Source organism: Myxine glutinosa, unplaced genomic scaffold (assembly GCF_964187855.1).
Source record: "Myxine glutinosa unplaced genomic scaffold, kmMyxGlut1.1 SCAFFOLD_720, whole genome shotgun sequence".
NCBI lineage: Eukaryota > Metazoa > Chordata > Myxini > Myxiniformes > Myxinidae > Myxine > Myxine glutinosa.
The window spans coordinates 22,295-140,236 of record NW_027616815.1 but is presented as its reverse complement, the minus strand read 5'-3'; the positions used below and the strand labels follow the sequence as shown (position 1 = coordinate 140,236).

Here is a 117,942-nt window from a genome sequence, read left to right as displayed (position 1 = left end):
AACCAGATGGGATTATGGGGTCAAAGTTCAGAGGTCCAGTTAGGTAAAAATTCTTACTGCGCTAACTTGTGAACCAATGATGAGATTTTGACCGAACTTGGTAGAAGTATATATCATGATGAAAAGATGAACTGATTAGGCTTTGGTGTCAAAGGTCAGAGGTCATGTCAGGTAAAAATGTGATGCTTGTGAAAAGCTGAAGGGATTTAAATCAAACTTGGTACAAGTATATATAATGGTGTTGTAATAATGTGGGTGAAGGCATGCCGTGAGGTTGAGTGCCGCTCTAGTTTTCCATGGTCTGTTTGAGGTTCGGTGCTGTCGAAGCAGTAGCCTCGCAACGAGGACTACACTGGGTAGTTTGCCCGTGCTTTCCAATGAACGGCCTTTCCTCCAAGACAAAAAGCCACTGCATGACTTCCCACAAATTCTTCTGTGACACCTTTAGAATGCCCTTGGATTTCTTTCACCATGGTGCAGGATTTTATTGTTCGAGTGAAACTGACTTTGATTGCTTCAGGGTCAGCTTTAAGCTGACAGGCCCCAGAGGATGAAACTATCTTTGAACAGTTTTTGTTTATCTGTGTACTGCAATTATTTGTTGCAAAAGCAAGGAGTTTTAATCATGTTGTACTTGTGAAACCCTTGATGCACAATCAGCCCAAATACAGAAAAGTTTAACCTCGACATCTTCTGGAAACGATGATGAACTACAATGTCACTCAATAGAGAGCTCCGGTAACCTGGGCCTCCACCACATTGAATAATTTGTTTTGTGTTCACCGATAGGTCGGATCTGAATGGGGACCTGAACCAAAATCTATCTAATCGGCTTGTTTTTGTCACCTAACAGTCAGACAGACTGGGGTGAAAACATGACGACCTCCAACCACCTTAGGTGGTGGAGGTACTTCTATTTAAATTTGATGAAATGGAAAGAAAAAAAAATCCTTTTCAGCCTTACTTCTTTTTTTCTTTTTCTTTTTTTCTGTCAATTGTAATGTTTAATCATACAGTATTGAATGGAGATTAAACATTAAATAAGGAGAAAATAGAATTTGACACTAACTCGTCGGATTATGCCTCTGTCAATCTTCAATGTTTGAACGTTCACATGAGTTTCATGATTTGTTCGTGTCCCCCAATGTTTCATCTTGATGAACGGTCACATGAGAGAGCGCATCTGATGCTTCCAACTCGAGTTATGGTCTGCAAAATGATTTTCAAAGGGCTCATGACTTGATGTGTTGAACCAAAACTGGGGATGAATGAACAGGCAAAGTGGAGGGGAGGAAACACCGATGTCAGAATTGGGGATGACAATAGATGGTGTGTACTAGGTGTGTGGATGAATTGCCGGAGGGAAGAGAGAGGCAGAACGGTCTACGGAAGGTGGTTCCATAAATGGGAGAATCGAGCAAGGAATAAGACTTGCGGTGTGTGATTGGTCTAGATTTTGGAGGTTTAACAAGGAGGGAGTTGCTGGAAGAACGTGTGCATCCTGGAATTACTGTTGAGGGTTAGAATACTGAGAGAGCAGAGGGAGCAATGTACGAGAATAGACAGTCAAAAACAGAGAGACCACCGACCTGCCTGTGGTGTGAAAGTAACGGACTTTGTGCTTCAGCCTAATCATGGGAGATTCCAATAATTTTGGGAGCTTTAGATTCCACAGAATATAGGAGAGAGACGTGATGCTGCGGCACCAGTCCATAGGGGAGAGCAGCACTCTATTGACCTCCGGACAAAGGCCTTGCAGACCGAGTTGCTTGGATCGGGGGGGGGGGGGGGGGGGAGGATGCCCAGTGTACAACTGCCTTTGGAGACTAGCTTTGCTATGTAGTTAGCCCAGGAATAGTTATGGCTGATGGCAAAATGTAGAAGTTATATAGATTTAACCTTTTCCAGTGGATGACCGAGGAAATACGTGAGTTTGATTATCCTTCCGGAGCAACTCGGTGAGACTGAGATTTTTTTGAGCCTTAGATCATGTCTAAAAAAATAAATAGAAGAGAAGGGCAATGGCACATCATTTGAAATGGAAGCAAAGTTTGAGGAAATGATCGATATAGAATAAACACTTCTGTGACAGAGCAACGGGTCACATTTTAATTTGAGAATTTGAATAAAATAATCCAAGGATTGTTGCATCACATTTAACGACATTCATACAAGTTGTGCAGATAAAGCTTATTACATTCACCCGTCTTAAATCGAACTCCGAAACGTGCCGATCAAACAAAGATCACCAACAATGTAAAAAACATTTCTCTATGTATTACAGAATTACTTATTCTTGAGTTATGCACTGAAGAACCCTCCTTGTGTTAATTTTCATGAATGGACAGGTCCTTCCTGTCAATGGAGTTGATATATCACCACTTGGTCTGCAACCACCTTGTGCTCGAGAGGTTCCGCTAGTTAAAAACCCCATAGTTCAGGTGAACCAAACCCTTCAAAATTGATCTCGATCACGCCGGTTTATCATTCCTCCCTTTTCACCAAGACTATATAAAAAGTAAATAAAACTAAAAGCTGAACGTTTTTTTGTTTCAAATATAAATACCGGTAGTATTTATGTTTATTGTCGAGAGAAAATATCAGAGCCGGATCCTTACATAGCAAAGCTAAGCCTCCGTAGCAGCTCCGCATACAATCTCAAAATGAGTACATCCTGCACGTACAAACGGAGTACCTTACATTCACAGTCTGTGCGTGGAGGAGTACCTTACGTTCACAGTCTGTAAGCAGCAATTGGAGTTGGATCGTCATTAAAAGGTTATATTGTACATACGATTGGACAGTACAGATATTCAAAACCACATCAAACGAGTCTTTTTTTTTTTTTACAACAACTTGGGGTAGATAGTGACCATAGTTAATATTAAAATCCATGTCTATCACCAGCATCTCACCCACCACCACCAGGAGTTTTCAGTTCTTGCGAATGCCCACGATGGCGGGTACATCAAAACCATTCATTTCTGTGTGTCCATCGATCCACTGTTGGGAGAAGGGAGGGTTGTAGAAGGTTTTAGTCAGGTTCACGATGTTTTTTTCGTTCAAAATCATGGTAGATTAGCAAACCTATACATTTTTGGAAACGTTATTACATGGAAAATCTGAAAATCAATGTTTACATTTGCCAATTCCTACCAATTCAATTCGACCAATTCCATTCGAATCGATTCGATTTGATCGACCATTCGACCAATTCGATTTGCCAATCAATTTGACCGACCTTTGCTTGTGTGGAACGGACTGTGAAAACGATGCGGACTATATTGTCGGATACGACACACAGGACAGTGATGACGAACTCTAAATGGCATATTCTGTAATCGTGTATGTTTGATGCCATTGACTGCCTGTGTATATTTTGTCATTGGCTGCCTGTGTAGATGTGAAGTTATACCGACTGCATGTGTATATATGATTTTGCTGACTGCCTGTGTATGTTTGGTGATATGAATTATTGTGACACATTTTGATGTTATTAACTGCCTGTACAAAATGATAACATGTATTTGATTATGCAACTTATCGCGAATATAAAGAGTATTTTGCAATTCAAAACCTTTGATTCGTGTCTTACCATTCCCCATAGCACTAATTTGATACTTTCATTGGATTCCTTGTCCCTGAAAATATAGGTTTAGTATATTTTTAAAAGTTTTTAGGGTAATTAGAGGCAGAAATAGAACAAAATATGTATTTTACAGTGGCCATTTTGAAAATCCAAAATGGCCGCCATACAGGTATCTCTCCAAATGTAAACATTGATTTTTAGTTTCCTTATGCTATAACCTTTCCAAAAATGTATAGGTTTGCTAATCTACCATGATTTTGAACGAAATATAATTTATTGACATAGTGAACCTGACTATTTCATGAAACTCTTCCATGCTCCCCCTTGTATTCTCGCTGGGTTTACCAGAATGGACCTCAGAGCTGGATACATGGATTTGCTTGCCAGGCATGAGGGTGATGGCAAGCAAACTGACCCTCAAGTCTGGGTGCAGGCACGGCCACTACTTTTAACACAGAGGTCAAGGATCATGGAGGAGCTGCACTACTGTAGCTGGTATCTTAAGCACCTGGTGAGCGGTGTTTTTAAATACCAGCTATAGTGAGTGTAATGTGGGAATCGTGATATGGATGGACAGCAGGTATAAAACAAACAGGACGTCATTGGATCAGACAACAATCGGGAGAGATCAAAAATGAAGCCCAACCCAACAAGGAATTACCGCAGGCTTCGAGCTGCTCCAAGAATGGAAAGCGAATGCATAAGGAAAAAAACATTTCGTTTACAAAACGACAATAATGAAGATATGACCATATTGTGAGAAAATGCACTTTATAAACTATTTTGATACACTTTTGTTCATCCTATGAGAAGCCAAAATGAATCTTTTTCAAGTCCTGTAGCCAGTTCGGAGAAGTTTTTCGGTCAAGTTTTAAAAACAATATCACCAGTAATAGGTGTCCACAACTATCCTTGACCATGTTGTGAAATGTTGGACAAGGCCCTCACTTTTTCACTTTAATTCGCTTTTAAATTGTTTTCTCCACAACCGCTTCAGCAATTGACGAGAAGCTTCCAACATAGGAGCTCGTATCCATGGAGAACGTTTTTGCCAAAGTTCCATGATGATTGGAAGGAGAATGCGGCCGGCGTTCCAAGAAATCATTTTTCTGTAGGCGTTGGTTGCAGGTTGTTTCACGTATTGGGAATAAACTGACTCGATCTCGCTACGCTAGGCCTTGGCTGAATCCAATTTAGTTTGGGGGATTCGAGGCATCACTGCCTTTTCATTGATCACATTTTATTGATGACCAGCCGAATGCACCCGGCGTTGCCCGGGTTCTTTTTGAATGAATTTACTGCTATAATTCAGCTTTTACTCACGGCTGTAGAAGATTGACTACTATAATTCAGCTCAGCTTTTAATTGCAAAATGGGCCCAGCCCGGCTGAGGTGGCCTCGCCCAGCCTCACCTATAACCTTCCCGGGGCCCATCCCGACATTTTTTGTTTCAGAGGTTTCCTCCTATCTTTCACCATTCAGGAGATTAGCGTGTGCTGACAAACAAACAAACAAACAAACAAACAAGAAGACGTCATGCAGAGCACGATACTTGCAAAATACGCCCCCCCCCCCCTCCCCAAGGAAAAAAATTCCATTGATACAGCAAATTGTCCATTTCATCAAGATTAAAATTGACAATCTTGATCAAAGCTCGGGTCAACAGGAAGAAAAGTGACGAGTTTTCAGATTAAAAATGATGATTTTGGAAGGTTGACCTTGAGTTGACCTTTGACCTTTTGACCTAAAAAATAGTATCTCCCAATTTAGTGACGATATGCAAATGCTGTTCAATTTTCAAGTCAATCGGTTGAGAATTGATGGCTTTTTAGATGAAAATTGATTTTTAAAATTTGACCTTAGGTTGACCTTTTGACCTCAAATAGTATGTTTCCCAATTTAGTGACTAGATATACAAATGCTATTCAATGTACAAGTCAATCGGATTTAAAATGGCGATTTTAGAAATTTGACCTCTAGATGACCTTTGACCTCAAAATCAATAGGCTTCTCAATTGGGACGACTTATACAACGCGGTGAAGTTTCGTGACGATCGGTTTAGAATTGTGACCTGTAGGCCGGTGACAAACACAGACAAACAGACAGAACCACAAACGGAACCTACCAATATACTTGAAAAATCTTCGATTTTGCAAGTAACAAAAACTTTCTTTTATCTATCTATAATTCCAGTAATCTCTGTGTGTATGTATGTATGTATGTATGTATGTATGTATGTATGTCTGTGACTGCTGTTTCTCGACAACCACGGGTCCGATATACTTTAAACTTGCCAGGTATATTGCTGGGGACCCGAGGATGTGCCTTTTCAAGGTTTCATATTAATCGGACAAGTAGTTACCGAGCTATGTCCAAAAAACGATTCAACCAATCAGAGAGCAGCGAGCTATCACGTGTGCCGAACGTGGCGAACAGACTCTGCCTCGGACGGCACATTTGAGAGCGTATTCATTTATTTCACGTTGGAAAACTATGTTGCCGTTAAACTATGTTTTAAAACTAAATAAAACTAATTTGCGATTCATCGTAACTGCGATTTGCGACCTTCCGGACAGTGAAGACTTCACTTCCGGCAGCCAATCACAGAACGCGTTGTTGCGAGCCGAGCCGAGCGCGTGCGCCATTACGGTTCGTAATTCGATTTCTTCCGGAGAAAATAATAATTTCTCGATTTCTTATGCGCATTATTTCTCCCAGAGCGAAGGGCGGAAGCGAAGAGCGTTGTTTTTTTTGTTTACGGGCGTACGGGCGGGGTAGAGCGTACGGGTAGCGTTTTTTTGTTTTTTTGGCAAGGAACGGGCACCCACGTACGGGCATGCCCTAGTATATATAATATATAGATAGAAGATAGATTACAGGTTGTACCGATTGATGGTGGGATATTTAACGTTCACCATCTAATGCCAGCAGACGGGACACCCCACTTGGACGTCCATCCAAGGGATGGCACAAACATTGATGCCTCGCCCTGCCTGTGAAACACCACGGTGAAGTTTATAGCTGGGTCAGGATTCAAACCCAGGATAGAAAGTTCAGAGGGGAGTGAATATACCTCTCGACTATCCTGCCGGAGTTGGAAATTAAAGGACAATAATAACAGTGTACACAGAACAATCAAAACACTTACAGTTTTTGATTGGCTTTGCAGCTTCTTGAGGAACTCCAGAACGTCGGACCGACCAGCTTCCTTTGCCTGGACCACAAAAGGTGTCGTTAGGAAGAGAAGGTCACACCAAGGAGTAAAAATCATTGATTAGCTTAATATGTGTTACGAACACATTTTAACGTGAAACGATGGATGGAGATTAAGGTTACCTGGCGTGATAAAGCAGGAATGGATTACAGACCAAGTCCAGTCACACACCGGAGCGATTCAAATGCGTGAATCCCGGGTATTTATTAATTGGATTGAACACATCCAGGTGATGTCCGCCAGTGATACAAGCACACACAGGTGTCAAAGTCTTTAAAATGTTTTCTTAGCAAAGTTTCTGTATTATATTGCAAGGTTTAAAATTAGATTTAAAAAAGGGAATCTGCTTTTTTATTTTGAGCGGAAAACTACGAAACCATCCGACTCACCTTGACCCGAGAGACCGTTGAATATGCTGAAATTTTGTGGATTAAAAAAAAAAAAAAAAAACCTTTAGAGGCCATTTTCCCCCGCAAAGCGGGGGTTGGCCTTTTTTGGGAACCGTGGTTGTTGTTGTTTTTTGGTCCCCTTTTTGAAGCAATGTTTTACGGCCGGATGCCCTTCCTGACGCCAACCCTTTTTGCCGCCTTTAACGACAACCAGGGAATTACCAGTGAACTGGTACTCAATTAGCCGACCTCGGAAGGATGACAGGCTGAGTCAACCCCCCTGGCGTTAATTCAGCGATCTACTGGGATTTACGAACCCAGGATCCCTAGGATCCTAAGCCGGCACCCTAGCCGCTAGCCCAACACCAGGGCTACCAGGATTAGATTGTGGATGTCATGACAAAAATGTATGTGACATTACCGGCCTTGCTCGATTTGTTAACGATTAGCTTGAAGACAAGAGCAAGCTCTACTCTGCTCTAATTACAGTGCTCAGGTGCAAAGGTATTCATGGGCGAGTCCCATGCAAAGTATACTCAAGGTGACTGGCGATGCTCCATTAACATTGAGGTGAATTGCCCGGGATTTGCTTGGAGGGATTGATCCGGTGTGTGGCTGGCTTACGAGCAGTGGAGCTGATAAAACTAACACAGTAAACATGATACACAAGGCCTCACCACTTCCAGAGGATTTTGACCGTTGTAGCCAATCTGAGCTTCCAGATCCACACCTGCTAAGGCCCAGGCCTCAAGGCCCTCCATGTCTCCATTGGCAGCCATGCTAGGAAGAAAAAAACCGCAACTAATCGGTGGTGTCATGGTTGGGTTGTCCGCTCTGAGACCAGGTAGTCTAGGGTTGGAACCCATCCCCGGCCGAGTCATACCAAGGCCTAAAAATGGTACGTGCTGCTTCCTTGCTGTGATGATCGGCATTTAAACGGATGGAGCACGAACAAATAACCATAGGTTGGCAATACTAGTGCAGGCTTTGATCCTCCTGCACTGAAGTTCCTTGTAAGGGAACTCGTATTATAACTACCGTATATTGTAGTTGCAAATGAAGTACCAGATCAAATGGTAGAAAAACCAGACTCGTGCTGTAGAATATGCCCAGTTCTCCAATTCTATAGAATATACTCGGCCAATCCTGCCTTACTCATCACATCTTTCCTGGGAAAACCACATTTCAAATCTGGCCTCCAAAGCCAGTCGCCGACTGGGCATCCTCTGTCGTGCGAAGTCCTTCCTTGGCACACCTGAGCTCCTCACCACATACAAGGCTTTCATCCGCAGCTCTATGGAATACTGCTCTCCCCTCTGCTCTGGTGCTCCTGCCTCACACCTAGCCCGTCTTCACGCTGTTGAAACCAAAGCGTTCAGAATCATTGGAATCTCCCGCGATGAAGCTAACTCCAAGGGCCTTTCACTCACTCACCGCAGGCAGGTTGGTGGTCTTTCCGTCTTCTACCGACTCCTCTCTGGGCTCTGCCCCCCAAATATTCCTACAGGTCGCACAAGATCTGCCTGCAACCCTCTTATGGTTAAACTGCCAAAATCAAGACTTTCTGCTCACCTTCACTCCTTCATTCCTCTTTTCTCCCGCCTCTGGAACAAACTCCCTCACTCTCTTCAATCCCACTCCACCCTCCAGGTCTTTAAAACAGCTGTTCACCACCATCTCTTATACTCCCCCATCCAAAACCTTGATCTTTTCTACCCCTGCTAATTTCGGTCCCCTTGTGTTTTATACCTCTTCCCCCCCCCCCCCCTCCCCATCCCACGCCTCCTGCCCCCAAGCCCTCTCCCTCCCACACTTCTCCCTGCTCTCAAATGTTGTGGTTGTGTGCTTCCCCTTCTCTCCCCATCTTGTCTTCCGCTCCCTCTTTTGTATATTTTGTTTGTGAAATAAATGTTAGCTCTTTAACGAGCCTCGATTCAGTATACAAAAAAAAAACAAAAAAAAAAAAACTTCTCAAACGTGTTTCTCTTCGATCCATTAAAAATATCTCCCCTGGATGCCTTATAGTGATTGTCCATTGCCCTCGGCTACGATACACAGGAGAGGGGGTGAAGTGGTACCTGCAAAGTTCAGAACCAAGGTTGTCGCACTCCTCGCGAGAAAGATGTGCCCCCGTTTGTCTCAGCAGCTTGATCACTGGGAATTGCCTGTAAGTAATGCGCGACACACAAGGGTCACCATGAGCAATCGGCCACAAGGAACAACCGTGCGCAGCATGCAATCCGCAACAGTTGCTGTATAAGAACAGACAATGTGAGCAGGTGCGTTCATTTGATATCGCTCAATATGGAGTGATACAAGGCAGTCTTTTTGGAAGCAGCACTAATAGTATGGAAATGAAGGTTCTAGGACACCTCAACTTCTTGCCAATAGTCCTTGAGCCAACCGGCCATTTTTTGAAGTGAATGCTCCGGGGGGGGAGTAATTCTCATTATGATTTTCCATTAGACCAATGTCTCAAGTGTCAGAAAAGGTGTGATGGACATCTGAGAACGGTAGCTTAGTGCCCGGATGGACGCCATCTTTGAAACCACCCAGCTCGAAAATGCCCATTTGGTGGGGTACATTGTTGCACGTGTATCTGGACTTCTATACTAGCTATCGATGTGCGGTTGACGACTAAATATACGTCCGATGTGTACCGTCTAAATAAAAAATAATATGAAGCATTTTGTTTTAGATTAATTATTATAAAAATCAATTATCGAAAAAAAATCATATATTTTTCAATATTTTATTATTAGACTTGTACTTTTTTTAGTGAAACAACACTGGTATGATTTTCCAAATTATGCATTGTGCTACACCGTTTATCTGTCTATAAAAATAACTCAAAAACTAAAACATATCATCCACCACGAGTGTACACAAAAAATATATGAAAAGGCATGCACTTTCCACAAACCGAAACTATGTCAGTTGGAATTTCCCGCCGATAATCAACCCACAGAACCCAGTGCCGAAAGTGACGTCAGTCTATTCTATATCTATATTCTATATTCTATATCTCAGTCTGAGATTTGTTGCGGTGACCTGATTAATTTCTGAGGGGGGGGGGGGGGTGGGTGGCTTAAGAACTAAAAGAGAACATGTTAGATGGCGCCACATACAACTCTATTATAGAGTTGTATTGTGGCGCCATCTAACATGTTCACTGACTTGGATGAGTATGTCTATGTAAGCTGGCGAGCTTTTCGGATATCGGAGTAATCTAACGTCAGTCTTTTTGTTCTTTCAGCTGAGATGGCTGGTGTCGAGGCGAAACGGGCGAAGATTGAACCTGAGTCCGGAACGTGCATCCTGTGCAGCAAGAAGTCGCCACTCTCTGAACTAAGCAAGGCAGCGGGCAACAGTTCTTGGAAGACATTGTGTGACGCAGCCGCAGTTAGAAACTTTTATCCAATTCTAAAGCTAGTCCAAGAAGGCGCAGTTGAACTTCCTAATATTCCAATATTATACCATAGGGCTTGTAGATCAGACTTCACTCACAAAAACCACCTAGCTACTTTGACCAATGCAGCTAGAAGTTCTTCAGTTGATACTGGCGATGCGGTGCGACGGCGATCATCACGGGAAGAGACAGGATCAACTTCAACGGTCTACGATGATAAATGCATTTTTTGCCAGCGTGCTTCAAAATTCATAAAAGGCAGTCGTACCCGTGAAACAGTTGTCTTGGCTGTTGAACTTCGAGCAGATAAGACAATAAGAGATGCTGCGACAGCTCGCAATGATGAGAGAGTTTTGGCATTGACTACACGAGATATGGTTGCAGCTGAGGCTCACTACCACTTCTCCTGCTATAGAAACTACACACGGCCCCAAAAACCTCAAGTAGAAACTGACATTGAAGATAATATCGAGAAAAAAGAAATGATACGATGTATATTCAATTTCATTCGCACTGACTTGTTCTTGAACCCGAGGATTGTTCCAATAGTTGATGTTGCAACAGATATCCTGTCTTCAGATACATTTTCAGTTGATGTTCGTGACTCCATCAAGAAGAATCTGCAGCGCACATTACAAAGAGAGTTTGGAGAATCGCTCATCTTCTTCAATGTGAAACACCGTGTATACTTGATGCCCGATAATCTGACAAAGCGAGAGATTGCTGCAGAGTGCGTAAACCTGAAAGCAGAAGTGAAAGCATTTGAACGAACGGACGGTGAAAGTAACATTGTGCGTGCAGCTACTTCACTGCGACACCAGATCAAAGATGCTCATTACAATGAACGTTGGCCGCCTCAGCCAGCAGAACTCACTTCAGATTACGTGAAGATACCAGATTCTCTTCGTGTATTTCTGCATACTTTGATTTGCGGGAGTGGGGGTAGCTCTGCGCGTGCCGACACACTGGTATGGTCGATGGCTCAAGATATCATCAATGCTGTACACCGGGGTACCATCAGAACATCGAAGCATGTCCTACTTCCGTGGGTCATGAAAACGCTCACCGGTAATACAGAGGTCATCAGAATATTGAATCGACTCGGGCACGGATGTTCGTACACAGTTCTGGAAGAAATCGAGACAGCGCTATGCATAGACAAATTAGCAAGTGTGGAGAAAGATACAGTACCACTTCCGTCACATGTGCACCCTTCGGTCCCGACTGTATTAGCATTCGATAACATCGACAGGCTAGAGGAATCGCTGAGTGGTGGCGGAACATCGCATCGCGTCAACGGTATCATCGTCCAACCGAAGTCGCAGTCGTGTTTGCCGCCCCAACCTCCATCGGCAGTATCCAAAGCAGATAAGAAGCGATCTATCCCGTCATCCAGCGATTTAGTTCCAATATACAGCGGTGGGAAACGAGAGGGCCCACCTGCAATCAAGCCTGCAGATCTTTCTGACACTCTTGCAGGCGCAACATCCCTTGCGCAGCGCCGAAATCACGTATGGATTATGACTCGCATGCTGGAACCATGCGACCAGACAATCAGTTCGTGGACTGGTTTCAACATCATGACTAGAGATCGTGTTCAGGTGACGGAAGATGTAGTTGGCTACCTGCCGACTATAAACGCGCCTGCCACAGATATGGCAACAGTGCAAGAAATCCTCAGAGAAGCTCTGAACATCATGTCATCACTTCAGCTTGAGCGTATACCGGTGGTGCTAGACCAGGCACTATTTGCTAAGGCGACCGAAATAGCATGGAAAGATGTCGATCGATATGGAAGAATCGTGCTCATGATGGGGAACTTCCATACCATCTGTAACTTCATGTCGAGCATTGGGAAAATGTTTGGAGATGCAGGCCTTCGGGATGTAGCTGTTGAGTCAGGAGTAATCGCTGAAGGTTCCATCAACAGGGTTCTGGAAGGCAAGCAATACAACCGTGCTGTGCGACTCCACAAGTTGATGTACGAGGCACTAATGCGCATCATTTGGAAGGGCTTCCAGGTGTGGATAGAAAGCAATCATCCTGACAAGGAACCCCAGATTCGAAGCACTGACCTCAAAATTCGCAGCATCAAGGAGGATGTTTGCCACGAGACTCTCGCTGCTGCTCTCGATGATGATTCATGTGTACAGAGCTTTGACATGTTCGCGAAATACCTACATTTTCTGCGAACCAAACATGGAGACCTGGCTCGCTTCTGGATGATGTATATTGATATGGTAGAGACCCTGCTGGGGTTGATTCGTGCGGATAGAGAAGGCGACTGGATGCTTCACTTGGCTTGTGTCAGAAGAGTGATCCCTTGGTGTTTCGCAATGAACAAGGTGAACTATGCTAGATATCTACCAGTGTACTATGCACAGATGACGCAACTCCACGAAACATGCCCCGAGTTGTACAGGCATTTCAATCAAGGCTACTTCTCCGTACAGCTTAGACCAGGGAATCCATTTGCCAGAATCGCTGTTGATCAGACAACAGAAGAAACAGTAAACAAAGATACGCAAACAGCTGGAGGAACACGAGGTTTTAGTCTTCGACAAGGGGCTGTGTCACGATACTATCTAACTGCAGAAAATCGGGCTACTGCACTGAGGCAACTACGAGAAACTATCCTTGTGAATGGCAGCGACACATCTCACGCCAAGCACCCTGACTTGTCTACTTCTCGCATCAAACGTGATGAGTCTGGCGTCACAGCTATCTGTGATCTACTGGAAAATGACTGGACCAATCCATTCGCCGATGATCCGTCATGTCTTCTCAGTATATCTACCGGAGCGGCTGCGAGGGAGGACGTTTCTAATGACCTACTCAACACCCTGCAAAAGGGGGAAGCGGCGTATCAAAGCTTCCAGAAACGTCTTGAAGAGGGAACAGGCTTTCATGACACATTGAACAAGCTAAACTTGAAGACCTTTGGTAAGATCAAGCAGAAAGTTGTGAAGGGCACAAACAAGGAGATCGTCCTGAGAGCTGACAGACAACTGTTTGCCACCATGATACTCATCGCCAAGACAAGGAACCTCGACATGCAACTTGTCCTTTGTCACCCACTAGGGCCGTTACCATGGTCTTTGGCAAACGTTGATGGGTCAATGAAAAAAACGAACAAAGCTGCACTTGCGAAACACATGGAAGGTCTTGTGGAACCAGCCGAGAACGTTGACAAGCGAAGTGCAACAATAATTGATGCGATGGCTCTCATACAAAAGATGCATGGCGAGAACGACACGTTCGAAGAACTATCTGACCGCATCCTTGCTGCAGCGCTTCACGCTGGTCAAGGCAGTGAGCGCATCGATGTTGTCTTTGACACATACACAGAAGAATCCATCAAAGCAGCTGAGCGTGTGAACCGCGGTTCAAATGAAGGCATCAGTTTCAGCGAGATCAGACCCGCACACAAAATCATGAACTGGCGGCGTCTCCTTGCTTGCAGCCAGACAAAGGAGAAACTGGTTGTGTTTCTGGCGGAGTCGTGGAAACATGAAACAAATCGCGAAAAGCTAGGCAACAGAACACTGTATGTCACCTGTGGTGAAAAATGTCTGGTACTGACCCGCGATAGGTGGAAGTTGGTGCAAGCACTCGAATGTAGCCACGAGGAAGCAGACACGCGTATGTTTCTCCACGCAAAGCACGCCGCTACCCACTACAAGACGATCATCTTAGTGGCAGATGACACCGACGTTCTGATCATCAGTCTTCATCTCAGCAGAACCATCGATAGTCAGCTCTTCATCAGACGAGGAACAAAGGTTCGAGTCAGAATGATCGACGTTGGAAAGTTGGCTGCGGTATTGGGGTCTGGAGTTTGCAGTGCATTGCCAGGGCTTCATGCATGGAGCGGGTGTGACACTGTGAGTGCTCTGGCTAGCCAAGGAAAGATAAAGGCTTTGAAGCTTGTGCAAGCGAATGAGCTGTATCTTCAAGCATTCACAGATCTGGGATCTTCGTGGAATGTACCAACAGACGTCTTCAATAGCATTCAGGCCTTCACGTGTCAGCTGTACGCCAAGAACACGAAGATCGTCGGTGTTAATTCGCTCCGTTATCACATGTTCTGTGCAAAGAAGGGCCAGATCGAATCTGGACAATTGCCGCCTTGTGAAGACTCCTTGATGCAGCATACGCTTAGGGCCAACTATCAGGCGGCTATCTGGCGACGCAGCCTTGAAAACCTACCAGACGTCCCAACACCATCAGCAGGACATGGTTGGGAACTCGATGATGGCGGTTCGCTCACAATCCGATGGATGGCGGGTCTACCAGCTCCAGATGTCGTCTTGAATCTCATCTCATGCACATGCAGAAGGACGTGTCGACCGTCAGATTGCTCCTGCATACTGAATGGGTTGAAGTGCACTGTTGTGTGTAAGCTGCAGGGATGCTCCAACATGGTGCAGGATGATGCTATCGTGGCTCAGGATGCCAATGACTCTGATGGCGACTCTGATGATTAACTTTGTGTGCACTGTATATTGTATAGCATATGTTGTTCTCTATTATAATGCAGGCCAAATTGCCTGAAAATCTTTATAGACAGATAAACGGTTTAGCAAAATGTATAATTTGGAAGATCATACCGGTGTTATTTGACTAAAACATGACATGTTCAATGATACCTCCGCTTGCTTATTAGGAATATACATCGTATGGTGTTAAAATCAGCTCCATACGTCTTTCCAAACTCTAGTAATGAATAATTAATATAATTGGCGGCCATTTTGAAATCCAAGATGGCCACCAAAGTGCAGATTTCCTATGTAACAATTTCCGCCTGCTTATTAGATATCGTATGGTGTTAAAATCCTCTCCGTACGACATTCCTAACTTGCGTTATCGTCAGAATAGATAATGCCAGCGGCGGCCTAAGTCATTTTATGCCTCTTTACATTTATTTGTTGTAAACTCGTGGTGGATGATATGTTTTAGTTTTTGAGTTATTTTTATAGACAGATAAACGGTGTAGCACAATGCATAATTTGGAAAATCATACCAGTGTTGTTTCACTAAAAAAAGTACAAGTCTAATAATAAAATATTGAAAAATATATGATTTTTTTTCGATAATTGATTTTTATAATAATTAATTTAAAACAAAATGCTTCATATTATTTTTTATTTAGACGGTACACATCGGACGTATATTTAGTCGTCAACCGCACATCGATAGCTAGTATAGAAGTCCAGATACACGTGCAACAATGTACCCCACCAAATGGGCATTTTCGAGCTGGGTGGTTTCAAAGATGGCGTCCATCCGGGCACTAAGCTACCGTTCTCAGATGTCCATCACACCTTTTCTGACACTTGAGACATTGGTCTAATGGAAAATCATAATGAGAATTACTCCCCCCGCCGGAGCATTACTTTTGGTCTGGCTCAAGGACTACAAGGGACTTGATAGGGTCCGCACCCCATCTCCCATGATACACCCGGTACCAAGGCCACCCCTTTAAACCACTCGAGCTCATTTACCCAAAACAAGCACCACGTCTTTGAAACCCCCAAAATAGTCATCGGCATTGAGGTCGTTTTCAGAAATCCTACAAGAACCCGAGATACCACGATCCAAATCATGCAAATTACGAGTCCAGGGAACTGTTTGAAATATCAACAATTGAAAATGGCTCCCTCGTCCGTCATCTCAGGATATCTTTTCTTTTGTACCTTTAGTTTGTTACACTCTCTAAAAGATGGACACAGGCAAGGTAAAAATTATGTGTCCAGTGCATCCGTTTGCGCTCCAACGTTGTCATTACAGAGAATAATTTTGCGCCGTGTTCTGTGGGACATCTTCTGGGGGTGACATGATTAAAAGCAAGTCTCACTGCTTGTTTAAGGTCATCGCTGGATTCGTAGCGCTTCTGTGCAACAATCTCTTTTACGAAGCCCCAAAGGCAATGGCACACGATTTTTACAAGGGGTGACAATACATTGTGACTGTCGTGAAAATCAAGCTCAGACACGACTTGACCTCTGGGTAGGTTTAATATCATTTAGATCTGCAGTACATCCTGTAAGAATACATGCATGCAACAGGCATTAGAATCAGAGCATTTCATGAGCAGCAATGGGTGATTCAATATAACAATGGTTAGCGCAGCGCATTGTCAGCGCAGCATTTGGGGCGTACATACCATTCAAACTACTGGACTATGTCACAGTGAGTTCCGCTGGAGTGTCCGCGCGCCCCGGTTGTCCCGGGTCTTATAGACGCCCCTTCCGTAGCGAGCACCCCTGGGTTCACCTTGGTATAATTTCACTACATTCTCCCCGCCGTTAGAACTATACTGCCGCTCGGCAGGTTGCAAGCAAGCATCAGCAATAAACGAATGGGTCACGTCAATCCACGTCAGTCGGTCCACCCGTAGCGGTCGGGGCGGCGAACCTCCCTGCCAGTTCGTGTTCGGAATCTACCGGGCACGGCGTCCCCAAGCCCGGAGTCCCCCGCGTCGGAATAGCCACCAGAGGTTGGAGTCGGAGGGGGCGCCCCAGCGCCTTCGGGCACGGGAGTGGGGGACGACGGGAGTAACAGTGGCAGTTCCATAGGGGAAGCTTCGATAGAGTCCATAGACTCGTAGACGGGTTCGTCGATATCCCTGTCGTCGTCCCCACATGGGGCGAGATGGCGTACGGAGACAGTAGACTCGCGGCCATCCGCCGTTAACATGCGAGCATGCTCGGGATTAGCCTGGAGGACCTGCACCTTGTCAACAAGGGGGTCGTACTTGCTAGCGCGAACCACTCGTTTGAGATAGGCGGGCCCCGGTTCAGCGAGCCAGCTGGGTAAAGATTGGATACTGCCGGAGCTTCTAGGGTGGTGGAACAGTCGTTCGTGAGGAGTCTGGTTGGTGGCAGTACATAGGAGAGCCCGGATCGAGTTTAGAGCGGCAGGTAGTGACCACGCCCATTTATCGAGGCCTCGGCCGAGGGTCCGAAGGCTTAGCATGACGGCCCGCCATATAATCCCATTAAAGCGTTCGATCTGTCCATTCGCTTGGGGCCGGTACGGGGTGGTGTAGCTCGAAGCGACATTATGCTGGAGCAAGTAGCCCCTCACCTCCTGGGACAGGAACACCGCACCCCGATCGGTATGTACGTAGGCCGGATACCCGAACATAGAAAACAAATTCTGCAGGCACCGAATAACCGTGGCAGCCAACATATCCCCGCACGTGTAAGCAAAGAGGAATCGGGAATACTCATCGACGATAGTGAGCAGATAGCGAGAGTTGCTCGACATTGGCAGCGGCCCTTTGAAGTCCATCGCCAAGCGCTCCCACGGTCTAGTAGCCCTAACGAGTGTCCCCATAGGGGGGTTATAAAAACGCGGTTTGAGTTCCGCACAGATCGCGCAATCACGGCAGATGCGGCGGATGTCCTCAATCGAGTACGGCAGATTGCCCGCGCGCACAAAATGCGCGAAGCGCGTTACCCCGGGATGACACATAGTGCCGTGCAAAGTGCGCAGCCCCTCCAAAGTTACAAGCCCCGCGCAAGTGGCCGGCCTCGATAAGGCGTCAGCGACCAGGTTATCCTTCCCCGGGCGGTATTTGATGGTGTAGCAGAATTCGGCGAGTTCGATACGCCAACGGGTGATTTTCTCATTCTTAATGCGCTGAGCATGTAAGGTGTCATACATAAACGCAACACTCTGTTGGTCCGTGATGATTTGGAAACACCACCCAAGCAGGTACGGCCGCCATCGCCGAATTGATTCGACGATCGCGTACGCTTCCTTTTCGACAGACGAATGCCTCCGCTCGGCGGAGGTGAGAGAAGCCGCCGCGAGAAGAAAGCCACAGGGCGGCCTCCTTGGGAGAGAGTCGCCGCTATCGCATGATCCGAGGCATCACTCTCCAAAACGAAAGAGGCACTCTCGTCAATCGTCGCGACAGCGGCGCCAGCGATGTCGACTTTAAGGCCCTCGAAGGCCGCCAGGGTGGCCGGGCCCATGGGGAAAGTGTCGCAGGCCACGAGGGGGCGGAGCTTCGCGGAGAAATTTTGCACCCACTTTGAGTAGTGGGCGAACAGCCCTAGAGCGCGTTTCAGCGAAGCCCGATCGCTAGGCGGAGCCATATCGAGCAAAGGGCACAGACGCTCCTTTACCGGAGAGACAGAGCCATGGGTCACGGTGTACCCCAAAAGGTCTACCGTGCGTAGAGAGTATTGACACTTCGCCGCATTCATGGTTAGGCGATATTTCCGCGCGACCTCGAGGAAGCGTTTCAGATTAGCGTCGTGATGCTCCTGGTCATACCCACAAACCGTAAGATTGTCCAGATAGACAAAGACATCGGTCAAATTCTCCTTTGCAACGAGGTCATCCATAGCTCTCTGAAAACAAGCGACGCCGTTCGTTACCCCAAAGGGAAGTCTCGTGAACTGGTACAACCGCTGACCCGATTCAAAGGCTGTAAAGATGCGATCAGCCCTAGAGATGGGGACTTGATGATACGCACTACGCAGATCGAGAGTGCTATAAACGGAATACAGGGCCACCTGGCGTACCAGGGCGTCCATCCCCGGTAAGGGGTAGGCATCCAGCTGTGTAAAACGCTTAATTGTCTGCGAATAGTCGATTACCATACGCCGGCGGTGGGCCTCACTCCGCACCACTAAGACTTGGGCCCGCCACGGTGACCTACTGTGTTCTATGATACCGTCCTTTAAGAGCAGGGCCGTTTCTTCCGCAATGAATTGCGCGTCCGCGCGAGAGTAGCGCCGCGATTTGACGGCTACAGGGGTACAATCAGTGGTCAGGTTGGGGAACAGTGAGAGTGGCTCCATGTCCATTTGAGCGAGGGCGCACACAGCGAGCGTGTCCGGCCCTCCGAAGTCTATTTCCAAACGTCCATGCCGCTTAAGGAAATCAAGTCCTAACAGAACGTCAGCGCATAAGGCCGGTAATACCATGAGATACACGTCCGGGAACGTGCGTCCCTTTATCACAAGTTTCAATCGACACGCCCCTTTTGTGCTCAACCGAAGTCCCTGAGAGGCCATGAAGATCCGGCGGGTTGTCCCGAGAACCGGCCACCCATGTTGATGCACGAGTCGCTGATCGATAAAACTATCCGTGGACCCCGTGTCAATCAAAGCTTGCGCAAAAACGCCCGCGACCGTGAGCGGAATGATGGCCTGCGCTAGGCCGGCAGACCCGGCAGGTATAGTTCCGGCCGGGCGAGAAGATCGCGCCTCGCGGGTGGATCCCACGCCGGCTGCAATCCTTCGGGCAGCGTCGGCAGGTTGGGCCTCAGCAGGAGCATTGAAGTCAGTTGGCTCATCAGCAGTTTCATTCGCCAGAGTGGGTGTGTGTTGGTCGTAAGAGCAGCCGCCAGATGGCGCTCGAGCCATGTGAGAAAGATCTCTGCCTTCAGCAGATCCATATGCCAAAGTGGGTGCATGTAATTCGTAAGAGCCGCCGCCAGATGGCGCTCGCGTCACGTGAGAAAGATCTCTGCCGTCTGCAGATTCACATGCCAAAGTGGGTGCATGTAATTCGTAAAAGCTGCCGTCAGATGGGGCTCGTGTCACGTGCTGCGTTTGCCGCACTTCGAGAGGAGTTTCCAAAGCAGGAGCATGTCGCTTGTTTGAAGTAGGCGTTCAAACGCCAGTCAAGGTCGGTCGCGCTATGACCGGTCGCGTTCGCGCCATTTGTTTCGGCGGCCCGGTGTATCTCACCAAGGTCGGGCGGGTAGCCAGAGGCCCGCGAGAAGGAGAGCGGCTCTTCAAAGCCGAGTGAGACGCCCCGTCCGGCGCTCGATCCGTTGGCTCCGCGATGAGCCCATTCAAGGTCGCGCGGGGATGCGTGCCCCGAGCGGCCTTCCTGCAGACCTTTGCAAAATGGCCCTTGGTGGAGCACAGGTGACATGTCGCCTCCCGGGCCGGGCATTCAGAGCGAGGGTGCTGCCGATTTCCACAAAAATAACATTTTGCATACCGGTCAGGCCGTGGCCGGGCAGCGGCGGCAGCAGTGAGGCCGGAAGCAGAGTCCGCTTCAGGAGCTCCCAGAGACTCGGCCGTAGTGGTGGTCGGGTCCCCCTCCGTATCCTCGGCGGTAGCCCTCTCAGGTCGCGCGAGTTGCGAGGTCCCCGCCACGACTCGTGGGTGATCATATGCGGTCAATTGTTCTCGGGCATCTGTGTATACGCGTGCCAGCCGTAGTGTTTCTGTAAATGTCAGATCCGCGACCTCCAAGAGTCGGAGCCGCAAGACTCCAGAACTAATTCCGGAGATGAATGAATCTCGGAGCAAGTCGTCCTGCACTTGCTCGTGGGTCCGGACGTCCTGCACGCAGTCTGCCAACAGGTAGCGCAACTCCTGCGCGAAGCGATCGATCGATTCAGATGGTTGCTGTCGCCGCTGAGAGAGTTGATGCCAGCCGTGCACAGCGCTCCGTGTCTTTACGTAGAGGCGCTTCAGCTCGGCTAGAGCCGTAGCGTACGTCCCAAATCGAGAAATGTTCCGGAAAACAGTGTGATAGACCTTCGACTGTAACACGGACAGCTTTATCGCAGCGGTGGGCTCTGTCTCGTGAGCAGCAAAGTAATTCTCCAGCGTGTTGAGCCAGTGAGCCAATTCCGATGCTGATCCCTCAGCTTGAGGGTCGGCTCCGAGGATCGGTACCACGATCATCTTGTGGTCAGCCATTCCGGCGATCTAAATGATATTAAATGTCGTGAAAATCAAGCTCAGACACGACTTGACCTCTGGGTAGGTTTAATATCATTTAGATCTGCAGTACATCCTGTAAGAATACATGCATGCAACAGGCATTAGAATCAGAGCATTTCATGAGCAGCAATGGGTGATTCAATATAACAATGGTTAGCGCAGCGCATTGTCAGCGCAGCATTTGGGGCATACATACCATTCAAACTACTGGACTATGTCACAGTGAGTTCCGCTGGAGTGTCCGCGTGCCCCGGTTGTCCCGGGTCTTATAGACGCCCCTTCCGTAGCGAGCACCCCTGGGTTCACCTTGGTATAATTTCACTACAGTGACCACCCTGTACAACAGCAGGAACCCTTTCGAGCAGCATTTCCCAACCTGGGGGAAATTTCGCCCTGGGGGGAAATTTTAGGATTCCAGGGGGGAAACTTATTCCAAGGGAAATACAATATTAGCATTCGTGTAATATTGTGCTTTAGTGAATAAATCTCAAATCTTTAATTATTTTGTTCTTCGACTTTTTACTTCACATAAACATTTATAACATCGTCGGTAAATAAAAATAAATTTTATATACAATTTTTTTTTTTAAATAAAATTTATATGTGTGAGTGTGTATGTCTCTCTGTGTGTGTGTAGGTTTGTATGTATGTGTAGGAGTGTGTGGGTGTGTGTGTGTTGCTATATTTTTATGTTATTGGTCCCCTACCGGTGTACACCAGAGGGGACTATAGGTTTGCACTCCGTCCGTCCGTCCGTCCGTCCGTCCGTCAGTCCGTCAGGCAAAGAACAATTTTCCGGACTTTTTTTCTAAACGCTTAATGCTAATGATATCGAACTTGGCACATGGTTTCCTCATGATAAGTTACAGATCAAGTTCGAACGTCACGACGTTTCGATCATTTTGACAAAGTTATGGCACTTTGAACTTTGGGAATTCTGATAATTCTGATGATCCTTAACTCGGTGCCATTTTAAGTTTTAATTTCCTTTAAAAAAGATTTTCTCTGCAATAATTGGACCGATTGAGATCAAATTTTCACCGTAGGGGGGACTCGGTCTGTATAATATTTTAATGGTAATTATGACGTCACAGGTCACGTGGTTCGGCCGCCATATTGTTTTTCGTGAAAACACGAAAAACCCTTTTTCTCTGCAACGGCTGAACAGATCGAGGCCAAACTTTGCAGGCAGAATCGCATACCCATGATGAACAAAAAAGTCAGCGAGCATGACTTCATGCGTCACATGGTTTCAGAGTTATGACGTTTTTAAGCATGAACCTTTAAAACCGAGCCCCTCCCTCATTTTTGATCCAATCGAGGGGAAACTTCACAGATCTGTTAAGCATGTCAATCTACTAAAATGTCCTTTTGGAATTTGCGATAGGGCGCGTGGTTTGGCAGATATCGTTAATTAAAGGAAAATATTAAAAAATGGATATCTCTTGTTTATTCTAGAGTTCTCCTCAAGCCGCACCGCGCGCCCTCAGCCTCGTCTCGCGAACGTCAACAGGGCGACACAGCGCGCGCTTTCCGGAGGGGCGGAGCCAAGCCGAGCAACATATATATACACATCGATCATTGATCGTGAACCGGAAAATATAATACATTACTGATATTTAGCGACTCGAAAGGTTCTTCATCAACAACTTATTTTCTCGAGCTTCTGCTGACCTGTCTGCAAGGTGTATAAATCGAAGTCCCGAGTGTGAATCACAGGTGAGCCCGTCCTGAGGTAATTAGCGATTGGGAACGATTCAGAACCTGTGGGTAAATAACCTTTGGTAATTTCCCCAAACAGTTTTCCGGACGACAGACTGCCGGTAGGGGACATGTATTGCAGCGCAATACTCAGAATGCTTGTTTATTATGTTATTAAGCGAATAAATTTTGTTTTGGCTACTTTTTTCCTTGTTCATATATATATATATATATATATATATATATATATATATATATATATATATATATATATATATATATAGGGGGAAATCCGGACGGTTGAACTGGTTGAAGGGGGGAAACGACAGAAAAACGGTTGGGAACCACTGCTTTAGAGTTTAGAATAAAGCGTGACGGACGGGTGGACGCTGCTCCTTTCAGTAATAGACAACTCAATGCATATTTGGATCTTAATTCGATTAAAGTTGAGGCACAGTGTCCTGATCCTTTTTGAGGTCAATGCTCCTACCAACCCGATCGTGCTGCCGCGCAGATTGAATTCGCAAATCGGTCCCCATATTATGACCAGCACATCTTTTGTTGAAGACTGTGCAGAATCCAGACACATCAGTGAAAAGAACACAACAGCAACCGTTGACCCTCCAGTGGGGATGTTGTGTCGCCCATTGCACGCAATCCTGTAAATAGCGCTGTTTTAGAGGGATGTGGAACAGTGGTCTTCAGGACTTCCTGCCACTGAAATGAAGCCTGCTCCAAATTGTATGGGTCAAAATTTGTTAGTCGATTGTTCTTTGCAGTTCAATCTGGAGAGATTCGGACAAGTTTGATGATCTGGTCATAGTCCTATCTGGCTATCTCTCTATGTGCTACACCAAAGGTGGATGGATGGAGGTTATGTTTTTTCACCCCGTCTGTCTGTCTTTGAACAAGATATCTCAAAAAGTTGTGGACGGATTCGGACGAAATTTCACAGAGAGGTAATGTATGTGTCACGGAGGAAATGATTAGATTTTGATGAAGATCCGGATTCGGATCCGGCTAGTATAATTTTTTAAGTGATTGGTCACCATTGGGAGATAGGGCCAAAAACGTTACATAGCAGGATATCTCAAAAAGTTATGGATGGATTTGGACGAAACCTGTTGGAGAGCTTGTGTGTGTGACAAGGACTAATCGATTCGGTTTTGGTGAAGATCTGAATATAGATTCGGATATGAGAATTATTTAATTTCAAAGTGATTCTTCACCATTGATTGATAAGGTTAAAACCGATATATAGCAGGATATCTCAAAAGGTTATGGACGGATTTGGACGAAACTTGGTGGACCGATTGGGTATGTGATAAGGACGGATCGCTTCGATTTTATTGAAGATCTGAATATGGATTCGGATACGAGAATTATTTAACTTTAAGTGATTTTTCACCATTGTGGGATCGCGCGAAAAGCGATATATAACATTATATTTAAAAAAAGTTATGGACGAGTTATGACTAAACTTGGTGGATGAGTTTGTTAGGCGACAAGAACAAGCTGATTAAATTCTGGTTCAGGTGTGAATCCTATCATTGGGATACAAAACAAACTGTTCAGCCTGGCAGTAGTATGCGCTCTACCGAGTGCCGTTCTAGTTTTCTCTGAATCACTGTGGTTGCTGCCTGCGTTGTTGTGGTTGCTGCATGCACCATTGTGGTGCTTGCCTCAATGTTGTGGTTCTTGCCTGCACCGTTGTGGTTCCTGCTGCGTCGTTGTGGTTCCTGCCTGCGTCGTTGTGGTTCCTGCCTGTGTCGTTGTGGTTCTTGCTGCATCGTTGTGGTTCCTGCTGCATCGTTGTGGTTCCTGCTGCACCATTGTGGTTCGTGCTGCATCGTTGTGGTTCCTGCCTGCATCGTTGTGGTTGCTGCCTGCATCGTTGTGGTTGCTGCCTCAATGTTGTGGTTCTTGCCTGCACCGTTGTGGTTCCTGCCTGAACCGTTGTGGTTCCTGCCTGCGTCATTGTGGTTCCTGCCTGCGTCGTTGTGGTACTTGCCTGCGTCATTGTGGTTCCTGCCTGCATCGTTGTGGTTCTTGCCTGCGTCATTGTGGTTTCTGCCTGCCTCGTGATTCCTGCCTGCGTCGCTATGGTTCCTGCCTGCCTCGTTGTGGTTCCTGCCTGCACCGTTGTGGTTCTTGCCTGCGTCGTTGTGGTTCCTGCCTGCCTCCTGATTCCTGTCTGCGTCGTTGTGGTTCCTGCCTGCGTCGTTGTGGTTCCTGCCTGCGTCGTTGTGGTTTCTGCCTGCCTCGTGATTCCTGCCTGCATCGTTATGGTTCCTGCCTGCCTCATTTTGGTTCCTGCCTGCACCGTTGTGGCTCTTGCCTGCATCAATGTGGTTCCTGCCTGCCTCGTGATTCCTGCATGCGTCGTTGTGGTTCCTGCCTGCCTCGTGATTTCTGCCTGTCTCATTGTGGTTCCTGCCTGCACCGTTGTGGTTCTTGCCTGCATCATTGTGGTTCTTGCCTGCATTGTTGTGGTTCTTGCCTGCATCGTTGTGGTTCCTGCCTGCATTGTTGTGGTTCTTGCCTGCCTCATTGTGGTTCCTGCCTGCGTCGTTGTGGTTCCTGCCTGTGTCGTGATTTCTGCCTGCGTCGTTGTGGTTCCTGCCTGCCTCATTGTGGTTCCTGCCTGCATCGTTGTGGTTCCTGCCTGCCTCATGATTTCTGCCTGCCTCATTGTGGTTCCTGCCTGCACCATTGTGGTTCTTGCCTGCATCGCTGTGGTTCCTACCTGCCTCATGATTTCTGCCTGCGTCGTTGTGGTTCCTGCCTGCCTCATTGTGGTCCCTGCCTGCGTCGTTGTGGTTCGTGCCTGTCTCATTGTGGTTCCTGCCTGCCTCGTGGTTCCTGCCTGCGTCGTTATAGTTCCTGCCTGCCTCATTGTGGTTCCTGCCTGCGTCGTTGTCGTTCCTGCCTGCCTCATTGTGGTTCCTGCCTGCACCGTTGTGGTTTCTGCCTACGTCATTGTGGTTTTGCGTACGTCGTTGTCGTTTCTGCCTGAGTCGTTGTGGTGGTCTACATGGGCCCAGTGATATGTGAAGCCTGTATGCAGGACAAGGCCCAAACCACGCAATGATCATTATGTCGTGGCTCAGGTTCATTTCTCTAATCTCTGTCTCACCAATCTCTCCCTGTGTTGTTTCTCCCAAGTGAGTGAAGCCATTAAGACTAAATAATTAAACCGTCGAGTACCTGGGTGCTTTATAATTTTATTTATTATTAATTATTCATTAATTATAATTTATTATTTCTTTTTTAATTATTTATAATTATTATTTATTATAATTTATTAATACAATTAATTATAATTATAATTCATTAATTATAATTATTTATTCATTTGTTTCAGTTTGGTTTGCTGTGTACACGATCGTATTTCTCTCGCTTTTTCTCTCTCCCTCCCTTCGCTTGTTAATGGGAACCTGTGGTGGTTAGAGACCATGTGCCATTATAATTCACGGTTGCCGCAGAATCCACCCCAACCCCACCTCCCCCCTCTCACCTCCCCCCACCTCCCCCCCTCCTGGCTTTAAGAAGATCCAAAATTACCAGGCCTGATTAGGGCCCGGTAATTTTTTTATTATTTTTTATTTTTTAATGTTTAAAAAAAATAAAATCACTACAAATATACAGGTAATGGACGAAAAATGGAAACAACTGGGTAAATGAGGGGCACCAAGCAACAGCTTCCACATAGGTGTGGCCCATGTGTTAAGCAAATAACATCCCAGCGTGCTTAGGGTCAAGTATAAAAATGCTCTTGGTAGAGAGGGTGAGGTGTCCTAAGATGCTCCTGCTCAGGGTGAGCTTGGGGGCCCTAATAGGAAGTCTTTTGGCAGGGGTGAGCTGAGGAATCAGATAACGCTCATTTTCATACTACTTCGGCTGCTGGAAGCAGATTATAGTGGAGTAGAAAAACAATGACATAAATCGGCCGATTCGCCCAGACCTGTCTCCGATGCAATAAGCATATGTGATGACAGGTAAGCAGCATCGGATTTATCTTTAACAGGGCCCGGGACATTAGAGTAGTAGAGCCCCACCCTCACCCCTCCCTCCTCCACCCCCCCCCGCCCCCATCAACCTTGAAACGTAGTGGGAAGAAATAAAAAACAGAAAGAGCTTGACTGCGTTACTGTGTATAGTTTATACTAATTTATTTAGCCACCTAACTGCATTAAAACCCAGCGACCATCTATCTATAATTCCAGTAATCTCTGTGTGTGTGTGTGTGTGTGTGTGTGTGTGTGTGTGTGTGTGTGTGTGTGTGTGTGTGTGTGTGTGTGTATGTCTGTGTGTTTGTCTGTGACCGCTGTTTCTCGACGACCACGGGTCCGATATACTTGAAACTTGCCAGGTATATTGCTGGGGACCCGAGGATGTGCCTTTTCAAGGTTTCATATTAATCGGACAAGTAGTTACCGAGCTATGTCCAAAAAACGATTCAACCAATCAGAGAGCAGCGAGTTATCACGTGTGCCGAACGTGGCGAACAGACTCTGCCTCGGACGGCACATTTGAGAGCATATTCATTTATTTCACGTTGGCAAACTATGTTGGCGTTAAACTATGTTTTAAAACTAATTAAAACTAATTTGCGATTCTTTCGCTTTCCTGCGCGTTTGTGCACGCTATGGCGATTTCTTTACCAAACTCCGCAAGCCGTTCGCTTTGGACCAAACCATTTCATGTAAATAGAGGGGGGGGATTGTCACCGTACTCGCAAGCCGTTCGCTTTGGACCAAACCATTCCATGTAAATAGAGGGGGGGGATTGTCACCGAACTCGCAAGCCGTTCGCTTTGGACCAAACCATTTCATGTAAATAGAGGGGGGGGATATAATTTTAGATATATATATAGTACGGGCATGCCCTAGTAATATAAATTCCCAATACTAATTAAACGAGAAAAAGAGCAATCAGAGAATGCAAACCCTCGCCAGGATGTATTTTCAGTGGTTTCTAAAGCTTTTGTGTGAAAAACAAATATGGCGGCAGAACCACGTGACCGATGACGTCATCATTATTTTTTTTCTAAAGTCATTTATTCCGAGATTATGCTCAAGAAATTTCATCTTGATCGGATGAAGTTTTGTACTTGTCGAATTATGACATCATAATGGAGGCACCTATGACATCATCATTAACATTTAATTCCCCATGGAGAGTTCTTTACAGAGCCATGTCTCAATTTTTTCTATTCAGCGCTTTCGGAGATATAGAGGTGCAAAGTTTTTCGGTTTTTCCAAGATGGCGGCCGAACCACGTGACCGATGACGTCATCATTATTATTTTTTCTCCACACGTTTATGCCGACATGACGCTCAAGAAATTTCATCTCGATTGGATGAAGTTTTGTACTTGTCGAATTATGACATCATAATGGAGGCACCTATGACATCATCATTAACATTTAATTCCCCATGGAGAGTTCTTTACAATGAGCCTTGTCTCAATTTTTTCTATTCAGCGCTTTCGGAGATATAGAGGTGCAAAGTTTTTCGGTTTTCCAAGATGGCGGCCAAACCACGTGACCTATGACGTCATAATTAGCATTAAAAAATTATACAGGTGGAGTTGCACCTATGGTGAAAATTTGCTGTCAATCGGACCAACGGTTGCAGAGAAATCAGATTTATTCTGTGCGGACAAACAGACAAACAAACGGACTCAAATGCAATACCCTCTCCTCTGGCGAGGGTAAAAAACAAGAGCAATTGGACATTGCAGACCCTCGCTGGGACGTGTTTGTGTGGTGTACTTTGTGTGGTTTGTGTGGCTTATTGATGATGTAGATTTATGTTCAATCCAATATGGCTGCCGAACCATGTGACTGATGAAGTCATCAATTTAATTCACCCATACAATTTTTGTGTAGATCATGCTCAAGAAATTTGAAACCGATCGGATCATGATCATGAATTATGACGTCATAATGAAGGCATCAATGTGACATTATCATGAATATTTGTTGTTCCCCATGAGGAGTACTTTAGAATGAGCCATATTTCAATTTTTTTCCATGAAGTGGTTTCAGAGATATAGAGGTGAAAAGTTTTTCAGTTTTTCCAAGATGGCGCACGTACCACGTGACCTATGACATCATAATTAGCATTAAAAATTCTGCATGAGAAGGCGCTCCTTTGATTCGACCTACTATCTATCTATAATTCCAGTAATCTCTGTCTGTACGTTTGTACGTTTGTACGTTTGTCTGTGACCGCTGTTTCTCGACAACCACGGGTCCGATATACTTTTAACTTGCCAGGTATATTGCTGGGGACCCGAGGATGTGCCTTTTCAAGGTTTCATATTAATCGGACAATTACTTACCGAGCTATGTCCAAAAAACGATTCAACCAATCAGAGAGCAGCGAACGATCGCGTGTGCCGAACGTGGCGGGCACACTCTGCCTCGGATGGCACATTTGAGAGCGTATTCATTTATTTCACGTTTGCAAACTATGTTGGCGTTAAACTATGTTTTACAACTAATAAAAACGAATTTGCGATTCATTCGCTTTCCTGCGCGTTTGTGCACGCGATGGCGATTTCTTTACCAAACTCCGGAAGCCGTTCGCTTTGGACCAAACCATTGCATGTAAATAGAGGGGGGGGATTGTCACCACTCGCAAGCCGTTCGCTTTGGACCAAACCATTTCATGTAAATAGAGGGGGGGGGATATAATTTTAGATATAGATATAGTACGGGCATGCCCTAGTATAAAACAATTCTCCGTCGTTCGTAGTTGCGTGATTGCGTCATTTTGACGTGATGATGCCGATCCTCCCATAAAAGGTCATGTGATTTGTGTGGTATGTCACTCATTGCTTGTCCGGTATTACTGTTTGTGTTTTTAATTCACCGTCGGATTATTCATGTTAGACCTTGAACTCCTGTCTCCCATGTCTGCTGACCTTGAGACAACAAGGGAATAAATAATACGAGATTTACTAGTACCCGACTGCAAAGCCGCAACGAGCCGGCGAAGCCAAAGCTTCTTGCCACTATTTTACCCATCACTATGGCATCAGTAGGTTAGGTAGTTGGAAGTAGGTAGGTGTAGTAGGTACCGTACCTAGTTCAAAATGACACCATTTGCATTTTGGATGAGATTAAAATTTATAAAATTTCCTGATGATCTCCCTCCCACAGATCTCCCAATGTCCCTGCTCTCAAATGTTGTACTTGTGTGCTTCCCTCTCTCTCCCCCCATCTTGTCTCCCGCTCCCTTTATCATATGTTTTATGTGTCAGTTGGTCTTTTTGTGATCAATGTTAGCTCTTACACGAGCCTTTGTTTTTGTGAACAAAAAATAGAAATAAAGAAATAAAATTCCTCTTACATGGAACTTCAACGCAGCAGGAGGACATTATTAGGCCCATATAAGCCTGTGCCATGATTATCAAGCCATGGTTGTTTTTGCAGGCCCTCTCCTTTAATGGTGAGGGGCCAGCAAGGAAACAGCATGGACCATTGTTTGAGTCTATGGTACGACTTGGCTGGGGTTCAGGCCGACAACACCCCAAGCCGAAGCTCCAAACTCAGACTGGATGCTCCGATGATTACGCCACCAAGGGTGGTCCAACATACAATTTGACAAGGTGATGTGTGTGGGTTTTTTTTTACCGAAAGGCAGCTGCATTCCGCAATGGTGAGCTTCCGTAACGATCATGTGTGTGCACTGTCGCTCCCTGACCGAGCAGGTACGTAACAGTTTCCAAGTGACCCTCACAAGCAGCCACGTGCAGTGGTGTCCGATTGTCGTAATCATCACCACTCAGGTTCGCACCCTGCACGCAAAGTAAAATCAGCATATATATCTATATATACTCAACATAACCCTTGGCTAGAAACGGCTTTGGCAGCACGCACGTTCTAAAACGTATGGTACATGCCATATTATATATACTCTCGAAGTCTAAAGTACTCGTCTACAACGTGTCCCCGTAAATACCACAAATATTTTCTTTACCTCCGCCACCCAAGGTGGACGGAGGTTATGTTTTCACCCCTGTCTGTTTGTCTGTTGTGTTATGCGTGGATGCTGATGAAACTTGGTGGACAGGTTGGCTTGTGACAGGGACTAATTGATTAGATTTTGGTGAAGGGCCGGATCCGATCATTTAAGAAGTCATTTTTCACCATTGAGTGACAGGGCCAAATTCTATATATAGCATGATGTCTCAAAAAGTTATGGACGTCTTATGACAAAACTAGGTGGACGAGTTGGTTGGGTGACAAGGACGAATGGTCCGGATGCACATCCGACCTATCAGTGGGATGAAAAACGTAAACTGTTTGCCGTTCTAGTTCAGCTCATATAACTATGGTCCGTGATAGTTGCATTATTTAATTAGTTTCTAAATAAATTATTTTGTCCGCACATATATCTTTACAATTGAATTCTAACTTAAGTTTCTCAAAAAAGTCATGTACTTATTTTAATTTGATACAAAAATACAATCCCTGGAGTAACTCCATCATAGTATGATGTACAGGCAAATATATACTATACATATTTCTACACTATGTATATACAACAACAACAACAACATGCATTTTAAGGCCATTTTCCCTGCTAGAGCGGGGGTTAGCCTTGCGGTCCCCATGACAATCTTCTCCATTTTGCCATATTTTCTGCATCTCTCCTTGTTAACCCCCTTGCCCGCATTTCTTCTTCCACCATCTTTAGCCAAGTCTTTCTCGGTCTTCCCCGTCCTCTACTTCCTTCTACATTCATTTCCATCACTCTTCTCAACCAGTCACTTTCATCCTTCCTCAACACATGACCAAACCATCTCAACCTGTTCCTCTTCACAGCATCAATCACAGGCTCTATTCCCATCATCTTTCGCAATTCATCATTTGTCTTCCTCTCTCTCAACGATACTCCGCACATCCACCGAACCATTCGCATTTCCACCCTTTCCAGCCTTCGTTGCTGCTCGACATTCATTGCCCATGTCTCGCTCCCATAAATCATAACACTTCCCACACATGCAGCATACACCTTTCCCTTCAGCTTCAACGACACTCCCCTCCTCGTCAGCACGCCACTCAGTTCCCGAAACTTCTTCCATGCACATCTCACTCGAGCAACCGTTGCCGAGTCTGATCCACCTTCTCCATTCAGCATGTCTCTGAGGTAGCAAAATGTTTTCACACCTTCCAGCTTCACGCCGTCTCCAAGATCCAACTCAACATTTCCTCCATCTGCAACTCCCTCTGTGCACACCTTACATTTGAATGTAGCTGCCACACTGGTTAATGACCCTCTCAGACCACTGCATTTTTGATGAACCCATTCAGCGCACATTGTACATTGAATGGAGTTCGATCCAACACACTTCCTGCACACAGCACATGGCCACTTCCCAGTTCTTTCCACCTCACCACATGCTTTGCCACTTGCCATCACCTTCGTCTTTCCGATATTCACCTTCAGACCTTTTCTCTCCATACATTCCTTCCACTTGTTCATCTTTTCCTTCAGTCCATCCATACTTTCCGCAATCGACATCAGATCATCTGCATACAACAACTCCCACGGTAAACCCTCCTTTACGTTCTGAGCCAGCACCTCCATCACAGCTACAAATAGTAGTGGACTTGTTACCGACCCCTGATGCACTCCCACCTTCACCTCAAACTCACCACTGTTCCCGTCCTTCGTCCTTACAGCTGTGCGCACTCTTTTGTACATTGCCATCACTAATCTGATCAACCATTCCTCCACTCCTAACTTCCTCAATGCCCATGTCAATACTTCGCGTGGAACCATATCGAATGCTTTCTCCAGATCAACAAACCCAAGAAACAACTTCTTCCTCTTCTCCGTGTACTTCTCCTGCAACTGCCTCACAATAAAGAGCGCGTCTGTCGTTCCTCTTCCTGGCATAAATCCAAACTGCATTTCATCGATCTTCACCATCTTCCTTATCCTCCTCTCCAACACCCTTTCCAATACCTTCATTCCATGCTCCAATAACTTTATCGCTCGGTACGAGCCACACTCCAGAGGGTCACCTTTCCCCTTGTATAGAGGGACGAGGGTACTCAGTTCCCAATCCACTGGAATGCGGCCTTCTTTCACCACCAGATTACAGATCTCTGTCATTCTCTTCACACCCCAACTTCCTGCTGCCTTCAACATATCTCCCACAACTCCCGTCAGCCCTCCCGCTTTTCTACTCTTCATTGCTTTTATCGCTTCCTCAACTTCCTTCTCAGTTATCTTCTCTGCCGGTCCTAACACTGGGTTACTCTCTATGTTGCCATCCCATTCATTCTCTGTATTCAACAGCATTTCCATATATATTTTCCATCTTCCTTTAATTCCATCTGGGTCCACAACGATTTGTCCCACTTCATCCTTCAAGCAACTCACCCCAATCGCATCACCCCTCTCTTTCGCTATCTGCTTTGCAATCCTGAATACCGCTCTCTGACCCTCTTCCGAATCAAAGCGTTCTCCGAACATTTTCCTGCATGCCTCCTGCGCCTTTGCTACCTCTTTCTTTGCAGCCTTCTTGGCTGCTTTATAACTTTCATGCTCTGCTTTTTCTGCTCCCGTACCCTTCGCCTTCTGCCACTCCTTGAACTTCTTCCTCTTCTCGTCAATCCTCTTTCCAACTTCATCATCGCACCACCATGTTTCCGAGTGCCTCGGTGGTCCTTTTGTCCATCCACATACCTCACCAACGGCTCCCAACAGACTATCTTTCATTGACATCCAACCACTTTCAAGCTCAACCACATCATCCTCTACCAGATGCAGCCTCTCTTTTAATGCCTCCCTTACCTCTTTCAACCTCCACACCTTCATTCTCGGTTGGTACTTCACCCGCCGAGCTCTCCTCACACCTTTCACCCATATGTCGCAGACAACCAAGTGGTGCTGTGAAACAGCCTTCTCCCCCGGGATCACCTTTGTGTCCCGGAGGTGCCCCTATCTCACTGACGCACCATCAGGTAGTCAACGGTTGTGGTCGATCCACCTGACGTGTATGTAACAAGCTTATTATCCTCTTTCTGGAACTGAGTATTACAAATCAACAAATCAGCTCCATCAGCAAACTCCAAAATCCTTTCACCTTCTCCATTTCTCACACCATATCCGTAACCCCCATGAACTCCCTCAAAACCGTCCATACTCCTTCCCACATGTCCATTTAGGTCTCCTCCTACCACAACAACTTCCTCATCTTTCACGTTTTCCATCAGCTTCTCTATCGCACACCAGAACTTGTCTTTCTCTTCATCGCTCCGACCAACCTGCGGAGCATATCCCGAGATGACGTTCACCAAGAGCTTTCCAATCATCATTTTCACCATCATCAACCTATCACTCACTCGAGTCACACTCACCACACTGTCTACAAACTCCTCAGAAAACAGGACACCAACACCATTCACGCCTTCCGGACACTCTTGCCACAAAAACTTGCATTTCTGTATCTGCCTACCCTTCACCATTCTCACACCACTTCTCTTCCATCTCGTCTCTTGCACACAACATATGTCCACTCTTCTTCTGATCAATACTTCCACCACTTCTCCTGATCTCCCTGTCATTGTCCCTACATTCCATGTCCCAAACCTCAGAAACCGATCTCCACTTCGGGCTGTACCCTGCCCATATGTAGTTGTAATCGTCATGGTTCTCTTTTTGAGGCAATGTTTTTATGGCCGGATGTCCTTCCTGACACCAACCCTCTTCGTCGCCTCTTACGACACGCAGGGATATGGTGTACCTATTCTAAACCAAGCTACACACCGGAAATCTATACTATATACATACAAATAAGTCTTTTTGCAATTGTTGTTTTCATGTATTGTTATGCATTATGTTTTCCACTCTGTCAAAGCGCCTTTGGGCTTCTGGAAAAGCGCTATACAAAATAAATGAATTATTATTATTATTATTATTATTATTATTATTATATATGCATATATATATACATATATATATATATATATATATATATATATATATATATATATATATATTTCGAGGAAAAGAACAAGACAGTAGGCTTCAAATCATGGAATGGCCAGCACAGTCTCCAGACTTAAACCCCATCGAGCTGGTTTGGGATGAACTGGACAGAAGGGTGCAAGCAAAGCAACCTACAAGTGCAACACGTTTGTGGGAACTTCTGCAACTGTGTTGGGAAGAACTTTCCGAACAATATTTGATTTCCATTGTAGGAAGAATGCCACGAGTGTGTTCGGCGGTTATATCTGCAAAAGGTGGCTACTTTGCTGAGTCAAAAATTTAAATTAAATTTTGTTAAACAAAATGATTCTATAATTTATTTTTTTGTCTCTAATTGATTATTATTTGTTCTATGCTTAATTTCAGAGTACATTGAGACATTAAACTGCGTAAATTTCAATAAAAACTAGAAAAATTGAGGTGACCTTTTGACCTTTTGACCGGCAGTGTATGTATGTATGTATATATATATATATATATATATATATATATATATATATATATATATATATATATGTATATATATATATATATACTGTACATATTATATACAAGTAGATCCCGTATAATGTCGCCCGGTCAACGTTGTTTCGCTTTAACACCCGAGATCAAGTCGGGAACAGATTCGCTATAAGTCGCAAGGTTCTGCTGTTGTGGGTAGTCCCAGTGTCCTGGTACGAATCCCGGCATGCCACGTCAATAGCTGCAATAGCCGACTGGTTCAATGGCCCCAAGCTGGATCACTCGTTTACTACCACGATACTGTGTGGTTGGGACCATCGAGCCAGCTGATTCGGTGCCGCCCGCCTGACCTCTAACGGTGTAGCGGAGCCGGTGAGGCATGCAGCACGGTCTTGTTATAAGGTGCTGTGCGTTGTACCAATCAGTCCTTTAACAGACATGCCAAATTGCAGTAGCAAATCACGACTGCCTGATTTCACTCCGATACCAGGTATATTTAATAATAACGGTCATACGGTGGACGGGAATATGGAGGAAGCAATAACAATAATGATTCAACCAAAAACCCTCATCCACTACCGATACCATGCACACAAAACCAACGAATGATTAGAAGATTCGTTAATTATCTAAGTTATGGATCCAGTCATACCAAATGACATATACAACCGATAGAGGTGACATGACAGGAAATATCCGAGCTGTGTCGGCATGCCACAGCGTGAGCTGATGCTGGGTGGCAGCCCAGGCATGTCCTTGCAGATGTCCGCCTTGTGAGGAGGAGGAGGAGGAGGAGAGGTGTGGCAGGATGGTTGTGGGGCATGGCTTTCATGAGGCAGCTTTGGTGACGGGATGCGGCCTTTATCAAGGTGGTTCTCGGGCATCTCCTGCAGACTTGGAACAGCTTTTCACAGGGTGGTTCCCGGGCATCCCCTGCTTCCCTCCAGGTGCCCATGTATTTATAGTTTCTGCCTCCCACCTTGCGTCATGACGTACCGCACCTCTCACTCACCATTGGACCGGAGTTCAGTCTGTGGTTGGGGCGACCCTTCCCTAACCTTCCACCCAGATGGTGCTGGTTCTGTGGGGGCCGCCAGGATGGTGAAGGTGGCTTTTCCCACCTAAACTACAGGCCGATGGCCCACCCAAATGCTAAAAAGAACATAAAAGACCAATTACAGAGGGTAGAACATCAAGTAGGGATTAAAAGGAATCGCGATTTTTAGACACACATGAGGAAGGATGGATGGTGTCTATCTATACATAAAGTGGCGCACATCTAATACCATTAAATTACCTCACTTTTACTCTAATACATTTACTAAGGAGATAACTAAACGATGCTCAGCAATGTTAACCCATAGAAGGACGTGGCGACGTCCGATTTTGTGTCGTGTGCCAATTGAAGATTTGTCAAATAAAGGTTTAATACACCTCCGGTAGAACCACATCGAGCTGATGAAGAAGTCCTTTCTTTCGAAACAACCCCCCCACCCCCCACCAAATGTTAACGACAAAACTACACACAAGAGTCTACACATCCAGTTTTACCTACAGTTTCATCTGTGGATGAAGAAGCGAAGATCAATCTGCCCCGAAGTCCTCACAAGGAGCTAGCTTTACAATAATCTCTGGGGAGTATACCTATTATTTATACTTTATATTAAAATAACATTTAAATATGTGCATCTATATAAACTTCTATTTTATTCCATTACAGAACATATTCCCGAGCAGGGCCACAAGGAAGGTAATTCGTCTTTAAACATGATTTCCTATGGGAAAATGGATTCGCTTTAAGTCAAATTTTCCAGGAATGCAACCCCGACATTAACCAGGGAGTGTGTATTGGTATATAGTATAGTCAAAGGAAAAGTAAAGGTTAAAATATTCAATGTAATAGGTAAGTAAAATCGGTTTTGGATGTCGGTGGCCCTTTGTCGAAGTAATGAGAAGTCCAAACATAAGACATTATCAATAGTAATACAGGTATTATATATCACCGAGTTGGTGTGTAATAGACCGCATGATGTATTGGAATGAGGAAAGGCTTGAAATGTAACATGAATGCCTCGGGGGTGTATACTGCACTGCCAAGCTGAAAAATAACTTTCACCTCTAAGTGCCACTTTGTCTGCCAGGCATCAATCTCGCCAATGTCGAGCTGGTTGCAATGGTCATATGACAAGGCATATATATATACAGTATATATATATATATATATATATATATATATATATATATATATATATATATATATATATATATATATAGTTTCAAAACACAAGTGTGTGTATCTCAGTGTGTGTGTGTCTGTGTCTGTCTCAGTGTCTCACAAGTGTGTCTCACTGACCGTGGCCTCAGTCGAGGTCCTCAGCATCATCCCGTTTCGGCCCTTCAACCTCAATACGGTCAGCTAAGGTGGGCCAGCAGGGGCACATACGCCTCCACATGCAGCAGCTACACCTGGATGCGTATATTCCCCCACCCCAAGCCAGTGAGAACACAGACTACAACAACAAAACTGCCTCCACTTACAGAATCCATTGCTCCTCATCCACTCACTCACACCCCCAAAAAACAACAACAACCGACAACCACCCTTACAACATGCACCACTCAAACAAAAACACATTCATGCAAAACCACACCCACTCCTGCAACACACACACACACCACTTCCGTGTTCAGTCACCACCCCTTTAGACTGAAATGAAGCACCACCCACAACCTCAACCTACACAGTTCGACGTGCCGCCATAAACTTCCTCCATATCCAAAGTGAGCCTTTCAAGGCAACCTGGGCAACTTTGTCACACATCCTCCTGCTTTCTGTCCACACACTCCAAGCCGAGCAAGAAATGCCGAAAAGGAACTGCCAATATACCCTCTACACTCCACCTCAAATGGCTACATATATATATATATATATATATATATAATGTTGTGGGAAGTGTTATCAAAGTATCCTTTGACATGCCATTTCCCTCTCAGGCCTTTAATAGTGTCTTACGACGTGCGATGACGTTTTTACATCTGGGGCGATGACATCTCATTGTACCTGATCATACTGTTTCCCATTATTGGTGCAAAAGAAAGAGCGAACAAGGTTTGTTCCAATGTTCTTTACTTTCCTGAAAGCCACCAAAATGGAACTGTCACCAAATATCTCCAGAGTGGCTTCATCAGTCTGGAGAAAACTGAAATTCTCCCTGACAGATCTGGTAATATGGACAGTTGTCAAATCGTAGGCCATGACAAAAGGAATACGTCGACTGGAGTTTTTCTTTGTCGCAATCATGGCGTCTTCGTGAGAAACTTGTGCAAACTTGCAAAACGTCACCTCCACGTCACCTCCACGTCACCTCCACCCGCCAATCTTATTTAATGCTAATTTTCATCGTCATGTTGATCTTGGAGCCAGGACAATCTGCAGGAAATTCACTGCCTTCTTCTCCTTCTTCAAATCAGCACTGAATCTCCTTCAAATTTTAAACAATGTGTTTAATTAAACGTTTGAAAGTGTAAAATTTAATGCTTATTTTTATCGCTGTATTAACCTCCGGATTAGCAAATGTTTTTGCTTCTTCTTCTTCTTCTTCTTCCTCTGGAGTGTGAACTGAATGCTTTGGCCAATGTTTATTTACATTTTGCACCACCAGCAAAAAACCCGTCCGTAGTTCCCCTGCTTTCTGACGTCTGTGATGTATTTTACTTGGATTTGTAATTCCGGCTTCCACCAGGTGGCACTATACGATAAACATTTACATTGAGAAAATGAGGGTCTTCCCACACCCTGAAGCAGGGACTGTCTCCTAAAAACTTTGTTTCCCTACGCACACAGCCCTGTGCAGTCCGCGAGTAAACTTGGCTGTTTTCAACTCATTCCATCCAGTGGTTCAGGAATGTATAGAATATAACTCCAAAAACACATTTTATGATAATTCCCTCACTTCTACCTAAAATGGTGGGACTGAACATAAAAAGTGCTGTTATTCTGCAAAAAAAAACACAGTGCATTCAGAAAGTATTCAGACCCCTTCACTTTTTTCACATTTTGTTATGTTGCAGCCTTATGCTGAAATCGTTTAAATTCATTTTTTCCCTCATCAATCTACACTCAATACCCCATAATGAGAAAGAGAAAACAGGATTTTAGAAACATTTGCAAATTTATTAAAAAGAAAAAACTGAAATATCACATTTACATAAATATTCAGACCCTTTGCTATGACACTTGAAATTTATCTCAGGTGCCTCCCATTTCTCTTGATCATCTTTGAGATGTTTCTACACCTTGATTGGAGTCCACCTGTGGTAAATTCAATTGATTGAACATGATTTGGAAAGGCACACACCTGTTTATATAAGGTCTCACAGCTGACAATGCATATCAGAGCAAAAACCAAGCCATGAGGTTGAAGGAACTGCCTGCAGAGCTCAGAGACAGGATTGTGTCGAGGCACAGATCTGGGGAAGCCCACTAAAAAATCTCTGCTCCATTGAAGGTTCCCAAGAGCACAGTGGCCTCCATAATTCTTAAATGGAAGAAGTTTGGAACAACCAGGACTCTTCCTAGAGCTGGCCGCCCGGCCAAACTGAGCAATCGGGGGAGAAGGGCCTTGGTAAGAGAGGTGACCAAGAACCCGATGGTCACTCTGGCTGAGCTCCAGAGATCCTGTGTGGAGATGGGAGAAACTTCCAGAAGGACAACCATCACTGCAACACTCCACCGATCTGGGCTTTATGGCAGAGTGGCTAGACGGAGGCCACTCCTCGGTGAAAGACACATGAAAGTCCACTTGGAGTTTGCAAAAAAGCACCTAAAGGACTCTCAGACTGTGAGAAACAAGATTCTGTGTTCTGATGAAACCAAGATTGAACTGTTTGGCTTCCGTCTGGCCACTCTGCCATAAAGCCCAGATCGGTGGAGTGTTGCAGTGATGGTTGTCCTTCTGGAAGTTTCTCCCATCTCCACCCAGGATCTCTGGAGCTCAGCCAGAGTTACCATCGGGTTCTTGGTCACCTCTCTTACCAAGGCCCTTCTCCCCCGATTGCTCAGTTTGGCCGGGCGGCCAGCTCTAGGAAGAGTCCTGCTTGTTCCAAACTTCTTCCATTTAAGAATTATGGAGGCCATTGTGCTCTTGGGAACCTTCAATGCAGCAGAGATTTTTTTGTAGGCTTCCCCAGATCTGTGCCTCGACACCATCCTGTCTCTGAGCTCTGCAGTCAGTTCCTTCGACCTCATGGCTTGGTTTTTGCTCTGATATGCATCGTCAGCTGTGAGACCTTATATAGAAAGGTGTGTGCCTTTCCAAATCATGTCCAATCAATTGAATTTACCACAGGTGGACTCCAATCAAGGTGCAGAAACATCTCAAAGATGATCAAGAGAAATGGGAGGCACCTGAGATAAATTTCAAGTGTCATAGCAAAGGGTCTGAATACTTATGTCAATGTGATATTTCAGTTTTTTCTTTTTAATAAATTTGCAAAACTTTCTAAAATCCTGTTTTCTCTTTGTCATTATGGGGTATTGAGTGTAGATTGATGAGGGAAAAAATGAATTTAAACGATTTCAGCAAAAGGCTGCAACATAACAAAATGTGAAAAAGTGAAGGGGTCTGAATACTTCCTGAATGCACTGTACAGAACGTTACCATGTGCTGCAATCTCTGCAGGGTCTCCAGGTCTCCAGTCTTGGCTGCAGCACACGCCAAGACTGGCACAAGTGCATCTCTCACACTCTCGAGCTCCTGTTGACAGACAACAGTGGTACCAAAACAAGAGGAAAGAATTGCTGGAGAATGAATGCACAACTGCACTTGTGGATATTGCTGTTGTGCAAAATTATCCACTTGATTTAACTGATGAAAAAGCCCTCACCAGGGGGTAAAGAGGAAGATTTGCACACTTTATTTATCTAATGGTGATTGCAAAACTACGTAGGTTGTTTTCTTTTTTGGGGGGGGGGGGGTGAGGGGAAGCGGGGGGGGGGGGGGTAGGGGGGAGGAAGAAAATCTAACAAGCTGGCATTGAATTTAGTTGTTACTGATTTTCTTCGCAAAACTTCCTGATTTTCTGAATGCCAGTGGGCCCCCTGGTCCATTCGACCAAATTTTCATTAGACTCAACAACCATGGAGCATACCTGCCTGCCGTACTGCTTGCTCATTAGCTTGTGTTTCAACAAGCACAGATGTGTTTGGGCCAGGGCGGAGGGCGGAGTGTGTATGAGGGGAGGAGTATAGGGGGATCATACATTCATTATGATTATTGCCAAATTATGCAACTATTATTATTGTTTAGATTATTAATATATGCTTTGTTGCAATGTTATCATTGTTTTTGTTATTTATTTTGTAATTATAATGCAATGCCGTGGCAGGACCTATTAAGCTGCTCTATACACCTTAACATAGCACATGTTTTGAAACATGGGAATTCTTCTGGATTATTTGTAGTTAATTAGCCAAATCAACTCAGGAGATGATGACAATAATTTTGGTATTTCACATTCCACACCAGAAAGCTCCAGTAGAAATCCACAAAAAACATGCCACACACACACACACACACACACACACACACACACACACACACACACACACACACACACACACACACACACACACACACACACACACACACCTCATCCATTTAAAGTAGATTACCTCTGTTCGATTTGCTCCAATGGCGTTTGCAACGAGGCATAAGAAGCTGCTGTCCCTCAGAGAGAATTTGGATGCCGAGTCCACTGTGGTCATCTCTCCCCGAAGATTCTCGTGGAGTATCTGCACCCCAATCAGACGATTTATTAATTTACCGTTTTTACACCAAACAAGGAAAATCCAGCCAAATTACACACGATTCATGATTCACACTACCATGGTTTTATTTTAGGTTATATTGTACAAATATTGCAAATACTGTACAGGTAAAAAATACTTGACAGTGGAACTGGCTATTATGCAATAAAACATGATCATGTGACCATCTGCACAATCAACCGGCCACAACAGGTACATCCTGTACACAAACAACCCATCTCCCTGCCCCCCCCCCCCACCCCACCCCCCAGGGCCACTGTCTCACAGGCTACCTGGCCAAAGTGTGCGATGATTAATGTCTGAAGAATGTATTGGCACACATGACCAACATTGGAAGAAAACCAGCAATCTGCATTGTATCCAAATAATGTGAAAGAGCCAGGATTAAACGTCTATATGGGCAATTCCACGGTTACTCACATTACATCCATTACATTAATGCATCTATATATGTATATGTAATGTGAGTAACCGTGGAATTGCCCATAAGTATCTGAACTAAAGCTATGAGGTAGAATTTCAACTTGGACCTATACGAGGCTCAGCTAATGCTTTAATGTCACCATGTTAACCCTGCTTTCCCAGAAGCCTCGGCTGAATGAAATACAATGGCTACCTGCATTTGTGCAAATGAAATGGTCATTCATAGTAAGGTTTCCTGTATCAGTGTGAGAAAACACATGACAGGTAAACTCCACATTCGTGTATGATCGTGTGTGAACAGTTGGCTTCATAACTAGTGGAGCTAAATGACCCCTTCTCGTCAAATCTTAAATCGTCCACATTTTACACAATGCCCATTTCAAAACCTCTCCCACCTCCTTTTGTTGCTTTATGCTCAACTCGCTTTTCCCCAAGACATACGAGAGTTTGGCCAGGGCGGCTTCTGGTGTCATGTCTCCTCCAGGGATCACGCCGCAATGCAACAGGGCCTGCAATGGGGAGCGTCCACAGCAAGAGCAACATGCCTTCACGGCTAAAGTAACATTAACTGGAGAAAGGGCTTGTGGAGAATATTGTTGTGAGATTCATGAACAATAGTCATTGATATTAACATTAGAAATTACAAAAAGATGTTGCAGTGGCCTAGTAGCTGAGGGGTGACACCTTTCCAGTGGCGTAGCTCTCGCTGACACTCCCACAAAGGCACTGCGTGCAGTTTATGATTAATACACCACGGTCAGTGGCCGCCCGCAACTCCTCGAGTAGATCGGGTCGCTTGTCAGGCGCGTTGCCAGTGCCGTACGTTTCTAGCACGATGGCCTGCATTGGTGGCTGCAGAAAAGCCCGAATCTGAGGATGGGAATGAGTGGAAGCAGTTGTGTAATCGGAGGCTGCAGCTGTAACAGTTACGGTAGTGCGCTTTTAGGGCCCGCGCTAGGGCCTGCCTTTTTTACGATGAAAAAAGGTAAAAAGTCAAACATTTGAACAGCCTTGGACGTGCACCTTGACCCCATGGCCAAGGCACAACGTCAACAAGGCTGTCCCAATAACAATACACATGTGCCTCAACCCCGAGGCTGAAGCACATGGTCATTCAAACGCATGCATCATGCCCCCGGAGGGCCACAATGCATGGTCATACAATTTGGACCACTCCTCTCAATAGGAGTAAGACCCCTTGATCCACTGACAGGGAATTTACTCCTGCCAGGTACGATTTGCCCACACAACCATCATCCCCAAAGGTTAGGACAATTTGAGCAAAGAGTCCTCTGACTAAATATGGATGACTGGAGATTCCATTCACGGTCCACCTCTTTCAGAATTATTGTGTAATGAAAATCTAAAATATTTCTGAAGCAGTAATCGAGAAATAACATCAAGAAAATTTGAAGAAAAGGAAGAGGAATAAGAATGGGAAAAACAGGCAGATGGACAAGGTGGAGGAAGAAGAAGCTAAACAAACTTGTGAGGCGGGTGCACACCGTGTGCGAGGTAATTCCTGGGAAGAGACGCAGCAAACCAACATTACGGTTGAGGTTGGTGTGAACACGGAACTTGTGCATTGTGTTTGGCCTCCATACCATGTCCCAGCTCACTGTACACATCGCAAATACAGTAGGGTGTTTCTGTTAACCTTATAAATCTTCCATTTGAATTTCCTCGAAACAAACACTTAAATTGTGCAGGATGTTTGGAAATGTGAAGGATGCCCAATTACATCTCACCAAATCAATTGCCCTCAAGAGCGATTGGCCTTTTCAGGTTAATCATGTGGGAGGCTGTCTTGCCTCTGGCCTTGCATGTGGAAGTGTGCTTGGAACTTTGACAGTTTGTGGTTTATCCTCCACCGTCGCTGAACATCTGCCGACTAGCGGTGAAACTGGTATGGCGGTTTAAAGGTCCACAGACACGGAATCTCACTCAAAATGCATTTGATGTCATCCAAATGAGTCTTTTTATGGTGAATTCAAATATGGCATTGATTTTTTTGTTATATTCACTCTGAAACATTAAAAACGAAAGAAAACCGAACCACTTGGGAACGCCCCTAAAAATTCTGCCCCACACCTCAAAGCCGATGACGTAATCCATGTGACGTCACCTCCAGAACGCAGCTCGCTCGCAAGCATGCTCCACGTGCATTTGCTTGATACAAATCAAACACTTATTTTAACTCCAATTTACATTCTGTTTCCACTTTTAGTGAGAAGTAGGGGTCTGTGAAACCATTCATAAACTTTATTTGGTGAAAATCGGATAATTTTTAGTCGAGTTACCTCAGACCGTGAGTTGTTATCTATCTATAATTCCAGTAATCTCTGTCTGTACGTCTGTACGTCTGTACGTTTGTTTGTTTGTCTGTGACCGCTGTTTCTCGACAACCACGGGTCCGATATACTTTTAACTTGCCAGGTATATTGCTGGGGACCCGAGGATGTGCCTTTTCAAGGTTTCATATTAATCGGACAATTACTTACCGAGCTATGTCCAAAAAACGATTCAACCAATCAGAGAGCAGCGAACGATCGCGTGTGCCGAACGTGGAGGACACACTCTGCCTCGGATGGCACATTTGACAGCGTATTCATTTATTTCACGTTTGCAAACTATGTTGGCGTTAAACTATGTTTTACAACTGATAAAAACGAATTTGCGATTCATTCGCTTTCCTGCGCGTTTGTGTACGCGATGGCGATTTCTTTACCAAACTCCGGAAGCCGTTCGCTTTGGACCGAACCATTGCATGTAAATAGAGGGGGGGGATTGTCACCACTCGCAAGCCGTTCGCTTTGGACCAAACCATTTCATGTAAATAGAGGGGGGGGATATAATTTTAGATATATATATATAGTACGGGTATGCCCTAGTCTATCTATAATTCCAGTAATCTCTGTGTGTGTGTGTGTGTGTGTGTGTGTGTGTGTGTGTGTGTGTTTGTCTGTGACCGCTGTTTCTCGACAACCACGGGTCCGATATACTTGAAACTTGCCAGGTATATTGCTGGGGACCTGAGGATGTGCCTTTTCAAGGTTTCATATTAATCGGAGAAGTAGTTACCGAGCTATGGCGATTTAGCCGTTCGCCGTTCGCTTTGGCTTTGCGAATGGACCAAACCATTCATGTAAATAGAGGGGGGGGGGGGGGTTCTGTGGTCGTTCGCTTTGGCTTTGCGAATGGACCAAACCATTTCATGTAAATAGAGGGGGGGGGTTCTGTGGTCGTTACTGCATGTAAACGCATGTTTTTTTGCACGCACGTACGGGCAAGCACGTAATCGGAGAAGTAGTTACCGAGCTATGGCGATTTATTTACCAAACTAATCACAGTTACCTCCCACGGGTAACCCACGTACCCACGGGCACGGGCACCCACGTACGGGCACGTCCTAGTTTATATAATTCACACATAGTTGAATACGTGCAGGCCGCTCCACGGAGCGACCTTGCGCGCTTATCAACGAGGAGAGGCGTGACACACATGTGTCTCAGCATACCTCAGATCAAGATCAAGCAAATCAAAAGTAGAGTACGTACAAATTACACGGAACGGATCGCGGGCCGAAGCATAGCGAATCGAGATGGCATGGACTTCGTTCTGGAGATGACGTCACCGGTCACGTGACCTGCGGTTCGCTGAACTCCACTTTTTTGAGGGGCGGGGCATAGCAAGTTGTGAAAAGCACTACAAATGTTCAAAATATTGGTCTAATTATCCCATTGTTGATTTTAAAAAAGAAACATGGGTGATTTCTTCACTAGGAAGGTCAAGTTAATATATAACTAACCAGAAACTTTTGAATTACATGGGACCTTTAATGGTCACACGGCATTGGAGTTCCCTGCATTTGTGCTACTACTAAACCCACTTTGTATGGGAGCGGCAGGAAGTGTCATGTTATTATCCACTCTGGGGTATATAGATGACAGGAGATCTAGGTTCGGACCTCAAGCATGTCGGGGGTGTGTTCAGTTACCAAGTTTATTGTGGAGCGCTCGCCAGATGGATCAAGCATTCAAGCAAGCACTCCATTTGAAACCGTTCATGAGGAACGGCAGGCATGGCAAGTGATAGCTAGCTGCTTGGTAACTGAACACACCCTAAGTTTCCTCTCTTTCAGTTTCATGGTAAACAGCAATAGCGACTGTTTCAAAAAGTAATCATATGTGTTTGTGGTTTATATTTTCATATATAATTACATTCCGGCTCTCGTGTTTAAAATATGCCAAGCTGGTCCACCACAGCTACATTTCTGGAATGTATCGACTCATGCAGAACACTGCCCAAGTACAGCATGTACAAGTACAGCCTGTACAAGTACAGCCTGTACAACCCTCCCCCATATCCCCTCCTTTCCCCATCGCACAGGCTATCTAGGCCACAGTATGTATGATTCATATCTGAAGAATACAATGAAATAAAGTAGCCTCCATGCTCAAATGACTTCACCGAGCCTCACGCCTTATGTCATCAAAACGTTATCATTACCTTCAAAAGGAATGGCATCGTGCAGAGAACTCAATCACCTCAAAGTTACACAACATGTTGACTTGGGCATGAATGCTGCCTCCTCATCAGCACTGGATTGGAGCACTGGAATGCCCTACAAACCAGGTGTGCATGTCATCTAAGAGGCCACACACCTGTAATGGTCATCATACCTGTAATGTTGACTTCAGCATTGATGAGAGGGGGCAGGTTCGGAGACAGGAAAGCCTTGAAGCGTCCGGAGTCTACTTTGGTGACTCGGTTACCACGATAGAGCTTATGGTGGAAGTAGAGCCCCACCTGTTTAGGGGGTGCCGGACAGAAAATAAACAAAGAAGGAAAGTCTGGACCTATAATAGTTCAGGAGCCATTTTTGTGGGTCCAAAGAACTCCAAATAACCATGCAGAAAATCAAATTCCATCAACTATGACGGAACGTTTAAATAAATAAATAAATAGATAAGGTATGGCGAGTTTAGAAACCAGGAGGTTTGTTTCACTGTTTCGTACTTTTCAACCACAAGTAAAAGGTTACACTGAAATGTTGCAGAACACACACATTTTAGTTAAGATTTGACTTTTTATCCAGCATTAATGGAAATCAAGTTTTGAGCATATCTGTAAAAAAATTAAATTAAATTCGACAATGGAAATCTAGTCGCTGAAGAAGAAGAGGAATGCGAGTTACGTCAGAGTGTGGTAACAAACCTCAGGGATGACAAAGTGTCCTGCAATGAGAAGAGCACCCAGCAGATTATCTCGACCGTCACTGCGCATTTCCGAAATTGGAACCTGCATCCACGTGCATGCAATACGGGAACGTCATCCAATCGTGTGCCCTCATGATCACTTTCACATTAACCTTATCAAGATGGAATAACCTTTACGCAAATGCACAAAGTCAGTGTTTATCGAGTGGCGGTGACCAAGAGGAATCACTATGGGTAAAATTGTGGTTTAAGAATCATTATTAAATAATTAAATAATATTAGAGTGGTTGAATATATTTAAACTTGACCCAGCTATAAACTGTCATCCTGATGTTTCACAGGCAATGTGTGTGCCTTCCCTCGGATGGATGTTGAGCTGGGTGTCCTGTTTGCCGGCATCAGTTGGCGGACGAGAAAGACCCCACATTAGAAGTGAGTTAGGGGTGAATGATGGAGCCAGCAGGTTGGTGCATATGGAAAACTGTGTCAACTGGTTGGTGCATATGGAAAACTGTGTCAGTGGTAGGTTATATTGGTCAATTGCAGCTTGTAAATTCTGAGATAGAATGTCAAATGTATGGGTTCCTCAGAATGTGGATTTTCCTCACACATACGAGTAAATAGAGGAAATGTATGTTACACCAAGGATTGTTCAATAAATAAACCAAACTTGATGGTTGGTATGGGCGTGTGCGAAGGGAAGAGGCCGGAAAATGTTTCTTACAAATAAAGTAGTTTAATTAAAATGTATACGGAGGATGAGGAAGGACAAGACTATAAATAAACAGAACAGATCTGGCGGTCTACAGACCTAAATAGGGGGAAAAGGGAACATGGGAACTTCTACACAAATAAACTACACCCCATTAATGGTGCCAAAATACCGCATTCAAGCGATTAACAAAGGGGCAGGTGTGACTTGAGCAAGCACGAGATGGTCTCTGCTGCAGGCCGATGGTGCCGTGCAGGCTGGTGTGGCACTGGACTAAGGTACGGTACAGAGCAGGAGATAAGAGGATGGAGAGGAAGATTATGTCCATGGTCTCTCAGCCATCCGTCTCTGAATAGCCATGAAGCAGAGAGAGAGAGAGAGAGAGAGAGAGAGAGAGAGAGAGAGAGAGAGAGAGAGAGAGAGAGAGAGAGAGAGCTAGCTGCCCGATCTCCAACAAGAAGCCCAAGTCATCTGTCGTGCGTATGTATGGATATGGCCAATCATTGGCTGACCTGCCATGCGAGGGTGGTGCCTTAAACAAAGCATCCACTCCATCTCGAGGGCCCCACAGCTCACTATACAGCCCTCGCCAGCAGTCCTTTAGGAAAATGGCCCATGATAATGCCCATTTAAGCACATAGCGCTTTCCATGTGCCTTATCCTGTCGGGTGCAACAAGTCCTCCACCTGGGCTCACCTGTAGAAAAGGTTTTACACAATACAACCTCACCTCATTTGCAGTCACTGTTCCGTCAGTGCAAATATTACATACCACTTATCTTTGAAAGATGCCTAATACAGGAATAAATCTACCCTACTCAACCACACGGCCTATACTATTCTCATCAGACTATCTATCGGTTCCCACAATCCCTCTTTCCACTTAACAAATATAATAATCATAATACAAATTCCCTTGTAAGGAATTTCAAAACAGGAGGCCATTATGCCCACCAAAGCCAGTGCTATTATGACCGACTTATGGTTGTTTGTCCATACTCTATCTTTTTTGGATTCTGAGCATCAAGCAAGGAAGCAGCACATACCATTTTTAAGTCTTTGCCCTGACTGGGCCGAGGTTCGAACACCAACATTCCAGACTCCTAACAAAACCTTTAACCATTACACCACCAAGTTTGGTCTAGTAATGAAGTGGAATTGTACAAGTCTCTATGGGGAAACCTGAAGTAGCCAACAAAATTTCCTTTCAATTGCCTTATCAACTGTGCTTCCTTAAATGTGACCGTTTGGGGTTCTCAGAATGATGTGCTCTATGCGTTGAGAATGGGTCCGCACACATTGAGCACCAACCTGCGATCCCGTCAGGATGATTGGCTTTCCCTGGTGTTCACACATGAAGGACAGGGCAGAAGCTGTGTACGCCATCGTGTCTGTGCCGTGGAGAACAACAAAGCCATCGTAATCCTCATAATGTTTCTGCAAAAGATGAAAATACAAACCACGAACTGCAATCATTGGCCTTGTTTAACATTTCAAATTGAACGTGTGTTTAATGTTTCTTTCCTTAAGAATTATAACAATTCCTTAAGGATTTCCTCTGTTTCTCAAACTAGCAAAGGACTCCTCCTTACGGATGGATTAATATATTTCCCCAGAATTAATGTATTTTAGTTTGACTTGAGATATCTCACTCCGCACATTATGACATCATTGGTGTCCAAAATTAGAAATGCAGTTAAACATCAAACTGTGACTTCCATGGGACTTCCATTTAAAAAAGACTTGCAGCAAACATCTGAACATGAAAAACAGGTTTTAAAGCCAAAATGACACCCTTGTTTCGTGAGCAAAGGGGGCACCGCTGACATCATCGCTTGTCATATAATCGCACAGTGGTTCTTGTTCTTCCGTATGCAGCACAAGGCTGCGGGGTAGCATCATTGGCTGGGGAAACGGATGTGCAGCTGATGCAGCGCCCCCTGTAGGTTAGAGCAGGAACTTGGAATTTCTTCATGATGCCGGCAACGGCTCGCCTACTCTTCAAGAAGAACACCGTGGGATCTGAAATATCCACCAACTAACAGAAATCCCGTTTTAACGTCGTCCATCAGAGGGATGGCACACACATTGATGAATCGCCCTATCTGTGAAACACCAGGATGGCAGTTTATAGGTCGGTCGGGATCCAACCCCAGGCTAGACAGCTTAGTGGCGAGTGTGCATACTTCTAGAGTCTAGGCCGGCCATCTTGTCAGCCACAATGCTTATTTGCCTTACATTACAGTTTGGAGTCCAGTAATCAATACTAAATCAATTATTTCATTCATTAATACCAAATTAATAGCATTGGAAATGATGGAAGCTGCTGTTGAAACCAAAGCGTTCAGAATCATTGGAATCTCCCGCGATGACGCTATCTCCGAGGGCCTTTCACTTATTCACCGCAGGCAGGTTGGTGGTCTTTCCGTCTTCTACCGACTCCTCTCCGGCCTTGCTCCCCCAGCTCTCTCTGTGCTCTGTCCCCCAAATATTCCTACAGGTCGCACAAGATCTGCCTGCAACCCTCTTATGGTTAAACTGCCAAAATCAAGACTCTCTGCTCACCTTCACTCCTTCATTCCTCTTTTCTCCCACCTCTGGAACAAACTCCCCCACTCCCTTCAATCCCACTCCTCCCTCCAGGTCTTTAAAACAGCTGTTCACCACCATCTCTTATCTTCCCCCATCCAAAACCTTGATCTTTTCTACCCCCGCTAATTTCACCCCAAATCCACTTTTTTGAAATACCGACTTCTTTCCTGGAAGTCCTTGGTGTCCTTGCGTTTTATACCTATCCTGCCTCCCCCCAAGCCCTCTCCCTCCCACACATCTCCCGATGTCCCTGCTCTCAAATGTTGTGTTTGTGTGCTTCCTCCCCTTCTCTCCCCATCTTGTCTACCGCTCCCCTTTTTATATACTTTGTTTGCTTGTTTGATTTGTTTGTTTGATAAATGTTAGCTCTTTCACGAGCCTCGACTCTGTATACAAAAAATAAAAATAAAAATAAAAATATCGAATCCATTGTTTAATTTTGACTTTATCAAATTGAATATACACATGCATGAACCTGCAGTTTTCAAAACTGCAATGACTGTGGTAATTAATAGGCCACGTATAGTAGAGTATTACCTTTGGGATATAAAGGTTAGAGTATTTATAAATAACCTTCTCAACCATCTTTAAAATCCCTGAGTAATGAAAGTCTGAATGAAAGTCTGATCACTCCCACCACATCTTTGTCCTTTGCCAAGCAGATAAGGAAATGATGGAAACAAACAACAATTTGCTTAAAAGTAAATAAATAGATATATAAAGGCAGTCTTTTATCGCCATGTTTCCGGGCTCAGGGCCAGGTGCCGTCATTGTCACTTGTGTGCTTCCCCTTCTCTCCCCATCTTGTCTTCCGCTCCCTCTTTTTGTACATTTTGTTTGTCTGGTTGATTTGTTTGTGAAATAAATGTTAGCTCTTTCACGAGCCTCGATTCAGTATACAAAAAAAAAGAAAAAAAAAAAGGGAAAGTTGATGCCAAATTTCATTTCGCTGCTTTTGGCGTCACGGCTCGAGCATTGCAACGCGTCCTCTGCACCGTGCAAATAGTGAAAACTCACCCCCTCATCAAAATATCAACTCTAAACAAAAACGCATCATCCATTTACATCATCGGATGAAGGCCTCCCAGCATCAATCACATTGGCTATTTTTAACCCCAATACAGTGGACCCACCTTGATGTCTTCGGCGATCTTGGCCCAGTCATCGGTGGTCATGTTGCACGAGTCGAGGAGGGGGTCGTACTCGAGTACAGTGTAAACCACACGTTTATCCTGTCTCCACAAACTACCACAATCAACATGAAACACGACATGAAAGACTCGACGTCAGCGATACCTTAATAAAGCAGACACAAAAACAGCAAATCCAGTCGCAGCTGCAATGTTAGTTTTTAAGCAGCAATAATTTGTAAGACTTTTAATTCTGTTAAACAGCAAGTACCCACAATGCACGTTGCTATTGTTAGGGAAAAGCAAGGTTGAGAGCTCGCAGAATGATAAAAAATCCGTTTTAACATTTGTTATATAAACATTTGCAAGAAACACTGCACAACACAAAACATGCATTGCTTAAAAAACGCAAACTTGACATTCCAGTCAAAAATAAATAAATAACTATGCATTCCCTACTGGTCCGTTTTTATTTTATAAGACAATATTGTGATACAAGATGAGGATTTAATTTGCGATTTTAAATAAGCTCCATAAGGTCCATTTAGACTTTAGAGTAAGAGATGATGAAGGATGATGATTTCCATCGCCTCGTGTCCGAGACCGAGTGACTCTACTATGTCCTGCCAGCTTCGACGGTCTTGAGCAGCATCGAGAAGGTCCATTACAATGGGTTCCATAGTACCTTGATCTGATCTAACCTGGGATGCAAACCCCTTCCTCATTTCCTGTCGACTCTACCCAACATGCAATTTTTCTTTTTTTCCAAATTTGCACCACGTCTTCAGCAAATGTGGCCCAAGTGCCAGGTTCGGTGAATGGTTTTAGACGCTGCTAAGTAAATGTGTTATTCATGGCAAGTTCTTTCAAACCTGTTGTTGCTTCTCTTTTCCCACGACACGCTCAGCACTCTTCTCCATCACCGATTCTCAAAAGTCTCCAGACGTTGCACATTTATTTCGATCATATTCCAGCTGTCAGATGAATACGTTGCGATTGGAAATGCGAGAGCTTTGACAAGGTGGACTTCAGTGCCTTTGTCGATGTTACGATTGGACCAGATCTTGGTCGTTTTACTCATCGCTGTCCATAGACGCCGTTCTAATTTACTCTTCACAACATCCATCATTCGTGACTAAAGCTCCTAAAAAAGTTGAATCTCTCTACGAGTCAGGTTCACTATGTTTTTTCGTTCAAAATCATGGTAGATTAGCAAACCTATACATTTTTGGAAACGTTATTACATGGAAAATCTGAAAATCAATGTTTACATTTGCCAATTCCGACCAATTCGATTCGACCAATTCGACCAATTCGACCAATCGACCAATTCCATTCGACCAATTCGACCATTCGACCAATCGCTTCGATCGACCATTCGACCAATTCGATCGATTCGATTCGACCAATTCGACCAATTCGATTCGACCAATCGACCAATTCCATTCGACCAATTCGACCATTCGACCAATCGCTTCGATCGACCATTCGACCATTCGACCAATTCGATCGATTCAATTCGATTCGATTCATCGAATTCGATTCGATCGACCATTCGACCAATTCGATTTGCCAATCAATTTGACCGACCTTTGCTTGTGTGGAACGGACTGTGAAAACGATGCGGACTATATTGTCGGATACGACACACAGGACAGTGATGACGAACTCTAAATGACATATTCTGTAATCGTGTATGTTTGATGCCATTGACTGCCTGTGTATATTTTGTCATTGACTGCCTGTGTAGATGTGAAGTTATACTGACTGCATGTGTATATATGATTTTGCTGACTGCCTGTGTATGTTTGGTGATATGAATTATTGTGACACATTTTGATGTTATTAACTGCCTGTACAAAATGATAACATGTATTTGATTATGCAACTTATCGCGAATATAAAGACAGTATTTTGCAATTCAAAACCTTTGATTCGTGTCTTACCATTCCCCATAGCACTAATTTGATGCTTTCGTTGGATTCCTTGTCCCTGAAAATATAGGTTTAGTATATTTTAAAAAGTTTTTAGGGTAATTAGAGGCAGAAATAGAACAAAATATGTATTTTACAGTGGCCATTTTGAAAATCCAAAATGGCCGCCATACAGGTATCTCTCCAAATGTAAACATTGATTTTTAGTTTCCTTATGCTATAACCTTTCCAAAAATGTATAGGTTTGCTAATCTACCATGATTTTGAATGAAATATAATTTATTGACATAGTGAACCTGACTATACTATTTTTAAAGATTTTCTGTATATGTCAATACTTTCTTTTTCTTCACCGATTATCTTTAGTCTTGCTGGTGTTGATGTACAAGCTTGATGTTGCTGAGATCCGCCCCAGAATGCTTTGCACACATGAGCAGAAACCCCAGGAAGCGGCGACGTTCAGGGCATCATAAAGTAGATTATGTGTGGGAGATAAGGATTTTTACCTGGAATGGCTCACAAAGCTGTAAAAGAAGTCGAAAATACTTGCAAAAGTACCTGAGAGAAAGTGCTGTGCCTCTGCACAATGAAAGACTTGGATAACTTTCTCAGCTCACCAAACAGGATAACTCTCAACTCCCGACTATGTGAGTCAGTGCAAGGCCAAAGTGAATGGGTGTGTGCTACACAAACCCCTGACGCATCGCTACCAATAAATGAACTGTGTATCTGGATTAGGTGCAACTGAACACCGATGGGGACATATCTGGGGCTTGTGAATGTACAGGGTAAGTTTAAAATGATGATATTTACTATTAATCATGTTGGAAGGTAGGAGCTATGGAAGCCTTCAGGTGAGTGATGTTATAAATATATTTTTTGTTTGGTTCTGCAGCCACATGAGAAATTATACGAGACTTTTGCTTGTATTGCTAAAAATTGAAGCGTCCATGTGTTTGTATGTGCGTTAAATCCACGGCGGACACTAGAATGTATGAACAGGATATGGTACGAACCTGACTCCTCTTATCCACGGATATTTATCGCATTCCTATTATTCCGTGAGTCCGATTTGCATTCAGGAACAGAACAATTATGGTTCACCATATTTAAATTGCACTCTTTCGTCGAAATGCTGAAATGCTTGCAATAAATGATGTTTAAAAGACTATTTGAATCATAGATTTAGTGTTCGGTTTCATGCATTTTCATGCCTTCTTTAGTTTCATGCATGTGATCTATCTACGAGCCCCTCCGTGAGACTTGGAGGGTTGTAAAAATAAATTATTAATTTATTCATGCCATCCGAGGCAGATGCGATGGATTTGATTGGAGACCTGGGGCTGAAGCTTAAAATATTGTACATGGGTGAAAGAAAGACGTATATGGGAGATATTTTTTTCTTGCTACAACAACGACGCACCCTGGAAAGGAATCATGTGGGTGGAGAGCTGGTTATGATGCCATCGCTGTGATTAAAGCTCCTGGCAGACAAAATGAAAGAGCAACATTGCCACACACACCAGGGAACTTATTTTCCATATGGACATGGACATTGGACACACTTGGACAAGTGCACTCCACACAACCCCCCTTGTAAAATGCCCATTGTACAGACTCTGAGGTATAACGAATATCATTTAGTTAAATAATGCGTGGATGCCATTGCTTCCTTGGTACACTTGTATGCCCAGTTGCACACTTGCATGCCCAGTAGGGCGGGCCATACTTTTTTTTTTTTGTAAATCAATCGAGAGGGGTGTTCATATTACGTATTTTGGTGTGTAGAACACAAATCTGAGGTTTTTAAAAATTCTGATAACCTAACCTACATCAATTTGCAGTTGATTATTATTAAATTTTTGATTATTTTGCTATTCTTCTGGAAAAAAAGAGACGTTTTTTATTTTGAAGTTAGGGCTTTTATTTTGGTAACTTCCTGTTGGGACGGCAGTTGTAGCCATCTTGTTGCTGAAAGCTCGATGTTGAGGAGGTTGGCAATCCTTATCCATCAGTCTTCTCTTCTCTTCTTATGGCATTGCCAGTAAGTACGTTTTTGATTAGGAACCTGAGGAACAAATAGATAATAATTTTAGATGTAAATTACCTTGTTTTATATTATATTTGTTAATTGATTTGTGTACTTACCTATTGCTAGCCTGAGTTACATGTGAAGGAAAATAGTGACATGTGAAGTGAATATTTTGACGGTTTTCTGTAATACCTGTGTAATACCTTAATATCTGTCTGTAGTGGATATTTACCTGTATATTATTGTTTTTATTTCATTGTGAACTACTATGATGAGATAGTAGTCCAGAAAAACTATGATGAGATTCCAAACATTGCCCTTGCTAGTGTAAGGTATGGCATATGGCTGAGGCCAACTGCAGCGATAGCAACTGCAGCTCTGATTGATGCAGGAATCATCACAGAAGACAATACAAGTAAAGTGATTGATAAGAACAAGGTCAATAGAGCACAGGAGAAGTTGATGGCAGAGCTGGGGGAAGAGTTTGATGAGAAGTGCAGGGAGGAGGGGGGGATCTCCTGCATCCTCTTTGATGGGCGGATTGACCTGACCAATGTGATGATGGAAGCTGAGGGCAGTGTCCAATCTTTTCCTGCAAAGATCAAGGAAGAACACTATAGTGTTGTTAGTGAGCCTGGTAGCTACTATCTGTTCCACTTTACCCCAGAGAAAGCAACTAAAGAGGAGTCACATGCAGAGCAGATTGCTAAGGTCCTGTTTGCCTGGCTGAAAGAGAGGGGTTTTGATAAGACCTTGTGGGCCATTGGAGGAGACTCAACACATGTCAACACTGGTGTGAAAGCTGGAGTAATGCGGAAGCTGGAGCTGCACCTGGGGAGAAAGCTGGTCTGGTTGGTGTGCAACCTGCACACTGGTGAACTTCCCCTGCGCCATCTCATTGTTCACCTTGATGGCCCTACTCTGTCAGACAACACATTTTCCGGGCCAATAGGAAAGCTCCTTGCTTCTGCTACAGCATTGGATATCAATCCAAACTTCACCCGGATCTTTGTTGGCCCTCCACTGATCAAGCTGTCTGACAAGGCCATTGAAGATCTCTCAACTGATCAACGCTATGGCTATAAAATTGTCTGTGCAATCAGGGATGGAGAGCTTCCTGCAAGGCTAGCTCTAGTGGAGATTGGACCAGTAAACCACAGCCGCTGGCTCACCACGGCGAACAGACTTCTCAGGCTCTGGGTGTCAAAGCATGGACTGAAAGGAAAGAACCGGAAGAATCTGCAATTCATTGTGGAATTAATCATTGGAGTGTATTATCCATGTTGGTTCAACGTGAAAGTCAAGCACTCCTGGATCGAAGGGCCTTGTTTCAGCTGGACTGCCTCAAGTCCCAGAGGAAGGGGGTGCTGGACCTTGTAATGCCGACTGTGAGAATATCTGCTTGGTATGCCCACAGTGAAGCCATCCTCCAAACACTGCTGTGCTCTGAGGATCAGAAGGAGAGGACTGAGGGGGTGGAGAGAATCCTGGCCATCAGGGGAGAGGGGGACCCAGACACTCAGCTGGGGGACTCCTCTGTCAGGACCAGAAAGACACCTGACATCAACTGTGATGCTTCCAGCATTGGTAACTTGATCAGCTGGTCAGAAGGTGTGTCAGAGCCACCTCTCACCTGCTCCCTAAGCACCTCAGAGGTGAAGAACTTCATCAACACCCCCATGGAGGTGCTCAACTGGCCTTGCCACACACAAAGCATTGAGAGGGTTGTTAAAATGGTGACTGAGGCTTCTGCTAAGTACTTCTCACAGGAAAAGAGGGATGGAGGCATCAGGGCTCAGGAGACCAGCAGGAGGCTGATGTCCAAGAATGAGTCAAAGCAGGACTTGTGCAACCTGGTAAAGTTCAAGAAGTAAGGAGATTGATCTTTGTAATTGTAACCAGTGATATACATGCAGTTCACCTGTTAATAAATATGTACATTTGATTTGGCTGTGTCAATATGAATGATTTCCCTTATATCTTTTAATAACTTATAAAGGGGTTCGAAAGGGTAAAATTGGCAATTTAGAAATACAAATTGATGGAGGTTAGAGTTATCCTATCCAAAAAATAAACTCATATTTGAATTCCACATTAAAAAAACACATGATATAGACACCCCTCATGTTAGGATTTCCTTCAGATTCATTTTGGCACCTGAGTATGACCCGCCCTAATGCCCAATTGCACACTTGCATGCCCAGTTGCACACTTGCATGCTCAGTGCACACTCGCAAACCCCTGCTTATGGTATTCCAAGTCATGGCTCGCTTCCAGCGCTACTGACGGCAGCACGAGGGTGCTGCCGGCATCTTTGTGGAAGGTGAACAGCTGGGTGCGTTCAGCATAGGCCTGGTCGTGCAGCATTGGCAGCTTCTTCAGGTGACCCACAAACGTGTGAGGTTCAGTTGTCAGCACTGTGGAAAGGATGAGTGCATTATGGATTACAAATGCGCAACACGGCTCACATAGACCAACACAGATCAAGGCAGTGATAGGCAAGTGTGTGATGGGGGTGGGGGAACATCACCTCAAGGACAGAATATGAGGAGTTCACCAGTTGTGATCATTTCTAAGGATAGAGTTAACGCTGGACAAGTCACTATTGCGTTGTCGAAGGAATGCGTAATTTTTTCACTGAGCATCGACAGGAGCCGATCCCACATGGAGAGGGCAATGTAGCGAAGCTTTACCTACTCCACCCTAAAGGCACTCTCACACAGTAACACAAATAGTACAATACCAATAGAGTATTGGAATTGTTACTGGATATCTTTCGCTGTGTTCTGATATATATATATATATATAAATATATAAAAATATATAATATAAATATATAAAGATATATAATATAAATATATATAATATAAATATATAATATAAATATATAATATAAATATATAAATATATATAATATAAATATATAAATATATAAAAATGTATAATATAAATATATAAAAATATATGATATAAATATATAAAAATATATAATATAAATATATAAAAATATATAATATAAATATATAAAATATATAATATAAATATATAAAAATATATAATATAAATATATAAAAATATATTAATATAAATATATAAATATATATAATATAAATATATAAATATATATAATATAAATATATAAATATATATAATATAAATATATAATATAAATATATATAATATATATAATATAAATATATAAAAATATATAATATAAATATATAAAAATATATAATATAAATATATAAAAATATATAATATAAATATATAAAAATATATAATATAAATATATAACTATATATAATATAAATATATAATATAAATATATAAATATATAAAAATATATAATATAACTACATAAAAATATATAATATAAATATATTTTAAAAATAAATATAAATATATAAATATACTCGAACGGCACTCAGTAGAGCGCATACCTCCGCCAGGCTTTTTTTTTTTGTATACAAGATCGAGGCTCGTGTAAGAGCTAACATCAATCACAAAAAAAAACAATCGGGCAAACAAAACATACAATAAAGGGAGCGGGAGACAAGATGGGGAGAGAGAGGGAAGCACACAAGTACAACAGCAGAGAACAGGGACATCGGAAGATCTGTGGGAACGATAGGGCTTGGGGGGAGGAGGCATGGGAAGGTGGGAGGGGGGTGGGCGAGGTATAAAACACATGGACACGACGAGAACTTCCAGGAAAGAAGTCGGTATTTCAAAAAAAATGGATCTGGGGTGAATTAACGGGGGTAGAAGAGAGCAAGGTTTTGGATGGGTAGATAAGAGATGAACAGCTGTATTAAAGACCTGGAGGGAGGAGTAGGATTGAAGAGAGTGAGGTAGTTTGTTCCAAAGGCAGGGGTAAAGAGAAATGAATGAGTGAAGGTGAGCAGAGAGTCTTGATTTTGGCAGTTTAACCATAAGAGGGTTGCTGGCAGATCTTGTACGACCTGTAGGAATATTTGGGGGACAGAGCACAGATAGAGCTGGGGGAGCTAGGCCGGATAGGAGTCGGTAGAAGACAGAAAGACCACCTACCTGCCTGCGGTGAGTGAGTGAAAGGCCCTCGGAGTTAGCTTCATCGCAGGAGATTCCAATGATTCTGAAAGCTTTGGTTTCAACAGCGTGAAGACGAGCTAGGTGTGAGGCAGGAGCACCAGCCCAGAGGGGAGAACAGTATTCCATTGAGCTGCGGATGAAAGCCTTGTATGTCATGAGGAGCTCAGGTGTGCCAAGGAAGGACTTCGCACGATGGAGGATGTCCAGTCAGCTACTGGCTTTGGAGGCCAGCTTAGAAATGTGGTTTTCCCAGGAAATATCAAGGCAGATAGTGAGACCCAAAAGCTTGAGTGACAGAACTTCTTGGAGAGGATTGTTCAGAAAGTAGATGGGAGGGTTTTCCAGTCGGTCTTTTCTGAGAGACATAGTGAGAGTGTGAGATTTGTCAGGATTGATAGACATGTGCCACTTGTTTGACCAGTCTGTAATTTTGGCCAGGTCTGCAGAGAGTGAGGAGGCTGCAAACTGCCGATCTGAGGGATGAGGAATGGAGCAGCAGAGAGTGGAGTCACCAGCAAAGAGATAGAGAGGATTTTCCAGAGAGTCGGAGAGATCATTGATGAAGACCAGAAAAAGCACAGGGCCCAGAACACTGCCTTGGGGAAACTCCAGCCTGAACAGGAAGGGGAGATGAGAGAAACCATTCAAGGCCACATGTTGACTACGACCAGAGAGGACGTCCGCAAGCCATTCGTGGAGATTTCCATGGATACCATAGGATGAAATTTTGGTGAGCAGAGCGGAGTGCCAGACCGTATCGAAGGCACGTGATATGTCAAGGGAAACAGTTCTAATTTCCTGTTTGATATTGAGGACCTCCATCCATTGTTAAGACAGCAGAAGCAGCATGTCCAGAGTAGAGTGACCTGGTCTGAAACCAAATTGATAATCAGAGATCAAGCGATTGGAGAAGAGGAAGGATTTGATATCCGAAGCAATGATGGATTCCATGACTTTGCTGATAATTGGGAGAAGGCTGATTGGTCTGTAGTTGGAAGGATCTGTTTTTGAATCTTTTCTGTGCAAAGCGGTAATGTTGGCTGATTTCCAAGCTGATGGCAGATGACCTTGAGCAAAAGAGACGGTGAAGAGAACAGAGAGAGGGTGTGAAAAGCGGCAGAGCAGGATTTTAGGACCCGTGGGCTGATGCCATCTGGTCCAGTTGCAAAATCAGAGTCGAGGATTGACAGAAACATCTCCACCTTGTCAGGAGAAAAGGACACACTGTCCAGGAGCAGCTGGGATTGACGGGGAAAGGGGGTACAGAGAGCGATGGGTTTGGAACACACGATTTTGAGGCAAACACAGAGTTTAGGGATTCAGATTTTTCACGTGCGGAGTCAGCTGTGTAGCTGTTTGAGGTAAGGGAGGGGATGGAGGAGGAACAAACACCAGAAGCATATTTGACAAGACGCCACCAGGATTTGGTCAAGGGAGACAGGTTTGAGAGTTCCCTCTTGAGAGTAGAGAGATATTGTTTCTTGGCTCTCCTGAGGGTAGACACACACTTGTTCCGGGATTTGTGAAAGGAAATGAGATTTCCTTCCATTGGATTTGCCTTCAAGGAGGCGAAGGCAAGTTATTTCAGAGCAAGTGGCTCACCACAAGATTCCATATACCATGGGCGGGAGGAAGGGCATGACAACTGAAGACGAGATGGGATAAATCTGTGCATGAGAGAGAGCAATTTACTTTGGAAGAATTCCCAGAATGAGTTGATGTCAGAGGCAGCAGAGATGGGAGACCAGTCCAGATGATTGATGGCTGCTTGAAGACCGTGCCAGTTGGCCTGAGTGAAATGCCAGACTCGTCGACGCAGAGGAGGCTCTCTGAGAATGGCCAGAGAGATGTCCACTTTAACAAGCATATGGTCAGAAGAACCGATTGGAGAAGAGCAGTAGACATTTGCAGGGAAGTTTGTCATAACCAAGTCTAGAAGAGAAGATGCTCCGTTGACTGAGATCCGGGTCGGGAAATTGACATATTGTATCAGTCCCAATGAGTCGCAGAAGTCCTTTGCTGAGGAGCCATGGCTGGTGAGAGAGGTACCCACACCCAGCCAGCTGACATGATGACAATTGAAATCACCACATATGAGGAAGAGAGAGTTGGGATGAGTAGATAGAAGTTGGTCCATGTTATCAGACAGCGAGATGTAGATGGAGTCATCACTGTTTGGTGGACGGTACAACATACATATCAACAAAAGGTGAGAGCGGGGAGGAAGCCGTAGCCAGAGGTACTCCTGGGGGTGGGGTAGAGAGAGGGCAGTGCAGGGAGAGTGAGGAAGACAGTTTTTGATAAAGATAGCAACCCCACCTCCAGGACGAGGCTCAGGTCTATCATACCGGAGGAGGGAGTAACCAGGGAGAGATATTAAGGAATCAGAGACATCTTGAAGGAGGAAAGTTTCTGTTGAGCAGATCAAGTCTGGTTTGTCAGAAGCAAGCTGTCTGGAGAGATCAGTCAAGTTTGAGCGAAGGCCCCGGACGTTTGAGGTCCATACCGTGAAGGAAGAGGAAGGGGGAGCATCGGATACAGGACAGGACAGGGGAGAGATAGGGTAAGATGTGGAAGAGGAGGAGGAGGAGGTAGGTAGGGAGAGCTGTTGATAGTGTGTCAGAGATTTCAGATTAGCTTGGAGAAAGGGAAGGATGAGGAGGACAAAAGGTTTGATGGTTATTGGGTGAGGCACAGTGAGGTGTTGTTTGAGGGGGGGCAGAGCGAGGAAGAAGGTTGGAGGAGATGGAGGTGAGAGTTGGAAGGGAGAGGAAGCAGGGAGGACGCTTTGAAGAGGAGGGGTGAGAGGGGAGAATTGGAGAAAAAAGGAGGGTGGGGAGATTTGAAGGGGAGGGGAAGGGGGGAGTTTTGAAGGGGAAGGGTGAGGGGTCTATTTAGGAGGGGCAGAGTGAAGGGGAGTTTGGAAGAGGAGGGGTGAGGGGGAGTTTAGGAGGGAAGGGTCAAGGGGGGCGATTTGAAAGGGATGGGTGATGGGGGAGATTAGGTGGGGAGGGGTGAGTTTGGATTTTAGAAAGTGTTGGACGATTCATGGAAAACGAACATTTATTGCAAAATGAGTTTAAAGTTTATGGCTTATTTAAAGTTTATGTTTTATTTATTAAATAAAGTTTATGTTTAAAGTTTATTAATTATTTGTTAAAGTTTAAAGGCTGAACAGTTTATGGTTTCTATCCCACTGATAGGCCGGATCTGGATTCGGACCTGAACCAAAATCTAATCGGCTTGTTCTTGTCACCAAACCAACTCATCCACCAAATTTAGTCATAACTCATCCATAACTTTTTTTAAATATCATGTTATATATCTCTTTTCAGCCGATCTCTGAATGGTGAAGAATCACTTAAAAGTTAAATAATTATCGTATCCGAATCCATATTCAGATCTTCACCAAAATCGAATGGATTCGTCCTTGTCACACACACAACCTCTCCACCAAGTTTCGTCCAAATCCGTCCATAACTTTTTGAGATATCCTGCTATGTCTCGTTTTTGGCCCTATCACTCAATGGTGAAGAATCACTTAATAAATTCTACTAGCCGGATCCGAATCCGGATCTTCACCAAAATCGAATCATTTCGTCCTTGTCACATACAGCTACATCTCTGCCAAATTTCTTCTGAATCCGTCCACAACTTACAAGGCTTTCATCCGCAGCTCTATGGAATACTGCTCTCCCCTCTGGTCTGGTGCTCCTGCCTCACGCCTAGCTCGTCTTCACGCTGTTGAAACCAAAGCGTTCAGAATCATTGGAATCTCCCGCGATGAAGCTAACTCCAAAGGCCTCTCACTCACTCACCGCAGGCAGGTTGGTGGTCTTTCCGTCTTCTACCGACTCCTCTCTGGCCTTGCCCCCCCCCCCCCCCAGCTCTCTCTGGGCTCTGTCCCCCAAATATTCCTACAGATCGCACAAGATCTGCCTGCAACCCTCTTATGGTTAAACTGCCAAAATCAAGACTTTCTGCTCACCTTCACTCCTTCATTCCTCTTTTCTCCCGCCTCTGGAACAAACTCCCTCACTCTCTTCAATCCCACTCCACCCTCCAGGTCTTTAAAACAGCTGTTCACCCCCATCTCTTATCTTCCCCCATCCAAAACCTTGATCTTTTGTACCCCTGCTAATTTCGGTCCCCTTGTGTTTTATACCTCTCCCTCCCCCCCCCCCCCTTCCCACGCCTCCTCCCCCCAAGCCCTCTCCCTCCCACACTTCTCCCTGCTCTCAAATGTTGTGTTTGTGTGCTTCCCCTTCTCTCCCCATCTTGTCTTCCGCTCCCTCTTTTTATATATTTTGTTTGTCTGGTTGATTTGTTTGTGAAATCAATGTTAGCTCTTTCACGAGCCTCGATTCAGTATACAAAACAAAAAAAACAAAAAAACTTTGTGAGATATTTTGTTCACAAACAAACAGGGGTGAACACATAACCTCCATCCACACATAACCTCCATAAAGATCTGCCTGCAACAGATCTCTCTCATGCACAGATTTATCCCATCTCGCCTTCAATTGTCTTACCCTTCCTCCCGTCCATGGTACACTGAATCTTGTGGTGAGGCAGTTGCCCTGAAACAACTTGCCTTTGCCTCTTGGAAGGCTAATCCAACTGAAGGAAATCTCAGTTCCTTCCACCAAGCTCGGAACAAGTGTGTGTCTACCCTCAGGAGTGCCAGGAAGCACTATCTCTCCTCACTCAAGAATGAACTCTCAAACCTGTCTCCTTCCTCCAAATCCTGGTGGCGTCTGGTCAAATCCGTTTCTGGTGTTTGTTCCCCCTCCATCCCCTCCCTTACCTCAAATGGCCACACAGTTGACATCGCACGTGACAAAGCCGAATGCCTCAACTCTGTGTTCGCCTCGAAATCCTTAGTCCCAAACCCATCTCTCTCTGTTCCCACCTTTCCCAGTCGAACCCAAATGCTCCTGGACTCTGTGTCCTTCTCTCCTGACAAGGTGGAGGAGTTTTTGTCAAACCTCGACTCTGATTCTGCAACTGGACCAGACGGCATCAGCCCACGGGTCCTAAAATCCTGCTCTGCCGCTCTATCTCACCCTCTCTCTGTTCTTTTCACCCTATCTTTTGCTCAAGGTCATCTGCCAGCATCCTGGAAATCAGCTAACATTACCGCTTTACACAAAAAAGGTGCAAAAACAGATCCTTGCAACTACAGACCAATCAGCCTGCTCCCAATTATCAGCAAAGTCATGGAATCCATCATTGCTTCGGATATGAAATCTTTCCTCTTCTCCAATGGCTTGATCTCTGATCATCAATTTGGTTTCAGACCAGGTCACTCTACTCTGGACATGCTGCTTCTGCTGTCTCAACAATGGATGGAGGTCCTGAATGCCAAACAGGAAATCAGAGCTGTCTCCCTTGACATATCAAGGGCCTTTGATACGGTCTGGCACCCAGCTCTGCTCACCAAACTCTCCTCCTATGGTATCCATGGAAATCTCCATGCATGGCTTGCGGACTTCCTCTCTGGTCGTAGTCAACGTGTGGCCCTGAATGGATTTCTCTCATCTCCCCTTCCTGTTCAGGCTGGAGTTCCCCAAGGAAGTGTGCTGGGCCCTGTGCTTTTTCTGGTCTTTATCAATGATCTCTCTGACTCTCTGGAAAATCCTCTCTATCTCTTTGCTGATGACTCCACTCTCTGCCGCTCCATTCCTCTTCCCTCAGATAGGCAGTCTGCAGCCTCCTCACTCTCTGAAGACCTGGACAAAATCACAGACTGGTCAAACAAGTGGAACATGTCTTTCAATCCTGCCAAATCTCACTCTCTTACTATGTCTCTCCGAAAAGCTCGACTGGACAACCCTCCCATCTACTTTCTCAACAATCCTCTCCAAGAAGTTCTGTCACTCAAGCTTTTGGGTCTCACTATCTGCCATGATCTTTCTTGGGAAAACCACATTTCCAAGCTGGCCTCCAAAGCCAGTCGCCGACTGGGCATCCTCCGTCGTGCGAAGTCCTTCCTCGGCACACCTGAGCTCCTCACCACATACAAGGCTTTCATCCGCAGCTCAATGGAATACTGTTCTCCCCTATGGGCTGGTGCTCCTGCCTCACACCTGGCTCGGCTTCACGCTGTTGAATCCAAAGCTTTCAAAATCATTGGAATCTCCCGCGATGAAGCTATCTCTGAGGGCCTTTCACTCACTCACCGCAGGCAGGTAGGTGGTCTTTCTGTCTTCTACCGACTCCTCTCCGGCCTTGCTCCCCCAGCTCTCTCCGTGCTCTGTCCCCCAAATATTCCTACAGGTCGCACAAGATCTGCCAGCAACCCTCTGATGGTTAAACTGCCGAAATCTCGGCTCTCTGCTCACCTTCACTCTTTCATTCCTCTTTTCTCCCGCCTGTGGAACAAACTCCCACACTCCCTTCAATCCCTCTCCTCCCTCCAGGTCTTTAAAACAGCTGTTCACCACCATCTCTTATCTTCCCCCATCCATAACCTTGATCTTTTCTACCCCCACTAATTCACCCCAGATCCACCTTGTTTGAAATTCCAACTTATTTCCTGGAAATCCTGGCAGTGTCCATATGTTTATACCTCTCCCACCCCCCCCCCTTCACATGCCTCCCCCCCTTCACATGCCTCCCCCCTTCACATGCCTCCCCCCCAAAGCCCTCTCCCTCCCACAGATCTCTCCATGTCTCCATGTCTCTCGGTCCCTGCTCTCAAATGTTGTGTTTGTGTCCTTCCCCCTCTCTCCCCATCTTGTCTACCGCTCCCGATGTTATTTGTTTTATGTGTCTGTTTGTCTTTCTGTGTGATTAATTTTCGCTCTTTCACGAGCCTCGATCTTGTATACAAAAAAAAAAAAAAAAAAAAAAAAATTTAGGCTGGGCCAAATCGGAGGTGATTTTCCTAATTCAATGTAATTTACCTAAAAGTTGTGAGTGAGTATCAGGAACAAAATCATGAAAAAAAAATTCAAAAATATTGACGTTTTACGGTCAGACAGCCCGTTACCATAGCAACAGTTACAGACGACTCAAAAAATGCCTAAATTGACGATTTCTCAAGCTGTGTTTGACCCCCAGAGTTGATTCTGGTACCAAAAGATGCAGAATTGAAAGCCAAGGATGATTGGATAGCTTAACAATGTCTGTGACACAATTCAATACCACTTTTATCCAAAAAACTGATTTTTGTCTGAAATTTCAAGCATATTTATGGAAAAAAATTGAAAATTTTGCTTTTTAATCATAGGATAACCATTAATCAGATTAAATTTACTTTAAATTGTCTTTTACAACCTTGTATTGTCCAGTTTTTATAACTGTTATAACGTTGTTTAAATTTGGCCATCTTCATTTCAATAAAAAAAAGTTAACAAAAGCAGCTTACAATCATTAATTTTAATGCCTGCTTTCGGTTGTTACTGTAACCATTCATCAGGGCGTTCAAGGCGCTCTTGCACACATCAAGGATAGGCGCTCTTGTCTTCGATACAACGGCAGTGAACTCTGGGGTCAAGAGTGGAGTCGTAGTAAGACTGGAGACTGAGTTTGGCAGGAGTCTTCTGCAACTGGCGTGTCGGCACCACATCCACGAATTGGTTGGAGGGGCGTCTTGCTCAATAGTGTATGGCCCCACCACAGGACCTAATGAACAGCTGTTCAAGCGACTGCTCAACACTTGGAGTGAATTGGACCAGGGCAACTACACATTGGTCGAGGTGTCTGCTCAACAGAGAGAGCTGGCTGGCCATGTACATGCCACCATCACCTTCCTTCAGACGTGGATGGACAATAGCACAAAGGAGACTCTTCGACACGACTACCTGGAGCTGGCACACCTCACACTGCTGTTTCTTGGAGGGACTGTCCCTGATGGTATGAGGACCATCACTATCAAAGCTCCTGGGGCATTCCACCACGCCCGTTGGATGAGCAAGACTTTATACACTATAAAGGTGGCACTCTTCCGTTGGCAGCTGGGAGATATCTACACACCCGAAGAGCTGGAAGACATAACCAGTCTCGCTGCATTCATGTCAGTCTTCTACACTAAAGCGTGGTTGACATGTACCAGTGCTGCAGATGCACCATCTAACGACATGTACCTGATGAAGAACCTCCTCAAGGCTGAGGCCAGTATCGCAAAGAATCCAACAAAGTGGCCTGCCAAATTTCTGTCCTTTGTGACTGTGGCCCGAGAGAAGCTACAAAACCATTTGTGGTACCTCTCAGAGAGATTGGTCTCTTTGGCACTCTTCTCGGACAGAACGTCATCTGACAAGCAGACTATGAGAAGGGCTATGCTCAGGTACCATGGGACTGCACATAACATGATACAGGAGATGCCAGCCTCACAGCAATTGGGGAGTAAAGCCCTCAAAGACTTTGTTGGTTACGACTCTTGGAGCATGTTTGAACTCTTGGGTATTGACCCCAGTTTTGTCAAGCTCCCCGTTGCACAGTGGCCCACCTCAGACAGCTATCGTCATGGCAAGGAAGTTGTGGCCAAACTCCCAGTTGTCAATGACGCAGCAGAGCGGACACTTGGACTCGCCACAGATTTGAACACTAACAAGGCCCCCCAAATCTGAGGCGCAGCTCCAGGCTCTATACAGGGTTGTGAAGGGCGTCAGGGAGAAGCTGCATGGACTGGCAACATCCACTGAGGTTGTGACTAAGAAGTCATTGGCCTCCATTGATTACAATTGGGACTAGGTTTTTTATTTTGTTATCAATGTTCAATGTCAGACCTTAAATTTGAGACAAAAAAGCTTAATCAATGACAAAAGTTAATTTAAAGTACATTTAATTTGACTATAGCTCTCATTAATGATTATCCTATGATTAAAAAGCAAAATTTTCATTTTTTTTTCAAACAAATGCCTTCAATTTGAGATAAAAATGAGTTTTTGGGATAAAAGTTGTATTGAATTGTGTCACAGACATTGTTAAGCTATCCAATCATCCTTGGCTTTCAATTCTGAATCTTTTGGTACCAGAATCAACTCTGGGGGTCACACACAGCCTGAGAAATCATCGATTTTAAGAATTTTTTGAGTCGTCTGTAACGGTTGCTATGGTAACGGGCTGTTTTACCGTAAGACGTCAATATTTTTGAAAAAAAATTTCATGGTTTTGTTTCTGTTACCCAGCCACAACTTTTAGGTAAATTACAACCTTGTAGTATGAAAAATTGAAAATCACCCCTGATTTGGCCCAGCCTACGCCCCCATATATATATATCTATCTATAATTCCAGTAATCTCTGTGTGTGTGTGTGTGTGTGTGTATGTGTGTATGTCTGTGTGTTTGTCTGTGACCGCTGTTTCTCGACAACCACGGGTCCGATATACTTGAAACTTGCCAGGTATATTGTTGGGGACCCGAGGATGTGCCTTTTCAAGGTTTCATATTAATCGGACAAGTAGTTACCGAGCTATGTCCAAAAAACGATTCAACCAATCAGAGAGCAGCGAGTTATCACGTGTGCCGAACGTGGCGAACAGACTCTGCCTCGGACGGCACATTTGAGAGCGTATTCATTTATTTCACGTTGGCAAACTATGTTGGCGTTAAACTATGTTTTAAAACTAATTAAAACTAATTTGCGATTCTTTCGCTTTCCTGCGCGTTTGTGCACGCTATGGCGATTTCTTTACCAAACTCCGCAAGCCGTTCGCTTTGGACCAAACCATTTCATGTAAATAGAGGGGGGGGGATTGTCACCGTACTCGCAAGCCGTTCGCTTTGGACCAAACCATTCCATGTAAATAGAGGGGGGGATTGTCACCGTACTCGCAAGCCGTTCGCTTTGGACCAAACCATTTCATGTAAATAGAGGGGGGGGGATATAATTTTAGATATATATATAGTACGGGCATGCCCTAGTCTATCTATAATTCCAGTAATCTCTGTGTGTGTGTGTGTCTGTGTGTGTGTGTGTGTGTGTGTGTGTGTTTGTCTGTGACCGCTGTTTCTCGACAACCACGGGTCCGATATACTTGAAACTTGCCAGGTATATTGCTGGGGACCTGAGGATGTGCCTTTTCAAGGTTTCATATTAATCGGAGAAGTAGTTACCGAGCTATGGCGATTTAGCCGTTCGCCGTTCGCTTTGGCTTTGCGAATGGACCAAACCATTCATGTAAATAGAGGGGGGGGGGTTCTGTGGTCATTCGCTTTGGCTTTGCGAATGGACCAAACCATTTCATGTAAATAGAGGGGGGGGTTCTGTGGTCGTTACTGCCACGCGGTTTGGAATGTTTTTCCGAACGGGCACCCACGTACGGGCACGTCCTAGTCTATCTATAATTCCAGTAATCTCTGTGTGTGTGTTTGTCTGTGTGTATGTCTGTGTGTCTGTGACCGCTGTTTCTCGACAACCACGGGTCCGATATACTTTAACCTTGCCAGGTATATTGCTGGGGACCTGAGGATGTGCCTTTTCAAGGTTTCATATTAATCGGAGAAGTAGTTACCGAGCTATGTCCAAAAAACGATTCAACCAATCAGAGAGCAGCGAGCTATCACGTGTGCCGAACGTGCCGAACAGACTCTGCCTCGGACGGCACATTTGAGAGCGTATTCATTTATTTCACGTTGGCAAACTATGTTGGCGTTAAACTATGTTTTAAAACTAATTAAAACTAATTTGCGATTCATCGTAACTGCGATATGCGACCTTCCGGACAGTCAAATGAGGACGTCACTTCCGGACTTACGGATAGTCATAGTGACGACGTACTGATGCTGAACGTGGCGAGCAGACGCTGTAAGGTACGATCGATTGTAGTACACGTTTATAATAACTCTGCCGATACAGGCCCGATTAACTGCAGCGCCATCCGAGCTGCGGCGTCGGGACGATACATTCATTGTACGGTCACATCACGCACTTACGGGCACGCCCATGGGCCCATGGGCACGCCCATGCATGCATGGGCGAAGACATTTTTTTAATTTTTTTTGGCAAGGAACGGGCACCCACGTACGGGCACGTCCTAGTCTATCTATAATTCCAGTAATCTCTGTGTGTGTGTGTGTGTCTGTGTGTCTGTGTGTTTGTTTGTCTGTGACCGCTGTTTCTCGACAACCACGGGTCCGATATACTTGAAACTTGCCAGGTATATTGCTGGGGACCTGAGGATGTGCCTTTTCAAGGTTTCATATTAATCGGACAAGTAGTTACCGAGCTATGGCGATTTCTTTACCAAACTCCGCAAGCCGTTCGCTTTGGACCAAACCATTTCATGTAAATAGAGGGGGGGATTGTCACCGTACTCGCAAGCCGTTCGCTTTGGACCAAACCATTTCATGTAAATAGAGGGGGGGATTGTCACCGTACTCGCAAGCCGTTCGCTTTGGCTTTGCGAATGGACCAAACCATTTCATGTAAATAGAGGGGGGGGATATAATTTTAGATATATATATATAGTACAGGCATGCCCTAGTATATACAACAACAACAACAGGCATTTTAAAGGCCATTTTCTCTGCAAGAGTGGGGGTTAGCCTTGCGGTCCCCATGACAATGTTCTCCATTTTGCCATATTTTCTGCATCTCCCCTTGTTAACCCCCTTGCCAGCATTTCTTCTTCGACCATCTTTAGCCAAGTCTTTCTCGGTCTTCCCCGTCCTCTACTTCCTTCTACATTCATTTCCATCACTCTTCTCAACCAGTCACTTTCATCCTTCCTCAACACATGACCAAACCATCTCAAACTGTTTCTCTTCACAGCATCCATCACAGGCTCTATTCCCATCATCTTTCGCCATTCATCATTTGTCTTCATCTCTCTCAACGATACTCCACACATCCACCGAACCATTCGCATTTCCACCCTTTCCAGCCTTCGTTGCTGCTGTACGTTCATTACCCATGTCTCGCTCCCATAAATCATAACACTTCTCACACATGCAGCATACACCTTTCCCTTCAGCTTCAATGACACTCCCCTCCTCGTCAGCACGCCACTCAGTTCCCGAAACTTCTTCCATGCACATCTCACTCCAGCATCCGTTGCCGAGTCTGATCCACCTTCTCCATTCAGCATGTCCCCGAGGTAACAAAATGTTTTCACACCTTCAAGCTTCACGCCATCTCCAAGATCCAACTCAACATTTCCTCCATCTGCAGCTCCCTCTGTGCACACCTTACACTTGAATGTAGCTGCCACACTGGTTAATGACCCTCTCAAACCACTACATTTTTGACGAACCCACTCAGCGCACATTGTACATTGAATGGAATTCACTCCGACACCCTTCCTGCACACAGCACACGGCCACTTCCCCGTTCTTTCCACCTCACCACATGCTTTACCACTTGCCATCACCTTCGTCTTTCTGATATTCACCTTCAGACCTTTTGTCTCCATACATTCCTTCCACTTGTTCATCTTCTCCTTCAGTCCATCCATACTTTCTGCAATTAACACCAGATAATCTGCATTCAACAACTCCCACGGTAAACCCTCCTTTACGTTCTGAGCCAGCAACTCCATCACAGCTACAAATAGTAGTGGACTTAGTACCGACCCCTGATGCACTCCCACCTTCACCTCAAACTCACCACTGTTCCCGTGCTTCGTCCTTACAGCTGTGAGCGCTCATTTGTACATTGCCATCACTACTCTGACCAACCATTCCTCCACTCCTAACTTCCTCAATGCCCATGTCAATACTTCGCGTGGAACCATATCGAATGCTTTCTCCAGATCAACAAACCCAAGAAACAACTTCTTCCTCTTCTCCATGTACTTCTCCTGCAACTGCCTCACAATAAAAAGCACGTCTGTCGTTCCTCTTCCTGGCATAAATCCAAACTGCATTTCGTCAATCTTCACTTTCTTCCTTATCCTCCTCTCCAACACCCTTTCCAATACCTTCATTCCATGCTCCAATAACTTTATCGCTCGATACGAGCCACAGTCCAGAGGGTCACCTTTCCCCTTGTATAGAGGGACGAGGGTACTCAGTTCCAAATCCACTGGAATGCAGCTTTCTTTCACCACCAGATTGCAGATCTCTGTCATTCTCTTCACACCCCAATTTCCAGCTGCCTTCAACATATCTCCCACAACTCCCGTCGGCCCTCCGCTTTTCTACTCTTCATTGCTTTTATCGCTTCCTCAACTTCCTACTCGGTTATCTTCTCTGCCGGTCCTAAAACTGGGTTACTCTCTATGTTGCCATCCCATTCATTCTCTGCATTCAACAGCATTTCCATATATCTCTTCCATCTTCCTTTAATTCCATCTGGGTCAACAACGATTTGTCCCATTTCATCCTTCAAGCAATTCACCCCCATCACATCGCACCTCTCTTTCGCTGTCTGCTTTGCAATCCTGAATACCGCTCTCTGACCCTCTTCCAAATCCAAGCGTTCTCCAAACATTTTCCGACATGCCTCCTGCGCCTTTGCTACCTCTTTCTTTGCAGCCTTCTTGGCTGCCTTATAACTTTCATGCTCTGCTCTTTCTGCTCCCGTCCCCTTCACCTTCTGCCACTCCTTGAACATCTTCCTCTTCTCGTCAATCCTCTTTCCAACTTCATCATCCCACCACCATGTTTCCGAGTGCCTCGGTGGTCCTTTTGTCCATCCACATACCTCACCAACGGCTCCCAACAGACTATCTTTCATTGACATCCAACCACTTTCAAGCTCAACCACATCATTCTCTTCCCTACTCAGCCTCTCTTTTAATGCCTCCCTCACTGTCACCTCTTTCAACCTCCACACCTTCATTCTCGGTTGGTACTTCACCCGCCGAGCTCTCCTCGCACCTTTCACCCTTATGTCGCAGACAACCAAGTGGTGTTGTGAAACAGCCTCCTCCCCCGGGATCACCTTTGTGTCCCGAAGGTGCCCCCTTTCTTGCCTACGCACCATCAGGTAGTCAACGGTTGTCGTTCACCCACCTGACGTGTATGTAACAAGCTTATTATCCCCTTTCTGGAACTGAGTATTACAAATCAACAAATCAGCTCCATCAGCAAACTCCAAAAGCCTTTCACCTTCTCCATTTCTCACACCATATCCGTAACCCCCATGAACTCCCTCAAAACCGTCCATACTCCTTCCCACATGTCCATTTAGGTCTCCTACTACCACAACAACTTCCTCATCTTTCACGTTTTCCATCAGCTTCTCTATTGCACACCAGAACTTGTCCTTCTCTTCATCGCTCCGACCAACCTACGGAGCATATCCCGAGATGACGTTCACCAAGAGCTTTCCAATCATCATTTTCACCATCATCAACCTTTCACTCACTCTCCTCACACTCACCACACTGTCTACAAACTCCTCAGAAAACAGGACATTAACACCGTGCTCGCCTTCTGGGCACCCTTGCCACACAAACTTGGATTTCTGTCCCTGCCTACCCTTCACCATTCTCACACCACTTCCCTTCCATCTCGTCTCCTGCACACAACATATGTCCACTCTTCTTCTGACCAATACATCCACCACTTCTCCTGATCTCCCTGTCATTGTCCCTACATTCCATGTCCCAAACCTCAGAATCCGATCTCCGCGTCGGGCATCAGATGTTTCGTCGTCATAAATGGAGTGATTTCCACCCTTGCTACGATCGGGTTCCCCACCTTGAGTTTTGACGAGAGGGCGTGAGGTCCCCCACGGGGTACTTCGGGCTGTACCCTGCCCATATGTACCGTTAAGCGCAAAATTATTCATACCCTTACCAAATTCGGAGTATTTTGAATCGTGTTATTTGAGAAATGAGTTACTTGTGGCTTACGTTACATAAGAATGTGACAAACAGCTGAAAGAATCACTGCAAGAGACATTTCAAGAAATACATTGTTTCGGCGGTATTTTATTGACAGATTTACCAAAAATGTCATGTCCAGAATTATTCATACCCTTGCTTAGATCAGTTCAAAGTCACATTCAGTAATCAACGAAAAATTCTCTGTTTGTGATCACAGCCTCCAAACGGTTCTTATACTTCCTCACAAGGTTTTTGCATGTCTCTACAGGGATTTTGGCCCACTCCTCCTTCGCGAAGGTCTCCAGGTCTTTGAGGTTGGAAGGCTTCCTTGCCATCATTCGTGTCTTGAGCTCCCTCCACAGATTCTCGATTGGGTTGAGGTCCGGACTTTGGCTTGGCCACTCTAGAACGTCTACATCATTATCCCGGAACCATTTCTTGACTGACTTGGCGGTATGTTTTGGATCGTTGTCCTGCTGATGCGTCCAATGCTGCCCGAGGTGAAGTTGCTCTGCGGACTGTTTGATGTTTTCCTCAAGGATCTTGATGTACTGCTCCTTTTTGATGATGCCATCCACTTTGACGAGATTGCCGGGCCCACTGGCTGAGAAACATCCCCAAAGCATTATGCTCCCGCCTCCATACTTGACGGTCGGGGACTGTGTTATTCGGGTTGTATGCTTTACCTTTTTTTCGCCAAACGAAAGCAACATCTCTGTGCCCGAAAAGCTCCATTTTTGTCTCATCCGACCACAGAACCGATGACCAAAAGCTTGGATCTTTGTCCAGGTGTGCTCTTGCAAATGCCAGACGAGTTTCTCTATGCCTCTGTTTCAGGAGTGGAGTCTTTCTTGGTCGGCGTCCATGGAGTCCCCCCTTGTGCAACGTCCGCTGGAGTGTCTGCCTTGATATCTTGGTCCCAGACTCACCAAGGTTGTTCAGGAGAGCCTTGATGGTGATCCGTGGATTGTTGTTGGCCTCTCGCCATACTTTTCTTGCCAGACGAGGTGACACCTTTGGCTTCCGACCACGTGCTTCAATGTTTTTTACAGTGTGGAACTCCTTGTACTTCCTAATTATGCTTTGTATGGTGGCAACTGGCACTCGGAATTGCTTCGAAATAGCTTTGTAGCCTTTCCCCTCCTTGTGAGCATTCACAATGCACAACCGAAGGTCCTCACCGAGTTCTTTCTTTTTCGCCATGCTGACTATGAACTGAGAATGATTGCATCAGCTCCCCTTAATTTATCTATCTATAATTCCAGCAATCTCTGCGTGTGTGTGTGTGTGTCTGTGTGTGTGTTTGTTTGTCTGTGACCGCTGTTTCTCGACAACCACGGGTCCGATATACTTGAAACTTGCCAGGTATATTGCTGGGGACCCGAGGATGTGCCTTTTCAAGGTTTCATATTAATCGGACAAGTAGTTAGCGAGCTATGTCCAAAAAACGATTCAACCAATCAGAGAGCAGCGAGCTATCACGTGTGCCGAACGTGGCGAACAGACTCTGCCTCGGACGGCACATTTGAGAGCGTATTCATTTATTTCACGTTGGCAAACTATGTTGGCGTTAAACTATGTTTTAAAACTAAATAAAACTAATTTGCGATTCATCGTAACTGCGATTTGCGACCTTCCGGACAGTGAAGACTTCACTTCCGGCAGCCAATCACAGAACGCGTTGTTGCGAGCCGAGCCGAGCGCGTGCGCCATTACGGTTCGTAATTCGATTTCTTCCGGAGAAAATAATAATTTCTCGATTTCTTATGCGCATTATTTCTCCCAGAGCGAAGGGCGGAAGCGAAGAGCGTTGTTTTTTTTGTTTACGGGCGTACGGGCGTACGGGCGGGGTAGAGCGTACGGGTAGCGTTTTTTTTTTTTTTTGGCAAGGAACGGGCACCCACGTACGGGCATGCCCTAGTAGTCTAAAAGCAGAGTGCTGTTCTATAACATTCCTCGCTGTACATTCAATAGACCACATTTGTATTGTATTCAGATTTTATGCACACATCTTGGAATAATTGCATAACATTATAAAGAATCTGAGGAATGTCAAAAGAATGTGCATTATCACAAACATTGGCCTCAATTCTGAGACATGGTATGGGGTATGAATAATTTTAGACAGGCATAAAAACAAAAACTATTAACATTAATTGTTATGCCAATAATGTTGAGCCAAAATATAATGTGGATTTGTTCATGCCAACTAAATGTCCTTGCCTGAAGTGAAAGTTCCACCACTTTAGCTTGTAAGTATGAGATAAATGCAAAAACCTCAGATTTTTCATCGGGTATGAATCATTTTGGGCTTAACTGTAGTTGTAATTGTCATGGTTCTCTTTTTGAGGCAATGTTTTTATGGCCGGATGCCCTTCCTGACGCCAACCCTCTTAGTCGCCTCTTACGATATGCAGGGATACGGTGTACCTATTCTAAACCGGGGTACACACCGGGTTATATATATATATATCAGGAATATCATGGTCAGTCGTCAACACAACATGTCCTACATATCCAGCATGGCTCACACATGTCTGGCATATTTGGCATATTAAATAGACTTGGTCATAACTCATAAGGTCCAAATCATCAGCACAACTCACATCCGACCGAGGCGATCAGCGCGTATAATGCAATGCACACTGTCCATGGTACCCATACCACACGATCGGCACGTAAAGGGGTACGAACGTACCGTTGTCCTCATACACCATCCCGATGGTCCCCCCGGTATTTATGACCAGCACCCGGGCCTCTCGCTCGCTCTCGCTCCACGAACGGGACACCTGACTCCATCGGCGGCTCCTCCGAAATCCCGTTAAACAGGAACTCGAGGGGCACGGGGACATTCCGAAAGAAGATTCTCCATCGGCCATTACCTTGAGAGGTTTAAGGCTAAGCAGGAAGACTAGACGAAGGACGGAGACCGCGATCCGCAGCAGTTCACATTCACTCAATGGGAATTCGCCTCCGACTTGTCCTTATGAATGGGAAGCGCCAGAACCTCGAACGAAGCCACAACCTCTGTCTGTGCTCTAGAAACCAGAACCTCTGTCTGCGGTATCGGGGGTTGGCCTCTTCTTCCTTCCCACTTTAATTGTGTTCATAACTTATTCATTTCAGTTTCTACTTTAATTATCTATTTTGTTTATAGTTAGACAGGTTTTTTGGGGAAGTATTCCAAATAAATTTAAACAAAGGCTCGTTCTAAATAACTAACCAAAGATTATTTTATGGGAGAATAGCTAACAGTGGATAAGAAACTTCTGTCTGCTGTGTGTTATTCGCTAGTGTTTCACAGAGGTTTGTTAACTTCAATGAAAGGTTAACGTTTCTCCTTACGCCCCGCCCCAAGGGTGGGGAGTTGGGTGGGCGTGGTCTTGGGGGAGGGGCTAGCATGCAGTGAGTTATTATCTCAGCCACCTCAGGTGGACGTTATGCTTTCACCCTTGTCTGTCTGTCTGTCTGTGACCCGGATATCTCAATAAGTTATGGACACATTCGGACGAAGCTTGATGGACAGGTTGGGTTTGTGACAAGGTCGAAATTATTCAATTTTGGTGAAGATCCCAATACAGATGTGGATACGAGAATTATTTAATTTTTAAAATGACTTCATTCTTGATTGTTTGGGTGAAAATCGATATATAGCATGATATTCAAAAAAGTTGTGGATGACTTATTACAAGCTTTGGTGTATGAGTTGGTAAGTGACAATCACAAGGCAATTCGATTTTGGGTCAAGTCTGGATCGAGATTCGGTCTATCAGTCGGATACAAAGCGAAAACTGTTCACCTGGCGGAGGTACGCACTCTGCAGAGTGCCAGTCTGGTTAGAATGGTCTGTCTGTCTCTCTGTGTGTGTCTGTGTCTGTCTGGGCCATAACCTTTTTAATAGTTGAGCTATTATCATCAAATTTTCAACAAAGCTTTATTATGATATGGATACGGCAAATTGACAATTTGGTCGAAAGGTCAAAGGTCAGCGTCACATAAATCATCAATTTTCATCAGATTGACCTGAAATTTTAAGAACTTGCATATTGGGTCACTCAATTGGTTCACCAATCAAAAGCTAGAAGGTGATTTTTTTTTTTTTAGATCAAAAGGTCAACGGTCAGCTTCACATAAATCATCAATTTTCATCAGATTGACCTGAAATTTTAAGAACTTGCATATTGGGTCACTCAATTGGTTCACCAATCAAAAGCTAGAAGGTGATTGTTTTTTTTTTTTTAGATCAAAAGGTCAAAGGTCCAGGTTCACATAAATCATCCATTTTCATCTAGTTAACCTGAAATTTCACCTTACCATTTGAGTTTTGTCAAGAAATTTTCAACAAACTTTATTATTAGAATATGGAGTAGGCAAATTAATAATTTGGTCAAAAGATGAAAAGGTCAAAGGCCAGCATCACATAAATCATCCATTTTCATCAGATTGACCTGAAATTTTAAGAATTTGCATATTGTGTCACTGAATTGGTTCACCAATCAAAAGTTAGAAGCCAATTGTTTTATTTTTTGATCAAAAGGTCAAAGTTCAAGGTTACCTAAAATCGACAATTTTCACCTGATTGACCTGAAATTTAAAGAATTTGCATATTGGGTCACATAATTGGGTCACCAATCAAAAGCTAGAAGCCAATTGTTTTATTTTTTTGATCAAAAGGTCAAAGTTCAAGGTTACCTAAAATCGACAATTTTCACCTGATTGACCTGAAATTTAAAGAATTTGCATATTGGGTCACATAATTGGTTCACCAATCAAAAGCTAGAAGCCGATTGTTGTTTTTTTCGATCAAAAGGTCAAAGTTCAAGGTTACCTAAAATCGACAATTTTCACCTGATTGACCTGAAATTTAAACAATTTGCATATTGGGTCAAATAATTGGTTCACCAATCAAAAGCTAGAAGCCGATTGTTTTTTTTTTCGATCAAAAGGTCAAAGTTCAAGGTTACCTAAAATCGACAATTTTCACCTTATTGACCTGAAATTTAAAGAATTTGCATATTGGGTCACATAATTGGTTCACCAATAAAAAGATAAAAGCTGAGATCTAAAGCTCAAAGGTGAAGGCTGCATAAAATCGTCAAAAATATATATATTTTTTTGTTTTGTTATGTTGAGCATACAGAAGAAGAAGATGTCTGAATACAAACGTTCACGGACGGGCTTTGCATTTTCAGATGCTTTCTAGTTACATCTGTAGTATTTATAGGTTAGACATAGTGTGTAACTAGTTTCGATCATCTTTTTCCATTGGTTAGACACAGTGTGTAACGAGTGACGGGGATTTCAACCTGATCACCATTTTGTTATGGTTAAACATGAGGCAACGTTCCACTTGCAGCATCGCTCGGCCGTTTTGATTACCAAGTGGAGAATTGGGAAGCACAATCTTTATCAGAGAAGGTAAAGTGGGATTTGGACTCAAGGCCCTACCTAAAATAAGTGTAGCAACTCTTGGGTATATGTATATATATATATATATATATATATATATTGTTGCGGATATGGGATTTGGCCTCCATCCATATCCGCTTGTAAATATTCCCCTATTTCCCCAATACTCCCCAACTATCCCCAATCCCCCATTCCCTAGTCCCATTGTCTGTAAACAACACTCTGTAGCCCCGACCTTCCCCTTTTTCCCCCATTAAATGTCGTGCCCAGGTTCACCGCATCTCACGTAGACAACTATAGGACATCTTGCTAGTTATTCTTAGTCTATGTCAGTTAAGGACTCGTTTCCATTAATTCTGACTCTTCGTTGCACCAGAATGTGATTGTATGGCACCAGTAGTGAGTTTAGGACTTCCCAATACCTCCCCGCATCTCTTCCTCATGGAACTACAACAACAACAACAACTACAACAACAGCGGGGGCGGCGCGGCGGCGGCGCGGGGAGTGTGCGTCCTCACTCCGGCTTGGTTAGCCGCCATTGCCCATGTGCTCCGACGGGGTTACCACACAGGGGCTGACTGTCAGCTCCTCGTCAAGGGCGGAGCCCGGTAACCCCCCCGCACCCAATAAGAAGCGGCGGACCGATTCCATCTGTGGCGGAGCTAACGAGCCGAGGGCGTGTCACTCCCCGCTGGATATACGCAGCCACTTACCGGAGGTGACGTCAGATGCGCCTGAGCTTGGAGAGAAAAGGACGCCACCTCCAGCGCGACGATACCTCCCCGCATCTCTAGACCGGACCGGGTCGATTCTGCCCCTGAGCCAAGGTGCACCTTGAGCTACCGACTGCCTGTCCTTCCCAGCCATCAATCCCTGTGTGAGTCAGTCTTGTCCCGTTTGTCTGTGGTCTGTCGGGAATAAGATAAGACCGTGTATAAGTGCTTATCTTTCTGTGCTGTACCTCTGTGCCGTGTAATCTAAACATTCTGCAAACCCATATTATAACCTCCTCCGGAGGTCTTGAGAACTGTACCCCTGGTGTCGTGTCATTTAACCCAGCCGTTGTGTCCTTTCCTTCATTGATCTAGCGTAGCGCGATTCGGCCAACGTTCGAGTATAATCGGGTAACTTGTGCGAACACGGCGGCCATTCCGCTCGGCCCAGCATAACATCTTAATAAGTCGTGTCCGTAACAATTGGTGTCGGGAAGTGGGATCGGTCCCGGAGCGCGTTTCACGCGCTCGAAATTATAACGGCGAAATTTGATTGTGTTTAAAAAAAAAAAAAAACCCGAATTTTGAAAGTCGCGCTATGGCGGATCAAGACGGCTGGGTTCCGGTAGAGGAGAGTGAGGCAGGGTCGATCCAGGACCAAAATGAGGGACATGAGGAGAGCGAAGCAGTGAGGGTGGCAGGTTCGCAAAATAGCGTCGTCGCGCACGAGGTTACGGGCGCGCAAAATGGCGCCTCGCACATGGCCACGGCGACCGCGCCCGCGACCGTGGTAGCGCCACCGGTGGATTTGAACCTTTTTTTATGCAAATGACGGCCCTTATGGAAAAGAATAGTGAGCAATTGGGAGACCAAATTAGAGGTTTGAAAAGCAGTATGGGACAAATGGGGTACCGGATGGATGCTCAGAGTGAGCAATTGGGGGTAATGGGAAACCAAATGGGGGTAATGAGGGACGAAGCGAGGGGTACCGGTGAGGGATTAGACAAGAAATTAGAGGGGTTAGACAATGGGATAGAAGGGGTGAAACATGGGTTAATGGGGGTGGAAAATAGAATGGCTGCCCAGGAGAATCAGATAGAGGGAGTGAAAAAGGGGTTAGAGGGGTTAGAAAACAGTATGGAAGGCAAATTGAGGGACATGAGGGACCAAGCGGAAAGGGAAGTTAAACAAATGGGGCAGCAGATAGAGGGGGTCAGAATGGGGGTAGAAACTAAACTGGATGCTCACAGGGAGGAAATGGAGCAGATGAGGGTGGCATCTGGGCAGGAGATGCAAGTGATGGGAGAAGAGATCAGAAGAGGGGTGAGTGAGGAGGTCGGAGGAGTGCGCGAGGAGGTGAGGCACTGTAAGGAGCGCATGGAGAAGGAGGTGAGAAAGGGGACTGTAAAATTGCAAGGTGGTATAGAGGAGTTGACGCTGGGAGTAGAACAACTGACAGTGGGACAAAAGGAGTTGGGGGACCAGGTAAAGAAGAACACAGCGGTAATAGAGGGTTTAAAATCGACACAGAAGGAGATGAAAAAGGACGTAGGGGTAATTAAAAAAGAGTGTCAGACGGTACATGAGGACCTGACGAGGAAAATGGACAAGGTGGTCGAGGTGATGGAGGTTAAAGAGCGGGAGGTGCGGGAGCACATAGAAAAAAATAAAGTGGAGTTAGAGGAAGAACTTAAAGGGGCGCACGAGGAGATGAAGGAGGTGAAGCAGAAATTAGAAGAAGTGGAAGAAGGGGTGAGCGAAATTAAGAAGCGACGGAGAGAGGATAAGAAAGAGATAAAGGAGGAAGTAAAAGAATTGGTCCAAAGTCTGTGTTCGGATCGTGATGATGTGCTCATTAACCGGATGAGGGATTCGCAGGTGATGGAGGAGAAGCGAAGAGAAAGAGGACCCGGTGTAAGTGGTGACCAATATGGTCGTGCGTATGATGCGCCAGGTGATTTAATAAGCTTGGGGGTCGAGATAGACCCGGATGTTCGTGAGAGGCCAAGAGTGAGGTGTATGGCTGGTCCGGAGGGTATGGAACGAGAGGTGCGAGGTGTGGGTGAGCAAGGTTGTGGTGGTATGGAATGGGTAGCTGGTTGCGGAAGTGTGACCCATGCATCGACACCAACAGGGGTAGTTGTTAGAGGGACAGGGGAGGCACGAGAGCCCCTTGGGGGTAATGTACTGTGGGGGCCCGGCCGGTTCGGCCCCGCGCTGACCCCGCAAGGGGCGACGCACGGGGTCCGGCAGGCGGGCAACGACTCGCATACGAGGTGGTCCCACAAGGTCCCACTCGCGCCGTATGACGGCAAGAGTGATTTACGCGCGTACCTGGCGCAGTTTGACTGTGTGTGTAAGGGCAACGGTTGGGGTGAGGACGAAGGTGGAGTAGACCTGGTGGCCGCATTGCGCGGCGCGGCGGCGGAGGTGCTGACGGCATTACCAGCGGGTGCTCTCACCCTGCCAGCCCTCCGCGACGCCCTAATTAATCGATTCGGCATTGAACAGCAGAGCGAGCTTGTTAAAGCTCAGCTCGCGCTGCGAAAACGCAAGCCCCAGGAAGCCATCGGGGAACTTGCCCACGACATTCGCCGCGCAGTGGGGATCGCACATGCTAGCATGGCAGCGGATTCCCGGGAAAGCCTGGCGCTGGACCATTTTATCCAGGCCCTCCCGGATATTGAGCTCTGGCAACAGCTCGCCATGTGGCGCCCGCAGACTCTGAGCCAGGCGGCTGACGCTGCGGCCCGTTGGGAAGCAGCGAGGCCCCTGGCCCGGGGGAGCGAGCGTCACGCAATGGCGGTCTGCCAGGTGGGACCTCCGATGGAGGGCGGACCCCTTAGGGGGCCCGCCCCCGACGTGAGTCCTGACCTGGCGGGCATGGTCCGGAGGCTGGTGGACCAGCGCCTGGCGGGACCTGGACCATGGCAGGCGGCCCCGGAGGTGGCCCGCGGTGGACCACGAGCTGGTAATCCAATTCGGACCTTCGGGGGGGGGGGGAAATTTGGAATTCCGGAGACAAGCACCTTATCAGGTGAGGTGCTATACTTGCAACCGTCTGGGTCACCTGGCGCGGCACTGTCGAGCCACGCGCCGGGATGATCCCCGGCGGTTGAGGTCCTCAACTCCGCCCAGGGGGGAGCGGGTTAGCCTACCCCAGACACCCCCCCCCCCCCCCCCCCGCCAGACCCCGGGAAACTAGAAGGTGTCGGGCACGTAGGGCGGTGTTCGGCAGAAGAGGATGGAGGAGAGCCCTCATTGACGCGACAGGTCATTTATTGTGGCCAAATTGGAACCGGTAGCCTGACAATCAGATGCAAAATTGCCGGCGTGGGGCTAGACGCCGTAGTGGACACAGGAGCTAGCGCCACGATCATCAGCCCTGTGGTCCTTAATTCGAGTGCAGACGGCTGGGATAAAATCCAGCGCCTGCAAAATTATAGTTTGCAACTTGCTACCGGGGTAACGGCCCCGATCATAGGGCGTGGTTCTGTGACCCTCAAGTTAGGGTCGGTAAGGAGGGAGATAGATGTTTGGGTGGCGGAGGTGTGCGACCCATGTTTAATAGGGTTGGATTTGTTGACTGCCAGTGGTTGTAAAATCGACTTGTGCCGGGGGATCCTGCAGGTGGGAGTAGAAGAGCTGCCGTTAGGGGGAGTGAGCACGGCCGAGAGAGCGGAGCTGGAGGCTTCCGAGGCCGTGACCATTCCCCCAAGGGCCGAGGCGATAGTGCCGGCCCGGTGGGCAGCTCGCCCAACATGGCAGGAGTCCTGCGGCCTGGTCGAACCGGTGGCAGCGCAGTCCATACCGGGTTTAATCGTGGGCCGCACCCTTGTAAAAACGTACGGACCGGTAGTGGCCGTCCGAGTAATAAATATAAGTACAGAACCACGCACTATAGTAAGGGGCACGAGGGTAGCTGGCTGCACCCCAGTTGAGGAAGTCGCGACAGTGAGGGGCGAGAACGTCCAGCCGAGCCGGCCCCGGGGGGAGCCTTCAATAAGAAGTAGGAATTGGCCCGATCCCATTTGCGAGATGGTAAATCGTAGTAGCGTAGAGTTGGGAGGTACCCAGAGGGAGGCCTTACACAAACTGGTTGGGTCCCATTTGGACCTCTTCTCCCTGTCCACCGAGGATATTGGACGTACGGGCCTGGTGAAACATCAGATCCACACCGGTGAGGCCCGGCCTATTCGTCAGGCCGCCCGACGGCTCCCTTGGAGCAAGAGGGCGGAAGCTGACGAGCAGGTTGAAAAAATGCTCGACGCAGGCGTGATCGAGCCCTCGGGAAGTCCTTGGATGTCACCTGTTGTGCTGGTCAAAAAGAAGGATGGGACCACGCGGTTCTGCGTGGACTATCGCCAGCTAAACAACGTGACACTCAAGGACTCATATCCCCTGCCAAGGATTGATGACACCCTCGATGCCGTTGCGGGCTCAAATTGGTTCTCAACTTTGGACCTCAAGAGTGGGTATTGGCAGGTGGAGATGGATAGGGCAGGGAAGGAGAAAACTGCATTTTCCACAGGTAAGGGACTGTATCAGTTTACTGTGATGCCGTTTGGTTTGTGTAACGCCCCCGCCACCTTTGAAAGATTGATGGAACATGTACTAGGCGGCATGCCATGGCAATCATGCCTGGTGTACCTGGATGACGTCCTAGTACATGCCAAGACCTTCCCCCAGGCGGTAGCTAATTTGGACCAGGTGTTCGGGTGCCTCAGACAGGCAGGGTTGAAGCTGAACCCGAGTAAGTGCACTTTGTTTGCCAAGGAGGTGGCCTATTTAGGCCACGTCATCGGTTGTGAGGGGGTAAAAACGGACCCAGACAAAATTAAAGCGGTAGAGGAGTGGCCCGCACCACGTACCATCAAAGAGGTGCGGGGATTTTTGGGACTCTGCTCCTACTACCGGCGCTTTGTGGCGAAATTTGCGGAGTTGGCCCGTCCCCTCCACCGGCTTACGGAGAAGGGGACGCGATTTAATTGGACACGGGAGTGCCACGAGGCCTTCCAAAAATTGAAGGGGTGTCTAACATCCGCACCCCTTCTAGCTTACCCTACTAGCAACGGGGCATTTACCCTGGACACGGATGCGAGCCAGGAAGGATTGGGCGCAGTTTTGTCTCAGACACAGGAGGGCGTGGAGAGAGTGATTGGTTACTATAGTCGGGCCTTAAGTAGGCCCGAGCTAAATTATTGCGTCACTCGCAAAGAGTTATTGGCTATGCTGGCTGCCATGAACCATTTCCACCCGTACTTGTACGGGCGGAAATTTTTGGTTAGAACTGACCATTCCTCCTTGCAATGGCTCCTTCGGTTCAAGGAACCAGAGGGCCAAATTGCAAGGTGGTTGGAAAAGTTGCAGCAGTACGATTTTGATGTGGCCCATAGGGCCGGGAAGGCCCATGGTAATGCGGACGCACTCTCTCGGCGTCCTTGTCTGGGGGAAAACTGCAAATTTTGTGCGAGACACGAGGAGAGGGAACAATTGGGCGATTCGGACCCGACCCTCGTTGTCCGGGCAACCCGGGTGAGAGGGCCAATTTTGCCACTAACCGCAGATGAGGAATTCGGAACGTTGGCTTGGAGCACGGCCCAGCAGGAGGATCCTGTTCTGGGGCCGGTGTTCCAATGGGTCAAATTGGGGCAAAGACCTAATGGGGAAGAGGTCACCCCCCTCGGGGCACAGACCAAGGCATATTGGGCTCAGTGGAAAACCCTGGAATTGAAGGATAACATCTTGTATCGCAAGTGGGTGGAGGTTCCCTCTGATAAAACTTCCTGGCTGGTGGTAGTCCCAAATAAATTTAAGACCGATATATTGCAACAGGTGCATGGTACCCGCCCCGGCGGCCATTTGGGCAGGACAAAGACGACATCGCAGGTACGCCGGAGGTTTTATTGGGTGAATATGGGGCGCGACATACAGGACTGGTGTCGGAGATGCGACGCCTGTACTGCCAAAAAGGGACCAGCACGGAGGATGAGGGCCCCCCTTCAATTACACCAGGTGGGGGCCCCCCTAGAGCGGGTGGCCATGGATATCCTAGGCCCACTACCCCGCACCCGCCTAGGTAATAAGTACATCCTCGTTGTGATGGACTACTTCACCAAGTGGCCGGAGGCCTACGCCCTCCCCAACCAAGAAGCAGGGGTGGTAGCGCAGGCCTTCGTGGAAGGATTTGTGTGCCAGCATGGGATTCCACAGGAGTTGCACACCGACCAGGGACGAAATTTTGAGAGCAAATTGCTAAAAGATGTGTGCAGTCTCCTGTCAATTCGGAAAACCAGAACAACGCCTTTAAGACCTCAATCTGATGGGATGGTGGAGAGATTCAACCGAACTCTAATCCAACAACTGGCACTGTTCACCGCCACCCGTCAGGATGACTGGGACGAACATCTCCCTTATTTGCTCATGGCCTACCGAACCAGCCAGCACGGGGCCACCGCATGCAGTCCAGCGTTGCTTATGTATGGGCTCCCGCCGACTTGCTATGCGGTCCCGTGCCAGACACAGTGGTTAACCCGCCGAGGGAGGGGTACGCACGTCACCTAGAGGAAGGCATGGAGCTAGTCCATGCCTTCGCCCGCCGCCAATTCCATCTGGCGGGGGAAAAGATGAAGCGCAGGTACGACCACCGGAGCCAGGGGAGTCAGTACACTCCGGGGATGAAGATTTGGTTCTTCAATCCCCGGAGGAGGAAGGGTAGGTGCCCGAAACTCACCTCTCCCTGGCAAGGCCCGGGGGTCGTCCTGTCGCAAGTCTGTGACGTGGTAGTAAAAATCAAAATGGGGCCACGAGCCCTCCCTCGGATCGTCCACGCCGACCGGATAAGGCCTTACACCGGCGAGCAGGCGCCCCCGTGGATTGCCTCGGCTTTAGATGCCGAGGCGGGACCCAGTACCTCTGAATAAGGGGGGCTTATTAGTGCCAGAGGACTGGGGGATTGATGAGCGATGGGCCCGGTGGGTAAGGGTGGCATCCCTGCCACCCTTCCCATAGTGGGGCAAATGCGCTATAGCTTATGGGGGTGTATGGCAGTGAAAACTAGCCCGGGTGGGTTAGGTTATATTGTGTGTAGGGATCTAGCGAAGATGACATTAGGTAACGTTAAGGTTTAGCTAGTGACCGATACCTGTAGTGGGGACGCAGGTAGATTAGAGTGGATGATAATGACGAGGGAGCGCAATAGTTTAAAGGGACGACTGAGAAGCGCAAGTTTCAGAGGGGAGTAGTTAGATGAGATGATGCTGTGTGAGAACTGGACAGGTGTGTGGAGCAGTGAGGGAGTAGTGAGTGTTGTGGATCAGTGCGAATGCGCTTTGGGGAGAGAAGGGTGCAGGTGGCACCAGGTGTGAGAGCACAGGTGTGCAAGTACAGGTGTGTGGAATATATGGAGCAGAGAATGAGTGGTGTGGAGAGAGTTGGAGTAAGTGGTACGGAGTGGTGTGCATGGTGCGAAGGTGTGGATGGGGGAAGAGTGGACCCCTTTCACGAGTACCCGGGGCGGGTAGTGTAAGTGTTAGCTAGAGGGTATAGGTAAATTGTGGTTGGATATTGGCATTTGTGGTGCGGTTGCAGAATGGTATTGTGGATGGGTGCATTAGTGTTGTGGAAATGGCTGGGCGTGTAGCCTGTTAGTGTGTGTAGTTGGTTTGGGCACTCCACCACTGTGAGGATGTCGGCCAGGTGAGGCCGCAGGTGGGCTCTGGGAGCCGGTAGTTGTGGATGGGGCCCGAGGATCCGGAGGACGGACCCGGGTAGCCCAGTGCCAGAGGGCACCAAGGGGTGACAGAGCCAGGAGAGGGCCTTCCCCAGTTAGTTAGGTTAGGGTGAGGAGCAGGTAAGCTCGGGTGGCAACTGCAGTGGTGGAGGTGTGCAGGTGGGTAGACCTGCTGGGAGAGCTACACGTCGCGGCCCAGAAATTGTGCGAGGGCACCGGGAGATGAATCGGGGGAGTGAGACCCCAAATTGAGAAGCACCACAGTTTGGTCAATGGGAATTGGTTTTTAGAACCCATAGTGTAAGTTGGCCAATGGATTGGCAGGGAAAGACCCCGGGTAATGTAAAGTTGTTAAAGTCATTTAGGAAATAGTTAGGATTGATGAACCTGTCCCACCATACGCAGCCACTTACCTGTGGTGATGATGACTCCACACCTGTGTTCCTTTGTTCTGTGTGCAGGAAAGGAGAATTGCTGTTGGATTTGTGAGACGCATCACGACGTGGATGAGACATTGGGGTGATTCCATCTCTCCCTCCTTAGGAGGGACTGATGATGAATTGGTGATGGCAAATTTTGATGTTGAGTTGGAGATGGCAAATTTTGATGAGAGTTGGAAATGGCAAATTTGATTGGTTAGGAGGGAGAGAAGACGAATTTGGTTTATGGGAGGAACGGGGAAGACAGTAGGGACGTTTGTTGATTTGTAAAGTAGATGTTTATGGGTAGTGTTGTGTTTTGTGGATACAGTAAGGGGTAAGGGAGGGGCAATGTAGGTTACCTGGTGGGGGGGGGGCGTACGGTAGGAACGTACCTGTCTCACCTGGTTCCCATGTGCCCCCAGTGTGCATTACCTTGTATTGCGTGCACTTTTGCGCCCTTACCACCTTACTCACTTGTCATCTTCTTTTGTCTCCCACCTCCGAGGATCTGGCTTTGGGGCAGAGAGAGAGGAGAGAGAGGTGCTGGCTCCGCAGTTGTGGGCCTGTACTTTCGCTGCTTGCTGCCTGGATCGATACACCATATGGACCGCAATTTTTGTGGCCGCCCACCATGGACCGCAGTTCTTTTGCGGCCAAGCACCACCCGTTGATGGACCTCTGGGTCAACGTGGCACCTATGCCATACAGGTGAACCACTTATAGTTGGCCCCCCTGACGGCCACAATTTAGAAATGGACGCGGTTGGCGCCTTTCTTTATTTTTGAAGGAAGCCAGAACACCAAGTGGGCTCCAAGGCAAGACCAGCGGCAGAACATCGGCCGGCTGCGACACCACCGGTGATTATTGAACACTTTATTGGTGCACCGGATGGTGCTGACTGTACATGATTGGGTGGTGCTTTTGGTGCTTGGATGGGGTGCTCTGCACATTATTAAAGGCCGTAAGGCCACAGGGCACTCGTGGGTTGGTGTATCGATGCTGGCATGCGTGCTCTCTCTATGCATAACATCTGCATGTGTTCCTCCAAAAACAGGTCCTGGATCGTAGTGTAAATATCAGTGCAGTCTTGTGTAAATAATGCTCCCTACCGGCTGTATGTTTAGTTTGAGGATTCTTTCCGCGATTCGGTTATCCTGTGGGTGTGTTTCTGTGAGGAGAAGGGTGCAACGTCGCAGGGGGACATATTTACTCAATTGTGAACATCTGTAAAACTGTCGCACTCAGGGTTGAGTTAATAGTAGAGGGAACTACATCTGAGTGCCACACTAAAGTAGGTAAAAATTTATCGTGTCGGGACGCCCCGAGGTAGAGAAGGGTGCAATGTTGCGGATATGGGATTTGGATCCATCCATATCCGCTTGTAAATATTCCCCTATTTCCCCAATACTTCCCAACTAGCCCCAATCCCCCATTCCCTAGTCCCATTTTCTGTAAACAACACTCTGTAGCCCCGACCTCCCCCTTTTTCCCCCATTAAATGTCGCATCCAGGTCCACCACCTCTCACGTAGACAACTATAGGACATCTTGCTAGTTATTCTTAGTCTATGTCAGTTAAGGACTCGTTTCCATTAATTCTGACTCTTCGTTGCACCAGAATGTGATTGTATGGCACCGTTAGAAAGTTTAGGACCTCCCAATACCTCCCCGCAGCTCTTCCTCATGGTACAACAACAACTACAACAACAGCGGCGGCGGCGCTGGAAGTGTGCGTCCTCACTCCGGCTTGGTTAGCCGCCATTGAACATGTGCTCCGACGGGGTTACCACGCAGGGGCTCGCTGTCAGCTCCTCGTCAAGGGCGGAGCCCGGTAACCCCCCCGCACCCAATAGAAGCGGCGGACCGATTCCATCTGGGGCGGAGCTAACGAGCCGAGGGCGTGTCACTCCCCGCTGAGCATGCGCAGAAAGAGGGAGGTGACGCCAGATGCACGCTGGACTGCAAGGAAGAGAGACGCCACCAACCGAGCGCTGCGATACCTCCCCGCATCTCTGGACTGGACCGAGCTGTATCCTGTCCCTGAGCCAAGGTGCACCTTGAGCTATCGACTGCCTGTCCTTCCCTGCCATCAATCCCCGTGTAAGTCAGTCTTGTCCCGTTTGTCTGTGGTCTGTCGGGGATAGATAAGACTGTGTCTAAGTGCCCATCTTTCTGTGCTTTACCTCTTACCGTGTAATCTACCCGTTTCTGCATCACCAATATTATATCCTCCTCCGGAGGTCTTGAGAACTGTACCCCTTGTGTCGTTGCATTTATCCCAGCCGTTGTGTCCTTTCCTTCATTGAGTTAGCATAGCGCGACTTAGTCAACGTCGAGTGGAATCGGGCGGGATAGGGTTCTAATCGGGGAGTAACTGTGCGGACGCGGTAATACCAAACCGCTCGGTAAACTAACATCAAAAACCGCGTCTGTAACAATATATATATATATATATATATATATAGTGTTGCGGTTTTGTGAATAGAGGATAACCCCCCTCGTAGGTAGTTGCACCACAACATGTAGCCTCGCTTAATTCAGTTATTTCTTAGTAAATGTTAAGCATAGTCTCCTTTCCTGTGTTAGTATGCGTTGAGCAGGCCAGTAAGTGTAGGCCTCGATTGGGCTAGAATGCCATGTGCTATGCCTAGAACAAGTCTGGCAGGCCCGAAGGAGGAGCTGCAGGGGAGTGGCCGGTAAGCGGCGAGCAGCCAATCGGAGCTCAAGGGGAGTGGCTAACAACAGCAGCCAGAAGAGGGGCTTGGAACATTCGGGTAAGACTCTGGGACGGGGCTATAAAACCCTGCCCCGGGCCCCCCGCAGGAGAGAGTGCCCCAGTGAGTCACGAGTCTACAAGTCACGCATTGAGTCAGAGACTGCCCCCGCGCCAGTCGGAGTGAGTCTCAGTGCCCCAGTCGTCGCCAGTGCCCCAAGGACCCAGAGAGAGAGTGAAGTCACCCAGTCAGAGCTTTTGTCTGAGAGACCCATAAAGAGCTGAGTCAGAGCTGAGTCAGAGGAGTGACCCGGCGTGAGTGAAGTCAGTCAGGTGCTTGTTATAGCTCTCTCTCTGTGCAAGAACTCTCCCTGTGCCCTGCGCTCTGCTGCCTGATAACGGCGCTTGCGAAGACGATCCATCCCGGGGCCACAGACGCCAACGAGCTCCCTGCACACGTGCCGGTCGTGCCGCAAACACTTCGAGGGCCACGCCCGGCGAGCTGTCCGGGGCGAACGGCGCCAGGACGCATTTGGAGCGCATACTTTTTTCTTCCTCCTTTTTCCCGCGTGAGTGAGTGGGCCCTTGTCCGGGTATTAAGTAAGATTGACTAAGTATCTGCTCTGTGTCTCTTCTCTTTACCCTGATCACTGTATAATTGTAAATAAACCTGTGTTCTTCCTTCCATTTGACCGTGCGCATCATTTCACACCATTGGCCTAGCATCGCATGAATAAAACCGCTCAAATCAGGTTCAATAGGAATTAACGGCATGTGTCACGTGACACACGAACCGCTTGGCGTATCAGATTAGCGTGACCCGTGTGAGGTCCAGTCCCCGTTCTCGTGGTGGCGTGTGTATCGAAGGTACGTAGGGACTCAACCAGATACCCTTCCACACGCTCGCTACAGGGGTGGCGACTTGGCCTCGTGGACTCGAAGCTCGAAGAGGGGAAAGGGTTTAACCCCCCTCTGTACGTCGACGGGCTCGAGAGATCCACAACAATATATATATATATATATGTTGTAGTTGAGGTCAACGCTTGGCTATGGTAACCAAACCTTTAGGCTTTTATTGGACTAAACCAAGCGCATTAGTGCATATTACATCGGGATTACAAACAGTAACAAGAAAGAGCAATCAGAGATTGCAGACCCTCGCCAGGATGTGTTTTCAGTGGTTTTTAAGGGTTTTGTGTTAAAAACAAATATGGCGGGCGAACCATGTGACCGATGACGTCATCATTATATTTTTTTCTCCACCAATTTATCCCTAGATGACACTCAAGAAATTTCATCTTGATCCGAAGAAGTTTTGTACTTGTCAAATTATGACGTCATAATGGAGGCACCTATGACATCATCAGTAACATATTTTATTCCCCATGGAGAGTTCTTTACAATGAGCCATGTCTCAATCTTTTCTATGCAGCACTTTCAGAGATATAGAGGTGCAAAAATTTTCGGCTTTTCCAAGATGGCGGGCATACCACGTGACCTATGACGTCATAATTATTATTTTTTTCTCCACAAACTTATCCCTAGATGACGCTCAATAAATTTCATCTTGATCGGATGGAGTTTTGTACTTATCGAATTATGACGTCATAACGGAGGCACCTATGACACCATCATTAACATATGTTATCCCCTATGGAGAGTTCTTTGCAATGAGCCATGTCTCAATTTTTTCTATGTGGTGCTTTCGGAGATATAGAGGTGCAAGGTTTTTTCGTTTTTTCGAAGATGGCGCCCATACCACGTGACCTATGACGTCATAATTATCATTTAAAAATTCTGCAAGTGGAGTTGCACCTATGGTGGAAATTTCCTGTCAATCGGACCAACGGTTGCCGAGAAAATCATATTTATTCTGTGCGTACAAACAGACAAACAAACAAACAAACGGACCCAAATGCAATACCCTCTCCTCCTGCGAGGGTAATAATTCCTTCAAGTTCATCCTGCTTACACATTGAACTGTCAACATTTGCATTAAAAACCCTAGAGCTTAGAACTTACAGTCATGGCCAAAAATATTGGCACCCTTGCACTTTTTTCAAATAACACAATTTTCTCTAAAAATAAGTTGAAAATGACAAGTGTTTGGTGTCCACAATTCTTTATTTCACTGTTAATATTACAGAACCTTTTTTTTATTCAGAAGTTAATTTATCCTTTAAAATCAGAACGCAAAAAGAAATGGCATTGAAAAAATTATTGACACCCAAGATTTAATATTTAGTAGTCATGCAAGAATTCAACCTTTGGACTAAATAAGTGCAAACAAGGCTTCCTATAGCCATGGATGAGCTCCCTACACCTCTCTACTGGCAGTTTGGCCCACTCTTCTTGTGCAAATTGCTCCAGTTCTCCCAGATTTGAAGGGTGCCTTCTCCCAACTACTGTTTTCAGATCTCCCCACAGGTGTTCAATGGGATTTAGATCTGGACTCATTGCTGGCCACTTCAGAACAGTCCAGCGTTTTGTCTTGAACCATTCCTGGATGCTTTTTGAAGTGTTTGATTTCATTGTCCTGCTGCAAGACCCATGATCTTTGACGGAGACCCAGCTTTCTGACACTGGGTTGAACATTGCACTCCAAAATGCCTTGGTAATCTCCTGATTTCATGATGACATGCACACATTCAAGGCACCCAGTGCCAGAGGCAGCACAGCAACCCCAAAACATCACTGAACCTGCTCCATATTTGACTGTAGGGAAGGTTTTTACGGCGTAGCCCAACGGGCAGAGCCGTCTAGAACAGTGTTTGTCCGTCTGTCTGTATGTATGTATGTATGTATGTCCCTTCAAACGTATACCAATCAGAGCTGAGAATCTGGTCACATGACAGGGTGATGTGATTACGTCTGATGTCATTACGGTGGTTCGGCTGCTGACTCTCCACACTCCGCCATTTTGATTTATATGCCGTTCATGCCGAACATATCGTCGAACCTGTCATATATCACAATCACCATGCTCTACCTGTACGTTTTTCATTCAGTGTGAAACACAAACAAACCGATTGTTAAAATGACCATCAAATATCGAAAGCATAGACGTTACGGATCTTCCAACAAAACGGTACGTGTAGGCCTTAGGCGTTATGACTCACCGTGCGCTTCGGACAAATTAAATCCAGGTTTCTTAATACAGTGGTATTGTTTTCGTAGTAGTAATAATATTATAGGAAATATAACCATAACACTTTAATCCCAATGTCGTGAATGGATTGAAGCGGTGTAAAACCAGAAGTAAGGAATTCACCTCGATTTAAAAAAAAATATATAATTTTCGTAATAACAACGTAACGTTATCGTGACGAAACGTAACGTTATTATTATAGTAAATCTAATCGTAAGACTAATCCCCCTTTGTAGTGACTGCAACGTTACTGGAGGTTAAATATATTTCTTATGTTTATTAAAGTAGCGGAAAGTTTTGTGTCTGGCCGTCATGCCACGTCATGACGTGTATGATGTCATTACGGTGTAAAGACCTGCTCACTTCGAGAGCGGCAGGAAAGGTCATTCCTCTATGGAGTATATATATTACAGTCGATCTATGGTCGGGTCTCAAGAACATTGGGTGTGTGTTCATTTACCAAGGTTCTTGTGGAGAGATCGCCAAGTGGTTTAAGCATTCGAGCAAGCACTCCATTCAAACCCCTTAAGGAACAGCTGGCTTGGAAGCGCAAGCTTGCTGCTTTTAAATGAGCACACCTCCAACCCTTGTGGGGTATAATCTAGATTACAGTAGATCTTCGCTCAGTTCTGCAAGTAAAACTTACCTCATAGATGTCGAGATTCCTCCAAATGTCTTTGTTTAATGTTATAAGCAGCATTAATGACCGTTTGAAAAGCCAATAATATGTGTTTGTGGTTTATAATATTTTACAAGCCCGGCTACGCCACTGTTCGACTTTTGGTCTTGTTTTTCTTTGAAGGCTTCATTTTGTTTGCTGTAAACATAGAGATGATGTGCTTTACCATAAAGCTCTAATTTGGTCTCATCTGTCCGCAGGACATTTTCCCAGAAGTATTTTGGCTTGTTCAGGTGGGTCTCCTACCAACGACCCCCTTTTATTGAGTTGGTGATGGATGGTGCGAGTTGAAACTGTCGTACCTTGTGTCTGAAGGTCAGCTTGAATCTGTTTGGCAGTTGATCGAGGTGCTTTATCCACCATTCCAACAATCCTTCACTGCAATCTTCGATCAAGGTTTCTCTTGTGGCCACGTCCAGGGAGGTTGGCTACAGTGCCATGGGCCTTAAACCTCCTGAAAACATTGCGTACGGTGGACACAGGAACATCAAGGTTTCTGGAGATGGACTTGTAGCCTTGAGATTGTCCATGCTTGACTACAATCTTGTGTTTGTCCTCCTCACACAATTTTCGGGTTTTCTTTCTTTTCTCCATGCTCATTGCGGAACACACAGTGACACAAAACAGCAGAATGAGTCCTTTTCTCTATTCAAACTGGTTGAATGAGTGATTTTTATATTGCAGGCACCTGCAACTCACCGCAGGTGAATTCAATTCCAAAGTAATGGAGAATCACCTGCTGGAAATCTAATTATTTCTTACAACTTCTAAAAGGTGCCAATAATATTGTCTGGGCCATTTTAGGATTTCTGTGTGGAATAAGCTGAGATTTAGTAATTTTAAAGGTGTTTTTGTTTTGTTCCACTGCAAACCAAAGAAATACAAATGTGGATACCAAAATATATTTTTATTCCAACAATTTTCTGGAAGAAATGATGCATTATTTGAAAAAAGTGCAAGGGTGCCAATATTTTTGGCCACGACTGTATTTGTAAAATCCAACTCCTGTTGTGATACAGACCACTTGTTAATGGTGTTAATTGATCGATGATGACCTCTGTCGACACAAATGATTCCCAGCCTCGATGGAATGAGGTTTGAGCAAGAATTGCTAATATTCCTTTCGGGTGACCACGAGAAGTCGCTCGAAGGCCTCCTCTTCGCAAAAAGCCATGGTGGGATCTTTAAAGTCCGTCACCATCAATTAATGCAATGCCAGGCATGTCCATCCGAGGGACTCAGTGCAGCACCATTGCGGCAACTTATAGTTCGCAATCGTGAATCGAATGAACACTATAGACAGCTCAAAATGTCAGTGCGCTTAACACGTCGTCCTTCATTTTACTTGTTGGAATATCAAACAGTCGATAAAAAGACATCGGGCGAATGCCTGTTGGGATTCAGGCTGGCACTCATGGCATTCAAGCTCATGACAATGGAGGACGGAGGGCTTGGTGAATGCTCGAGCATTTATTGCGGCTTCCCTGGATTGTAAATCACGCTGGCCTTGTTTTCCAACTCTGAGGGTTGGTGGTGGCTGGGGGTGTGTCATGACGTCACAATGCTGCCGTTGCTGAAAGCTTGTTGCTTATAACAAGCCAGACAAATCTCAATGTCAATTAGTGCCATCAGTGCCATAGTAAATGGGAATTCTTTTCAGTTTGGTTCTGTCTTAGAATAAGATGGTGTTTTTCTATATTAATATTTTGAAGGTGCAAATCTAACCGTCACTCACTCATTTTAATTATTCTGCCAACACTATAATTCTATAAACTACCTCTCCCATTTTTACCCAGGGTTCAAAGCTGACCACCATTAATCTACTGGGGTTCGAATTCGTTTGGCAAAGATATCGTATGCTATTTATTTATTACTTGCAAATTCGAAGGTTTTTCAAGTACATTGGTCGGTTGCGTGTGTTATTCTGTCTGTTTGTCACCGGCCTAAAGGTCACGATTTTAAACCGATCGTCATGAAACTTCACCAAGTTGTAGAGGTCGTCACAAATGAGAAGCCTATTGATTTTGAGGTCAAAGGTCATCTGGAGGTCAAATTTCTAAAATCGCCATTTTTCATCCGATTGACTTCAAAATTGAACAGCATTTGCACATCGAGTCACTAAATAGGAAAAACAACTATTTTTGAGGTCAAAGGTCAACTCAAAGCAAAACTTCCAAAATCATCAATTTTCATCTGAAAAACCGTCAATTTTCATCCGGTTGACTTGAAAATAGAACAGCATTTTCATATTGCCTCACTTAATTGGGAAACAAACTATTTTGGTCAAAAGGTCAAAGGTCAACTCAAGGTCAAACTTCCAAAATCATCAATTTTCATCTAAAAAAACGTCATTTTCATCCGATTGTCTTGAAAATTGAACAGTATTTGCACATTGAGTCACTGAATTATTGGAAAACCAACTATTTTAAGGTCAAAGGGCAAAAGTCAACTCAAGATCAAACTTTTAAATTCATCAATTTTCATCTGAAAAATAATCAATTTTCATCCTATTATCTTGAAAATTCAACAGCAATTACATAGTGTATCGCTGATATAGGACACCAACTATTAAGGGTAATAGGTCAAAGGTCAACTCAAGGTCAATAGGTCAAAAGTCAGCTCAAGATCAAACTTCCAAAATCATCAATTTTCATCTGAAAAATCATAAATTTTCATCCAAGTGTTACGTGCTCCTCCCCAAACCCCGGTCACGGTGTACCTCCGAGCCCCGTGAGGAGTTACGGCAGAAAGATGTGTTATTCTGTATGTCAAAGATCAATGGTGAAACCACACCAATTGTTACCAACAAACAAGTATTGTATTAAGATCACACAAGAATAACAGTACAACAACAATAGTAATCAATTGTACAACCTATATATATTTCCTACGATGGTACCATCAGGTTCGTACAATATAACTCACTGTGCTCCAAGTGAGCGAAAAGAAGAACATTCCCCAATGTCTCTATTCTGGCATCAAGCCAAAGTCGATCCGCTCCAGTGATCGTCAGAACGATGTCCAATCGAGACAAGAATCCCGTTCGGATGACAGTCACAGTCCCGCTGCCAAAGCTGGGCAAAGGTGCCCTCAAGGCGACTGGGAAATCACACCCTCAGGTATGGATGTTCCCCGGCTCCAAATCGGCGAACCGCAGATTTCCCACTCAAAAGCCACGTTACACACGCACACCAGATTAACTAAACGTCTGAATGTGGTGAAAATGGTTGAAGCAAAGGGAAAAACCTTGAGTGATGCGCAAAGCGCGCGAGTCAAAATGGCCGACGGCCCGTTCTCGTGGCGTAACGGCACTCTGATGATTCTCTCCGGAATCAACCGCAAAACCTGTCACGCAGGTTTATCTGTCACAGCGATGACAACTCTGTTGCAGGAATCCCTTTCCCGGGAAACCCTAAAGTTCACTCGTGACTCTCGTTCGCCAACGTTCGCTCCAGACCTCGAAGCAGCTAGGCTTCTTGTCCGACTCACTCACTCCGCCTTTTCTTCCTCCTCTTCCTCTTCGTCGTCGTCCGGTTCCGGTTTCATTTAAAACATTAACTTTTTTACCTTTTGACAATAGCAATCTCTATCTCCCCCAAACGACAACAATAATAGCACATGGAATCAAAAATGTTTACAGTGGATGAAAACCACAACAACGGAAGTGACGAATCCGTAACACTTCCCCCCCTCAAGAAAGAAAGTTTGAACATAGTGAAAACTTTCCTTGCAGGCAAAAACCCTTTTAACAAACAAAAGTAAAACTCACACCCAAATTATCAATTCACGTGAGCAACAATAATTAATATTCCCCAAAATAAAGCAACAAAACTTCCAAACAACCTACAGAAATTTACAAAGTTAGTTCACTCTGGACAAAGCATCAGCAACGACATTGTCCCTGCCCTTTACATGCTCAATTTCCAAGTTGAACTCCTGCGAAGCCAAACTCCATCTCATCAACCTCTGGTTTTTATTTTTCATTTTTTGAATGAAGGTTAAGGGGTTGTGATCAGTGAAGACTTTTATTGGAAAGGTAGTAGTTCCCAGATACACCTCATAATGCTGAAGCAAGGGACTCTTTTTCCACAGTGGCATAATTTGACTGATGTTTGTTAAACTTTCTGGAGTAGTAGTACACCGGGTGATCCACTCCATCCTCATCTTCCTGTAATAGAACTGCCCCAGCCCCCACATCACTTGCATCAATGGCCAACTTGAAAGGTGCTTGAAAATCCGGGGCTGCTAGGACAGGAGAGCTCACGAATATTGCTTTGACGTGGGCAAAGGCAGCCTGACATTTGTCATCCCAAACAAACTTGGTCTCTTTCCTCAGCAAATTCGTTAAAGGGGCTACCACATCAGAAAAATTCCTGCAGAACCGCCGGTACCAACCAGCCATACCCAAGAATCTCATAAGCTCCTTCTTCCCTTTTGGAACTTGGAAGCGATCAATGGCTTCTATCTTGGCTGTCACCGGTTGCACCTGACCCTGACCTACTACAATACTACATGGCCTAGGAACACCACCTGTGCTTTTACAAACTCACTCTTTGATAAGTTGATGGTCAACCCTGCCTCGGTCAGGTTCTTGAAAAATGCCTGAATTTGTTTAATATGATCTTCCATGGTCATAGTGTGGATGATGACATCATCCAGATAAGCCTCCACCCCCTCAAGGTCTGCAATAAGCTTATTAATCAGCCGTTGAAATGTAGCAGGCCCGTTTTTCATTCCAAAGGGAAGAACCTTGTACTGATACAACTCATTTGGTGTGACTAAAGCCGAGATTTCCTTGGCTCTATCAGTAAGAGGAATCTGCCAATACCCTTTCAGCAAGTCAAACTTAGTTACAAATTTAGCTGGGCCTATTCTATCAATACAGTCATCAATCCTCGGGATGGGATATGAGTCAGTCTTGGTCACTGCATTAACCCATTTTAAATCCGTACAACAACGAAAACTGCCATCGGGTTTTGGAACCAACACACATGGTGAGCTCCATTCACTGCTGCTTGGTTTGATGATGTCATTCTCCAACATATACTGAACCTCCTTCCGAAGATATTCCATCTTCACAGGGTTCATCCGATAGGGGTGTTGCTTCACAGGAGTGGCTTCCCCCACCTCAATATCATGATATACCAGGTCCGTACAACCAGGTACATCTGTGAACAAATGTGCAAATTCAAAAATTAGGCTGGATAGTTGTCCTTGTTGTTCCCTCGTCAAATGACCTCATTTCTCATCTAAATGACTCAACACTTCTGTGTTCGTCAATCTGGGACAAGCCTGGTCATCAAAGTTATCAAACTTCACACCAGCCTCAACCTCTGGATTCTCTTGCACCCCGACTACAGGCACGACAGGTGAGACAGGAACCATTTCTTCCACAGGCTTCCTCTCATGATATTTCTTCAGTCGGTTGACTTGACACAGCTGCCGCTTTTTCCGTCGGTCGGGAGTTGTCACCACGTAATCTGTTTCATTAACCCTCCTTTTGATTGCATAGGGACCAAAATATCTAGGCTGTAGTGGCTTACCTGGAACAGGAAGCAACACTAACACTCGGTCCTCAGGACTGAAATTTCTTATCTGAGATTTCTTGTCATGTCTCACTTTCATTTTATCCTGTGTCACTTTCAAGTTTCTTCTCGCAACTTCACAAGCCTTTGCCAATCTGTGCCTAACCGTTGACACATACTCCACGACTGTTCACTGTGACTCCTCCTGTAGCCACTGTTCTTTCACCAATTTCAACGGTCCTCGCACTGCGTGTCCAAACATAAGTTCAAAAGGACTGAACCACAATGACTCCTGAACAGATTCCCTCGTAGCAAACAACAATAAGGGTATTTCTTCATCCCAATCCTTGTCACATTCAAAACAATACGTTCTGATCATATTCTTCAATGTCTGGTGAAAGCTTTCCAAGGCCCCTTGGCTCTCGGGATGGTAAGTACTTGATCTTGCTTGCTCCACTCCCAACAGGTGTACCACTTGCTGAAAAAGCGTTGACATGAAATTGGAACCCTGATCAGACTGGATGACCTTAGGGAGGCCAACCAAAGTGAAAAATTTAATCAAGGCCTTTGCAATAACTGCCGCAGTAATTTTTCTAAGAGGCACTGCCTCTGGGAACCTTGTGGAAGCACACATGATGGTCAACAAATACTGATGGCCAGCCTTAGTTTTAGGTAAAGGGCCTACACAGTCAATAATGACACGGCTGAATGGCTCTTCAAAAGCTGGAATGGGTTTTTAAAGTGCAGAAGGGACTTTCTGATTAGGTTTTCCCACCAGCTGGCAAGAATGGCAAGATTTACAGAAATCCGCTACATCACGTTGCAATCCTGGCCAGAAAAAATGTACCAATATTCTGTCACAGGTCTTGTTCACTCGAAGGTGCCCGGCCAAAGGTGTCTCATGTGCCAAACTCAATATCTCCTTCCGGTACAGCGGTGGCATCACAATTTGGTAATGAACTTTCCACTCATCATTTGCTGGCACCTCCAGTGGTCTCCATTTTCTCATGAGTATTTCCCCTTTCAGGAAGTAACCAACAGGTATGTTCATAGCCTCTTCCTCTGTAACGGCTTTACCAATTAAACTTCGGATCTCCGAATCTCCGTGTTGTTCTTCAACAAGTCTCTTTCGGACCAGCACCGTTTGTTCAACCTCGCTCCCAGATGTCTCCGACGGACACTCCATTTCCTCTTTGATTCCAGATGCCACCTTTTCCTTAAGTTCCTTGATGTCACTCCCTTTCCTATTACCTCTTTCAGAATTTTCCTCCAATACCTCTAAGGAACCCAAAACCACATTGCCTTCCTTCTCCTTCTCTTCAGAGCGCTTCCTACCAATAGCACGAGTCACTGCACAGGATGGAAAGATACCCGGAATCTCCCGCTCCAACTGTGCGGTGTTATTTTCCATACTGGGCTTTTCAACCAACATTGGATTACCAGAAACTCGACCACCGGCCAAATCATTCCCGATAACAAAAGAGATTCCCTCTACAGGAAGAGTGGCTTGTAAACCTACGCTGACCGGCCCTGACACCAAATCAGACTTCAAATGGATGACATGAAGTGGAGCTTTAACATAGCCACCAACCCCCTGAAAAGAACACTAACACCAGTTGCCATCTTCTCTGACAATGGCAAAATGCCCTCAAGCATCAAACATTGATGTGCTCATGTGTCCCTCAATACCCTAACAGATCTCTGGTTCGTTAAGTCTCCATCCAGTGACACAAACCCCTCTGAAATAAAAGGTTTGTAACCCTCTTGAACAAGGTCGTTCTGTGATGCCGTAACTTTGGCATGGGAACCTTCACAAGGCACTGTCCTCCAAGGACGATTTCTCGCATTTGCCAATGCATTCGGAGTTGTACTAGTCCGACTCCGCTCCTGATTTTTCCTTTTCAGGGCGTAACATTGGGACATCAAATGCCCAGGTTTCTTGCAAAAAGCGCAAGTAGGCCCAGAGGAAAAACTCGAAGTCTGCCTCGGGCCCCCCGGAAGATAAGTCTGTCTTGGAACTGTAGTCTTCTGATCCCTAAAAGTCGTGGTATCAGATGTGTCCCCATAGTCATCTCTAGGCCGCCTCCATGAATATTTGTTCTCCGCCCCTGATTTACCATAACTCCCCTGGCTAACTCTAGGTGGGAAGTTAGGTTTGTGGAACCCCATCCTGTGTGTCAAGGCATAGTCATCTGCCACGGTTGCTGCCTCATACAACTCTGGTACTTTCTTTTCATCCAGATGTACTTTAATGTCCACGTGGAAACACTGTTTGAATTCCTCCACCAAGATCAATTGTCGCAACAGGTTGAAGTCTTTCCCAATCCCCTTCGAGTCACACCACCGATCAAACATGGTTTCCTTCATTCTGGAAAACCCCGCATGGGTCTCACTCTCCCTCTTCCTGGCATTCCTGAATTTTTGCCGGGAAGCTTCAGGGACCAATTCATAGGCTTTGAGAATGGTTTTCTTCACTATCTCATAATCTGCACATTGGTCAATCGGTAAAGCCGAAAATATATCTTGAGCTTTACCCACCAGAACACTTTGTACTAACATAGTCCAAGACCCCACAGGCCATTTTAACATTTGAGCCACTTTCTCAAAGTGTAAAAAAAACTTGGCTACCTCCTTTTCATTGAAGGGTGGAACCAGCCTCACATGCCTACCAACATCCCAAGTGTTCTGACAAGTTGTCGAACTAGCCGGCATGGATACTACTCCTCTCCGTTCTCCCATTAATTCCAGCTCCTTGAGTTTAAGTTCCTTCTGATACTCCATGTCACGTTCCTTTAACTCCCCTTCGTCTTTCCTTTCCTCTGCTCTTTCCTCTGCTCTTCTTTCTTCTTCAGCTCTCCTTTCTTCTGCTCTTCTCTCCTCGAGTTCTCGTTTTCCGGGGCTCCACATTTTCTTTTTCCTCGGGTAACAAATCCAAGGCTACCTCTTTCCATGTTCCTTGTCCCACCAGAGATTCTACCACCAATGTCTGCATCTCTGCTTTCTTCATATTAACTCGGACCTCCAAGTTAAAATATTTGGCCAATATCAAGAGTTCCGATCTTTTTAACGCTTAGAACTGTGCCTCATTAGGGGACGCCGCAAACTTTTCTGTCAAACACCATGGTGACTATTAGTTAGCACCTGTTAACCTTCACACAAACATTTTTAAATTTCGAGAAAAAATTTGGGAATGTTAGAAAAATTCCAAATTTGGGAATTTTGGGAATGTTAGGGAATTCTATCCCGGACAAATGTTAGGGAATTTAATCCCGGACAAATGTTAGGGAATTTAATCCCGGAGAATTTTGTCAGCAAAGACGAGCCCTCAATTTCTGTTACATGCTCCTCCCCAAACCCCGGTTACGGTGTACCTCCGAGCCCCGAGAGGCGTCATGGCAGAAAGATGTGTTATTCTGTATGTCAAAGATCAATGGTGAAACCACACCAATTGTTACCAACAAACAAGTATTGTATTAAGATCACACAAGAATAACAGTACAACAACAATAGTAATCAATTGTACAACCTATATATATTTCCTACGATGGTACCATCAGGTTCGTACAATATAACTCACTGTGCTCCAAGTGAGCGAAAAGAAGAACATTCCCCAATGTCTATATTCTGGCATCAAGCCAAAGTCGATCCGCTCCAGTGATCGTCAGAACGATGTCCAATCGAGACAAGAATCCCGTTCGGATGACAGTCACAGTCCCGCTGCCAAAGCTGGGCAAAGGTGCCCTCAAGGCGACTGGGAAATCACACCCTCAGGTATGGATGTTCCCCGGCTCCAAATCGGCGAACCGCAGATTTCCCACTCAAAAGCCACGTTACACACGCACACCAGATTAACGTCTGAATGTGGTGAAAATGGTTGAAGCAAAGGGAAAAACCTTGAGTGATGCGCAAAGCGCGCGAGTCAAAATGGCCGACGGCCCGTTCTCGTGGCGTAACGGCACTCTGATGATTATCTCCGGAATCAACCGCAAAACCTGTCACGCAGGTTTATCTGTCACAGCGATGACAACTCTGTTGCAGGAATCCCTTTCCCGGGAAACCCTAAAGTTCACTCGTGACTCTCGTTCGCCAACGTTCGCTCCAGACCTTGAAGCAGCTAGGCTTCTTGTCCGACTCACTCGCTCCGCCTTTTCTTCCTCCTCTTCCTCTACGTCGTCGTCCGGTTCCGGTTTCATTTAAAACATTAACTTTTTTACCTTTTGAAAATAGCAATCTCTATCTCCCCCAAAAGACAACAATAATAGTACATGGAATCAAAAATGTTTACAGTGGATGAAAACCACAACAACGGAAGTGACGAATCCGTAACACAAGTGACTTGAAAATGTAACAGCATTTGCATAGTGCCTCACTGAATTGGGGAACCAACTAATCTTGAGGTCAAAAGTTCAAAGGTCAACTCTAGGCCAAACTTCTAAAATTATCATTTTTCTTCTGAAAAATCGTCACTTTTCATCCTATTGACCCAAGCTTTGATCAAGATCGTTAATTTTAATCTTGATGAAATGGGCAATTTTGCTGGATCAATGGCAACCTTTTTTTTAAGGGGGGGAGGTGGGGGGTGTGTGTGTATTTTGCAAGTATTGTGGTCTGCATGACGTCTTCTTGTTTTTCTGTCTGTCTGTTTTGTAACTCACCTACAGGTCACAATTCTAAACTGATCGTCATGAAACTTCACCACGTTGTAGAGGTCGTCACAATTGAGGAGCCTATTGATTTTGAGGTCAAAAGTCAAAGGTCACCTGGAGGGCAAATTTCTAAAATCGCCATTTTAAATCCGATTGACTTGAAAATAGAACAGCATTTGCACAGTGCCTCACTAAATTGGGAAACCAACTATGTTTTATGTCAAAAGGTCAAAGGTCAGCTCAAGGTCAAAGTTCTAAATTTATCAATTTCCATCTGAAAAATCATCAATTTTCATCCTATTAACTTGAAAACGAAACAAAAATTACATAGTGTATCGCTGATTTGGGAATCCAACTATTAAGGGAAAAAGGGCACAGGTCAACTGAAGATCAAAAGGTCAAAGGTCAACTCAAGGTCAAACTTCTAAAATCAATTTTCATCTGAAAAATCATCAATTTAAATCCGATTGACCCGAGTTTTGATTTAGATCGTCAATTTTAATCTCAATGAAATGGACAATTTGATGTATCCATGACGACCTTTTTGGGGGGAAGGGGTGGATTTTGCAAGTATCATGCTCTGCATGACGTCTTCTTGTTTTAAACATTCTTTTTTCATTCTCAGCCTTCTGTTACTGTTGTTATTAGTTGTTAGGGGGTGCTGCATCATGCAATATATATCATGGTGTTTTTTTAAAACTTGAATTTTGGTTAATTTCTCTCCTTTCAATTAGTTCTGTACAGAGCCTTCTTGTATAAACATTGTCTTTTACTGCTGGTCCAATTCAACACCCCTGGGCCAATCTCCACCAAATCTACCTACATGCTGACTACAGGATAATTGTGTTTTAAAATCGGACTACTTTCACTTCCGTTATGCAAATGAGCTACTTCTGTCGATTTGCGTCACTAAAACGTTCCACAACTCATTGAGGGACGTGCAGGTCTGCGTTTAATCACAAGCTGTGATATGATGCCGATGTGCCAAGCTTTTAACTTCCAATCGTCGAGAAATTTGCCCACAGAACTCGGTAGCTGTTTTTTTTGCATCCATGACCCACCAAAAGATCATCAACGATTGTGTGCTAGGTGATTGAAAAACCAAGAAACAACCAACTTCAACATCAAAACGTATGTTCATTCAAATTATCGTGTTGTTTGTGAAGACAACTTCGAGCCATCAGCATTTGTATTTGATCAACAGGCTCGCTACATGGGAAACAAGCCACGGAAATTGCTGAAACATGATGCTGTACCGACACTTACCGGGCGAGAGCTACCTGTTGATTTGAAGCCAGGCCATGTGATCCTAGCTCAGAGATAGTCCTCAAGTATATTTATCTGTATTATTAGAATACTAGCAGACCCCAGTGGGTGGTGCTCTCATCTAGTTATCTACATCCGTCAAGTGGTGTCTAAATTCTGTTGACATTCCAAATCAAATTTCTGCAAATATCCCTATCCTTCACTGCTTCCCGAAGCTCTGACCATGACAGCTGGTTGCATCCTTTACCTCATCCATCCAGCACATCCAAGGCCTGCCTCTTCGTCCTCTTCCCTCAAACATACGTTATGCTCCAGACCTTCATTCCTCTTTACTTTATGCCAACAGAGTGTTATCATCATCATACCTCCATGTTATCCAAGTTTGATTTCCTCATCATACAGATTGAACAAGAACGGCACTCAGTAGAGAGCATACCCCCACCAGGCTGAACAGGTATGGTTTCCATCCCACTGATAGGCCGGATCTGGATTCGGACCTGAACCAAAATCTAATCAGCTTGTTCTTGTCACCTATCCAACTCGCCCACCAAGTTAAGTCATAACTCGTCATGTTATATATCGCTTTTCGCCCCTTCTCTCAATGGCGAAGAATCACTTAAGAAATTTAATAACTCTCGTATCCGAATCCATATTCAGATCTTCACCAAAATTTAACCAATTCTTTCTTGTCACACACACAACCTCTCCACCAAGTTTCGTCCAAATCTGTCCATAACTTTTAGAGATATCCTGCTACGTATCGTTTTTGGCCCTATCCCCCAATGGTGAAGGCATCACTTTAAAAACTCTAGTAGCCGGATCCGAATCCAGATCTTCACCAAAATCTCATCATTTCGCCCTTGTCAAATACACTACCTCGCTGCCACATTTCGTCCGAATCCGTCCACAACTTTTTGAGATATCTTGTTCACAGACAGACAGACAGACAGACAAACAAAAAACAAACAGACAGACAGACAGGGGTGAAAACATAACCTCCATCCACCTTCGGTGACGGAGGTAACAAGTAAGGGGAGAGAATGCACCCCTAGATATCCGACCCACTTTCCAATCCCAAACCTTTCTCTCTCCACAATCTGTTCTTACTGGAGCTTCTTGTTTGATGTACGGGATTATTATATCAATCATCAGGTGCCCCATTTCTCTCACCATAATGCACATTATTAATGATCAACACAATGGAAGGTTTTGCTATAATGTATACAAGAGATACAGACACCTTCCTTTAATATTGTACACCGCTCCTTTCCTATGCCATCTCCAGGCGCTGCATGACATCATCCTCACTTGATATGGAACAAAAGCATGGTAATGATGACATCATAGGTGAAGTGGTATACCAGCCAAAAATGTTTTAATCGAATTCCTTATCCTAAAAATCTGAAATTGCATGCACATGATCCATGACCCATTTGTGTTGAAATATTAAATTTATGACGTCATAGGTCACATGGTTTGGCACCCATATTGGATTGAAGGAAAATATTAAATAATTATATATCTGAAACCGCTCACCCTATCGATGCGAAATTTTACAAATATCATGCAACAGCACTGATGGATATATTTTGAAAATGATGATATCATAGGTCACGTGGTTTGGCAGCCATCTTGGATATAAAAACAAACCTTATCCAATCAACACGAAACTTCACAAATGTGATCCCCTACCCATACATATGCAGAGTGATGGCATCTACCCGTTGTGGGACTATGCGGAGGCATATTTGCGACACAGTCGCATTGTTCTAGTTTACTGTGTCTGCCTGTCTGACAGTGAAACAAAATTTTAAATCATTCCACACAGAAAACTTAGTTTTTGAGGACGTCATAAAGGACACAAACAACAGGCACAAAGAACGAATGTAACGTGTTAAATAAGGTGGTGGAAACGACGCTGGATGAGCGGCGCTAAATTCCCGAATTTTTTGTCTGCGACATTTAAAAAAAAAAAAATTTCAATTGAATTATAGACTTGAACAATACTGAACACAAATTGCCTTTTTAGCAATTTCAAAACCTTATGTTTAGGAATACCTGGACAAAATATTATAGCATTTTACGTGATCATGACCAATCAAATCTGCCACTCGTAGACCACGCCCATGTCCTCGTTTCTCAAGACAGCTCGGGGTAACATGTTATATGAACTCTCACGTCTACAAATGATATCAGGTGAGGATGAGTAGGTTACTTCTCTCTCCCTACTCCCTCTATGGACATCACTCTTGGTCCTTTTCCACCATTTTTGAACACTTATATTTGAAATTTCCCGCTTTGCCATCAACCACGGAGACTTCCATGACATACAAGCACACCAGATCCCCTTTCCGTACCTTGTGTGGGTTTTCATGAGACCAGGAACAAACGAACATACCACATGGATTGGAATCTGGGTTTCTCACATCCCGACACCTGGGTTCAGATGGGAACACCAAACAGGTCACTGTTGCCTGTTGGTTATAACAGACATTTTTCCTTTCTCTCTGACATCACTCTTGTTTCCCATTTTTTTTCCATGTGCTTTTCTTTGTCATCGCTCAACTTTTTAAATGAAAATAACTCCTGGAAGCAGATCACGTGTAAAAAGCTTAAAGATTGTTGAGACATAGACCCACGATGTCTGTCTGTCACCTGATCGTAGAACGATCTGCTGTGAATGGTTGCAAAATATATTAATTTAACTTTTAATTGATAACCATCTCTAACTGATGTTAATCCAAATCCTCATCCACTGTGACTGCTTTGATGAAGCTTCTCCCATCATTTTAATTTGTTATTTTCTCTGCAGGCAAAGCACGTGTATTTCCCTGCCCGATCAGGTTCTCGCAGCAGGGACGTTCCAGCCGGCAGAGCTCTCGCAGTCCATGTTTAATCCGCGAATATGATCGGGACTCGGCTCTTGAGGACCAACGCAGAGTGCAGATCGGTAAACTTATTCGACCTCGATTGGCTCATGATGGTGGCAACACATCACGTGATACGAGTTTGAAAAACACCAAGAAAACCTCTCCACGTTATGACGATGCGGTGCCCTCCCACGGGCTTGGCAGAAGTGGGACGAACGGTCATTTCCTGGTTGACCCTGCCAAGGAAGAGGCGGTCGTCACCATCCAAGCAGGTTACAGAGGGTACCGAGCCAGGAAGGATTTCTGAAAGAAGCGGGAAAGTGCAACAACTATCCAGGTAAGAAACAAGATTTTAGAAACATTTTAACAATCTCTAAACTATGAAATAATCTGCTGTGCTGAAGATTTAAACTTTGGATTAACCAACCTGGTGTTGTCACCTGAGTCATTGTTCATGATTCCTCGAGTTCAATCCCATAAAACATATTCATCTTACCATTAGTTACAGATATCCTTGTAAATTGTATGAAAGTTCATTCATGCTTTCTAATATCCATATTGTATAATTTACAATGAGCGAAGTGTCGTCAGATACTCCCTCCCTGAATGTAGGCCGGCATCCTTCTCGGTCGTTTTTATCCTTTTTTGAGTTTTTCCATTTTTAATTTATTTTCCATGATGAGGGCTTGGGAACGGGACGGAACGGGAAATTAGTAATTTATGATTCTCAGTCGAATATAAACGTTGAGCGGTGGATCTGGAACTTATAAACTAAAGTTGAAAGCACAATATTTGTCATATACTTGTAGCTGCACTCACGTTGTACAATGTACATCGTTGGTAACAAAGCTAATTTGAGTTATCATCATGTTACGTTGGCATCTTTCCCTTCTGATACGGTCAATTTTGAGGTACGGCTAACGCAGACCCTCTGAGACGCAGTTCTAAGACCTCCGCGAATGACCAAACCATCTCCGAATTCCCATTGTGTTCAACTGATTGTCGTGATATATCCTGCATTCAATTAACCATTTACAATCCCCAAAAGATGGTTCAAATAAAACCGAGACTGGAGGTTGCTCGCGCGGGAAGGCAGAAGGCGGAAAAACGTTCGTTACAAATAATGGTTTATATTAAATGAATTGTGAGACAAACTGGGGAGCGGACTGAGAGAGGGAGCGGAGTGAGGGAGACAGGAGTGAGAGAGGGAGCGGAGTGAGGGAGACAGGAGTGAGAGAGACAGGAGTGAGAGAGGGGGCGGAGTGAGGGAGACAGGAGTGAGAGAGGGGGCGGAGTGAGGGGCGGAGTGAGGAAGACAGGAGTAAGAGAGGGAGAGGAGTGGGGGAGGATGGGTGGGGGTTGTGGTGGAGAAAGGTGAGTGGTGAAGGGACAATGAAGTTGGAGGGGGGGAAGGAAGAGGGGAGTGGAGGAGAGAGAGGAGGGACAGGGGAGCTGGGAGAGAGAGAGTGAGGTTGAGAGAGGAATTGTGTTGAAGGGACAAGGGGATAGGGAGGGGGGAGAGAGAGCAGGCAGAGGGAGAGAAGTAGGGGAGACAGGGGAGTGGAACAGACAGGGCAGAGAGAGGGGAGTGGTGCAGAGAGAGATGTGGGGGAGACAGCGGAATGTCAGAGACAAGGGGGGAGAAGGGAGTAATGGATAGAGGGGAGTGCTGAAGGGACAGGGGAGTGGGGGAGTGAGGAGGAGGGGAGAAGTGGAGGGAGAGAGAGGAGGGGATAATTTTGCTGGCTTTTCCCATAACTTGGGATGGGTACTCTTCCTCGTACACTCTTCCTCGTATCTCTATATATAAAGGAGGAGTGTCTGTCTGTCTGTCTTGATGTCCGCTTATAACTCAAGAACTACACATCAGAGAAAAGTTTTAGACACAGATTCGGAATCAGCATAACATCCGTGGTTATAGGCGACTTTTTATTTTAATATCAATGGTTTAAAAAACCGCGCCAGCTGCAATTCCATGGTGTAGTTTGTGGCGGCGCTATTGCCCCTTTCCGATCCCATGACGCATTGCGGTTCCGATTCGCGATAAGGTCTATGCGCTATCACCGACACTTTTCCACCTTTTTCATACCTTTTAATCAGATTTACCTTATCGTCCATCGTAACCACATTATGCTTGGAAACACTAGCATTATCCTTCTTCGGACCCATGGCTAACACAAACACAGTAAAGGAATACTGTACGTCGCCTCTGTTTTGAATGAGAATATGCAGTGCGCGTACGTACAGTATACTGTACGTACATATTTATATATTTTTAATGTGCTTTTTATTGTATTTTAGCTTCTTTTATTGTTAATTTATGTACTATTTTATTTAATTTTAATATATTTTTAAGGAAAACAAATGTTTTCACGTCCGTAGGAGTGACGTAAAGTCGCACATAATGACGTTCGCTGCCCGGTCATGAAAGAAATTATGATTCTCTTGACAAAGTGACATGCAGATCAGGCAGTAAACCTCCCAACTGAGTTTCTCAACAGTCGTCAGCCTCAATTCTAAAATCCTTAATTTTCATCCTATTGACTTGAACTTTGAATAGGATTTACATATCGGCTTACTGAATTAAACCACCAACTATTTTTGAGATCGGCGTAGGCCAAAAGGTCAACGTAGGCCAAAGGTCAACCACTCTTTTTTTTTAGTTTCTAAAATCCTCAATTTTCATCCGATTCACCTGAAATTTGAAATGGGATTTACATATCAGCAAACTGAATTCAACCAACAACTATTTTTGAGATCACCATAGGCCAAAAGAGCAACATAGGCCAAAAGTCAACAACAATTTCAAATTTCTAAAATCCTCAACTTTCATCTGATTGACTTGAAATGTGAAGAGGATTTGCATATCAGGTCACTGAAATTGAACCACCAATTCTTTTTGAGATCAGCATTGGCCAAAAAGTAAACATAGGCCAAAGGTCAACAACTTAAGGTGAAGTTTTAACAATCCTACATTTTCATCCAATTGACTTGAAATTTGGATAGGATTTGCATATCGGGTCACCTAATTCAACCACCAATTATTTTTGAGGTTAACATAGGCCAAAAGGTCAACAACTTATTTCAGGAATATTTCAAGACATATTTCTGGCGCAGGGGCAATCAATGAAGGTTGTAGGCTACACATGGGAGAACAAAACGTGGGATCGCAGGAAGAAGGACATTCCAGTAGACAATTATCCTGGAGTTTATGCCAGCAGCGCAATTGGCAGAGTCTACACAGTTCATCCAAAGAACAGAGACTGTTTCTTTCTGCGCCTTCTCCTGCACACTGTCAGAGGTCCAACATCCTTTAAAGATTTGCGACGTGTTAATGGTCAAGATTGTGCCACCTTCCGCGATGCCTGCCGACTCCATGGTCTATTGGAAGAAGATGAACATTGGAAAAAAGCCATGGATGAGGCAGCAGTCTCACAGGCACCAAAACAACTACGGCAGCTGTTTTCCATCATATTGGCAGCATGTGACATTCAGGATCCAGAGAAGCTCTGGGAGGACCACAAAGGAAATATGTCTGAAGACTTTCTTCACTTGGCCAGACGTCAGAACCCTGGTGTGGATATTGATTTCAACTGTGCAATCTACAATCAAGCCCTGATTGAGCTAGAGAAGTGCCTGATTGCTTATGGAACCACTATGGCAAATTGTGGAATGCCCCAACCAGAAAACAGCATTGAGGGAATGGCTCAGGAGCTTCTGAGGGAAACAAACTACAACATGGAAGAGCTGACCACATTTGTAGAGCAGAATGTCCCAAGAATGGTTGAGGACCAACAGCAAGCCTTTACTTCTATCCTGAAGAGTGTTGATGATGATGCTGGCAAGATATTCTTCCTCGATGCTCCTGGCGGGACAGGAAAAACATTCCTCATTAATATCATCCCGGCCAAGGTTCGTCAAAATTCGGAAATTGCTCTGGCTGTGGCCTCAAGTGGAATTGCAGCTACACTTCTTGAAGGAGGAAGGACAGCACACTCAACTTTCAAACTGCCTTTAGATTTGACCAAGCAAGACACCCCAACCTGCAACATTAGCAAGAATTCAGCAAACGCCAAGATCCTTCAACAGTGCAAAATCATCATCTGGGATGAGGCTACTATGAACCACAAGCAGGCATTCGAAGCAGTGAACAGAACACTCCAAGATATTCGCAACAACAAGAAAATCATGGGTGGTGTGACAACTGTTCTGGCTGTAGACTTTCGTCAGACTCTCCCAGTCATCCAACGGGGCACAAGAGCAGATCAAGTCAAGGCCTGCATCAAGTCTTCTTATCTCCTCTGGACACATGTGCAAAGACTTACCCTGAATACCAACATGAGAGTCCACCTTCTTGGTGACAACACTGCAGGGGCGTTCTCAAGCCAGCTTTTGAAAGTTGGCAATGGCCTATACCCTCAAGATGCATCAGAACAAATAATTCTACCATTTGGACAGTTTGTTGAAACAAAAGATGACTTGATCAAAAAGGTCTTTCCCAATATGGAGACCCAGTTCCAGGACTCATCATGGCTTGCCGAAAGAGCCATTTTGGCCCCCAAGAACAATGCTGTTCAAGAGATCAACAATTTGCTCCTCCACCAACTTCCCGGTCATGAAAGAAATTATGATTCTCTTGACAAAGTGACAGATGAAGATCAGGCAGTAAACTTCCCAACTGAGTTTCTCAACAGTCTTCAGCCTCAAGGACTCCCAACACACAGGTTGATTCTCAAGGTGGGAGCACCAATCATGCTTCTAAGGAATCTTGATCCACCAAAGCTGTGTAATGGAACACGAATGACAACCCAGCAAATGATGCCGCATGTCCTAGAGGCAACCATCCTCTCAGGGCAATACAGAGGAGAGAAAGTATTCATTCCAAGGATACCACTTATTCCACCTGACCTTCAAGAGGATTCTGTTCCCCATCGGGCTATGTTTTGCTATGTCCATCAACAGGGCGCAGGGGCAATCAATGAAGGTTGTAGGCCTGAACTTCACAGAACAAGTGTTTGCCCATGGCCAGCTGTACGTGGGCTGCTCGAGGGTTGGAAAACCAAGCAATCTTTATGTCTTGGCACCAAGTAAGAAAACCAGAAATGTTGTATACCCAGAGGTTTTGAGAAATTGAAAATTGACAAAACGTCATGTAGGAAATGTACTGTGATATTGCTCTAAAATATACATGTTCTTTTCATCATATATTTGTCTTATTCTTATTCAACCCGGGCGAAGCCGGGTACCTCAGCTAGTATATATGTATATCTGTGCAGCGTCTGTCCTGTGTTGTCTTGTCACTGAACCACTTTCTCAAACTTTTGTGAAATCGTACCAAACTTCTGGAATGCACATATCTCTCCGGTCGGTATGTCCTAAGGGTATTTTTTTGAAAAAATTTCCAATTTTTTTTTTGGGGGGGGGGGAATGTTTTTGGGAATTTTTTTTTTTCCAACTTCAATTGTTTATAAAATGTGATATCACGTATATTACAAATACATTTGTGCAAAATAATTCTTTGAATTATGATTGGTTTAAACCATGACAAAACGGCAACTCAGGTACAGTCAAATTTATCTATATATCGACACATCTGGGCAGTGTCCGTGTTGTCACTTAACGACTCCCTCAAACTTTTGTTTCCATGGTTGTGAAGTGTTTTTAATAACGTTGTGGTGGTTTTGAATCACGTGGTGGTTTTGAATCACGTGGTGGTTTTGAATCATGTGGTGGTGAGGTATTTTGAATTATGTGGTGGTGACGTGTTTTTAAATGACGTGGTGGTGAGGTGTTTTAATATCACATGGTGGTGAGGTGTTTTTAAATCACATGGTGGTGAGGTGTTTTTAAATCACATGGTGGTGAGGTGTTTTTAAATCACATGGTGGTGAGGTGTTTTTAAATCACATGGTGGTGAGGTGTTTTTAAATCACATGGTGGTGAGGTGTTTTTAAATCACATGGTGGTGAAGTGTTTTGAATTACGTGGTGGTGAGGTATTTATAATTACGTGGTGGTGAGGTGTTTTTAATTATGTGGTGTTGAGGTGTTTTTAATCACATGGTGGTGAGGTGTTTTTAAATCACATGGTGGTGAGGTGTTTTTAAATCACATGGTGGTGAGGTGTTTTTAAATCACATGGTGGTGAGGTGTTTTTAAATCACATGGTGGTGAGGTGTTTTGAATTACGTGGTGGTGAGGTATTTATAATTACGTGGTGGTGAGGTATTTTTAATTATGTGGTGTTGAGGTGTTTTTAATCACATGGTGGTGAGGTGTTTTTAAATCACATGGTGGTGAGGTGTTTTTAAATCACATGGTGGTGAGGTGTTTTTAAATCACATGGTGGTGAGGTGTTTTTAAATCACATGGTGGTGAGGTGTTTTGAATTACGTGGTGGTGAGGTATTTATAATTACGTGGTGGTGAGGTGTTTTTAATTATGTGGTGTTGAGGTGTTTTTAATCACATGGTGGTGAGGTGTTTTTAAATGACGTGGTGGTGAGGTATTTATAATTACGTGGTGGTGACGTGTTTTTAATTATGTGGTGTTGAGGTGTTTTTAATCACATGGTGGTGAGGTGTTTTTAAATCACATGGTGGTGAGGTGTTTTTAAATCACATGGTGGTGAGGTGTTTTGAATTACATGGTGGTGAGGTATTTATAATTACGTGGTGGTGACGTGTTTTTAATTTTGTGGCTGTGAGGTGTTTTTATTAACTGTTTTATGGCTGTGAGGTGTTTTTATAAATATAACATGTTTTATGACTGTGAGGTGTTTTATTACATGTTTTATGGCTGTGAGGTGTTCTAAATTACTTGGTGGTGAGGTGTTTTGAATTACTTGGTGGTGAGGTGTTTTTATTACGTGTTATATGGCTGTGAGGTGTTTTGAATTACTTGGTGGTGAGGTCTTTTTATTACGTGTTTTATGGCTGTGAGGTGTTTTGAATTACTTGGTGGAGAGGTGTTTTTATTTTGTGTTTTGATGACTGTAAGGTGTTTTGAATTACTTGGTGGTGAGGTGTTTTTATTACGTGTTTTATGGCTGTGAGGTGTTTTGAATTACTTGGTGGTGAGGTGTTTTTATTACGTGTTTTATGGCTGTGAGGTGTTTTGAATTACTTGGTGGTGAGGTGTTTTTAATTACTTGGTGGTGAGGTGTTTTAAATTACTTGGTGGTGAGGTGTTTTGAATTACTTGGTGGTGAGGTGTTTTGAATTACGTGGTGGTGAGGTGTTTTGAATTACTTGGTGGTGAGGTGTTTTGAATTACTTGGTGGTGAGGTGTTTTGAATTACTTGGTGGTGAGGTGTTTTGAATTACTTGGTGGTGAGGTGTTTTGAATTACTTGGTGGTGAGGTGTTTTGAATTACTTGGTGGTGAGGTGTTTTTAATTACGTGGTGGTGAGGTGTTTTGAATTGCTTGGTGGTGAGGTGTTTTGAATTACGTGGTGGTGAGGTGTTTTGAATTACTTGGTGGTGAGGTGTTTTGAATTACTTGGTGGTGAGGTGTTTTTAATTTCGTGGTGGTGAGGTGTTTTGAATTACTTGGTGGTGAGGTGTTTTTAATTACTTGGTGGTGAGGTGTTTTGAATTACGTGGTGGTGAGGTGTTTTGAATTACTTGGTGGTGAGGTGTTTTGAAATACTTTGTGGTGAGGTGTTTT

The 117,942-nt window shown here is 45.2% G+C and overlaps 1 protein-coding gene across 6 annotated transcripts; it reads right to left on the bottom strand.

Annotated features, from left to right (window-relative positions):
- Positions 1 to 2,081: 2,081 nt before the first annotated feature.
- Positions 2,082 to 78,184, bottom strand: ASPG (asparaginase). 6 transcript variants are annotated; one of them, XM_068132946.2, is made up of 16 exons: positions 77,851 to 78,184; positions 58,598 to 58,775; positions 52,396 to 52,507; positions 49,982 to 50,107; positions 47,958 to 48,041; positions 47,423 to 47,549; positions 44,246 to 44,358; positions 43,425 to 43,610; positions 43,136 to 43,249; positions 42,162 to 42,281; positions 41,149 to 41,244; positions 30,655 to 30,818; positions 9,272 to 9,358; positions 7,871 to 7,973; positions 6,739 to 6,804; positions 2,082 to 3,003 (listed from the first exon to the last, which is right to left on the bottom strand). In XM_068132946.2, the coding sequence occupies exons 1-16, from the start codon at positions 78,029 to 78,031 to the stop codon at positions 2,935 to 2,937; spliced, it is 1,926 nt and encodes a 641-aa protein (XP_067989047.1). In that variant the 5' UTR covers positions 78,032 to 78,184; the 3' UTR covers positions 2,082 to 2,934. The 6 variants fall into 6 exon arrangements, with proteins under 6 accessions (XP_067989047.1, XP_067989048.1, XP_067989049.1 ...); XM_068132947.2 differs by having other exon boundaries at positions 58,646 to 58,775; positions 77,851 to 78,144; XM_068132948.2 differs by lacking the exon at positions 41,149 to 41,244.
- Between the last annotated feature and the right edge of the window lie 39,758 nt (positions 78,185 to 117,942).

Coding starts and splice junctions, on each gene's coding strand:
- ASPG (XM_068132946.2), bottom strand. CDS start 78,031: ATGGCCGATGGAGAATCTTCTTTCGGAATGTCCCCGTGCCCCTCGAGT. Junction 48,042..49,981: donor TCATCCTGACGGGATCGCAG/GTTGGTGCTCAA, acceptor ACGTGGATGCAG/GTTCCAATTTCGGAAATGCG. Junction 6,805..7,870: donor GTCAAAATCCTCTGGAAGTG/GTGAGGCCTTGT, acceptor TTTGTGGTCCAG/GCAAAGGAAGCTGGTCGGTC.